General features: G+C 54.7%; 8 protein-coding genes, 1 long non-coding RNA gene and 1 other non-coding gene across 18 annotated transcripts; 4 read left to right on the top strand and 6 right to left on the bottom strand.

Annotated features, from left to right (window-relative positions):
- Positions 1–6,524: 6,524 nt before the first annotated feature.
- Positions 6,525–6,597, bottom strand: TRNAG-CCC (transfer RNA glycine (anticodon CCC)). Its single transcript has one exon. It is a non-coding gene; the product is annotated as a tRNA-Gly (tRNA).
- A 9,069-nt stretch (positions 6,598–15,666) lies between these two features.
- SLC7A4 (solute carrier family 7 member 4) lies at positions 15,667–18,994 on the top strand. The gene is made up of 5 exons (XM_060029475.1): positions 15,667–15,675; positions 16,102–17,123; positions 17,536–18,176; positions 18,432–18,540; positions 18,644–18,994. The coding sequence occupies exons 2-5, from the start codon at positions 16,142–16,144 to the stop codon at positions 18,814–18,816; spliced, it is 1,905 nt and encodes a 634-aa protein (XP_059885458.1). The 5' UTR covers positions 15,667–15,675; positions 16,102–16,141; the 3' UTR covers positions 18,817–18,994.
- Positions 18,995–21,217: 2,223 nt separating this feature from the next.
- On the bottom strand, positions 21,218–29,720 carry P2RX6 (purinergic receptor P2X 6). 3 transcript variants are annotated; one of them, XM_060029472.1, is made up of 12 exons: positions 29,584–29,720; positions 28,755–28,905; positions 27,002–27,073; positions 24,055–24,130; positions 23,771–23,864; positions 23,598–23,678; positions 23,379–23,520; positions 23,181–23,290; positions 21,776–21,869; positions 21,642–21,707; positions 21,396–21,473; positions 21,218–21,307 (listed from the first exon to the last, which is right to left on the bottom strand). In XM_060029472.1, exons 1-12 carry the CDS (start codon positions 29,715–29,717, stop codon positions 21,224–21,226), a joined length of 1,182 nt encoding a protein of 393 aa, XP_059885455.1. In that variant the 5' UTR covers positions 29,718–29,720; the 3' UTR covers positions 21,218–21,223. The 3 variants fall into 3 exon arrangements, with proteins under 3 accessions (XP_059885455.1, XP_059885456.1, XP_059885457.1); XM_060029473.1 differs by having other exon boundaries at positions 29,662–29,720; XM_060029474.1 differs by lacking the exon at positions 27,002–27,073 and having other exon boundaries at positions 29,662–29,720.
- Positions 29,721–30,596: 876 nt separating this feature from the next.
- On the top strand, positions 30,597–42,340 carry LRRC74B (leucine rich repeat containing 74B). The gene is given in 12 exon segments (XM_060028515.1): positions 30,597–30,753; positions 31,345–31,480; positions 31,883–32,019; positions 32,850–33,056; positions 36,147–36,177; positions 36,179–36,255; positions 37,469–37,540; positions 37,543–37,582; positions 38,612–38,684; positions 40,235–40,330; positions 41,037–41,109; positions 41,112–42,340. Coding segments are annotated over 12 exon segments (1,140 nt in total). The 5' UTR covers positions 30,597–30,614; the 3' UTR covers positions 41,171–42,340.
- Positions 30,621–40,309, bottom strand: LOC132436077 (uncharacterized). The gene is made up of 3 exons (XR_009521708.1): positions 40,216–40,309; positions 34,851–34,987; positions 30,621–30,884 (listed from the first exon to the last, which is right to left on the bottom strand). It is a non-coding gene; the product is annotated as an uncharacterized lncRNA (long non-coding RNA).
- Positions 42,341–45,237: 2,897 nt separating the features above from the next.
- On the top strand, positions 45,238–51,197 carry LOC132436074 (tubulin alpha-3 chain-like). The gene is made up of 4 exons (XM_060028514.2): positions 45,238–46,188; positions 46,724–46,872; positions 47,168–47,848; positions 50,488–51,197. The coding sequence occupies exons 1-4, from the start codon at positions 46,068–46,070 to the stop codon at positions 50,782–50,784; spliced, it is 1,248 nt and encodes a 415-aa protein (XP_059884497.1). The 5' UTR covers positions 45,238–46,067; the 3' UTR covers positions 50,785–51,197.
- A 225-nt stretch (positions 51,198–51,422) lies between these two features.
- THAP7 (THAP domain containing 7) lies at positions 51,423–53,732 on the top strand. The gene is made up of 5 exons (XM_060028516.2): positions 51,423–51,482; positions 51,655–51,734; positions 52,052–52,207; positions 52,687–52,827; positions 53,029–53,732. The coding sequence occupies exons 2-5, from the start codon at positions 51,655–51,657 to the stop codon at positions 53,591–53,593; spliced, it is 942 nt and encodes a 313-aa protein (XP_059884499.1). The 5' UTR covers positions 51,423–51,482; the 3' UTR covers positions 53,594–53,732.
- A 742-nt stretch (positions 53,733–54,474) lies between these two features.
- LZTR1 (leucine zipper like post translational regulator 1) lies at positions 54,475–69,226 on the bottom strand. Of its 2 annotated transcripts, none has more exons than XM_060028506.1 (21): positions 68,950–69,226; positions 68,459–68,521; positions 65,058–65,114; positions 63,636–63,715; positions 63,155–63,263; positions 62,572–62,655; positions 61,739–61,796; positions 61,193–61,332; positions 60,534–60,735; positions 59,984–60,139; positions 59,497–59,607; positions 59,148–59,240; positions 58,965–59,060; positions 58,728–58,890; positions 58,384–58,553; positions 58,130–58,286; positions 57,360–57,486; positions 57,124–57,273; positions 56,451–56,556; positions 56,290–56,370; positions 54,475–56,034 (listed from the first exon to the last, which is right to left on the bottom strand). In XM_060028506.1, exons 1-21 carry the CDS (start codon positions 69,147–69,149, stop codon positions 55,918–55,920), a joined length of 2,520 nt encoding a protein of 839 aa, XP_059884489.1. In that variant the 5' UTR covers positions 69,150–69,226; the 3' UTR covers positions 54,475–55,917. The 2 variants fall into 2 exon arrangements, with proteins under 2 accessions (XP_059884489.1, XP_059884488.1); XM_060028505.1 differs by having other exon boundaries at positions 58,728–58,893; positions 68,950–69,225.
- Positions 69,227–70,268: 1,042 nt separating this feature from the next.
- On the bottom strand, positions 70,269–81,555 carry AIFM3 (AIF family member 3). 6 transcript variants are annotated; one of them, XM_060028507.1, is made up of 21 exons: positions 81,494–81,555; positions 80,849–81,012; positions 77,233–77,446; positions 76,956–77,065; positions 76,625–76,734; positions 76,490–76,534; positions 76,144–76,240; positions 75,957–76,069; positions 75,528–75,614; positions 75,083–75,174; positions 74,869–74,999; positions 74,668–74,783; positions 74,507–74,578; positions 74,366–74,429; positions 73,715–73,791; positions 73,465–73,609; positions 72,176–72,274; positions 71,844–71,919; positions 71,301–71,405; positions 70,664–70,684; positions 70,269–70,455 (listed from the first exon to the last, which is right to left on the bottom strand). In XM_060028507.1, exons 2-21 carry the CDS (start codon positions 80,877–80,879, stop codon positions 70,416–70,418), a joined length of 1,845 nt encoding a protein of 614 aa, XP_059884490.1. In that variant the 5' UTR covers positions 80,880–81,012; positions 81,494–81,555; the 3' UTR covers positions 70,269–70,415. The 6 variants fall into 6 exon arrangements, 4 of the variants coding, with proteins under 4 accessions (XP_059884490.1, XP_059884494.1, XP_059884493.1 ...); XM_060028511.1 differs by having other exon boundaries at positions 73,492–73,609; XM_060028510.1 differs by having other exon boundaries at positions 73,715–73,785.
- A 7,211-nt stretch (positions 81,556–88,766) lies between these two features.
- CRKL (CRK like proto-oncogene, adaptor protein) lies at positions 88,767–120,404 on the bottom strand. The gene is made up of 3 exons (XM_060028503.1): positions 119,652–120,404; positions 108,334–108,799; positions 88,767–92,088 (listed from the first exon to the last, which is right to left on the bottom strand). The coding sequence occupies exons 1-3, from the start codon at positions 119,960–119,962 to the stop codon at positions 91,954–91,956; spliced, it is 912 nt and encodes a 303-aa protein (XP_059884486.1). The 5' UTR covers positions 119,963–120,404; the 3' UTR covers positions 88,767–91,953.
- Between the last annotated feature and the right edge of the window lie 279 nt (positions 120,405–120,683).

The following is a 120,683-nucleotide window of genomic DNA, read 5'->3' as shown; positions in this document are numbered from 1 at the left end:
TATTTTGAATGGAATAAAAATGAAAATATGACATATCAAAATTTGTGGGATGCAGCTAAAATAGGACTCAGAGGGTAACATGTATGTGTATAAAGGCATAAAATCAATGACCTATAAAACCTGATGGAGCTCAGGGCAGGCCACCCCAAAATATACTGGTGGCATATTGATTACTTTGAATTAAAGTTACTTGAGGGACCTCCCTGGTGGTGCAGTGGTTAAGAATCTGCCTGCCAATGCAGGGAGCACGGGTTCAAGCCCCGGTCTGGGAAGATCCCACATGCCGCAGAGCAACTAAGCCCGTGTGCCACAACTACTGAGCCTGCACTCTAGAGCCCACGAGCCACAACTACTGAGCCCGCATGCCACAACTACTGAAGCCGTGCACCTAGAGCCCGTGCTCCGCAACAAGAGAAGCCACCACAATAAGAAGCCCACGCACCGCAACGAAGAGTAGCCCTGCTCACTGCAACTAGAGAAAGCCTGTGAGCAGCAACGAAGACCCAATGCAGCCAAAAATAAATGAATAAACAAAATTTTACAAAAAAAAAAAGTTACTTGAGAATCAGCTGGTACAAGAAGAACACTCTGACCCTTTGCTCCCCTGAAAGCAGGAAACAAAGCTCCCATGGGGAGGCATCATGATCCCTGGAGATAGGGAATTCAAGGCTGAGAAAGCTGCATAAACAAACTTTGTTACTTCTTCATTTACTTGCTAGCCCAAGCAAAAACCCCTTTCTTTCCTCAAATCTTCATAAATTACTGATTCTTTGTCTAAAAAGGTATATGAACAGCCTGCTTTGGTCAATTCTTAGATCCTATACTTATAGGACTTCCATATGTACAAAATTAAATTTGTTTTTCTCACGTTAATCTGTCTTCTGTCATCAGATTATTAGACCAATGAGAAGAACCCAGAAGAGGAAAATTTCTTCCCCCCTGCAAACTGTTCTCGCAAATGGAAGAGAAAGAAACACTTCCCAACTCATTCCCTGAGGCCAGCATTACCCTGATACAAAAACCAAAGGCACTGGACTTCCCTGGTGGCACAGTGGTTAATAATCTGCCTACCAATGTAGGGAACACAGGTTCAAGCCCTGGTCTGGGAAGATTCCACATGCCTCGGAGCAAGTAAACCCGTCAGCCACAACTACTGAGCCCCCATGCTACAACTACTGAAGCCTGCATACCTAGAGCCCGTGCTCCACAAGAGAAGCCACCCACAATGAGAAGCCCGTGCACCACAACAAAGAGTAGCCCACGCTCACTGCTTCTAGAGAAAATCCGTGTGCAGCAAGACCCAACGCAGTCAAAAATAAATAAATAAATAATAAAAATAAATTTAAAAAAACACAAAGATATTCACTGTAAGGAAACCACAGACCAATATCCCTCATGAACTTAGACACAAAAGTTTGTTCAAAAATTTCAAATTAAATGACCTAAGCTTCCACCTTAAGAAACTAGAAAAAGAGCAAATATCCAAATTATGCAGAAAAAAGCAAATAATAACTAGCAGAAATAAACTAAACAGAAAACAGGAAAATAAAAAGAGAGAAAAGTCAATGAAACCAAAACCTGGTCCTTTGAGCTGAACAATCAAATTGATAAGCCCCTGGCCAAATTGACCCAGAAAAAGAGAAGACACAAATTACCAGTATCAGGAACAAAAAAGAGGCTATAACTACTAGGATATTAAAGGGATAAATGAATATTATGAATTCAACAACACTGATGAAATGGATAAACTCCTTACACACACTACTGAAGCTCATTCAAAAGGAGATAACTTGGGGAATTCCCTGGTGGTCCAGAGGTTAGGACTCGGCACTTCCACTGCAGGGGACACAGGTTCAATCCCTGGTTGGGGAACTAAGATCCCGCAAGCCGTGTGGGGTGCGGTCAAAAAAAAAAAAAAAAAAAAGAGATAAACTGAAGGAAGAGAAAATAGGCCATCAAAATGGCCACATCATGAGACAGATCATTCTAAACACGGGTATTATCTTCTCATCATACAATTACGATCACATCCCAGATTTATAATCTCCTAGCCCTTAAGAGTGATGGTCTGGAAGCCTAGAAATTCAGCTTCTAGTCTTATCCTTGAAAGACAAGGGGCCAAATCATAGCTGATAGTCTAATTCTGATTCCAACCAAACTGCAATACTGAGCCAGAAAAAATTTACCCTTATGAGGCTGGGTAGATTCTCCAAAAGGTACTCAACTTTGTGATGAGGCTCTAGGATGCATAAAGTAGGATTTAAAACAAAATTTCTACTGCTGGAATTCCCATTAAATTCACCTTGAGACACAAACCGTTCTAACACAAAGGAAAGGCATCTGTAATGGACAACATTTTCCCAGAGATCAGTGTAATTTCGTTTAGGTTATCTTCACACCAATTCATCACTACCTCCCCCTCACTAGACGTTTCCTAATTTAGTTGGTTAAACTAAGTACTGTGAACTTAGGCATTTCAACTTGAGAAGACCCTGTTATACCAACCAACAACGGCTGAACAGCTCTTCTAAAAGTATTAACCATGGTATTTTTCTTATTTAAGACAAAGGCTTTGCTAAAAATAACAGCTCCTAAAAAATGATGAAATGCACAAATTTCTTCTAATCCTGAAGCTTCCTTTTACCTGTCAGGTAATAGCAGATACCTTTTCTTTATACTTGTAATAAATCACCTCTACAAAAAAAAAAAAATTTGAGCAGCTTGATGTCATGCTGTTCAATAACCATTAAGAGAAGCCTCAAAACCAACTTTTGCAAAGGAATAATGCAGACGTTAGTGTGAGTTATTATGTAGTTATTATCTAGCACTCTTAATAGAGTTTGGAAGCTACCGCAGTGATGAGAAGAGAACACAGAGGCTGGGATGACATCAGCCTCAATTAACTGGGAACAAGCAAGACGTGAACCAGGCCAGGTAAAGCCCTGTCAGGGGTCATTCCAGCCTCTCTCCATATAAAGGTTTTAGATGTGCACAATGACAGAGGTGTTGGCTGAGTTCCATTGGTGTGCAAAATATTAATGTAATTAATTCAACAATTAACTAGATCCCTATGACCTGAGGACATAAAAATGAACAAATTAAAGGCAGAAGCCTACCCTGATGTGGGAAAACAGGAATTCTCCTATGTGTGTTGCTGATGGAACGGAATCTGAAACTATATACCATTCACTTGTGGTATCCCATATACACCTACACCAGTGGAAACTGCAGGCACAGATTCTTCATTGCAACTCCATGCATAAAAGACTGGAAAACATCCACATGTCCAGCGACTCAGAACAGGCTGAAGACGCAGAACAACACCCTGGAATACTACATGGCAGTAAACAAGGACGCAGGTCTTTGCATGCTGACACGGAGGGAGCCGGACTGTTTGCACAATGAAAAAACAAGGCGCGAGAAAGGGGGGATATAAGCCTACCTATTCCTGTTTGCTTAGTTTTGCTTAAAAAAAAGAGAGGAAGGGAGGGGGAATTCCCTTCCAGTCCAGTGGTTAAGACTCTTGAGTTCTCAATGCAAGGGGCACGGGTTCAATCCCTGGTGGGGGAACCAAGATGCTGCATGCCACGTGGAGCAGCCAAACAACTCACAACCCTATCTAATGGAGGAAGCAACTTTTTCAGCATATACAGTCTTCTCTCACTCTTATTTAAAGGCCTATTTCTGTAAGTGCCCTCGTGAGCTCACAGCACAGCTGAGACAAATGACAGAGCTCAAGAGCAACCCTGGACCGTTGCCTCAAGAAGGAAGAGTCTGGAAGATCGAGGGCAGGGGCTGCTTACTGCATCTGCAGAGTGACCCCGCGCCTGCCCCTGACATGCACATTCCGGACACTCCCGCGCCACCTGGGCCCATCCCCCAGGCCCCTCCGCCCGTCGAGGCCTGTCCCCGGGGCCCCTCAGCAGGTCCAGGCCCATCCCCCAAGGCCCCACCGCCAGTTCAGGCCCGTTCCCCAAGGCCCCACCGTCGGTCCAGGGCCGTCCCCCAAGGCCCCACCGTCGGTCCAGGGCCGTCCCCCAAGGTCCTGCTGCCCATCCAGGCCCGTCCCCCACGGTCCTGCCGCCCGTCCTGGCCCGTCCCCCAGGCCCCTCCGCTCCGTACCATGGCGGCACCACCTGGCTTCACTACAATCCAACTTCCTCTCAGTCCGACGCCACGCGCCCAACTGCCGACCCGCCGCACCACACGCTGTGTCCTGATTGGCTCGCCAGCTGCGCAACTGCCATCGGCTCCGACCACTTTGGGGGCGGACCCCAGGCCAGGACCCCAATGGCGATTGGCCGGTTCCTTAACGGGCGAACTCGCTTTTGATTGGTCATCACTTTGGGCGGGAAAAGGCGACCGGAAGGTCTCGTGCTGCATTGGCTGGAAGCTGCGGGCTGACACCTGGTCGCTGCGGGTGAGGGAGGCTCCATAGTTTGTCTGTAAAATGCGGTCTTCCCGCAGAGCTGCCCGGGGTGTGAGAAGGGACAGGGCTGGTAACGGAACTTACGGGCTTTGCGGACTTGGCAGATACCTGGAAAGACTATTCGGTTAGCAGCCTGTTACTGGTGCAGACCTCAGTACCCCCGACTCGCGCCAGAGCACGTTGTGGCAACCACATGATAGACTCCCGGAAGGAGGTGCTGTGAAGCTGAGGAGGGTAGTTCCGCCTTCAGGAAATGGGACTAATGCGTGGGTCTCAAAGTATCGCGAGTTTTACAAGCAGCCAAGCAGGGTGGGTGGGCAAGGCAGGCGGGGGACAGGGAGGTCCGAGAATGGCAGTAAAGAAGATGGCTGAACTCAGCCAGACCGGGGGGCCTGGCTTTTGGGGGGGTGGGGAGCCAGCTGGCAGCAGAGGCGGGTTGGCTTGGCCATTTTTAGGGGGAGGATGGGGCAGGAGACTCCACAGGTGGTTATTGCAGGAGGCCAGAGAACTACGCACCCACAGACCTTGGCGAAAGGACACAGAAATTCCCAGGTTCCCGGAAGGGGGACTGATATCCTCAGTTCACCACCTTCCCAAGATCCCCCCACTCCTGCTGCTGGTTCATGAGAGAATCTGTGTTTACACCACAGAGAAGAGCCCCTTCTTGGCTCTTCTAAGCACAACCTGAATGAGCTGGAATCTTCGTGGAGAAGGGAGGACCAAAAAGGGGTTAAATAAAGAGAATATAAATAAATACAAATTACTTATAATAATTTATAAACATACATTATATGCTAATTTAAAGTAAACAAATTTTAAAATGTAGATGCAAAATGCAGATTTCTTACCCTGCCTACCACTGCTAGGTCAACAGAGGCCTGGGGTAATGTACATAGTAGCAGATCAAACGGTCTGGGTTTAAGCAACACACACCACCACCATGGATTCAGTGGGACTAACTTCAGCTCCACTCCTCCCTTGCTCTGGCAGATTTCAGAGTGCGGTCAGGGCGTTAGAAGGGTTGGGCAGCTAGCTAGGGAAAACCAGAAGCCCTCCTCTTCCCAGGGAGGTCCAACAGGATCGGTGCAAGGAACCGGGGTCAGCCTTGGGCAGAGGGGCCGACAGGAAATTGGGGAGAGAATGCACCCCTGGTAAGGACTGGAACAGGTGGGGACAGACATGACTGTCATTGCCAGGGACGGGGGACATAAAGAAGGAAGAGAGACCACCACCTGGTGGTCCAGTGGCTAGGACTCCATGCTTCCATTGCAGGGGACATGGGTTCTATCCCTGGTCTGGGAACTAAGATCCGCAAGCTGAGAGGTTCAGCCAAAAAGAAAAAAGAAAAAAAAAGAAGGAAGAGCTGGGAAACCAGCTCATGGTGAGGAGTAATGGGGGTCATTTTGTAAAGGTAATATGCAACAACATGCTGGTGGACTTTGAACGGTGGAATTTGGGCTAAATTTGGCCCTGGGGAGAATAGCAGACTGGGGGAGGGGGCTGCTAGCATGTAGACAAGAGAGGACAAAAGCTGCAGGAGACGGACAAGAGTGGAGGAAAAGATAGCGATGACATGGGAAAAATGTAAGATTTCTTTTGCCTCAACCGCTTCCCCCCAAAAAAGCTCCTGGAAGCTGGGGAGGGCCTGGATACCTGAGATAAAGGAGCTATTTGAGCCACGTCGTTCGGATGCTAACAGAAAGGGGAGCTCCAGGAGGCAAAAGGACGTAGGGACATCTGAGTCACATGTGGTAGGTACATAGTCTCAGTGACTAAGAGTAGTTGGGAGAGTAATGGCCTTTACCTGAGTCAAGCAATGCAGAAGGGGCCAGTTTAGGGGAAAACAATGGTCTCCCAACTTCTTAGTCTGTTCCTCTGTGTACCAACCAGAGGCTTCATCTCTCTCTGGCCACTCAGCCCTTCCTGTCCCTGGAATTCTTTCTTGCAAACAGTTTGGTGCTTTATCTTTTATTTATTTAGTTTTTAAATATTTATTATTTTTATTTATTTATTTGGCTGCACCAGGTCTTGGTTGTGGCACGCGGGATCTTCATTGCGGCATGCAGGATCTTTAGTTGCGGCATGCGGGATCTAGTTCCCTGACCAGGGATCGAACCCGGGCCCCCTGCATTGGGAGTGCAGAGTCTTAACCACTGGACCACCAGGGAAGTCCTTTAATCTTTTATTTTTATGACAACTTGATTCACATACCATAATACTCACCAGCTTAAAATGTACAGTTCCGTGGTTTTTTTTTTGTATCCACGTAATTGTGCAACCATCACCACTATCTAATTTCAGAACATTTAATCACCCCAGAAAGAAACCCTGTACCTGTTAGCAGTCACTTCCCATACCCCACCCCCCAACCCTCTGGAAACCATTAATCTACTCTTTGTCTCTATAGATTTGCCTATTCATACAAATAAAATCAGACAACATTTGGTCTTTTGTAACTGGCTTCTTTCACTTAGCATAATGTTTTCAAGATTTATTTGGGTGGTATCACCACTTTATTCTTTTTTTTTTTTTTTTTTTTTTGGCTGCACTGCGGGACACGTGGGATCCTACCCTGACCCGTGCTGCCTGCATTGGAAACGCGGAGTCTTAACCACTGGCCAGTGGTTTTCCAAAGCAGCTGCACCAACTTGCCATTCCTACCAGCAGTGTACGAGGGTTCCAATTATTCCACATTATCTTCAACACTTATTATTATCTGACTTTTTGACAACAGCCATCCTAGGGGATGCATCGCACTGTGGTTTTGGTTTGCATTTCCCTAAAGACTAATGATGTTAAGAATCTTTCCATGTGCTTATTGGACATTTGTATGTCTTCTTTGAAGAAATGTCTATTCAGATCCTTTGTGCATTTTTAAATTGGGCTATTTATCATTTTGTTGTTGAGTTGTGAGAGTTCTTTATATATTCTAGATACAATCCCCTTATCAGATATATGATTTGCAAAATTTTTCCTGTTCTGTGGATTTTAATCTTTTCCTTTTTTTTTTTTTTTTTTCTTCTTTTTTTTTGGCTGAGCCACGCAGCTTGCAGGATCTTAGTTCCCTGACCAGGGATTGAACCGTGGCCACAGCAGTGAAAGCGCCGAGTCCTAACCACTGGACCACCAGGGAATTCCCTCTTTTAACTTTCTTGGTGGTATCCATTGAACACAAAAGTTTTTTATTTTGTTTTTATTTATTTATTTTTTTGGCTGCACTGTGCAGCATGCGGGATCTTAGTTCCCCAACCAGGGATCAAACCTGCGCCCCCTGCAGTGGAAGCGCTGAGTCTTAGCTGGACCCCAGGGAAGTCCCCAGTTTTTAATTTTGATGAATTCCAACTCATCTATATTTTTCTTAGGTTGCTTGAACTTTGGGTGTCATGTTTGTGAAACCGTTACCTGAAAACTGCATTTGCCCCTTGGTGGGTATCTAACAAAAGACAACACCAAGTCAAGGAGCTGGAGAAGGAAGGATTTATTACTTGCAGCAAGTAAGGAGAACACCAGGGTTATTTCCCAAAGCAGAGTCTCTCTGACCAGCAAAATTGAGGATGACTTAAGCTGAGGGTGCATACATGTTCGTGAAGGGGCTTGAGCAGAGGAGAATTCAGCCTAGAATTGTGGCAAAGGTTGACAGAGTCCAGGCTCTAGCTGATTGGATCACGAGGGTCAGAAAAAGTCAACACCGTCATTCCTTAGGTTCCAGTTAATCTGGTTATGTCAAGAAATTATGTCTGGTTCTCTTCCTTCAGGGACCTCTTACCCTACCTGCCTACAAAACCATTGGCTAATCTACAGTCACAAAGAGTTACTCCTATGTTTTCTTGTAAGAGGTTGTTTAGAGTTTAGCTAAACTACTAGATAACATTGTTGTCTTGGGACCCATTTTGTGTGGCCACGCAGCCTGCTGGGGTCTTGAACTGATATTAACCCCTCCCAAGAGTGCATGCCCTAGATAACAGCCTACAGACTCACAGGTAAATAATGTAAGTTCCTGATATGAATTCCTCAATTGTCCTCCTGATAAGCATTCTCTCCCACCTCCCAGGAATGGCCCCTTGTGTGATCCTCAGATAAGCTTGCCAGAACCCCACTCTTTTTGCTTTGAACTGACCAATCCAGACTCAGCCTGGAAACCCCAAAGCACTCTACCTGCAGACCCTAATAAAAGCCTGTCCCCCAGGTCCTGCCATGCTTTCTGCCTGCACTATGCCTTAGCCTCCTGGTGTGGCCCCTCACAGTGTATGGTGTACTTCTTCCAGAACCTGTAACAAACTTCTCTCTCAATTCCTTCCTGGTCTTTTGTTGATCAGAGATTCCTTACCCAACACCCTCAGGGCTCCACTTAACAAATGTTAATTTAACAAAGTCCCAACAGCATTTTTATAGTTTCAGCTCTTACATTTAGGTCTTTGGTCAATTTTGAGTTAATTTTTGTATGTCATGTGAGGTAGGGGTCCAACTTCATTTATTTGCATGAGGATACCCTGTTGTTCCAGACTATTCTTTGCCCCATTGAGTCGTTTTGGCACTCTTGTCAAAAATCGACTGGTCATCAGGAGAATAAGAAGACAAGCCACAGACTAGGAGAAAATATCTGCAAAAGACATATCTGATAAACGACTGTTACCCAAAATATACAAAGAACACTTAAAACTCAACAATAAGAAAACCAGGGCTTCCTTGGTGGTACAGTGGTTAAGAATCCGCCTGCCATGGGCTTCCCTGGTGGTGCAGTGGTTGAGAGTCTGCCTGCCGATGCAGGGGACATGGGTTCGTGCCCTGGTCTGGGAAGATCCCACTTCCCGCAGAGCAGCTGGGCCCGTGAGCCATGGCCGCTGAGCCTGCGCGTCCAGAGCCTGTGCTCCGCGACGGGAGAGGCCACAACAGTGAGAGGCCCGCGTACTACAAAAAAAAAAAAAAGAATCCGCCTGCCAATGCAGGGGACACAGGTTCAAGCCCTGGTCTGGGAAGATCCCACATTCCACAGAGCAACTAAGCCCGTGCACCAAAACTACTGAGCCTACACTCTAGAGCCCGTGTACCACAACTACTGAAGCCCTCGCGTGTAGAGCCTGTGCTCCACAACAAGAGAAGCCACCACAATGAGAAGACTGTGCACCACAACGAAGAGTAGCCCCATTCGCCGCAACCAGAGAAAAGCCCGTGCGCAGCAACAAAGACCCAACACAGCCAAAAATAAAATAAATAAGTTAAAAAAAAATAAAGAAAACCAACAACGCAATTAAAAATGGGCAAAAGATCTGAACAGACACCTCACCAAAGAAGATATACAAATGGCAAATAAGAATATCAAAAGATGTTCAACATCATATGTCCTTAGAGAATTGCAAATTAAAACAACAGTGAGATACCACAACACACCTATTAGAATGGCCAAAATCCAATACATTGACAACAACAAATGCTGGTGAGGATGTGGAGCAACAGGAACTCTCAGTCAGTGCTGGTGGGAACACAGAACATTCTGGTGGGCTACTTTGGAAGACAGTTTGGTGATTTTTCACAAAACTAAACATATTCTTATCATATGATTCAGTGATCACACTCCTTGGTATTCACCCAAAAGAGTTGAAAACTTACTTCCACACAAAAACCTGCACATGGATGTTTATAGCAGCTTTATTCATACTTACCAAACTTGGAAGCAACCAAAATGTCCTTCAGGGGAATTCCCTGGTGGTCCAGTGGTTAGGACTCCACACTCTCACTGCCGAGGGCCTCAGTTCAATCTCTGGTTGGGGAACTAAAATCCCACAAGCCGCTCAGCAAGGCCAAAAAAAAAAAAAAAAAAAAATGTCCTTCAGTAGGTGAATGGGTAAATAAACTGTTGTACATCCAGACAAGGAATATTACTCAGCACTAAAAAGAAACGAGCTATCAAGCCATGAAAAGACATATGACCAAAAAAAAAACCAAAGGACATAAGACAACCTTAAACTCATAAACTCATATTACTAAGTGAAAAAAGCCAATCTGAAAAGGTTACATACTGTATGATTCCAACTGCATGACATTCTGGAAGAGGCAAAACTGTGGAGCCAATAAAAAGATCAGTGGTTGCCAGAGGTTAGTGGGGAAGGAGGGATGAATAGGTGACGCACGGAGGATTTTTACAGTGCAGAAACAATTCTGCACGATACTGTAATGGTGTATATGTTTCATTATACATTCTTCAAAACCCATAGCATGTACATGACCGAGAGTGAACCCTGAAGTAAACTGTGGACTGGAGGTGATAATAATGTGTCAATGTAGGTTCATCAATTACACCCAGTGTACCAATGTGGCGGAGGATGTTGATAGTGGAGAAGGCTGTGCATGTGTAGGGGCGGGGGTATGTGGGAACTCTACCTTTTGTTTAATTTTCCTGCAAACTTAAAACAGCTCTAAAAAATAAAGTCTATTTTTTAAATCAAAAGGCCATAAACTGGCCATAAATTTAAATTGGCTATAAAATTTTAAAAGTTAACTGGACAGGGCTTCCCTGGTGGCTCAGTGGTTAAGAATTCACCTGCCAGGGCTTCCCTGGTGGTGCAGTGGTTGAGGGTCCGCCTGCCGATGCAGGGAACACGGGTTCGTGCCCTGGTCTGGGAAGATCCCACATGCAGTGGAGCGGCTGGGCCCGTGAGCCATGGCTGCTGAGCCTGCGCGTCCGGAGCCTGTGCTCCGCAATGGGAGAGGCCACAACAGTGAGAGGCCCGCATACCGCAAAAGAAAACAAAACAAAAAAATCCACCTGCCAATGCAGGGGACACGGGTTCGAGCCCTGGTCCGGGAAGATCCCACATGCCACAGAGCAACTAAGTCCGTGCACCACAACTACTGAGCCTGCGCTCTAGAGCCCACAAGCCACAACTACTGAGCCCGGGTGCCACAATTACTGAAGCCTGTGTGCCTAGAGCCCGTGCTCTGCAATGAGAAGCCACCGCAATGAGAAGCCCGCGCACCACAATGAAGACCCAATGCAGCCAAAAATAAATAAATAAAATAAATAAATTTATTTAAAAAAAAGTTAACTGGACATATTTTTGGACTCTCAATTCTATTTCACTGATCTATGTGTCTATCCTTATTTCAATAACACACTTTTTTTGTTTTAATATTTACTTATTTGGCTGTACCGGGTCTTAGTTGCAACACACGGGATCTCCATTGCCGCGTGCAGGATCTTCGTTGTGGCATGCGGGATCTTTTGGTCCCAGCATGCAGAATCTTTAGTTGTGGCATGTGGGATCTAGTTCCGTGACCAGGGATTGAACCCAGGCCACCTTCATTGGGAATGTGGAGTCTTAGCCACTGGGCCACCAGGGAAGTCCCTGTAACACACTGTCTTGATGACTGTAGCTTTGTAGTCAGTTTAGAAATAAAGAAGTGTGAGTCCTCCAACTTTGTTCATTTTCAAAATTGTTTTGGCTATTCTGGGTCCCTTGCATCTCCATATCATCTTTAGGATCAGCTTGATAACGTCTGCAAAATAGGCAGTTGGGATCTTGATAGGGATTGCACTGAATATGCAGACCAATCTGGGGAATATACTGCCATCTTAACCATATGAAGTCTTCTAGTCCATGAACATGGGTTGTGTTTCCACTTGTTTAGGTCTTAATTTTTTTCAATGATGTTTAGTACATTTCCATGTACAAGTCTTGCATTTCTTTTGTTAAATTTATTCTAAGTATGTTTAAAAATAAATTTATTCTTTTTGATGCTATGTAAGCAGAATTGTTTTCTTAATTTCATTTCTGAATAGTTCATTGCTAATGTATAGAAATGTAAATGATTTTTATTTATTTATTTATTTATGGCTGTGTCGGGTCTTCGTTGCTGTGCGCGGGCTTTCTCTGGTTGCAGTGAGCGGGGGCTACTCTTCGTTGCAGCGCGCGGCTTCTCATTGTGGTGGCTTCTTTCATTGCAGAGCATGGGCTCTAGGCACGCAGGCTTCAGTAATTGTGGCACATGGGCTCAGTAGTTGTGGCTCGCAGGCGCTATAGCGCAGGCTCAGTAGTTGTGGCGCATGGACTTAGTTGCTCTGTGGCATGTGGGATTTTCCCAGACCAGGGATCGAACCTGCGTCTCCTGCATTGGCAGGCAGATTCTTAACCACTGTACCACCAGGGAAGTCCCTGTAATTGATTCTTTTATATCAATCTTCAATCCTGTACCTTTGCTAAACTTGATTATTAGTCGTAATATTTGTGTGTGTGTGAATTCTTTAGGATTTTCTATACATAGGGTCATGTCATCTGTGACTAGAGACAGTTTTCCTTCTTCCTATCTGGATTCCTTTTATTTCATTTTCTCACTGAATTGCCATGGCTAGAACCTCCAGTAAAATGTTGAATACAAGTGGTATTCAACATTCAATACAAGAGAGAGCGGGCATCCTTATGTTCCTGATGGGAAGGGGACGCTTTCAGTCTTTCACCATTAAGTATAGCAGCTGAAGGTTTTTCGTAGATGGTCTTTATCAGGTTGAGGACAGTCCTTCGATTCCTAGTTTGGTAAATATTTTTTCTGTCTGTTGAGATGATCATGTGGTTTTCGTCCTTTATTAGTATGGTGTATTACATTGATTGATTTTATTTATTTATTTATTTATTTATTTGGTTGCACCAGGTCTTAGTTGAACCTCCCGGGCTCCCTAGTTGTGGCATGTGAACTCTTAGTTGCGGCATACATGTGGGATCTAGTTCCCTGACCAGGGATTGAACCCAGGCTCCCTGCATTGGGAGCACGGAGTCTTGTCCACTGTGCCACCAGGGAAGTCCCTACGTTGATTGATTTTCATATGTTAAATCAATTTTGCATTCCTGGGATAAATCTCACTTGCTCCTTTTTATACTTTCCTGGATTCGATTTGCTAGTATTTTGTTGATAAATTCTGCATCTATATTCTCTCTCTCTCTTTGTTTTTTGACCAAGCCCACAGCGTGCGAAACCTTAGTTCCCCGACCAGGGATCGAACACATGCCCCCTGCAGGAAGCACAAAGTCCTAACCACTGGATGGCCAGGGAATTCCCATCTATATTCTTTTTAATAAGTTTATTTTTTTATTTTTATTTTTGGCTGTGTTGGGTCTTCGTTGCTGCTCATGGGCTTTCTCTAGTTGAGGCAAGTGGGGGCTACTCTTCATGCGGTGCACGGGCTTCTCATTATCATGGCTTCTCTTGTTGCAGAACATGGGCTCTAGAGCACACGCTCAGTAGTTATGGCGTACGGGCTTATCTGCTCCACAGCATGTGGGATCTTCCCGGGCCAGGGATCAAACCCATGTCCCCTGCATTGGCAGGCAGATTCTTAACCACTGTGCCACCAGGGAAGCCCCTCATCTATATTCTTAAGGGATATTGATCTGTACTTTTCTTGTGATGTCTTTGTTGGGTTTGGTGTCAGGATAATCCTGGTCTTGTAGAACGAGTTGGGAAGTGTTCCCTCCTTCTTCTTCCTTTATTTTTTGGTGCTTTATTTTCTCTGCATCCTCCTGGTGCTCCTCTGTGTAACCGCCTTGCTCACAGGGGTCCCAGCCATACCCTTGGAAGTTTAGTTCACTGCGTCAATTGTGCTTGGCCTCAAATATCCATTGGGTGTTAGTGCCTATGGTAAGAGTGTTTCTCTGGGTAGATACAAAGTCAGGGCCATGAAGCACTGCACACCACCTCTCAAGGGGTCATCAGTAAGGCGTCTCGGGACCTCCTGTTACAAAACTGCCCAACCCTCTTGGTTTGAAATGCATTTTTCTGGATTTTTGTGGAGGCATTTCAGAACCAGGAACACCTGCTCAGTTCTGTTGAGGCCACATGGGAGAAAAGCGAGAGGGACATCTTCCCTGCAGGAAGTGGGACCCCATCTGAGAAGTTCCTCAAGACATTATCAGCCAAATAACAGAAGGGAGCAAGGGGGCTGGCTAAGGCAGAGTGCTCCAAGTGGCACCATCTTACCAGGGAGTCCACCATCCTGTCACGCGCCCACTGAAGCAGACAGGTGGCAGGTGCCCTTAAAATCCTATTCCACAAACCACATATAAACCTGAAAACACGTACAAAGTTCTGGGAGAAAAGGCTATCCATTTTGGTTTTGGTTTGCTTGGATGGATTGTCATCATTCTGCTGTGAACAAGTAAACACCCTGTCACACCCACCTTTTCATTTTCAAAGAAGTGGCAGGACAAAGACCCCTCAGTCCCAGGAATAAACATGCCTTGTCATAAACATGTCACGTGATGGGACGTGGGGACTGTCCATGATGTAGGGCTAAGCATGGTGTAGGTGCTCAGTACACTGTGCCTCTCACTGACATCCATGAGTGGGGGGCTGCTGTGGGGTCCCCCAGGGTCCTCCTGGCCTGACGCAGGTGCTCCTTGGCTAGGAGGGGCCTGAGGGGCATCCTGGGCTAGAGGGCTGTGCGTTGTCTCCAGGAGGCTGCTGCCTCCTTTGGGGACATTGTCTGTAACAAGAAGCTCAGAACAGCCAGTGTGCATTCTGCCAATTCACAGGACATTCCTGAAGCCAGGCACTCCTTCGTCAATGTGTGAGGTGGCTTCCTGCCATCCCACTGTGCGGGGGAGGTCAGGACTGTCCAGAGCCACTCAGCCAGACCTCTACCCTCAGCTTACCAGGGCCTGCCTGACTTCTGCGCCCCCACACCCCCGGAGTTGGGGGTGGCTGGATGGTGCCTAGCGGGGTGGAATGCACATGTGGGGAGGAGGGATCAAAGAGGGTGTCTGCCCCAGTGGAACGCGTGTGGGCTCCAGACCCCCACCCCCAGACCTGGACCTTAACCTGCACCTGGCTGCGAGGCCACTCTGGTGGCTTGGGCTTCCGTATCTGTGAAGCAGACACAATGATAGGGTATCCCTAGGACCTGGTGAGTTAAGAGGGGGTGGGCTACCTGGGTGTTTGTGACAGCGAGGTGGGGCCTGGTGCTGGGTCTGGCGCCCTGGGGGTTGGGGCGGGCTCTGCGCACTGACCTCACCCGCAGGCGGGGCAGGCTCAGCGTGCAGAGCGGCAGCGCCGGCAGGGGCGGTGGCAACAGTAGGTGGGTCGCAGAGTCCAGCGGAAACAGATTCAGGCCCAGGAGGAGGCGAAGGCTCAGGTACCTGGGGACAGGGTGAGGCGAAACTGGCTCCAGGGGCGGCGGCGGCATGTTGGGGCCGGCAGTGCAGCGCCGAGCCCAGGGATCCGGCGCCACGCCCAGGGCTCCCCGGCTCGGCTCGCGTCAGGTGCGCTGTTCCTCCAGTCCAGCGGGGCGGGGAAGGGGGGAACCGCGATGTCTGGGGCCAGGTGGCCGCCTGGGCTACGCCCAGGGCTGCAGCTCCGCTCCTGTTCCGCGTCCTGGAGGCCTGGCCCAGCTCCCGGGAAGCCTCGGGTTTCCCCCTCGCTCTGGGATCCCAGATCACAGGGGCTTGGTTCCCAGCCATGCTCCCTGGGGCTGCCCCCTTCTCACCCTCAGGGTCCACCCCCACCCCCACCAACAGGCCCAGATTCGGCTCCACCATGGAGCCCCTGAGGCGGAGAGGGCCTCCCACCCACCCCTGTCCCAGCCCTGCCCTCTGGCAGGCCAGTGTTAAGCGGCTCACTACCCCTGGGTGGGATCAGAGGGAGGACGGAAGGCTGGGCAGCCTGTCACTCCCCTCTGGCCCTGGTAGGTGCCAGCAGCTGGCTTGGTGCTCCTCTCAGCTGCCTGCAATGGCTTCAGGACTGCCCAGCACTGCCGGCCTGGCGCGCTTCTGCCAGAAGCTGAAACGGCTGAAGCCGCTGGAGGAGGCCACCATGGAGACATCGCTGCAGCGCTGCCTGTCCGCGCTGGACCTGACCCTGCTGGGAGTGGGGGCCATGGTGGGCTCGGGCCTCTATGTGCTCACCGGTACCGTGGCCAAGGAGATAACCGGCCCGGCCGTGATCGTGTCCTTCACTGTGGCCGCCGTGGCCTCCCTGCTGGCGGCCCTGTGTTACGCTGAGTTTGGGGCACGCGTGCCCCGCACAGGCTCTGCCTACCTGTTCACCTATGTGTCCATGGGCGAGCTGTGGGCCTTCCTCATCGGCTGGAACCTGGTGCTCGAGTACGTCATAGCTGGTGCTGCTGTGGCCCGCGCCTGGAGCGGCTACCTGGACGCCATGTTCGACCACCACATCCGCAACTTCACCGAGGCCCATGTGGGCATCTGGCAGGTGCCCCTCCTGGCCAGATATCCTGACTTCCTGGCTGCCGGCATCCTACTTTTGGCCTCCACCTTCGTCTCCTGCGGAGCCCGTGTCTCCTCCTGGCTCAACCACACCTTATCTGCCATCAGCATGGTCGTCATCCTCTTCATCATCATCCTGGGGTTTGTCCTCGCCCGCTCACACAACTGGGGCAAGGAGGAGGGCGGCTTTGCACCCTTCGGCTTCTCCGGTATCATGTCCGGCACCGCGACCTGCTTCTATGCCTTCGTGGGCTTTGACGTTATTGCCGCCTCTAGTGAGGAGGCCCGGAACCCGAAGCGAGCCGTGCCCCTGGCCATTGCCATCTCGCTTGGCCTCGCAGCCAGCGCCTACATCCTGGTCTCCACGGTGCTCACCCTCATGGTGCCCTGGCACAGCCTGGACCCTAATTCAGCGCTCGCTGACGCCTTCTACCAGCGGGGCTACAGCTGGGCTGGCTACCTCGTGGCGACTGGCTCCATCTGCGGTAAGTGGGGTCCTGCCCTGGCCTCCTGGGGAACACATCTCCAGTTGGGCCTCAGTTTTACCAGTTGTATAATGGACCCGGGAACGGGCTACTTATTAGACTCCGCCCAGGCTTGCTGGCAGAGACCTACTCAACCCACTCCCTGTTGTACATGGTATGTCGGTCTGGGCGTGTGCTTCTGTGTCCTTTCCTGGACAGAGGTACTCAGCCTTCACCAGATTCCCCAGTGGCCTGTGACCTAAACTGAGGTGTCCCACTCCTGGGTTGGGGTAGTGACAATCCTGCACCCTATAGGCACTCAGGCTCACTCTGAGAACCCAGACAGACTCGTGCGCATGCTCCCGAGGTGCCCCAGCCGTGGCCCGTGGGGTGTCTATGTGCCATGCTGACCAGCCCCCGCCCTCTGCTGCAGCCATGACCACTGTCCTGCTCAACGGTCTCTTCTGCCTTCCCCGCATCATCTACGCCATGGCCGTCGACGGGCTATTCTTCCAGGCATTTGCCTACGTGCACCCCCGGACACAGGTGCCTCTGGTAGGCATCCTGGTGTTCGGGGTTCTCACGGTTTTGGTGGCGCTGCTGCTGGACCTCGAGGCATTGGTCCAGTTCCTGTCCATTGGCACACTGCTGGCCTACACCTTCGTGGCCATCAGCATTATCGTGCTGCGATTCCAGAAGGCCCCTCTGTCCAGTTCCCCAAGCCCAGCCAGCCCCCGCCCTGCGGCCAAGGAGTACAATTCCTTCTCAGACCACATAGAGCTGGTGGGCACCGAGCAGGTCCCAGCCCCCGAGCCTGGGCAGCTGCGGCCAGCCCTGAGGCCCTACTTGGGCTTCCTGGATAGGTGCAGCCCTGGAGTGGCCGTGGCTTCAGCGATCTGCGTCCTGGTGGCCTCAGCCATCACCCTGGGCTGTGTGCTGATCTTCGGGGACTCAGCCCTGCACCTCCCTCGCTGGGGCTACATCCTGCTGCTTCTGCTCTGCAGCATCATGTTTCTGCTCAGTCTCCTCGTCCTGGGGGCCCACCAGCAGCAACGCCAGCAGGACACCTTCCAGGTACCTCTCTCCACTCCCAACACCCACTTGCTGTCAGCCCACCAGCTCCCTTCTCCCCCGCATCCTCCGCTGCAGCGGGATGACCACGGCTCACAGGCTGGGGAGGCAGCATGCACATCCACCTGTGTCTGTGAGCGGGCCCTGGTCTCCAGAATCTCCAGAGGCAGAGAAAGGCTCTGAGGCCTCTAGAGCAGTTGGGCCCTGGGCCAGCAGCCTCCCCTGCAGCCCAGCGCAGCCCTACCCTTGCCCCTTCAGATCCCCATGGTGCCCCTGATTCCAGCCTTGAGCATTCTCCTCAACATCTGCCTCATGCTGAAGCTGAGCTACCTGACCTGGGTGCGCTTCTCCATCTGGCTGCTGATTGGTGAGTGGGGGGCCAGGCTGGTGTCCTGGGCCGGCTGCAGGAGGAGGGTGAGGAGGGTGAGCAGGACTGAGACTTGCCACTCATGCTCGCGCCACCCCTGCAGGACTCTTGGTATATTTCGGCTATGGCATCTGGCACAGCAAGGAGAACCAGCGGGAGCTGCCGGGGCTGACCATCACACGCTATGTGGTTTTCTCTAGCGGCAGCCTGGAGGAGACAGTGCAGGTTGTGCAGCCCCCCAGCCAGGTGCCAGCCCAGGAGCCCAGCAGTCCATGAGAGCTACCTGCCCTCCATCCAAGGCAGCTCCGGTTTGCGGGCCTGCCCACGCTAGGGGGGTCCTTCGGACTGTAGTTCAGGGGCTGAGCTTTGAGTCTTTGGAGCCAGTGTGGCCAGCGCTGGTGTGGTGGACTCTTTGTACAGTGCCTTCCAGTTTATGTCCAACTCCAGCAACCTGGGCAGGTGGGGTAGGGCGGGTCGGGAAGAAGCCCCAGCCTCAGGAATCCATGATAATAACTGCTTAGCCAGCCATGTGGCCTGTGTTGTGTCCATTGTTCTTTGCGGCACTGAGTCCTCACCTGCCCCCAGGAACCACGCGATTGTCCCCAGTGCAAAGCAAAGGTGCAGAAGTTCTGCAAGGGGGAGATGCCAGCCCTGGGACAGCCCTTAGTCGAGGACACTCAGGCCAGTGCCCTCTGCCCTGCTCAGAAGGCACTATACATACACCCATATGCACTAGGTACAAGAGGGGCAGTGTCAGGCTCCCCTCCTCTGGGGGATGGGTCCAGACAGAAGTGCCCGGGCCCCAAGGAGGCCACCTAGAAAGGGCAGCAGAGTTCGGGGTCCCCTTGGTTTCTCCAGAGCATGGCATGTGCCTGAGGCCTGCCTAGGGAGGCAGAGGCACACACACAGCTTCAAGCATATATCCACATGCCCGCGCGGCTACCCTGGGGTGCGCACTGTGTGCAGACTGAGGCAGCAGCTGTTTCCAAGCTCAGACCCTGGTGCTGCTCTCCAGCTGCCCCAGGGGATGCGTGCGCAAGAGCCTGAACCTGCCCCAAGTGCCTTCCAGCCCCCCTGGTCCTTGGGGTGGGGTCCCCAGGCCCACCCTGCACTGCCCACTCGTCTCCCAGGTGATGCTGTGCCCACCACAGGCACCACTAGCTCCCGTCTCTGCCTGTAAGGAGCACGCAGGAAGCTGCTGTCGACAGGCTTTACTCCTGGACCCTGAAGCCATACATCAGCTTTCTTTGGGCCCCATACATGGGACCCCACCCCGGTAAAGATCTCAGGGCCATGTTCTCTCACCCTGACCTTTGTGGCCTGCCTCCCCAGAGACACTGCTCTGGGGATTGCGAGGCATCAGGGACCCCAAGGCTTTGCTGAGGCTCCAGATGCCAGATGGTTCCAGATGCTAACCCAGCCTGAACCCCAACCCTGCCCTCCCCAGCTGGCCCATGTCACTGCCCCGGCAAGCGGCCAGCACGCCTAGTCACCGGGCCCCATGAGAAAGCAGCCCCTCGCCTCCCAGGTGGGCACTCCCAAACCCCTGCCGCTCCCCTGGGGCCAAGACAGGGTCAGACCCCTGCAGCCAGTCCCTCCCTCCCAGCTGTAGGCTCCCTGGCGCATGGGGAGTTCTCCAGCGGGCAGGACTCACACCCTGTGAGGACGTCACAGCCAGATCCAGGCCAGCCTGCCGGGGCCTCTGGAATTTGTTTGGGGCATTCCTTCTGGCCACTGGGCTCCACCCGAAGCGAAGGACAGGGCCTCCTTCGAGCAGTTGCCTCGGGCTGGTTCTTAGGTGTGTGACCTTGGGTAGCAGTGAATTCCAGATATACATTCTCCCCACCCCCACAGTTCCAGGAGGTTGAGCTGGGTGTCACCAAGGAGCACACAGACGGTCCCAAAGGACCCAATGACCACCAACTCAGCTTCTCCATCCTCTTCTCCCAATCCCAGCCCTCCACAGTCTGAGGGCTGCCACCGGGAAGGGCTGGTGCATGCGCCATTGCCAGGTCCTAGTGGGTTGGATCATCTGCCTGCCCCAGTCTGAATTCCATGGATGACCCCCCCAAACTGGGTGGGGACAAGCCCCAGGTACCCAGCACCAGAACAGCAGAGACAGCCAGCCCTCTTGTCAGACCTCTTTCTACCCTGCCCTAGACTACGGCAGCACAGACCCTGGAACGGCGCTGAGAGGGTGGGGGCTCTACCTACAATGGGGGTGCTGCCAGGGGAGAGGGCTAGAGCCTGCACAGCCAGTGGAGGGTCTGTGCTGACCACTGGTGAGTGAGCCGCTGCTGGAAGCCCTGGTGACAGAGCTGGGAGAGAGTTCTCCAGACACAGCTGGAGCCCTTGTGACCAGCGCCTGGGACATGTTCCGCTGCAGGTCTCTGTGCAGTAGTAGCTTCTGCTGCTCCCTGGGCAGTACCCTGCCGAGGCCAGAGTCAGGGTAGGGACAGTGTGCCTGGGAGTTGAAGGATGGAATTCTCCCACTCCCTGCCCTGGTCCTGCTGGGGCTCCATCCATGAGGTTCCCAAGGCAAGGCCCCTCCCTTCCCAGCCCCGACCCCTGACAGCAGGGAACAGGCCTCAGGAATGGGCCAGCAAGCAGGCGCCAGGGCCAAGGCTTTGGTGTCCAGCTCCTGGTAGCAGCCCTGGCCGTTGGGACAGGCGCTGGGGCCCCTCTAAGGAGCCTGGGCAGCCAGATGCAGGGGTGCAGATGCTGGTTTTGTCTGCTCAGGGCTGGCGGTCACCTTTGGAGCTTTTGCCTGCAGATAAGGACAGCAGGTCGGGGCTCAGGCCGACGTTCCCCAGAAGTGTAGCAGAGCCCAGGCGCCAGGCAGGCCAGCAGCTTACCTCCTCATACTTGGTCCTCCAGTAGAAATGAGCTTCTCCATCCACGTACAACAGCAGCAGGTCACACAGGAAAGTGATCTGGGAGAGGCAGGACTGACCTGTGTCCCGGCCCCCAACCCGTCCTCCTGCCACCTCCCCAGACCTCCCCCCAACTAGACCTAACATCAGGGGGCTCGGCTGTGCCATCGGATGGGCCTGGGCCCACATTCACTGAAGCCAGAGGGAGCACACTTGAGCCAGACTCACCACGCCCAGCCAAGCTGCTCCTGTGCCCAGAGTGATGAGTGTGGGGATGAGCCCGAACTTCCCTGCCTGAGAGAACTGGGTAAGCCTCTAAGCCGTGCCTGTCACCCCCCACCCACCCGCCCCTGCCCACCTACCCGCCCAGTGACGAGGATGTCAAAACGGATCCCGTAGAGCTTTAGCAGACTCCGGACCTCCACACCCGAGGCCTCCCACCAGTGAGTGGCCGTCCTGGGGGCAGGAGAGAGTCTGGTGGCCTGTTCTGCCCGCTTCCCGGCCCTCCCAGGCCTCCATCTTACTCACCCACTGACTCCACAAACCCCCAGCCCTACCCTGAGTCCTGGGTTTTTTGTTGAGGATACAGGGAAAGAGCAAGCAGGACCCGCCTCTCAGGAGCTCCCTGCCTGCTGAGGGGATGAGGTAGAGGGGTCTCTAAATAGATGCCTGCAGTGGGGGCAGGGGGAGCTGGGGGGCAGGCCCAGGGCTGTGAGGGTCCAGAGGGGGTAGCTCACTCTCCCCTAGGAACCAGGGAAGGCTTTCTGCAGTGGGGACACGCAGGTTGGTTTTCCAGGGATCAGGAAGGAGTTCTAGACAAAGCAGTACCAGCGAGAGCACAGAACTAAGGGGAGCAGAGCACAGGTGGGGGCCAGCTCCACATAGCTGCAAAGGGCAGGGGAGGTCAGTGAAACCAGTCCAGGCAAGGTCCGCTCGTGTGTGTGTGTGTGCACGCAAGTGACGAGGTGACATGAGGTGGCAGAAACATAGGATCCCACTGGGCAGCAGCAGGGGAAGGTCTGCTTGGGAGACTCAAAGGCATGAGAATAAATGCAATGCAAGTTCCTTGAGTACACCCTGGATTGGAAAATAAAAAGATTTTGGACTATTATTGGCACAATTGGGGAAATTTAAATATTAGATTCATTCTGCCAGTGTTAAATTTCTTGAATGTGACAACAGGACAGCGGTCACTTGGGAAAGGTGCTTATTCTCAGGACAGCCTGGGGAGGGGTGAGTGTCTGCCGGACATCTTACTTTCAAATGGTTTGGTCTGAAATCTATCTAAATATATCCAGCTCAGTCTAGAGAGGAGAGAGAAAGCAAACGTGTCAAAATGGTAAAAACAAAAAACAAAAAAAACCCTGGTGAACCCAGATGACAGCTATATGGGTGTTCACGGTACTAATTTTTGAACTTTTCTATAGATTTTTGTAATTTTTTTGATAAAACCTTAAGGGAAAAGTAAAAAAGAAAGCCCCCTGTGCAGTGGAGGGAGGTGCTAGAGGCAGGATGGGGGAGGAGGGGCTGGGGGAGGGGTCCCAGCAGCAGCAGGGGTTGGGGTGGAGGAGATAAGGCTCAGGAGGGAGGCTGGATGGAGCCTGTGTTGGGGGTCGTGGAGCTGAGACCACCTCCTCCTTCCCCTGGGCCCACCTCCCACATACAGTGGCCATCCAGAGTTCTGGGAGGGGTGGTCTGTGCCGGCCACCACAGGAGGACAGGCAGACGAGAACCTGGCTCGGAGCAGGTGGGCAGTGGGGGCCGCACCTGAAGTTGTAGCTCCGCTCCTGCAGCTGGAAGGAGTAGTGGGGCCAGCAGTCAGAGGCCCTGGTGTCCAGGTCGCAGTTCCAGTGGACGTGGATGCCCATGGCACCGCCCTGCACACAGCACAGCACTGCTCCACTGGCTTGGGGCCCGGGGCCCTCTCCCAGCCCTCCCGGAACCCTGCCCCCTCCACAGACCCACCAGCAGCGCCAGGTCCTCAAAGACCCCTCCAGCTGCGGCCATGAGGTCCCTGATGCGGAACACAGGGCAGGAGGGGCTGGAGCGCGGGTCGTAGCGGCAGCGCTTGAAATATGTTGGGTCCTGGGTGTCCAAGGCATTGGACCTGAAAGGGGTGGGCCAGGGTCAGGCCAGGCAGGGGACACAGAGGGTCTTCGACCAGCCAGGACCCTCCCACCTTACTTGGAGAAGTTAAACTTGCTGAAGGTGACGGTGTTTTTGATGAACAGCGTGAAGTTCTCGGCCTGGACCAGCAGGGGCTTCCTGTGGGGCAGGGGGCAGGGCGGGGGGGGGGGGCGGTGAGTGGTAGGCTCTGTGGTCCTGGGGCAGGGATGGAGGATGCGGGGGAGACTTACACAGGCACAGCACCACTCTCCACTGGGCACCAGCCCCGGATCTCACAGGTCCTGTGGGTCCCGTTGAACACTACGCACTGGCCCGTTTTTATGCCTTGAAAATGCAAGACAAACTCCAGGCCCTCAAATCTCCATGGGGCCTGGGGAGGGGTGGGGAGGGGGCCGTTGACAGAGAGACGCAGAGGCACCATGTGCACTGGTGAGCCACCCAGGGTCCCACCAGGCCCCCAGAGCCCCCATTCCAGTGGAAGCACTGCAAGGTGGGGGTTGGGGGGGCCGGTTACCGTGGCTGTGGGTCCCTGTCTCCCCTTCAGGACAGTCCTGGTCGGCCCAGCAGCTAGCCAGCGGAATGGAGGGGTGCTAGGGGTGAGAGAGCAGACTTGCCAAGGGCCGAGGGATGCCTCCTCCGTGACCTACCCTGAAGTCCACAGGGACTCGCCCCTCCCTGCCTTAGCCTCTCAGGGATCTCTGAGTTTGGGGGCCCAAGAGAAAGCTGGAGGGTGCAAATGAAAGGGGGGCGCGAACAGCCCTGGCTGGGTAGGGGTGCAATTGCTGTATTCCAAGGCTGAGCAAGACTCCTGCCCTGCTACTTCTGTGGGGGCAGAAGTGGTTCATCCAGGGGGACTGCCCTGGTGGTGCAGTGGATAAGACTGCGCTCCCAATGCAGGGGGCCCAGGTTTGATCCCTGGTCAGGGAACTAGATCCCATATGCTGCAACTAAGAGTTGGAATGCCGCAACTAAGGAGCTGGCGAGCCACAACTAAGGAGACCGCCTGCAGCAACTAAGACCCCACACAACCAAATAAATAAATATTTTTAAAAAAAGAAGTGGTTCATCCAGGCCTAGCTCCTCTGGTCCAATTCAGAGGACAGAACAGGGAAGATGGCAGGACGGTGGGGAAAGTGAGTTCATGCCAGGGTGGAGGTGCTGGGGGCTGACCAAGGGGGCGGCCCTGGTGGGAGGGGCCTGGGAAGTACACAGGCTCCTCCCTTCCCCGCTGGTTCTTCTGTAAAACAGGGACATAGGTGCCTGCACACAGCGACAGAGTTCTGGGGATCAGCCAAGAGGGGAAGGTGGTGAGCTTTCCGGGGGTCCCAGGCCCCGAAAGGAAGGCACAGCCTCACGGACGCAGTTCTGTAGTTCTGTCCCGGCTGAGGCTTGACGCTGCTGCCCAGGGCACCCAGTTCAGGGGCAGCAGGGGGGACCAGCATCTGGTGGTAAGAAGGGCTCAGGGGCTCTGAGCCAAATGTGATTAGAGGGCAGAGGACAGTGTGGAGCCACCTGCTCTGCCTTGCTGTCCCTACCTGTGTCCTGAATCTGCCCCTCTTCTCCACCCTGGCTGGGCCACCATCTCCTTTGTCCAGACCCCATGGTGACCAACATGGGTCCCCATCTCAGTCTCATTCTCCTCCATCCAGCAGGCTGAATCATCCCTCCCAAGGCACAGAAGATGAAGTGCCCCTCCCCTGAGCCCCTCTGCGCCCCCCATGCTCCTGTGATCAAGCTCAGCTCCACAGCAGGGCTCTTGGGGCCCTGATATCTTGGGCTCCACCCTTCCCACTCCAGTCCAAACAGGCTCCAACCCCACTGAGCAGCAGGTGACCCCAGAGATGCCTCACCCCATACAGCAGGGGCCTTTGCCCACACAGCCCCCTCTGCCTGGATAGCCTCAAGATCCTGACTGAGTCTCTGAGTCCAGTGGGAAACCCTTCCTGAGGCCCTGAGCTGGCAGAGGAGGCGCCTCCCTGGGGCTCCTAGCTGCAGCCTCTGCCCCCGTCGCAGGACCTGGCATCGTGGCTGGGCTGTCTGTGCAGAAGCTCCTTGGCGTATGCAGGCTGGACTTCTGCAGCCCCGGGGGAGGCTCAGCAGGTTTCTGAAGCTGTAACAGTACAGGGAGCACGGTGTGCTGGGAGGGACCAGACGATCAGGACCCTCAGAGGAGCTGCTCTCAGGAAGCCGGGTGGTCAGATCTGGTGATCAGTTTCATGGGACAAGCCAGAAGCCGGGACACAGGGCAAAGAGGAATCCCATGGATTCCAGAAAATGCAGAACCATGGCCCCAGAAAAATTTCAGGACAGTCCACACTGAACAATAAATAGGCGTCATCTGAGCATTTGGAAAGGGAAGGACATCATGCGTTTGCCCAGTGCACACACATCACCTCCTCTGAGGATGGGGCCGACCAGGGACATGTGACATCCCCAGCAACTGTGGTGGGACCAACGACCAGGACTTAGGGGCAGGGACCACACAGTTACTCTCCAGCCCAGCAAGCAATTAACTTTTAGCCTCGATTAAAGAAAGATGTCACCATGGAGGTAGGCTTCCAAGGCTATGTCCTGGTTCCTGACTGTTCAAACAAAATCCGCAGCTAGGAAACTGTACACTTAAAAATGGTTAAGATTGTAAATTTTATGTTACATGTATGTTATCACAATTTAAAAAATTGGAAAAAAATCCACAGCTGGAGAGAAGAGTCAGTGGGCTCTGTGACAGAGGCGGGATCCCTGGGACATCCCTAGGCAAGGGGAAAAGGTGAGATTTCAAGGGGAGGATCTGCATTTCTGGATAAGAAATGGATCTGAAGATGGCAGGAGACGGGCTTGACCACAGTTGTAGTGAAAAGTACCCAGAGACCATAAGGGACCCTGAGTGCAGCATAAGCAGGAGTGTGCTGTTTGCGCACAAAAATGGAAGCTGCCCCAGCACACATTAATAGAGGCTGTGCGTAGAAAAGGGCTTGCCTGTTTTTTTTTGTTTCTTTTTGTTTGCACTGGGTCTTCGTTGCTGCGTGCAGGCTTTCTCTAGTTGTGTCGCGCGAGGACTACTCTTCATTGTGGGGCGCGGGTTTCTCATTGTGGTGGCTTCTCTTGTTGCAGAGCATGGATTCTAAGCACATGGGCTCCAGCAGTTGTGGTGCGTGGGCTCAGTAGTTGTGGCGCAGGGACTTAGTTGCTCTGCAGCATGTGGGACCAGGGATCGAACCCGTGTCCCCTGCATTGGCAGGCGGATACTTAACCACTGCACCACCAGGGAAGTCCCCCAGCTTGCCTCTTGCTATTATAAGAGCCCACCTGAGCACTGTGCCCCGTTCTGGGTGTTACCCTGACAACCTCCAGAATGCCCAGAGGTGGGACCAGGATGTGGAGGGGCCTGGACACCTCATGGGGGACAGCAGCAGGAGATTCTGGAACTAGGAACCCGCTGGGAAGCCCTCAGGCAGCCTTACCTCTGGGCATCTGCCCTGAACTTGTTCTGGCGTCACAAGGAAATTGGTCACCAAGAAGAACACGTTCTCTCCCTAGAAGACAAGTGTCAGGGTTGGTCTCTGCTCCCCACTCCCATCGGGAGATGCCAGAAGCCAGCAGCTTGGCTTGTGCGGGAAGGGGCCCTGGCCCCATCGGGTCATCAGCCCTGAGCCCCAGGAAAATGCTCTCCAGTGAGGCAAGGGAGGCAGAGACAGGAGGTTGGCTGGGCTGCTGGCCATTTCTGAGCCCATGTGTGCCTCTCACATTCATTTAGTTGCTCAACCAGAATTTTCCAAGAGCCTCCTGCTTCCAGGCACTGAAGATCCAGGTGGGGAGGTGTGCCCCTCACTGCAGGCATGGCCAGGGGCCAGGGGAGCCGGAGGTAAGCTCTGTTTGGACAAAAGATGACTGGCGCCTCTGTGCTGCACATGAGAGCTCAGCGGGTGTGGGGGATGCACGCCCAGGAAGGGGAGGCGAGGGCTGGGCAGAGGCAGAGGCAGCGGTATGGTGGTAGTCAGGATCTAGAGGGGCTTCATGGCCACCGTCATGAAAGGAAGCCTCCTAAGGGTCAAAGGTAAGGGCTGGCAGACTCAGCCTGGATGCCGCATGGGGACCCACCAGAAGACCTCAGCCATTCAGGGATGGTGTGAGCAGTTGTGAAAGCTGTTAGGAAATGGTATGAACAGGAGGGAGGGATGGCAAGGCATCCAGCAGGTCCAGCCTCGGCACTGGTGGGTGTCATTGGATGACAAAAGGCCACACTGGGAGAGGGAGATGATTTCTCTTTGGATGTGGTGGGTGTGCACCCAGGAGGCAGCTGTACTCAGGGCGGTGGTCACCGGGGTTAGAATTTGGGCACCAGCAGGACAGAGGAGGAAACTAAGGTTGTGGACAATCGGGTGGAGGGAGAAGTTGCCGGAAATGCAGCATGGGAGGGGCAGAGGAGGAGCACTCGACAGCAGTGTTCCAGGTCAGAGAGGAGGCGTCCAGGAAGCTCCAGGTCTCGGCACCCTGCACCCCTCTCACCCCACCCTCAAGCTCAAGCCTTGAGCTCCTAGACACTCCTCTCCTTTCCAGATGCAGACTTTTAATTTATTTTTTTCTTTTCCATTATGGTTTATTACAGGATACTGAATATAGTTCCCTGTGCTATACAGTAGGACCTTGTTGTTTATCCATCCTGTATATAAAAGTTTGTATCTGCTAATTCCAAACTCCCAATCCATCCCTCCCCCACGGCAACCACAAGTCTGTTCTCTATGTCTGTGAGTCTGTTTCTGTTTCATAGATAAGTTCATCTGTGTCATATTTTAGATTCCATATATAAGTGGTATCATATGGCATTTGTCTGTCTCTGCCTGACTTACTTCACTTAGTATGATCCTCTTTAGGTCCATCCATGTACCTGCAAATGGCATTATTTCATTCTTTTTTATGGCTGAGAAATATCCCACTGTATACATGTACCACATCTTCTTTATCTACTCCAGATGCAGACTTTGTAAATGCATCCCTCTGGTCTGGCTTCCCAACACATCACCTCCTCTGCACGGAAACCTCTTACACATCCCTGAAAGCCCTGTCCAGACACCACTCCTCTGTAAGGCCCTTCCCGAGCGTGGCCCTGTGACAGCACCAGCACCCCCTCTGGCATCACATCCCTCTCTTGCACACACTCGGTGCAGGGGTGGTATCAGAGGTGCCAGTACCTGGCAGCAGCACCAAGTCACCCACCTGTGGTGGCTTCACGAAGTCAGCCACATCCCACAGCCGGTTCCCCAGCTCCTTGATCTGGGTTACGGAAACCCCTTTGAGTTTGGTGATGACAGAAATCTGGGGGTCCAGGTCCTGCTCCTGGTAGCCTTTTTTGGCGAGGAGGGCCCACCTGAGAAGGAGGCAACAGGTGGTATGGTATGTCCCCGGCACACGGCAGATCTGGGACCACCTGCTCAGTCTCTCCCCCGATACCCTCCAGGCTCCCAGGCCAGCATTCAGGGGCCCCACCTACTCCCCACCTCATTTCCCACACCAAACACCCTGCACAGGCCAGAGGCTCTGGCCATGCATAGGAGAACCAGTACCCTCACCAAGCACCCATGGGCTTGGAGATGCCCACCACCACCTCCTTCACCAGCCAATCCTCTCCCCCTGCCCGGCCTAGATCCAGCTTCCTCTTTAAAGACTACCCTGACCCAGCTTAAACTGGTGGTCTCTACTGGGGGCCTTAGTGCTTCAGCTCTCACAAGTGTCAGGGACTACCTCCTGCCGGCCGGGGGCCTCCTGTGCAGGGATGGGGGCCCATCCTGCTCTGTGCCCAAGCCCAACATGGGGCTGGGAACAAGGCACAGGAAAGAATGCAGGTGGGCACCCAAGCACACAACCTGCTCTTACACCCCACTGGCCTCTAGACAGACGGAGAGCCTTCCTTCTGCCCACCTCCTGACCTGCTCCACAACCACCAGCCCAGCCCCTGAAGAGTCAGACCTTCACCCCTCAGCCCAGCAGGACCAGCCTGCTCACAAGACCTCCCTCCGGCTAGCACGCCCAGGAGCCGTTCTCTTACCCCACCACGTAGACCATGACCCCCAGCTGCAGCAACCTCTGCAAGGCGCCCACCCGCCAGTTCCGGGTCCTCACATACTTTTCCGTTTTGTAATCCAGAAGCCCCCAGCCCACCATGGCCCCTGGGGAGACCATGCTCCCAGATCCTGCCGGCGGCTGGGGCGCGTGAGTCAGCACAGCAGCTGCAGCCACAGCTGAACGGGAGGTAAAGCAAGAAGCAGGCGCCAAGCCGGGCCAGGCCAGCAGCTATTAAAGGGACACTCAGGACGGGATTCAGCCTCCACCTCCCAGGCCCAACCCCCAGTTGCCCTGGGCCTCCCATCCGCTTCAGACTCCCTCTGCTGGGCCCCAGACACACAGAGAGGAGCAGTCTCTGTCCACTGCCCTCTGGCCTCACCTCCTTGGGGTGATGACAGGTGGGATAGGTATTGTGAGAGGGCGGCATGGGCCAGCAGGAGCCCAGAGGAAGACAAGGAAAGCTTGCGGAAGAAGCAACCTCTGAACTGACACTTGCAGATCTTAAGTTCAACAAGCAGCATTGGGGAGGAATGTTCTCGGTGGAGGGAGCAACATATGCGACGCTAAAGCGTGTGAGAGCTGGGACCCACAGAATGGGAGCGAGACCCTGGCTCCAGAGAGGAGGTGGCCAGGCCCTGTAAGGTCCCCCAGCCTCCTCTGTGACGCCCCCGAGGAGCTGCCCCACCCCCAGTCTCTGGAGTGGAAAGGGGGCGATGCTGGAGCCGCCTAGGGCGACGGGAAGACAAGCCCGCCACGCGCCAATCGGTCCCGGCTGCGAGCGGGTCAAGGTCAGCCCGGGGCCGCAGCGTTGTCCGCAGCAACCAACAACTCGGGGTCGCCTGGGCAACTGCCGCCCGGGAGGCTCTCTATTGGCTGCAGCGGGCGCCTGTTCGCCATGCATCGCATCCGATAGGTCGATGCACCGGAGGGTCCGCCCACATCCCCTGGCCGCGCTCCCGATGCAGCCCTCGCAGTCCCGGCCTCGGTGTCCGCGAGTGCAGAGTGGAAGTAACCATGAGGGGTCCCTGCGAGGGGCCTGGAGAGAAGGAAGAGCTGGAGGAAGGGGCGGCGGCGGCCGCTGGGCGTCCTGCAGGGGTCCCGGAGGCCCAGAAGGGTTCGGACGCGGATTCGAACTCCGACCAGGAGAAAGAAGGTGCCTACGGGTCGGGGGGCAGGCTGGGGCCAAGTAGGCAGGCGACCCTGTCCAGCAGGAGCGCATCCCTCCGTGGACACCTTCGGGGCAGCCGGCGGCCGCTCCAGCCCTGTGCCATCTCCGCAATGTTCCTGGAGGCATCAGGAGTTCCATGATTAGAACAGGCTTCCAGAATGATGTTAAGATGCAAAAATCCTGCCAAACAGTCTAAGAAGGGCTGTCCCACCCTGACATGGGATCAGGGCTGGGTTTTCCCAACCCTCAGGAGAAACTAAAGTAATGGATGTATAGAACTTAGAATTGCTTCAGCTTCCTTCCCCATAAAATGTTCATAAAGCGTATGTGGTCTGCAATCCAGCGGAAGACACAGCATGCACTTTGGTGTCAGACAGGCAGGGTAGGGCCAGGATCAGCTGCTACAAGCTGCATGACTTTGGGGAAAGGATTTGCATTCTCTGAGCCTCAATGTCCTTGTCTGTATGTGGGGGCAACAGTCCCTACTGGCAGGAGGAAATGCCTCTAGGAGGAAAACAAGGCTGCGTAGTGATGGAGGCAGGGGAGGGGTCCACATCTATCCCTGTCTCCTATCAGGCACCCATAAGCTTGGAGAACTGGGCAAGGACACCCTCTACCTGAGGTCTTGCTGGGCCCACAGCGTCGTGCCTGCTTCCTGCTTTCTGCGCCAAGGGAGCACCCCAGAGCTCAACCTGCAGCACTGTGGCCTGGGGCCCCAGCTACCCCTGGAGGGATCCTGGGGCCAGGCTTGGAGGGCAAGGACCTGGGAGCAGCAGCCATGGGTGTGGTCCCTTCCTGAGCCCATCCACACACTCCCCGGCCTTGCTCTGTACCAGGCATGTCCCATCCCCCACAATGGGTGACAGGTGGGATCGGGGCTATGACAAAGTTCAGTACAAGGGCTAGGGAGCCTGCAAGCAGCCCATAACTTGCTGGAGAGTCAGCGAAGCTCCTGGGTGGAGCCTAGAAGGAGAAGCAGGTGTCCCTGGGCCTGTGGAAAGGGGAGGTCCTTCCAGCTGGAGGGCACTGAGTGGGCTGAGCCCTGCAAACAGAGCCTGGGTACTGGCTAGCTATCTGGGGCCCTCAGCTCTGGGAAGGGCTCAGGCCCCTCTCTGCCCCAGGCTGCCCAGGCTCTGGCTTCTGTGTTGACCTCCAATCCCTACATCAAGCGGCTGGAACTTCAGGACAGTGGGCTCTGTGGGGCCGGCACAGAGGCCCTGGCAGGTGCTCTGCGCAAAAGCAGTATCTGTGGTAGGTGCCGTGCCTGGGACAGGGGGGCAGGCTACCCCCACACCGGGCCTTGTCACCCCCCGACCTGCCGGTGTTGCTGGGGGCAGAGCCTCATCACAGGGTGGGGAGGGTGGTGTGGAGTTAGACCCTCTGTGGTGCACCCAGCGCTGGGCCCCTCCTCTACCCTCTTCTGCTAGCCAGCACCCCTGCATACGTCATCCTCCCAGTGCCTGAAGGCAGGTGGGAGAGTGCGGCACAGAGGGTCAGGGGCCGGGCAGTGCGGGAGGCAGGGTGCTGGAGTTTGTCAGGGCTGGATTCAAATGCCGCCTCTGCGGCAGGGTGACCCTGGGCAAGGAGCCAACCTTGCTGAGCCTCAGTTTCCAATCTGTGAAGTGGGCCCAACAATGCCACTTAGACCTTGGGTATGTGGGAAACATATGCTCAGCGGAGTGTCTGCTCACATATGAGCTCCACACACAGCCACCTGGGCTGTCACTGCCAGTCCCCGGAAATGTGGCAGTGGGGGCTTCTGTGGGTGGGCTGTGTTATGCCACACACAAATCATCAGCGGGCTGGCTGCATCTACATCGCAGACGTCCTCCACAGCCCCACAAAGTAGGTGGTTTTAGCCTCTTGACAAAACTCGTGGAGACATGGAGTGGGGGTTGAGGTCTGGGAAGCTGCCTGGGGCCGGAGGGGACCCAGCTGATGGGTGGCAGACTCACCATCCACCCCTGGACAGTCTGACTGCAAGGCCCCTCCTGCTGTGTCAGGCCTGGAAGGTGTGCGGGAGGGAGGAGGGTGATGCCTGGCTTTGGATCCCACCACTAAGGAGTGATGCTGGCCCCCAGATGTGGACCTGTTGGAGAACCAGCTGGGAGCGGTGGGATCCTGGGCTGTCTGTGCCGCCCTGGCGGTGAACCCGGCTGTGCAGAAGGCACAGCTGGCAGGGAATGGCCTGGAGGAGCAGGTGGCCCAGTACCTTGCTGAACTCCTGCTGGCCCACACAGGCCTGAAACCCCTGGACCTGAGCTATAACCAGCTGAATGACCAAGCAGGTAACATCCGGCCACTGGCCAGGGAGACCATGGTGGCACTCATGACCATCTTCCTGGGGCAGGGTGGGTGGAGTAGGCAGGACCACTCTGAGCATCCATGCTGTGGATCCTGCTCCCCCCCCATCCCCGTACAGAACTCTCGGCCCATTCCCCGAATGTCTTACTGCCCACCACTGCATATGCTGGGTGCTGACAGCCACTAGGGATCCAGCCATGAAGTATACTAAGTCCCTGCCCTCAAGGAACACACATTAACAAGATAACTCTCCATAATTATTGTGTTACAAAAGAAACAAACAGGGCTTGATTCTAGAGACGAATGTGGAGCCCCTCCCCGCTTTAGAGAGCTGACCACTCGGGAGGACTCTGTAAGGAGGAGATGTTTAAGCTGAAATGTGCAATGGGGGAGGAATCAGACATGGCAAGACCAGAGGGAGAGTATTTCAAGATGAGGAACTATTTCCCAGGCACACAGACACCAGTGTGACTGGGCTACTATGCCAGGAGAGAGGGTCCAGCTGTGGGATGGAGAGACAGCAGGGCCGCAGAACTACAAATCATGGCAAAAGGCATGAGGATTTCATTCCGAGTGCTGTGGAAGACATCAGTGGGATTCCTTGATCTTACCACTTTTGTTCATGCCCCAGGGCCTTTGCATGGGCTGGCTGCTTTGCCAGGAACATGCAGTTCTACCTGCCTGTCCTCAACCACCCCAATTGATTTTAAGAATCACCTGGGACCCTGGGTTAGGAATACAGATTCCGTGGCCCTGGGCCTCCTGAACCTCTGTATCCTCTTGGGGGAGATGTGGGTGCATCTGCATTTTAACAGGAGCCCCAGGAGATTTGTCTGATCCAGAAAGTTCGGGGATCACTGTTCTGACTGCTTAGTGTGAGTGGGGGTGGCGCCAGCCTTGGCTTGGGCGAATCAGCCCTAGAGTTTAACCGCCAGAGAGACAGTCTGCCTTCTAAGAAAACTGTTGTGAAATCAGTGAAATTAAAAGAGAAACTCTCAGGCTTCCCTGGTGGCGCAGTGGTTGAGAGTCCGCCTGCCAATGCAGGAGACATGGGTTCATGCCCCGGTCCGGGAAGATCCCACATGCCGCGGAGCGGCTGGGCCTGTGAGCCATGGCCGCTGAGCCTGCACGTCTGGAGCCTGTGCTCCGCGATGGGAGAGGCCACAGCAGTGAGAGGCCTGCGTACTGCAAAAAAAAAAAAAGAGAAACTCTCCCTGGTGGTTCAGTGGTTAAGAATCCGCATGCCAATGCAGGGGACATGGGTTTGAGCCCTGGTCCAGGAAGATCCCACGTGCCGCGGAGCAACTAAGCCCGTGTGCCACAACTACTGAGCCTGTGCTCTAGAGCCTGTGAGCCACAACTACTGAGCCCACTTGCCACAACTACTGAAGCCCACGTGCCTAGAGCCCGTGCTCTGCAACAAGAGAAGCCACCGCAATGAGAAGCCTGCGCACTGCAAGGAAGAGTAGCCCCCACTCGCCACAACTACAGAAAGTCTGCATGAAGCAACGAAGACCCAACACAGCCACAAAAAAAAAAAAAAAAAAAAAGGTAACTATAAAAACATTAGTTCAAAAAAAAAAAAAGAGAGGCTCATTTAAGACTTTCAGAGCGTTAGCACAGGAGAGGCAGTGAGGATGGAGGGGCTGGAAGGCAAGGCCCCACAAAGGCTGCACAGCAGGGATGGGCTGTTTCCCCAAGTGGAGATCTGTGGGTGGGACAGACTCCCTTAGGGGTCTCAGTCTCCCCACCTGACCCAAGGCAAGGGTGGCACCTACCTCATGGGTTGGCTGCAGGGGTCATGAAGAACAAGCATTGGAACTACAGGAGGCCGATTCATGCGTATAGAACTTTCTCACCCTCCAGCTCTTCAGCAGTGGCGGACCACCGCCCTCCTCTCCCAGCCCTGGAGTGTCTGAGGAAGAGCAATGTACATGTCTGAGAACCTGCGGGTGTCATATCCAGGGCTGGATGCAGGGTGTGAGCCCCCTTCTCTGGGAGGTTCCCTGGGAGGCAGCCCAGGGAGTCCTCACTGTCCTGCAGGGAGCTCTCCTAGGTGCTAACACTTATGTGGAACTGGCGGCTGAGCCCTCTGCTCTGGGCATTTCTTCAAACCAGCCTGTGCTGGGTGCCGGCACCATGGACAGGGCTCAGATTCAGATCCCTCGAGAGGCTCCCAGGTGTGTGGGAGAGACGGGCCAGGCAGAGAGGTCTAACAGCCAGAGCCTGGAAGGATGGAAGCACAGTGGACATGGGGTCCACAGTGGCCCGGCCCAGCCTGGCGGAACAGGCAAGGCTTCCTGGGTGAGGATGAGGAGCTCTTATCCAGGTGAAGAAAGGGATCAGCAGGTCCACACAGGGGGCAGCTGGAGGCTGAGAACTGGGACCAGGTCAGACCAGCTAAGTGTTGACAGAGTGGAAAGCAGGGTGGGTGGGTAGGACTTCTGCCCATTTTATGTGTAAAATATCTCTCAGCTTTATTACCCACCCAGCCCTGCTCTTTCCTTTTCTACACCACTGCCTCCTCACTGCCACAGCTGTGCTGGCCCTGTCACCTCTTGTGTAGACAGTGGCACAAGCCATCCAACTGGTCCCCTGGCCTCTTGTCTCCGCCCCCTCCCACCCACCTTCTCACTTCTTAACGCATCTCTCGAGTGCCCGTCACTCCCACCTTCCTCCACTGGCTTGCCTGGCCAGCCCAGCGCCAGGCCAGTGTGCATTTCCACAAGCACATCCGCTCCTCCCCAGATCCACTCTCCACGGTGCCTGCCCACGTGCACAGTGTGTCCCTCAATCTTCAAGGTTCTCTCTGCTTTCTTGACCCCCTAGGCAGGGTTGGCCCCCACTCTGTCCCCACACCTCCCTGTTGCGGTCTGTAGTAGCTAACATCCCATTAACTTATATTTATAGCTTCTCCAATAAATGTGAATTCCTTGAGGGCAGGGCAGGCCCACGTGGGGTTCAACGCCCTGACGCTGGTGCGCAGCAGAGACCCCAGCCCACAGCGGGCATTGGTATCACTTTTTGAAGGAATGAACAGAGTGAATAAAAAGTCTGTCTTGGTGTTTCTGAAGGGGAGATGCTTGGACCAGCCCTGGCAGAAAACAGGACTCACTGAGCTTAACATAAGCTGGAATCACCTGCGAGGCCCAGGAACTATAGCCTTCGCCAGGGGACTAGAGGTATGAGGTCTCGCCCAGTAAGCCCCTCCGGCCTGTCCTTTGGGGTCAGGTCTCCCAGACGCCAGCCCCCCATCTTTTGCAGCTCTTCAGAAATGAGTCTTGGATCTTTTCAGCAGAGCTCAGAGAATGTGTTTTGTTTTGTTTTGTTTTGCGGTACGCGGCCTCTCCCTGCTCTGGCCTTTCCTGTTGCGGAGCACAGGCTCCGGACACGCAGGCCCAGCGGCCATGGCTCACGGGCCCAGCCGCTCCACGGCATGTGGGATCCTCCCGGACCAGGGCACGAACCCGTGTCCCCTGCATCGGCAGGCAGACTCTCAACCACTGCGCCACCAGGGAAGCCCTCAAAGAATGTTTTTTCAGGTGATTTTCATTTTCCTGGCTCTACTTAAGGACGACAACATGTGGTCTCCCTGTGCCCACTCTCATGTCACTAAGTGAGGTGTCCACAGCTGAATGTCGCACACCTTCTGAGACATCACATACAGGCGGCTGGTGGGGACACTATGCAGTCCAGTGACACATGCTCACCGCTGGGCAGATGCAGATGCTTCCCTGAGATGACAGCCTTGCGCCCTGGGATCCCAGCACACACTCTCAAACACCCTGCCTGCTCCCTTGGGTCTTGTGGTTCGTAGGCCTTGGAAGTGGGCAGCACAGGCGCCTGTGATGCTTCTGGTGGCGGCTGCCTCTGTGGGATCCTCCTCAGGGAACAGCAGCCACTGCCTTGCCCTCTGACAGGGCTGACCTGGGGTCCTGCCCCACAAGGTGACAGATCAGGCTTTGTGTCCCCAGGGCACCCACGAGCTCCCACCCTCCTCCCCATCACATTTCCCTGGGTATGTTTCATCCAATAGCCCTTCACTGGGGTGCCCTCTGGGCCCTGGGCTGCACTGTGCTTTGGGGGCCCTGCCCTTGAGAGGTCCCCACTCGGGGCGGGGGGAGCTTGATCACTGTGTCTCTGGGGCCTGCTGCCCAAGGAAGATGGCCCAGTCCTGAGGCTCATTCGCATCCACACCCACCCTCTGTGCTTGCTTCTGGTCTTTCCACTCTGCCAGTCACCATCGTCCAAGCCCCAGGGCTCTCTTCTGGAACCTCTGTGGTCTTCTGCTCTCTGTCCACGCTCTTTGCTCCTCGGGCCTCCTGGGCTCAGAGGCTGGGGACTGGCTTCCTCCACCTTCACATGTGGTCCCATGGGGTTGCTGCTTTGCGTCCGTCAAACATCTTCCCGAAGGTCTTGGACATCTTGTATAATGGCTGTGGGGATCCGGGAGCCTCCGTGCTGGGGGAGGGCTCAAGACCAACAACATGTTGGAGAAGGTCTACATGAGGTGAGAGCACGGGGTGCCCCGCCCCTGCCTCCAAGCCCACGGCCACACAGGGACTGGGGCTCATCTTGCTGCTGTTTACCACTTCGTGCCCAAACCTGCCACACGCACTCATGGTGGGGCCGCAGCCACAGCCCAGCTCCATCCTTCTCACTCAAGTTCCTCCTTTGTAATTGGGACTCATAACGTGTACTGCGAGGCCAGGGGCTGGGAAGTGCAAACGCGTAAGGCATCTTCAGCAGAGCCTGGTGCGGGGGTGGGTGGGGTGTGTGCTCCACACGAGTTTTCCTCCATTTCAGGAGGAGTGGTCTTCTCTGCCCAGCACACGGCTGCTGAGGGGGCCTGCCATGGGTGGGCTGCTCCTCCAGGCCCTGGCAGGGTCCCAGGCCTCTTGGGAAAACCAGAGCGGGAGCCACAGCCCAGAGGGAACGGAAGAGGCCAGACAGGTCATGGGCTACTGCGGCTGAGTCTCACACCAGGGCTGCCAGAATGAGCTGGGCCTGCCTGCCATTGGCAGGGACATGTGCTCCATCCTGCCCACTTTTCCTCCTTATGGAAGGAGCCATGGTCAGAGGAGAGATGCTGAAATTCAAGGTCAAGCTGGGGTCTAAGTTAGAGGGACATGGGGCTGACTGTGGAGACAGAGTGGCCGGGAGCAGTGCTGAGGCCTGGAGTTTGTGCCCATCAGGAGTAGGAAGAGGTGGGGAGGGAGCTGGGTGGCTGTCATGGGGATAGGAATGGGGTGCCAGCTGGGGCAGGATGCGTGGGAGCACCTGCTGAGTGCTGAGGGCCAGGGAGCAGCAGCTGGTGCAGGAGGTGGGGGGAATAACACTCTAGGTGTGTTTGCTGGGCAATCTTGAACACCGAAGCCTCTGATGAAGCTTTTACACACTGACCTGCCTAGGGCCCCTGGCGTGTTCATGAAGCTGGACCTGGGGGCTGCACCAGCAGCTCCAGCCAAGACCCTGGGGGCAACCTGGCTCTGCACAGTTGTTTGCAAGGCAGTACCATGCACATGCCTTTCTGTTGCAGCAACAACCGCATCTCTGCAGTGGGAGCCCTGAGCCTGGGCCTGCAGGTCAACCAGACACTGAGGATTCCTGCTGTGAGTGCTAGCCTGATGGGGAAGGCCCCAGCACAGACCTGCCTGTGCCTGTCCACACAGACCCTTCCCCCACTACATCTCCTCACCCCAGTGGCAGTGGGTACATGGGTCCCAGAGCCCAGGTGGGGTAGGGGGCCCCCTGGCTTCCTCATGTGACCACTTCTTCCCCTTATCATTCACTCACCCATCTCTGGCTTGACCCAAGAACTCCTTCAGACTCCTCCCCCTCCATCCTTCCCTCTCAGCTGCCCCTCCCCCTCAGCCCACTGGAGTTGTGCTCTGCTGAAGATGGCCAGGGCCACCTGGCTTCCCCTCACCTTACCCTGCTCTTCCCCTGGCCTTGCTGGAACCCAGGGGCCATCCAGGTATTCTGTCTCCAGTGGGGAGTGTGTGGTTGATCACTGAGAGCAGAGAACAGAGAAGGGAGGGAGGAGTAGGCCCACAAAGACCACTGTACCAGCAGCTCTGGGGGCATCCAGCCCTGCATGGCCCTCAGCTGGCACAGGAGCCCCCAGCAGCACCCCCTTCCCCAGCCTGAGGCTCACTCCTCTCCTAGCTCCGGCTGAAACCCAGACCTCTCTCTAAGCTCTGGGTCCCCATTTCCAGCCACCTGCTGGACCATCCCCCAGATGGGAATAGGCACGTTGGATTCTGGGAGTCGAACCTGAACGTGTCGTCCCCCTGAAGGGCTGCCTCTAGGTGGGGGTTCCTTCCCACTGAGTCAGAAGCTGGGGGCTCGGCACAGACCTGCCTGGGGTCCAGTGCTGAACCCTCCCTTTCCACATCTTCCCTCCATCTCACCTTCTGAAGAACAGTGTGGGGAGGTGGGGGGGACGGGGCTGCCTGCTTCTCCTTCTCACCTCCTCCTGTTCACTGTCTTGGCCCTTCCTTCCCACCTGCTTCCAGGTGATCTTTCTACACCAGAAACATGCCCCTGCTTTAAATCTGTTGGGCACTCCCCTCTGGACAAATCCAAGCTTAGCGTGTCATTCACAGCATGTGGGCTCTGGGCTCTGCCAGCAGACCCCCCACCCCCCACCTTGAGGCACATCATTCTCAGCCCAAGCTGCTTGCAATTCTCCTACCACACAGTGCAATTTCTCAGCCCTGCTTTGATCCTGAAGCTCTTCTTACTGAAATGCCCAGCTCCACCCACCACACCTGTAAAGCTCAGCTCAGGGGTTTTATCCCCTGCCCACCCTTTACCTCCCAGGGAGGGTTGGTGCACCCGGTCTCATGGCACTCTTCACATTATACTTTTATGTTTCCTTTCCTCTCCTCGCTGTACCGGTGAGCTCTTTAAGGGCGGGGTGTGTCTTGTGTGTCTATGTCTTTGGCTCCCAGCACAGAGTGGGTGAAGGGTGGAGGCTCAGTCAGTGTCCACTCCCTTCCTTTCTTCCCTGACTCCAGTCTCACCAAGGGCATCATGTCTGAGGGAGGTGCCTTCTGAGCTGAGGGAGTGGGGCCGCCCAGAGCCACATCAACAAAGATGAGGGACCCCTCCCGCCTCCCTGGGCTCATCGTCTCTCACCTGTGTGTGTGTTTCTCAGGTGTCCAGGAATCCCATGCGAAGTGAAGGCTGCTTTGGTGTTCTCAGGTCTGTCCAGGCTAATCCACTGTCTGCCCTAGAGCTGCTGGATTTTTCTGTAAGAACTTCTCATAAAACTCATCTCCGATCCTCCCAACAGCCCTAGGAGGTATAATTTTCCCCATTTTAGAGGAAAAAAAGTGGGGATTAGAGAAAGAGTGCCCAGGGCAGATACATGGTGTGGCCACATCCAAGTTCAACCTGGGTCATGCCGCCACTCGGACTTGCCTCCCACCCCCGTGTGGGGTATCACGGTGGTCTCACCTCAGACCCGCCTGGGTTCTTCATTGGCCGAGAGAGAATAGGTGGCTTAGGGGGCACAACGCTCACTGCTCACCAATGTTTGGATTTGCAGGTTCAGCTCTTGCAAGGTGGCCCCTCTCCCTGTCCAGTACTGGCTGCAGGTGCTGGAAGATTCACTTGGGGAACTGCACAGGAGGTGAGAACCCCTTTTCACTCGATTTTGCCTTTTTAATATAGAAAAAATGTCACTCTTTTCTAAGGTGGTTAAACATTAAGGAGAGAATCCCCAAATACAAATTATGAAAAGAGTCTAGTCACAAATCACTGCTTATTCTACCTCTGATTTTTTTCAACCCAGGCCTGAGTCAAAGCCTTTCCAGAGATGTGTTTACAGCTTCAATCCTTCAGGCTTGGGACAACTAATGCCCTAATAAGCTTCTTTGATACCTTGGGTACATAAGTAAAACATTCAAGTTCTCAGAAAGTGATAACGCACAGCCTTGTAATGGGTTTCTCCTCAGGATATCCATGTGAACAGAGAGTTTGATGACCTCACCAGCTCAGTGAAGGTCATTCTTCCAGGGCTTTACATAAAGCTGCCCACAGAGTGGAGTACAAAAAAGAATTCCTGCCCATCTTCAGACCGTCTCAATGACTATGTTGTATGGTTTCTTCATCTCTCCCATTGGCCACTTCAACTTTGAGATGCCTTTCAACACATGAGTCTGCACCAAGTCCCCAAGTCAACTGGGTGGCAAGTCCTACAGAGCCGGCCTTCATAGTGACTCAGACACTGGTACTAATCGGGGCCTTCCTTTGCTCTCACTCATTCGTGTAACACGAACTTGTATTATATGTTGCACACTGAGCTGGGCATGGGGTCAAAGATGCCCAAACAAGACCCTGCCCTGGAGACCTTTGGACACAATTAAAATATAAGGTGGTCTGCAACTGGCATTCTCAAAGTCAACTTGGGAGAAGGCAAATGGACACAGCTTTTTTGGAAGGCAATTCATCATCATGCATCAAGAGCCTTAAAATTGCCTGTCCTGCGATCCAAAGTTCTGACTAATCTGCTCCACAGAAATCACCAGAGATGCATGGAAAACCGGATGCCCAAAGATGCACATGCAAATGCTGTTTATGATATGAAAATTGAAAATAATCTAAATGCCCAATAACAGGGGATTGGTTTACTACAATTTGGAATTCTGTAAACATTAAAAGTCAAGTGTTCGAAGAACATTTAACAGTTTGTGAAAATGCACATGATTGATGTTAAGTGAGAAAATCAGGATAAAAAAATCACATGGTTTGTCTGGCAGCTCCTCAAAAGGTTAAACATGGAGTTGACCATATGACCCAGCAATTCCACTTCTAGAGAAATGAAAACACACAAAACATCTGAACCATCTGAACACAGATGTTCATAGCAGCATTGCTCATAATATTCACAAAATGCAAATACCCACCAACTGATGAGTGGATAAACAAAATGTGGTATACCTATACAATGGAGTATTATTTGGCAATAAAAAGGGATGAAATCTGGGGTGATGGAAGTGTTCTAAAATTGATTAAGGTAATGGTTGCACAACTCCATTGACATACTAAAAGTATTTGAATTGTATACTTTAAACACGTGAATGGTATGGTATATGAACTGTGGCTCATAAAGTTGTTTAAGAGAAAAAGGAATGAGGGACTTCCCTGGCGGTCCAGTAGTTAAGACTCCAAGCTCCCAATGTAGGGGGCCCAGGTTCGATCCCTGGTTGGGGAACTAAAATCCTACATGCCGCATGGTGCCACCTGAAAAAAAAAAAAAAAAAAAAGAGAGAAAAAGTAATGAAGTCCTGACACATGTGACAACATGGATGAACCTTGGAAACATTACCCTAAGTGAAAGAAGTTAATCATAAAAGACCATATACTGTACTTCATTCATATGAAACGTCCAGAATAGACAAATATACAGAGACAGAAAGAAAATGATAGGTTGCCTAGGGCTGGGAGAGGGGAGGAACTGGGGACTGACAGCTAAAGGGTATGGGTTTCTTTGGGGGATAAAAATGTTCTAAAACTGATAGTGGTGGTGGTTGCACGACTCTGTGAATATACAAAAAAACCATTGAATTGTGTACCACTTTAAATGGGTGATGTCTGATATGTGGATTATATCTCAGGAAAGCTATTAGTAAATAAATAAATACATAAAATCATGTTGTTTGGCCCAAGTTGTATGGATAACAAATGTATACATGTATATACTAGCAGGAAAAATAAACAAAACAACCCTGGTATTAACAATGTTTGTCTCTAGGTTGTGGCTTTATAGATTTTATTTCCTTTCTGTTTTTCTGCATGTTCCACACTTTCTACTCTATAAATGTGTGTTACTTTAACAATCAGAAAAATTAATTGTACTTAAGAAATGGCGGGTGGCACAAGCTACAAGTCAGCTGCGCGCGCTACGGCCTGAAGGAGGGCACCCCCATCCCCAGGACGAGGCCCTAACGCCCTGAGACTGTGTTCGGAGCCGGGAGGTGACTGAAGGTAAAGGCCCCCGATACCGCGGGATAAGCGCCCCTGAAGCCTGTTCTCCCCGCCCCACGCGGGGCCGCTCCGGACAGCGACCCTCAGGCCTCCAGAGCGGTGAGACAATCTCGCGGTTTGAGCACGGGGGCGGCGGGACCGGACCAGAGGCGGCGGGACCCTCTCCTGCTTCCCCGGAAGACTCTGCCTTACTCCAGCCTGTCGTTACGCGACTGCCCGCGCCCTCAAGATAGGACACCGAGCGCTGCCCAGCCCGGCACCTCCCTCCCCTCCCCGCCCCGCCCTGCGGGCTCCCTGCGGCGGCCCCCCCAGCGGCGGCCCCCCCCCCCCCCCCCAGCGGACAACAGCCAGGTTCGGCTGCTTAGACACGGTCAGGCCTCCTCGAAGCCGCCTAGCCGGCGTAGACAGAACAGGAAACCGAACACCACTCCCACCTGAAGGCCAAGATCTCGCGGGAACACCCACCTGCGCTCATCCTTCGGCGTCCCCGCAGCCTTCCCGCCAAATCCACGTCCAATCAGAACGCTCCACACTCTGGGTGTCGCGTCCTAACCAATAGGGAGCGGGATTCCAGACCTTGGCCCGCCCCATGGTGCTCCAGACCAATGGGCGTTGGCGGCGCGCGTCCTAGGAGCGCGCGGCGCGGCAGCAGCAGTTGGGCGGCTGCAGCTGTTGAGATCGGAGTGCGGTGGTGGTGCTCACCATGGTACAGCCGGGCGGGCGGGAGGCCTGGAGGCCGTGTCCCGGGCAGATGGGTGGGGGCCGGGTCTGAAAGGATGCCCGAAGAGCCTCGTGTGGGCGTCCGCTCCCCGATCGCGCGGCCAGAGCAGAGGCTGAAAAGGAGAAACTGCGAAGGCGGCGTTCTCGGCCGTGGAGCCACAGTTCCCACGAGTAACAACGTCCGAGTCCGAGAGCCGCGGCAGTCAGCTCGCCTCGGCACGTTGTCTCTGGGCTTAGGGGAGGCGGGCAGTCCAGGCTGCAGTGGTCGGGCTGCCCGGTGCATGGACAGTGGGCACAGCGGGCAGGGCCGGCCTCCGGGGGTGGCGGGGGGCCGTGCTGGGGAAGGAGGTCATCTGCTGAGAAGGGGACACAGGACTTGGTCTGGAGGAACTTTCAGAGGGGAAATAGAGCCGAGTACAGAAATATAAACAAACTTCAGCAATCCAGGCAAGGTCGGCAGTGCGCTCGCTTTCTGTTGACAGCGAGGAATGACATCCCCGAGCACTGCAATTCCTTTCACTGTTAGACAGTCAGATGGACGTGGCCTTACAAACCACGGAGCTCCCCAGCCGCATTTTGTAAATGAAGACATTGGGGTATTTCTTCGGATCACAGAGCTGGCTCTGATCACACTGGGGCTGAGAGAGTAGAAGGACACAACAGGCATCCTGTGAAATACAGTGGATCTGGATTCAAAGCGAATAGTGTGCATTTGAAAATGGTGCGGTTGGGCTTCCCTGTTGGCGCAGTGGTTGAGAGTCCGCCTGCCGATGCAGGGGACGCAGGTCTGTGCCCCGGTCCGGGAGGATCCCGCATGCAGCGGGGCGGCTGGGCCCGTGGGCCGTGGCCGCTGGGGCTGCGCGTCTGGAGCCTGTGCTCCGCAACGGGAGAGGCCACGGCAATGAGAGGCCCGCGTACGGAAAAAAAAAAAAAAAAACCAGAAAATGGTGCGGTTGGGTGGATTTCAAAGGACTTCCGGGGTGCCGATGGAGTCCTCCTCTGGGGGAGTGATTTCGTTGTCATTGGAGATCTTTCCCAAACCGAATGCTTCCCTCTGGGATGATGTTCGGGGATTGCTGCATCAAACTGGTCTCTCCTGCTCTGAGATTTGGTGCTTGTATAATAGAAAACAGGACTTCAAGTTCTGAGGACTGTATGTAAGTCAGAATTTAGTGTGGGTGGCACACCTCAAATTTCATGTGATCACCTCTGTGTATTTGTAAGGATGATGTGTCTAAAATCAGACATGTGATTAGGGACTAGAGTTAAATTCCCGGCAGGAAAGAAACGGTACATTCAAAACAGATACTCACAGGACAATCTTTAAGCAGATACTATTTATAAAGATACGCGCAGGGTTTAAGGAAACCACCAAAGGACAGTGCAATATCCTAGCACTTGTGCCATCTGGGAGCCATTAACTCCTAGGCTGGAAGAGGTGAGGGGATGGAGTGCTTATGAGAAGCTCAGAGGGTAGGTTTATGACAAGCGCTGACTGCTGACACTCTGTGCCCTTGTACAGGAACTCAAGCGACCCAAGGCAGCCCGGCAGGGAGGGAGCCAGGGTCAAGCACCCCGACCACACCTTCCTCTAACCTCCAGCTCTTGCTGGTGCCTGACATTGGCTAAAGCAACCAAAAGCCAGGGGGCACAGTCCACATGGGTCAGCCTCCTTGAGCACAGAGCTGGACAGAGAACAGAGGCTAGACTTAGAGGGGCAGATGAAACACACACAGTGACCACCCATGCTTGGGCCATGGTGGCCTCTGTCCCAGTCCACTTTTCCTTTCCCAACTCAATTACCACTTAACCTTATCATTTGGTCAGAACACAATAAAAACTGCTATATTCTTCAGAGAATTACTGTGACTAGCCATAACATGGAGTTTATTATTGACATACGGCTTGCAAAATTTTAAATAACCGAATTTTTGTATAGTAGCAAACACTTAGGTTCTGGGGCTAATTCTGGCATTCACTATCAGCTAGAGTGGTTCAGGGCAAGCCAGTTTTCACAGGGATAAAAGGGTCACATAAGCCTCCTGGAAAAGAAAATAGGGAATGAGAAAGCCCCAGACACTCTGAAGCACATACAAACATTTAATTATATTTTGCCTGCCACACAGTAATGGCTGCCTTCAAGACAAGGGGCCTCACATGTATATTCTGGTTCCCAGCGTGAGTGCATCTCTATCCACGTGGGGCAGGCGGGGGTCCAGATCGGCAATGCCTGCTGGGAGCTCTACTGCCTTGAACATGGAATTCAGCCCGACGGCCAGATGCCAAGCGACAAAACCATCGGCGGTGGGGATGACTCGTTCAACACGTTCTTCAGTGAGACTGGGGCTGGCAAGCATGTGCCCAGAGCCGTGTTCGTGGACCTGGAGCCCACCGTGGTCGGTAGGTACCCTTAGACTTAGAAGGGGAAGCACAGAACCTTTGCTGGGTTCCTCCAGATCAGAAGCCCGAGGTAGTTTCCAAGGGGAGCTGCCAGGAGAGAGCACCTTTCAGTGGCGGCCACCCAGGAGAGAACAGAATGTCACCTTGGAGCCCGTGAGACCCAGGCCACAGAGGGCGCCCGGCAAAAGTCACGCTGATGTCTAGTATGTCAGGGCCATTTCAGCAACACCCCGGGTGTAGCTGTGGGTGTGAACAAAACATGCACGCGCAGAACCGCCTGTGCGGTGTGAGCATTCCCTCGCCTTTGGGAACTGGCCACACTGGCATTTGTTCCTCGGGTTGACTGGACCTTCCCGGAGCCATAAACAGCAGATGAGGCATGTGTATCACACGGAGACCTTTTCTGTGAGACGCTGACGCTGCTGGCCTGCAAGGCACAGCACGTGCCTGTAGAAGTGAAGGTTTCCCCGGACCTGGCCATCCCGGTGAGTCAGCGACCGTCCTTAGAGTCTCGGGCACGCTGTCCTCTCTGCAGATGAAGTGCGCACGGGGACCTACAGGCAGCTCTTCCACCCGGAGCAGCTGATCACCGGGAAGGAGGACGCGGCCAATAACTACGCCAGAGGCCATTACACCATCGGCAAGGAGATCGTCGATCTGGTCCTGGACCGGATCCGCAAACTGGTGAGAAGGGCCCTGGGAAGGCCTCCTGGACAGGAGGGGAGGCCCGGGATCTCCCCGGGACATCACTTTGGCAAAACCCAGCAGAACCATGAGTGCAGGGTCTTCCTTTCCGGTGTGGCCGCAGTGCGTCCACGTCTGTAACTGCTAGGTGTGATGCGTGTTCCCTGTGGATGGGTTGAACCCGTATAGTGAACCTGCAGAGGAAGAGTGTGCCGTGACCGGGGCCTGTGGGGGCCCGTGGGGGTGGTGGCACGGCTCATGCGGGCGTGGCCTCACGGCCTCTGCTCTCCCGCAGGCGGACCTGTGCACGGGCCTGCAGGGCTTCCTCATCTTCCACAGCTTCGGGGGCGGCACCGGCTCGGGCTTTGCGTCTCTGCTCATGGAGCGGCTCTCGGTGGACTACGGCAAGAAGTCCAAGCTGGAGTTCGCCATCTACCCGGCCCCCCAGGTGTCTACAGCTGTGGTGGAGCCCTACAACTCCATCCTGACCACGCACACGACCCTGGAGCACTCGGACTGTGCCTTCATGGTGGACAACGAGGCCATCTATGACATCTGCCGGCGCAACCTGGACATCGAGCGGCCCACGTACACCAACCTTAACCGTCTGATCGGGCAGATCGTGTCCTCCATCACGGCCTCCCTGCGCTTCGACGGCGCCCTCAACGTGGACCTGACGGAGTTCCAGACCAACCTGGTGCCCTACCCCCGCATCCACTTCCCCCTGGCCACGTACGCCCCAGTCATCTCGGCCGAGAAGGCCTACCATGAGCAGCTGTCCGTGGCCGAGATCACCAACGCCTGCTTCGAGCCGGCCAACCAGATGGTCAAGTGTGACCCTCGCCACGGCAAGTACATGGCCTGCTGCATGCTGTACAGGGGGGACGTGGTCCCCAAAGACGTCAATGCGGCCATCGCCACCATCAAGACCAAGCGCACCATCCAGTTTGTGGACTGGTGCCCGACTGGGTTCAAGGTAGGCTGGGCGGTAGCGCGTGTTTACCTTCCGCCTGCGGCAGATCCTGGGACGGGGTGCTGCCCCTTTGTGGAGGGTACCCTGTTCCAGGGCAGCTGCACTGCAGGGAGAACAAGTTTAGTAATTAATTTGCTAGGTGCCTTGATCTTTAGCAAGGACTTTATGTACCCTTATTTCTTACAACCAACCTGTAACACTCATGGGCTACTACTACTACTACCTTACAGTTTAGAGACTGAGGCTGAAACAGCTTTTAGTATCTAACAGCCTCAGGGGCAGCGAGCAATGGAGGGAGCTTTCAGGGACGTCTGACTGCAGCATGTCTGTCCTCCACATTTTCCCACTCTTGCTCAAGAAGCCTGTCAGGGTCTATGGTATCATTTTGTATTAGAAATCATGGTTTTTAGATTTCACATTACTTCAGTCACCAGTTGTCGCTGCATTTTAGGTAACATTTATGTTTTTGCAGACAGAATTTTAAATTCATTATGCAGTGTTTTCTGTGGGGCCAAGGGTGGTTCACTGCTGTTACTCCAAACCAGACTCGGAACACTGCCTCGCACACAAAATCACACTGATAATTAGGTGGCTCCTTCAACCGTGTTTAGTGTCACGATGAAACGTCTACCCAGAGAAAAGCAACCTGTATCTGGAAGCCAAGTAACATGTTAGACCTATTGTGATCACCAGGCTAAGTGCCTCGCCACGCCTGGGATCCTTAACTCTGCCCCCTCTTCTTCATTAAACGTCCTTGTTCACAATTGATCTTCCACATTAGAAAAAGTGCTAGATCCCGCACTCGTGAGCCCTGATGAGTTCCTGAGGTGTTTTGGGGAGTTGCACGTTCCAGGGTCATTGCAGATTGAAAATGAAGAGAAGTAGAAGCAATATGTGTGTCATCCTATTGCCATTTGGAAAGTCCAGAGCTTGCCTCTGACGACAGACAAGTTGTTGCACCCACCTGGCCTCTGTCAGCCCCACTTCAAGACACCCTGGCACTGACCATCTCCGAGGGTGTAAGACCGACAGATGCAAAGTGACTCACAGAAGAGTAAAGTCTATAACAGGTTTCACCAATCTGGAAATATTCATTACACCTTCCATAAGAGGTTTGCAGACCTCAGAGGTTATAGGTGGGGGTTGAAACCTTCCATTCTTGACTCCTCCTTTCAGTCACCTCACCATGACCTTCGGAAGGCAAGGACATCCAAGGCAGCCGCAGCTGGGTGGCACTTTGGGGGGGTGATGTGCCCTCTGCCCAGGCTTTCCCTCCTGGCTGAGTCTCTGTGAGCCAGTGGGGAGGCCGGTCTTGTGGGGAGGTACAGGAAGTCACAGCTTCTGTCCCCACAGAGGATAGTTCTCCCTCAGATGGAGCACGTTGAATTCTCATTGCTCTAAGTTCCTTTTTGTCAGTCTGAGTGTGATTTCACCATACGTTCTTTAATAACCATTTCCTCAGGGGTGCACTATTATCAAGGAGTCTTTCCCATGTTTATGTTTAGTTTTTTCATTATAAATGTGTGTATGTGGCAAAATATTAAAATGACTTAGAAGGCTGAAAAGCTGAAGTCCTCTTCCCCTTCCAGAGCTTTGTCCCTCAAGAGATAGTCTGTGCATATTCACATTACACCTCTTGTTATACGGGTGACGTTGACAGAAAGGGGCCAGCGACATGGGCAAAGAACATTCTTTAAAGGTAGGTGACAGACTCCACTCATGCCAAAGAGAAACGGAAGCTGGCAGCACTCCCACTTGGAGGGGCTGGCTGGCCTGACCTTAGCGCTGTGTGAGAGCACCCCTCTATCAAGTCAGAACCCCCTGTGCCCTTCCCCCTGCTCATCCCAGCTCTTCTGGAGACTGGCTGTGTCCAGCTGCTGCTGACTGCTAGCTGCTCACTAGGGCAGGGAGGGGGTCACAGCATCAGCCCTCTCCCCGTTGTTTGTCCTCCTCCAGCATGGTATTCCCTGAGCTGTCAAAGACTCTAGCTGGTGTTTAATACTCTACAGGTATTTTTAAGAATAAATCGAATTAAAGTTGCTTTTCTTTTTACCAAGTATACCTTGGACATATTTATATGCCGGGACAGATTTCTCATTCTTTTCTATGATCATACAGTGTTCTACTGTAGGGAGTGTATGATAATTTAACTAGTTTCCACAAAGGACATTTGTTTCCAGTTTTGCCATTTCAGATGGCGCTTCACAAAGTGAAAATATGAAGTCAACGGATATTAGATGTTGGCATATATTGGTACAAAACAAAGTACCAATTCCTACAGGGCATAATTTAAACTGGGTCCACGGCCCCCGTTTTTAAAAATAACCTACAGGGCTTCCCTGGTGGCGCAGTGGTTGAGAGTCCGCCTGCCGATGCAGGGGACACGGGTTCGTGCCCCGGTCCGGGAAGATCCCACATGCCGCGGAGCGGCTGGGCCCGTGAGCCATGGCCGCTGAGCCTGCGCGTCCGGAGCCTGTGCTCCGCAACGGGAGAGGCCACAGCAGTGAGAGGCCCGCGTACCGCAAAAAACTCCACAAAAAACAACCTACCTACAATTTCTGAGGTGAAGTATAAACTTCACCATGAAAAATAAATAAATTAAATAAATAAATAAACTTCACCATGTTCCCCTTCTCTGGCAGGTGGGCATCAACTACCAGCCCCCCACGGTGGTCCCAGGGGGAGACCTGGCCAAGGTGCAGCGGGCCGTGTGCATGCTGAGCAACACCACGGCCGTCGCCGAGGCCTGGGCCCGCCTGGACCACAAGTTCGACCTCATGTACGCCAAGCGCGCCTTTGTGCACTGGTACGTGGGGGAGGGCATGGAGGAGGGCGAGTTCTCGGAGGCCCGGGAGGACCTGGCAGCGCTGGAGAAAGATTACGAAGAGGTGGGCGTGGACTCGGTGGAAGCAGAGGCCGAGGAAGGGGAAGAGTACTGAATGCGAGGGCGCGGCTATAGGTCCCCTGTCCCCCGACTGTCACATTACAGATGTGTTTACCTATTAAAGTTTCTGTATTGAGCATAGTCTGCCCTGTGCTGCACTTCGACCAAATTCCCACGCCAGATACTTTCCTTTTCCAAGTGAATTTCTAGGGAAACTATGTTCCTCCCGAACAGAAAAGATGCAGCAGGTCCGTACGTGTGTCTCGCTACACAGAGCAGTCAACTGCCGCGTTACCCCCCGAAAAAGGCTTCAGAGTGAGGGGCGGAGAACCGGGAAGCGCTCTCCGCCTAAACAACTGGAGTCCTTCGCGCCGGCCAAGGCGCTCCTCGGGGGCCGGAAGTGGGCTGGTTCTCGTCGTCGGAGTCGCGGGCCAGCCGCGTTTGCCCCGCCCCGCACGAACCCACTCCCGCGCCCCACCCCCGGAGGAACTGTCCCGGAACCTCCCGCCCGGCCCAGAAGAGGAACCTCTCCCGCAGGAAGCGTGCGCGCCAGCACCGCCGGGTTCGTTCCCGTCGTAGGCGTTTCCCGACCCGGGCGGCGTGGGAGATCCCCGCGACCACTCCCCGGGCTCGCTCTGCAGTTTCCGGGACCCGCCTCTCGGCGAACGCCGCGCACTTCCGCGTTTCTATGGTATTGACTTCCGCCGCGAGCCAAACCTCGCGATACTTCGGCGGCGCAGCAATGGCGAGACCGTGAGTGCCGCAAGCGGGAGTCTGGAGAACAGGCTGGGACGGGGTTCGGGCGAGATCGAGCCGGGGAAGACCCGCCACTCGGGGGCCGCTTGCAGCGGGGTGGCAGCCTGGGGCGCGAAGCCCCTCCGGGCCCCGACGGCCGCCCGCGACCGAGCTCCCGCCTCTTCCCCAGATGCCGCGTCACTGCTCCGCCGCCGGCTGCTGCACACGGGACACGCGCGAGACGCGCAACCGCGGCATCTCTTTCCACAGGTTAGCGCGCGTGCGCGCCGGCGCGCGGAGGGTCCCCTACGCATGCGCCCGTCCTGCCGCCTCGCGGAGCCACTGCGCACGCGCTTCTGTGGTCGGGGCGGGGCTTGAGTGGGAGGCTGGGTGGCGGAGGAGGGGCGGTCCGCCCGCCCGGGCCAGCTGCTTCGAGTCTCACCTATGTGATGATGTTCAGCGAGTCTCTTTTCTTCTGGAGGCCTCAGCTTCCTTGTCTGTGCGCAGGCAGTGTCAGCGCGAGGTCTGGGGGCGGCATGAGCGGGGCCGGCCTTTCCCGTCGGGCTCACGGGCTTGTGGCCCCGCAGGCTCCCCAAGAAGGACAATCCAAGGCGCGGCTTGTGGCTGGCCAACTGCCAGCGGCTGGACCCCAGCGGCCAGGGCCTGTGGGACCCGGCGTCCGAGTACATCTACTTCTGCTCCAAGCACTTCGAGGAGAACTGCTTTGAACTGGTGGGAATCAGGTGAGCCTCCTGGCAGCTGGCAGTGGGCAGGGCCTGGGCAGTGGGGTGGCAGCCGGCCGGTGGGGAGGTCCCCGGAGCAGCAGCCCTGGTTTCTCCAGCTGGGAACCTCAGCTTCCTCTCCCGACAGACCTGGGCAGTGAGACCCACCCCCCTAGGGATCACTGTGCCAGAGCGCACTCCCTGCAACCCCAGCCCTCCCTACAAGTGCACAAACGGAATCAGTTCTTTTGGCTGGGCTACCCTGTTCTGGTGGAGCCTGTCCACACTCTTTAACTCTGAGGAGTTTTGCACGGAAGAGATTGGTGGGGGCCTTAACTTGGCATTCCCCAGACTCATTGTTGGCAGGGTGCCGCCCACCTCCCACAGAGCTAACCCAGCAGCTTGCTGGAGTGCTGGAGGGCCTGCTGGCTCCATGCCCTGCGGGTCGGCTGGGGCGGCAGGGATTTGTTCCACCTCATCCAGACCGCTCTCCCTCGCAGTGGGTATCACAGGCTGAAGGACGGAGCAGTTCCGACGATATTTGAGTCTTTTTCCAAGTTGCGTCGAACAACCAAGACCAAGGGGCACAGTTACCCCCCTAGCCCCCCTGACGTCAGCCGGCTCCGGCGATGCAGGAAGCGGTACGTGCTGCAGGGGAGGGGGAGGTGCCCCACTGCACCCCAGGTCTGAGGGACTGGGCTTTAGGGTGCCTGACAGCAGCCTTGCTGGACCGGGTTCTGAGCCCGTGGAGTGGGTTCAGGGATGGGGGTTAGATGACCTGGTCCATTATGGGGTCGGCGAGCCCTGAGCCTGGCCTGTCAGTCTCTCTCTCTTCCCCCCAGCTGCTCTGAGGGCCGAGGGCCCACAACTCCATTTTGCCCACCTCCACCTGCTGACATCACCTGCTTTCCTGTGGAAGAGGCCTCAGCACCTGCCGCCTTGCCTGCCTCCCCCACCGGGAGGCTGGAGCCTGGCCTCAGCAGCCCCTTCTCAGACCTCCTGGGGCCCCTGGGTGCCCAGGCAGATGAAGCAGGCTGCAGCACCCAGCCTTCACCTGAGCGGGAGCCAGAGCGACAGCCGTCTCCGCTGGAGCCGAGGCCCATCTCACCCTCAGCCTACATGCTGCGCCTCCCTCCGCCCGCTGGAGCCTACATCCAGAATGAGCACAGCTACCAGGTGGGCAGCGCCCTGCTCTGGAAGCGGCGGGCTGAGGCTGCACTCGATGCCCTGGACAAGGCCCAGCGCCAGCTGCAGGCCTGCAAGCGGCGGGAGCAGCGGCTGCGGCTGCGGCTGACCAAGCTGCAGCAGGAGCGGGCACGGGAAAAGCGGGCACAGGCCGATGCCCGCCAGACTCTGAAGGAGCACGTGCAGGACTTTGCCATGCAGCTGAGCAGCAGCATGGCCTGAGTGAGGGCCGCCCGGCAGGGCCTCAGCCTCTTTCTCCCTCAGTATCCACCTTGAGAGGATCTGATCTGAGCTGCGTCCACCAGCCCTGCCAGATGCCATAATAAAGTGGATTCTAGAAAGAAGCGCTGCTCTCTGGCTCAGCTGGGGGCTGGGGCCCTTCCCCTGGGTACCAGGCCCGTTTCCCCAGATTGGCTGTAGCACCCGAAGGGCTCAGGCCCTGTAGTCCAAGCCCTTGGCTGTGGAGAGCAGAAAGCCCTCACTATATAGCTCTGTGTCCGTGTACTGTACAGGGCTCTCTGAGGGATCGTGTGAGTAGAGGTTCGGGGGCAATACTGGGCACCCTTTCCTTGGTACCTGAAACAGCCTTGACTTAGCCAGCTGGTCTCTGAAGACACCCATGAAACCCAGGCCAGGCTCAGTTCTTTTTCAGGGAAACAACAGGCTTCCGTCCCCAGATCCAATCTGCCCAGCAGTCAGACCTGGCATGAGCTCCAGCTGCTGGTCAGCCCCCCACTCACCACCAGGCCTGTCCCATCTGAAAAACCGACAAGAAAGGCAATTACTGACCTGAGGTTGCTATGCTTGGCAAGTAGTGAGGGCCCCACAGTGACCATTCTGATCCCCAGAGGTCTGGGATGAGGCGTGTGGGGAGCAGAGGGCCAGGCACTTGGGCAGCAGTCCTGGTGTCACCTCTGTCCTCATTTTCCTTCAGTTCACCTGGAACGTGGCAGGCCTCCCTGCATCTGTGATCAGCAGCTCCGTGTGTGAGGCACTTAACCACACACTTGACCTCCCTGCTGGGCCTCAGCCACAGCAGCCCCAAGAGCACCGCTGAATCCTTTCTAGTCCTGGAAAAGGCCACACTGTGTTGTGTGGTTTGCTTTTTGGGGCCCTTGGAGTGAAACTTCGTTTATTCACGTTACGCACAGTCAAATGGCCATTACAGGAGGCAGACACAGAGGGCAAGGTCACAGGTGGTTCCCAAGCCTGCGGGCCGGCCGAGGTGCACCTTGCACAGGCCATTTCCTAGCTTGCTGGGCCTACAGGTGAGCACCCCTTGCCTAAGAATGTCCACCTGGGGCTTCTCAGCAAGGCCTGAGGAGTGGCAGATGCTGCGTTTACGTGGGGCACAACTAGAGGCAGGAAACAAGCTCTAAGGCTCAGAAGAGAGAGGCTGTGTTTCCCCCAAAGTGGCTTCCTGGCAACCAGGGCAGAAGGGTTCTTGTTCCCAGAAGAGGAGCAGAATGGTGCCTTCCCCACTGGGGTGGACTTGGCACCTTCTGTCGGGACAGGGAAGGACTCAGTGGCCTGTCCTCAGTTTCTCAGTGCAGGCAGGAGCCTACAGGGCAGCCCAGGAGCCAGGAGAGCCAGCTCCGGGCCCCCAGGGCTCCCCTCAGGTGGGGAGGGGCCAGAGGCTGGCCTGCATTCCTCCCACCAGCCCTCCCACTATGTGACTGGGGCACCCTGGGTGGGGGTGGAGAGCTGCTGGCATGAACAGAACCAGGCAAGACTGGCTTATCCTGAGCCATCGGGCCACATGGCCCAGCTTCAGCTCCAGGAGGATGGAGGGCTGGAGCCACCGGTGGGGACTGCGCAGTGAGGTTTGGGTGCAGGTAGGACTGCTGTGGCTTTAATGGAGGCAAGCCTATGACAATAAATACTTAGGAACAGATGCGGGCCTGGGGCATCTCTGACTTCTCTCTGGAGCAGCCCAGGGCCCCCACGCACACACAGGTGGGTGGGATCCCACAGCCCCTCTGGATGTCTGGCCCAGTCCGCAGTGGCTGACCCTGCAGGCTGGGAGCTGACCTTAGGGCCCTTCACACCTCAAAATTCACCTGGAGTTGGACTCCATCTACCCAAGTTCTGGGTGGCAGGAGGAAACCCTTACACCAACCTTGATGAGGGTCTGGGGGTGCTGTGCGGCCCCCACATTGAGGGGTCTTGGCAACATGACCCAGTGGCTGGATGCACAAGCCATGCTGGGTCCCTGCTGTGTAGGGGGCCCAAAGCCAGCTCCCTGGTGGGCTCATCTCCCTCACTGGGCCCTGGCCAGGCCCCTGCCTCCTCCTGCAGTGTCCTCACCACTAAGCCCTGGCTTCCCACCCACACCTCCACCCTGGGAGAGGGTGCCAGCCAGGATCCCGCTTCACCGTCTGCTTCCTGTGGGACCTGTGTCCTCAGCAGTGAGATGAGGCATTTGGAGTCCCCCACTCAGCTCCCTTCGGAGGCCCTGGGCACACGACCCCTCGGCCGCAGGCCCGAACGTGGCCAGCACAGTCTTTGCAGTGGGCGAGGCAGGGCGGGCAGCACCATGTGGGCCCTCATATGTCGGCACCCAGCTCTGCGCACTGCTTATCTGAGATGTGGGAGGCCAGGGAGTCGATGATGTCCAGCAGTAGCTGCTGGCTCAGCGAGCGCAGTGTGGGCAGCTTGGAGACCTGCGGAGGCAACCAAAGGCCAAAAGGATGGAGCCGTGTTCTTGCCAGGGCCAGGTGGCCGAGGAGTCTTCTGGGGACTTGACCAACGAGTACGGGGTAAGGATCAGCCAGTGGGTGGACAGCTCTGCCCGGTTATCCCCAGAACCCACTGCTGCACAAGGCGGCCAGGGCCCCTCCCACCTGGCCCAGGCCACCGCCAAGGGGAGTATGTCCTGCAGACGGGGCAGGCAGCGCACTGGGTGGGAGGGCCCTGACCTTGGTGAACTGGTGCACGATGATGTGGAGGCAGTGCCGCTTCATGTCCAGCGCCTGCGTCTTGTCTGCTGCCTCCAGAATCTGGAACGGCAGGTTCCCTGAGGCACTGCCCCTGCCCCATACACCGCGCAGGCACAGAGGCCCAGGGCCAGGGCAGCTACCTGCAGCACGTTCTGCACCGTCACGTTCATCTCCAGGTTCTGCTTGCAGTACGCTTGCAGCCGGTTGTTGTAAAAGCCGTAGTAGTAGGGCGCCGCGAACAGGTAGCTGAGGGCTGGTTAAGGAGCTGTGGGCCAAGAAAGCCTTCCTCCCACCCAGCTGCCCTCTTCCCCCTGGGGAGCCACCAGGGACGGAGAAGCCCTGAACCAGGGCTGCTGCCTCTTGCTCAGGTCAAGGGGGGCCCACCCACCACAACAGCCGGGCTCCCATCCAGGCAGAGCCTCTACATGGGCTTTGAACCACTCAGGTGTCCAAAGCTCCATTCAGGATCCAAAGAAAACCACAGGTTCCTCTCCCCAGGAAAGTACCCACATGCCCATCTGCTGAAACATCCACGGCCTCACAGAGCCCTGAAGGGCATCCTGACCTCCCATGTTCAGACCCCCACAGACATGACCTGGCCAGGAATCACCCCACACGGAGCCATGACCCCTTCCTCTGAACCCACCCGTCTCTCCTGACTGCAAACCTCTCTGAGCCAGCCAACCGACTGTTCCAGAGAACCCGGAAGAGACTGGACACTAAGAAGTCCTCAGGAAATCGCTTGGCCAGGCCAAGCCAGCAGGGCCCAAAGCTGTCCTGGGAATGACCCGGGAGCCCCAGAGGTGAGGATGCAGCGAGTCCTCGGGCGGCATGTTGACCTCGCCGTAGTAGATGTAGCGCAGCATGGACTCGAAGGCCTGCCTGCTGGGCACCATCTCCCCAATGGAGATGTTCACCTGGCCGTCCTCGGGCATGAAGGACCGGAACATGGCCTCAAAGTAGCTGCAGACGGTGGGCAGGCCCTTAGCAAGTCAGCCAGTGCCCAGCTGCCCACCCACCCATCCGCCCGCGAGACACACCCCACCTACCTGGAGCGGGCTGCCAGAATGGCCTTGTGGGCTGGCCGCGGGTGCCCATCCAGCAGCAGCGTGATGTCACAGAACTCCACGCCCGCCCCCTCCAGGTATGCCTTCATGTCCTGGATCAGAGACGTGCCTGGGGGTGTAGAGGGGGCCTGAGCCAGAGGGCGGCTTCTGACTCAGGATGCAGGACCCCAGGGCACCACCTCCTGTGCATCTGCCCGTGTTGCCCCCCTGAACGAAACCCCCAGATCAGAGGCCTTACTCTGGCCCTTGAGGCTCTGTCCCCCCCGAGTCTGACCTTCTCCCGGACTCGGCCCCCTGAGCTCTCTCCTGCCCCAGTGCTGGCGCCCCCTCAGCTGTGTCACCTGGAGCCCATGGCCGAGGCAGCACAGGCCCCAGGGCCAGAGGGTGGAGTCTGTGAGGTCCCTTCCTGGCTGGGTGGGGATGGGACAGGGAGGCACCAAGCGTCTGAGGGCTGTGCCCACCCCTCACCAGGCCCAGATGTGGGCCCACCTAGAAGAGAAGCTGGGCAACTAATCGTGGGACCCTCAGCTCGTTGCTCGCTGCAGACCCTCATGCCTGGCGTCCCAGTCAGGGCAGCACTCGCTGGACAGGGCCCATGTTCTCCCAGGAATGGTCCTGGGAGATGTCACCCTGGCACCCAGCCCGCTGAGCAGGTCTCTGCCTTGCCCGAGCCTGAGCCACCTGCGGTAGGACCCTGTGCCCAAGGTGGCTGTGCCCTGTCCACCACTCTCGGGGACCAGGTGGGTCCCTACCGATGTCCACGGGCTGGTCCGAGGGGGCGCGGGGAGGCGGCTGCTGCTTCCGCCGCACAATCTCCACGATCAGAGGAGATGAGAGGCGCTCGAACTCCTTCATCATGATCACCTGGTTGAAGTGGGACTCCTTCACCACGAAGTTCAGGCAGTGCTCCTGGACAGATAGGCCGCAGGCCACTGGGTCAGGCCTCGCCGGACCTACCACAGCAGGTGGGGAGGGGGCACAGGCTGCCACGGACCCCACCCCGCACCTTGAGCTGGCCCAGTTGCAGCCGGGCAGCGCTCTCACACACGACCAGCACGTTCTGCAGGTCCACGGAGGCCTCGATGTACTGACGACACAATTGCTCTAGGCGGCACAGCTGGAAGCCCAGTGCCAGCTTGTACACGTCCATGATGAGCAGCACGTCCTCCACGTGGCCTGTGCCCAAGAACCCCTGAGCCTCTGGCGGGGCGTTGGGGGGGGGGTGCCCGGGCTCCCTCCGCAACGAGGTGGCTCAGCCACAGGTGGGGTGAAGCCTCGGAGACCCCGGCCACCCCCTGCCAGGGTGGCCACACCCCATCCCGTTCCCTCCCGCCCGCGGCGCAGGCCGACCTTTCCGCGGGTACTTGATCTTGTCTGTGTAGAGGAACTGCATGAGCACCTCGAAGGGCCGTGCCTCGGCCTCGCGGATAGCCACACGCAGCAGGGGTGGCCGGGCCCCACCCGCGGCCCCAGCGGGGCCCTCCCTGAGTGCCGGGGCCGCCTCCTCCTCCAGCTTCTGTGGGCAGAGGAAGGCACGCTCAAGAACACCCCACGGAAGCCTCTGCCCAGGCGGCGGGCGGCCCTCACCTGGGTCAGCCGCTCCCGCGCCTGCACGATCTTCCTGCGGAGCCAGCGGCTGCGTGCCGTGACGATGGCCACGTGGCCCTGAACGCATTCTTCCTTCTGCCGGAAGAGGGACACCTTGGTGGAGGGCGGGGGACACTCACCCTGGGGGCGGGGGCCGCCAGCGGGCACAGAAGGGCAACCCACCTCACCCAGCACGAACTCCACGTCGCAGAACTGGCGGCTCTCCCACAGCCGCCCATAGTCCTCGTGCAGCGTGCACTTGGGGTAACAGGAGAACTGCAGGCAGAGACCACGCTGCTGGACAGGTCCGCCCAGCCAGCCCCCCACAGGCTCTGCGGGGGTCCGCCCGGCCCCTCCCGCACTCAGGTTCCAGAGTACCCGGGCCCAACCGCCCGACCCGTCAGAGGGGTTGCCGGCCCACCAGGTACAGCCTCGGCTCTGGCGCCAGACAAGCCCCGCCCCCGCAAAGCCCCGCCCCCCAGGGGCTCGGTTTCCAGTTTCCGCCTCAGGCCGGCAGCGCGGGCTGCCCCACCTGGAACCTGTACATCTCCCCGCTGCGGATATTGTTGTCCACGGTGCCCCCGAAGATGTACATGGCGTCGGAGATCACGGCAGCCGCGTGGAAGAGCCTTCCGCTGGGCAGCTGGAGGGGAAGGGACAGGGCGGGGTCTCCAGAAGCAGAGCTGGCTGAGGCCTGGCCGCGGCCAGGCTCTAAGCAAGGAGGGCACCGGTGGCCTGGAAGGAGGGGCCACAGGGCAGGACCCCCAACCCCCCCGCACAACCATGCGGGGAGGCGGGGGGAGGCGGGGCCTGTGTGGGCCCACAGACTGGACAGGCCCTGTGGCCCCACCAGGTGGCAGAGGGTGCTGGGTGTCATGTGCTGCACCCATGTAGCCCGTCCAGCAGGCCATGGGCTCCCGGCCTCACCTCACGTGCTGTGTAAGCCCTGAGCCTTGGCCTCTTCAGCACAGGACCAGCTTCAGGGCGTGAGGGGTGGGCATGAGGGTGCCGGCCCTCACCTCTGAGGCTGGCAAGGTGGGCTGCCTGGTGGTGGTGCTGCCAAAGTCCAGGCCAAACACATCCCGGGACTTCTTGCAGCCGCCCCGCTCCTCGGAGCCCAGGGCAGGTGCCTCCTCGGAAGCAGATGCTCGCTCGGGCATTTCGGCTCCACTGACCTGGGGGAGACGGGCAGGTGCACAGCCCCTCAGCAAGGGCCGGACAGGTGGCCAGAGACCGCCGCTGTCCCCGCCTGGGGTGGGGATGGGTGCTGTGGGGACAGTGTGGGGGGAAAGTGACAGGATGAGGGTGCTCCCAGCACGGCCGAGATGGGAGCCTGGCTGCGGTCAAGGCATGCATCCCGGAAGAACATCCCCAGCACAGCGCCAATGCTGGGCCATGAAGTGTTAGCCCATAGGTGGAAAGATGGAGAACAGGCCAGAGGGGCCCAGGCCGGGGTCGGGCCAGGGCAATGTCCAGGACTGAGGGCCCCAGGTGTCCCAGCCTTGCTCCTGCTGGCTGTCTGGAGCCCCTGGCCCTGGGCCCGCCCATCTGTGGACCAGCAGCACTCACCTCACTGTCCGAGCTGGGCTGAATGACCTCCCAGGTCTGGAAGTCCACATCGTAGCAGTGCAGCTCGTTGGGGAGTGTGTTGTCAGCTGCGCCCCCAAACACGTAAAGGTGGCGGTCAAAGGCCACCATGGTGTGCCCGTAGCGCCGCTGCGGGGGCGGCGGAGAGCCCCGGAGCAGGTGCTCGGTGGGGATGCGTGTCCACCTGTGATGTGTGTTCACGCTGCATGTGAACCAGCGATGGGGTGGGGGTTCGTGCTCCCCTGCAGCCTCCACCTGGGCTCTGAGCCCCCCACCCCATTTCATCCTGGCACCAGCCCTGCCTGGCTCCTCGCAGCCCATCATGGGGTCCTGTCTCACCCTCGTCCCCCAACATAGAGCAGGCAGCAGGGGCAGGGCAGGAGGGTGGCACCTGCCCGGGGAGGCAGCTGCTGGAAGGGGTGGCTGGCTGTCTTCACACTGAGACAAGGAGGGAGGCTGCCTAGGCCCCAGGATGCTGGGCTGCAGCCACCCCCCGAGGGGCCTGCGGGGTCTCAGGTCCAGGCTGCGTAAGGGCCCTCACGGCCCCGCTCCCAAGGTGCTGGCTGTGTGTGGAGCCCACACAGGCAGCCCCGGGCACTGGTGTGGTGTGCTAACGGGGGCCCCACCAGCAGGGCACTCACGTCTTGTTCTTGAACTCGAACTGGAAGAGATTGTTCGTTATCTTGGCCCCGCTCTGGCCTGAGAAGACAAACATCCTGTCCCTGCAGACGGCTGCTGGGAAGTTGCAGCAGGAGGGCGGGATCTCGCCGCTCTGGGCCACCTGTGTGGTTGGGGAAGCCATGAGCCCTTCTCCTGGTCCGGGGCCGACCCGCTGAGCTAGGGCTACATTCACTCCTGAACCTTCCGTGAGTGAGGGGTCATGGGTCCATTTTTGTGGAACAGCTTAAAGCCCCCATATGAATGGGCCCAGTTTTGAACAGTTGGGGCTGAAGCCTTCACTACAGGTGAGACAGGGCAGTGGTTAGACACACTGCCCAGGACCCCGACAGTAGCCGCCCCCACTGTGTTCAGAGAAGGGTGGATCAGCCCCAAACTGCACCAGTCACAGGCTCGGAGCCCGTAGTCATTGCGTAACCACCGCAGGGACAGTGAGAGGGCTGGGCCGGATGTCAGGAGGGCCTGGCGAGGCCAGGAACAAAGCGGCCTCCCCGGCCCCAGCCCCTCACCTCCTCCCAGCACGTTAGATCCCGGTCCTGGAGGCCGATGGTCCACATGTCGTTCAACCTGCATTAGGACAGAGGGGTCGGGACCCCACAGCTGGGCTGGCAGTCAGGGTGGGCCTGGGCCCAGCCAGGAGGGAAGGCTCCAGGAAGACAACGCACCAAGGGGGATTCTGACCAGGGGACTATGGAGCGGCCTCGGGGTGGGGGCTTCGGCTGCACTGAATCCCTGCTGGGCCGGCCCCCCTGGAGCCAGGAGAGGCCCTCACAAAAGCCACCACTAACCCTGCAGCACTTGGGGCTTCGGTAACGCTGAATTCCTGGGGAATGATCGTGTGCTGTTTTTGTAATCAGAAAAATACAGCAAAGCCAATGTTCTACAACAAGGAGGAAAGGGCCCTCTGTTGCCCTCCATGGGGAGGCGGGCCGGGTCTGAGCCCTGCCGCTGCCACCCTCCTGCTCACTCAGGTCACTGCTCACCGTGGGCCCGAGTATCCTCACCCCAGCCATTCGAGGGGCCACCACCCGACCCCTGGCTCTGATGACACCCAGCTATGGCCTCGGGGCTGTGGAGCCAGCACATCCTCGGCCAGCTGCACAGACATGGGTGGGCTCGCCACCCCCTCAGTCGCCCCAGGGGGCTTCAGGGGTGCCAGAACTTCTGTCCCCTGTGAGGGTTGGGCAGGGGCTCCACTCAGTGGCCCTCGTCCTGCCCATCTTCCTGTTCTCCCAGCCCTGTCTACACAACCACCCTCCTGAGAAACCCCCAGCTCGAATCCCCCCTCCCTAGCGCAGGAAGGCTGCTCTGTGCCTTGGTGCACTTCCGGGCTGCCACCTACCTGGCGTTGCCGTCATAGCCGGCAAAGATCCACAGCTTGTCACTGTACACTGTGGCGCCATGGGCTGACCTAGCGACTGGCAACCTGGGGCAGGAGGAGGGGGTGAGCAGGGAGGCTGCCCCGTGCAGATCTGAGCCTCATGGCCCCATGAGGCCAGGGCCACAGCCTACGAGTGCCGCCGCCGCTGGGCCCTGGGGCTGCCGTGCCCACACCTGGTAACCGGAGCTCTGGGGACTCCAGCTGGGCCACTGGGAATAAGGGACAGTGGCAGAGGCTGAACTCATGAGGCTGGGGCAGCTGGACAAGGATTCACATGTTCAAGGGCACAGAGCCCTTTCCCAGCTCCCACCCAATATCAAGGGGGTGCGTGCAAAACAGGGCCAGAGAAGTGCCATCCACAGTACACTTGTCCCTTCTACCCTCTGGAAGGAGGGTATCTAAGAGCCGGGGGAGGCGCAGACAGGAGCGACTGGCAGTTAACGCCCATCATCTGTAATTCTACAGAGCTGATCCAGGCCCGGTGCCCCCCGAGACCCAGCACGGCAGCCTGCACAACGCCAAAGGTCTCAGCAAAGTCTCTCACCGTCCTTCAATTTTCCACTCTGTCCACTGGCCAGTTGCAAACTTGTACTCAAAGAGGTCATTTTTATTCTTCAAGTTAGAATTGGAATAAATGTCCCCAGTGTAGCCCCCTGTAAAGGGAGTGAGAAGCCATCACATCCAAAGGCAGCAACTCAGTCATCAAACCCAGGGGGTTGGGGCAGGATCTAGCCTCAGTTAAAATGTACTCTGGGACCCCTCTGACCCTCGGGGGCACCTCCTGCCTGCCTGCCCCTGCTCGAGGCTCTGGTGACAGAGGAGCAGAACCCTGTGTCCTGCCCCTGGTTGGGGGACACCAGCCTGGCCACAGAGGCAGACAGTTCCACCCCCAGGAGATCAGGACGGTCAGGGAAAGGGGCCCATGAGAGGGCCTCAACCCAGCCCAGGAACTCAGAGGACAGTACACAGAGAGGCTGGCCAAGCACAGCACATGGTCGAGGCTTGATGGGAGGAGGGCAGCTCACCAAAGACGAACATGCTGCTGCCATAGACGACGGCCGAGTGGTGGTAGCGGGGAGCAGGAGGGGTCCCAGTGGTGAAGGCCCTGGTGGGAAAGAAGGGGCAGTGGGTGTCGGCAGGGGGCAGCCCCCCTCACCCCCAAACTTCTTTTTGCTTGAGTATTTTGAGGGTAATACCTGTCTCGTTATAGAAACCTTAAAATATTGCCAATAAAGAAAACCCCAAAAAACAGCACTGAAACATATGTATAATTCCTTTGCCAGAAACCACCATCCACACCTTGAGCATGCCTCCCCACCACCTTTCCCAGGCATATTTATGCGTCTGAGTAATTGTTTTAAATGGATCATGTGGTAGATGTCCTTGCTACTCTGGAACCATCCACACCTGCATCCCCACAGCTGCACCATATTCTGCAGCATGGGTGGTCCACACATCTTATTTATTGAATTAAAAACCGGTTTATACTGCTTTCCTGGGGCTGCTCCTTTTCAGAGTTTTATACTTAAGCAACTTTTAACAAAGAATTATAAAGTCTTGAGAGTGATTTTTAAATTAATCTGTAACTCTTGGACACATTTTACAATCAAGTGTGAGAGAAATAACACACAAACTTCCAAAGCAATACAGCACCACCCGGGTGTCTGGGCAAGGGGTGATGCCACCTGTTGGGCCACATTCAGCAACTGTGAGTACTGGGCGTGGACATCCTCCTCTGTCGAAGCGGGGCAGTGAGACCCCAACCCAGAGAGCAGCGCCCAGAGCTGCTGCTGAGCCTGGTGCCGAGGGGCTCCTGCACAAGGAGCTGGCATAGCTCAGGAGGAAGCCCAGCACCTCCTAATCCTGGGATCTTTTTCTCTCCTCAGCTGTGAGCTGCTCCCAGTGGGGGCTGGACTGGAGCAGATGGGCACAAATGTGCAGTGCTCAGAGATGGCAGGTGTCATGCCCGAGGCCACACAGCTGGGAAGGGAAGCCAGGACCTACAGGCTGCCCACTGCCTGTGTGGGGTCTCCTGCCAGAGGATGGGCCCCACAGGGCAGGGAGGGCAGGGGAGCCGCTGCTGCCAGCCCCTGGGCGGCACCCTGCAGCAGCAGAGACCATCCTGGAACGCCCCATCAGCCCATGGTCCCCCTGTCGGCTCCAGGAGACAGGCCTGGTGACTGAAGAGCTCTCCTGAGGCAGAATCGAAGGACCCACAGCTGGATCAAATAGATCCCCTTAAGTAACAGGATCCAGAAAAACCAATCTCAGCTACAGACCAGAAAAGAAAGCCAGGAAATAGAGGGGATCACTAAGAGCAGTCCTGGGCGCTGTCATCTCCTCCTCGAAGCTTCTCTAGCTCTCCATGAGCAGGACCTGGCTGGCAGTCAGGCCCCAGTGGTGCTCCGTGTCTAGAGAAAAACAGGGCTGGAACTGGGGACACCCACCTGCACCAGGAGCAGTCCTTCACGTCGAAACGAAGGAGGTCGTTGAGCATCGTCTTCCTGAAAGACAGCCAGGGACCCGGGAGATGGACACTGTGCCCGGGGGTGGGGGCAGCTGTTTGGGGGACTCAGCCAGGGCTAGGCAACCAGCTGATGCCAGAGGGACCAGAGAGGTGACCCCAAAGGAAGCTCCCCAGCTGGTTCAGAACCAGCCTGCCTGGGGTCAGGACTTAAGCATGATCCCAGGCTCCTCACGCCTCACCCCCTGTTCCAGAATCCCCACCCACACGCCCACTTGTGGGCTGCAGCACCCCTTCTCCGAGGCTGCGCCATACGACGCAGACGCTGGCTCACATGTCAGAGGAGGTCCCTTGCCTTCTCTCTCTTCCTGCCACCTCTTTATTGCAAAGCTAATGTAATAACTACATTAAAGATACAATAAAGCAGGGCTTCCCTGGTGGCACAGTGGGTAAGAATCCGCCTGCCAACGCAGGGGACACGGGTTCAAGCCCTGGTCCGGGAAGATCCCACATGCCGCGAAGCAACTAAGCCCGTGTGCCACAACTACTGAGCCTGCGCTCTAGAGCCTACGAGCCACAACTACTGAGCCCAACTACCACAACTACTGAAGCCCGTGCGCCTAAAGCCCGTGCTCTGCAACAAGAGAAGCCACCCAACAAGAAGCCCGTGCACTGCACCGAAGAGTAGCCTCCACTCGCCGCAACTAGAGAAAAGCCCGCGCACAGCAACCAAGACCCAACGCAGCCAAAAATAAAAATAAATTTTAAAAAAAAAGATACAATAAAGCAGAAAGCAAATCCACTGGCCATCCCACCACCTAACAAGACCCGCACGTTGGGGCGTCCCTGGTGGTGCAGTGGTTAAGAATCCGCCTGCCAAGGCAGGGGGCACGGGTTCGAGCCCTGGGCCAGGAAGATCCCACATGCCGCGGAGCAACTAAGCCCGTGCACCACAACTACTGAGCCTGTGCGCCTAGAGTCCGTGTTCCACAACAAGAGAAGCCACCACAATGAGAAGCCCGTGCACCACAACGAAGAGTAGCCCCCGCTAGCCACAATTAGAGAAAATCCACACACAGCAACGAAGACCCAACGCATCCGAAAATAAATTAATTAAAAAAAAAAAGACCCGCACGTTACCACCAGCCCTTATCAGTAAGAGAGAGAAGGGCGTCCACCCAACAGGAGCCCAGCACCCCAGCCTCCTCATTTAGCCTCCGCCTCCAGGAAACAGCCTGGGAGACCAAAGGGCCTGCCTGAGGCCACGGAGCCAGGGGGCTGGGGCTGGGAAGCAGAGGCATGACTGTAGTCCCTCCCCTTTCTCATTTGTACCCCCCCGCCCCAGCTACATGAGCACCTTTGTAGCCAGTCTGTACAAAGTTGCAACTAGAATGAGACAAATTCCTATCCTGTTTCTTAGTGTCACATTGTACAGAAAATGTTTCTGCTTCTCACTACACAGTTGTCACTCAAACTCCACCTGCTACAGAACACTCCAGGGGGATGTCCCCACCCGCTGCCCTGCGCTGGACACCAGGCCTTTTATGGTTCAGGGGATTCTCATTAAGGCTGCAGTAAACATCTGTGGGCGGATGCCTCTTCCTCATTTTATTCCTTCAAGTGACAAACATTTATTGAATTGTCTGGGTGCTGGAATACAGGTCCAGCCCTGGCTGAGGAGACAGAAATGAAACATCTGTGTGCCTGGGGGCCAATGGAGCCAGTAAGAGGTGCAGAAGGGGAGGGGGCGCTGCTGGCTGGTCCGGTTAGTCCAAGGGGTGGGGGAATGCCTCACTCACAGGAGATTTAGAGGAGGGGCAGGAAGGGTGGGAAGCAGGGAACAGCCAGCGAGAGGGGCTAACCAGGAGGATGCTTGGTGCAATCAGAACACCGCAAGGCAGAGGTGTCACCCAGTGCAGCACAGACAGAGGCAGGGGAGCTGTGGGTGCAGACGCGGGCAGGGCCTCACAAACTGCCAGGAGGGCTTGCATTTTTACTCAGAGGGAACCATCCCAGGGTTATGACTCAAGAAGGAACACACTCTAGCTGGCTGCACATGGGAAGAGAGACTGAGGAAGACAGGCTGGAAGCCAGGGGCCACGCCCAAGAGACCCTTCTATCCAGTCTGAAGGTCCCCGTGGGGGCTTGCCCACTCTGTCAGCCCCAGGTCAGCTCCTCCAGGGAATCCTGCAGGACCATGGCTGCAGCACCAATCAGAGGCCAGCCCTGCCTGGGCTACAAGCCAGAGCCTATGGTTGAGAGGCAGGGACAGGACTCAAGGGCAGGATGAGTTGTGTGCCAACACCACACCCTCAGCACAGGGACACCTCTGTCCTCAGCCTCTCACAGCCCTATGCTCACTGACCCTCAGGAGCACCCTGCAAAAGCAGGGCAGAGGCCCACCCCCTTCTACAGAGGAGACCAGGGTGCAGTTGGTGGCTTTAAGCCACCTGCCCCAAACCACAAAGCTGTAACCTGAACTGAGCCCTGTCTGTCCAGGAGCCCAACTTCAGCCCCACATCAAGCAGGCTCCCAACCTTCCAGAGCCCTGGTGGGCATCCCTAGCCTCTCCTGAGCACATGAAGGGGTGGATGAGGGACAGAAGCCCAGTGGGTGCCGGGCAGCACAGTTCTACACTGTCCTACTGCTGGGTGGTTGCCCATACTGACCCCTCTGCTCGGGACACTCTTCCTCTTTTGCCTGGCTCACTCCTACTCATCTTTCAGGTCATCAGCCCCCCAGGAAAGCTTCCCTGACCAGACCGGACCAGACCAGACCCTGCCTCCTGGTGCAGAACAAGCCTGCCTGCTGTGCCCGCACCCTGCACTTGATGTGGTCCCGCCCTCGCTAAGACAGCTCTTTCCCTCTGGGGTGGTCCAGCTCCTGGGAAAAACACTCCAGGAGAAGGATGCGGCTGCACAAACCAAGGGTTCACCTCGGCCATTATTTCACCAAAGGAAACCAGCCACTGGGAACTGTTCGTGGGATGGAGATGTGCTATCAGGAAAAGCTGTTTGCTGGGAATGTACAGCAAAATGTGGGAAAACCCTTACAAAAGTGAAAAATGGGGGAAGGAAATAAATCTGTATCCTCCAAACCTTCTCAACTGCCATGTGAGCATGTGGGTGAGGCCCAGAGGGAGGCGCAGGGAAGAAGTGCCTGGCAGGGGTGGCAGCCATGGCAAATGTGTTTCTTTCAAGGCTGTGTCCACTCACTCAGAACAAGAGGGATATTTCCATGTCCTGAGTGTGCTGCAGTGCTGAGGGAGCCTCACTGATTTGGAAGCTGAGGCCGAGTGCTTAGCTAATATCTGGAGAGATGGCAGTGGAGCTGCAGAGACCCAGTCCCCACCACTGTGCTTCTCCCTCCTCAATCCAGACTCACCCATTGTCTCCACCAAATACATAGATGGCATCTTTATAGGCCACCACTGTGTGCTTGCTGCGCCTGGAAAGAGAGGGGTGGGTGGCGGTCAGGCTAGGACCCTCCTGGGGGCACCCAAGGAATGAGACTTGGCACTGAGGCTCCCACAGAAGTCGGATAACACCTCTCAACTGCCAAGATCGATGGAGACTCCTGAATTCCACCAGTACCCCCAAAGGACTCTGCATGTGGGGACCCCTGACACTCCCACCCCCCTACCGAGCACCTGGGGCCCCAGCTCGAGACCCACAAACACAACTTAACTCTAGTACCCTGCCCGGGGCCACCCCGCTCCGGGACTCCCTCGGAAGCCCCTCCCCTGCCGTGGACAACCCCCCCGCCCCGCCATTACCGGGTCCCGCTCCGGGACACGGCGGCCCGGCCTCGCCCCAGCGCCCCGCCTGGGACCTCCTCAGACACCCCCTCCCCAGGAACCCCACGCCCCGCCGTACCGGGCCCCCACGAACTCGTCGCAAGGCGGGAGGCGCCGCCAACGATGCACTGTCTCAAAGGGCCCGAAGTTGAGCGTCAGGTACTCGACACTGTCCGAGCAGCTGTGGTCAAAGTCCACGCTCGGGGCCACCTTGGACCGCGCGCCACCGGCCAGGGCCCCGGTCCCGATCGGGCCGCCCGAGCCACCCGGCCCCGCCATGCCGGGTCCACGCCCGATGGGCCACCGGGTCCGCGGGACGTGCGGCCACCGCCCCGGGCCGCCCCCGAGGGACTACATTTCCCGGCGAGCCCTACACCGACGGCGCCGCACTTCCGGACGGTGGCGCACTCCGGAGCGCCCTCACTTCTGGGCGAGCTTTGGAGTCCTAGTGACTCTGAGGGCCCGTCTGTGCAGCGAGCTCCTAGTCTTTCGAGAAGCATTCCCCGCGAAGTGCGGGCGCGCTGTACCCGCTCCAGCGCGCGCGGGTCCCCGGCCGCAGCCCCTCCCGGCCCGCACTTCCCCGGCGCGGCTCCCGGCATGCCCTGTGCGCGTGGCTCGGCCTCGATCGTCCGCCGCGCCAGGGATCCCGGACGGAGGGTTCCGGCCTCGCATTGGCCTCCGCAGGCCGCCCCACCATCCCCTTCCTGCTGTGTCCCCGACCCGGTCCCCGCGTCTCCCCTCGGCGTTCCTTCTGGCTGTGAGGCAGCGTGGCGCAGAGGCTCTGGATTCTCAGTCCTACTCTAGCAGAGCCTCAGCTACTTCACCTGCGAAATGGGCATTCAGGAAGCTCAGGCTGCCATGAGAAGCGTGGGTCTGTCTTGGGACCTGCTCCTCAGTACTGATTGGGCCAACGCCGCCAAACTGCCAAACCCGAGCTGCCTCTGACCTCTGAAGAAGCACTTCCTACCTCAAAACCTTTGCATGTGCTGTCCCCTCTAACTGGAGTGCCCTTCCTTCAAAATCCAGATCCAAGACATTGGTCTGAGGAGCCTTCCCTAACCCCGGGGGCAGCAAAGGGGTTGCTCCCTCCTCTGGGCGCTCACAGACCGAACTTCCTTGGTGTGACACTGAGCGTTCTGTGGTCTGTGGTCGTGCCTGTCTCATCATCTTTCACCCTCACGAGAGTTTGCCCAATTACAGTGGAAGTCACACAGATCTGCAAATGTGTGAGTTTTAATTTTAAGATAATGTCTAATATGTTGCAGGGTCCTACAGGGGACCAGTCCCAATAGAGGAAGAAGAGGCAGGGTCTGTCCTGCCTCCACTGCCAGCCATCAGTGGCACTGGACGTCTTGGGGGCTGAGCATCTCCTGGAGGCCGCTGAGGCCTCTTGGGAGGTGAGCCAGGCAGCCGAAGGCAAGCACTGAGAGGGCTCAGGTTCTGCCCTGGGGGCTCCTGGGGAACTGGAGGTTGGCACCTGCCCCCCAGGCTTGGCCTCTGTCCCTGATGACCCAACATGCTTGCCCAAGTCCGCTGCGTGCAAGCTCAGGATCCTTTCCCTGTGAGCCAGGACATGTCGCCAGTCCTGCAGGAATGAGGGAGGAGGAGTGAGGGTAGAAGGGAGCAGGTTCCCCTCTGGACACCAAGAGCAGCTAGCCCTTGAAGACAGCAGGGAGCTGTGCGAGGCCCTGGTGCCCAGCAGGGATGTGCACTTGGGCAGAGCGGGGAGACCACCAGGCGTAGGCTCTGGGCTGAGGTGGGAAAGGCTCGGAAGAAGGAGAGAACACACGTACTTGCTGTGCAGCACAAACAGCCTTTGCGAAGGCAAGAGGAAGAGACAGAGAAGGCCGGGGAGAGAGTGTGTCATTCCTGTCCCCCCTTGGTTCTCCGTTTCCAGTCTGAGCCCCCCCGCCCCCATCCTGTGGCCTCCAGGCTTTCCTCAGCCCTTGGTGGTGGTGGTGGGGGTTCTGTAGGCCACTGAGTCCACAGGGTGACTCCCAGTGGCACCATGCCAGGATGAGGGTAATGGCTGGTGTCCGGTGTTCTTCAGACCCTGAACAACACCCCACAACTCTGTCAGGATGTCCCCAGGGGCAACACTAGCTGCATTTCCCCATGGTTGTGTTCAACCATGTGCAGTGGGGTGTCCCGGGCTCAGTGATTGCCCAAGCAGTGGGTCTTAACCCTTCCCCGCAGCACTGGTTCTGCCCTGGACACAGCCTCTTTCCCTTCTACCCACCAAGAGCACAAATAACCAGCCCTCTCCCAAATCACAACCCTTGCCCCACACCACACCATAGCCCTGGGAGCCTCAGGCTGATTGATGGGGGGCGGGGCTGGGGAGAACACTGGAGGACTGTGGGGGCAGCTAGAACCAGCACCTCGGGGGACTTCTCCCCCCTCCCCAAGGCACCCAGTGCCCACACTCACTCCACCTCCCGCTTCCGGATGGTGCGGCCGGAGGCCAGCACCTCCGCCACCTTAGACACGATGGGATCGTAGTTCATGCTGGCCACGGAGATCACCTCGTCGCCTCTGCAGGGAGAGGTGGCCGAGCCTGAGGACTGCCCAGCAGCAGCCCCTGTCCTTGGAGACCCGAGTCCAGCTGAGGCCCAGGGAGGCTCTCGCTCAGGAATGTCCTGAGCTCCCAGCATGGCTTCTGCTCCTGCAGGACCCCATAGAGGCTCCAGCCTTCCTGCCCAGTGGGGTTCAGGGCGGGAACCTGTTCTGAGATCCCCACTCTCTACCTGTGTCCCTTTCCTCGGTGTAAAAGTAGGGTGTCAACACCCCCCTCCAAGAACTGTCCCCACCTCCTCCCCTTTCCTGGCCGGCCCCTGCCTAGCTGCCTCCCGTGCCACTCGGCCCACCATCCAGGGAAGCCCCCTCCTCCGGAGCAGAGCTTCTCCGGGACGAGCCCCCTTCCCGACTGAGTACCCGCTGCTTCCCGCCCCCGCCCCACCCCGTTGCTCTCACTTGGTGTAAAAAGCCACGAACTTCAGCTCGTCCAGATCCCCCTGGATAATGACGTCGTCGAAGCCTTCTCCGTACCCTGCGGGCCGGGAGGAAGGGACTGGGCTTCACGGGGTCCGCGCCCAGTGCCCTTCCAGCTCTGCCCTGGACCCCAGGCCCCGCCCCTGCGGTCCTTTTAGGGGGGTCCTGGCCCCGCCCGCAGGGAGTTCCCTGCTTCCACCTGCGGCCGTCATGGCCCCGCCCCCTGGATGCTTCTAGCCCCGCCCTGACGTCCAAGCCCCGCCTCCTCACTCTGCCACACCTGGGCCCTGCCCGCGTCCGGGGCCCGTTGTTACCCGCGTAGCGCAGGCTCTTGCTGAACATGGCGGTCCATAGGTAGGGTACCGTGCTGATCTCCGCCTCCTGCGCCAGCATGTTCTGGGCCGCCACGCGTCCTGAGGGTCCCGGGGTCGTGAGAGCCCCGCCCCGAGCCCTCACCACCCCTCCACTGCCTGCCCCGGCTCTCTGGGGACGCCTGACAGGTGGGGCTATTCCCCCCCACCCCAGAGGTAAATCACTGCCCAACCCACTGTCCACCGCTGCTCGCAGATAATGCGTGCAGAGAGGGACACCAGGCCCAAAGCTGGCCACTAAGATGAAGTGCCTGGACTGGGTCTGGAAGGGCTTGGCTTCCCGGGACCATTTCAGATGTGACACAGGCAACTAACCGGACAGGTCAGGTCTGAGGAGGGAGGCGGGCGAATGGGGCACCAGTGTCCAGGGAAGCAGGGATGACAGCCTCACTCAGAGCCCAAGACAGAATAGGGTGGGTGGCTCCCCAGTTTGGACAAGGCCCCACGGGACCCCTGTATTTGGAGGTCTGTGACAGTCCTTGGACCCTCCCAGTTAAACCTTAATTATACTCAGCTGATGAGTAGCTTTTGGTTCCTTCAAACCTAGCACCAACTTTAGACCTTGGACCCGAGCAGAAATTGGTACCAGGAGTGGGGTTTCAGGCACAGATGCTCAGATAACGTGAAGGCCGAGAGAAGGGAGGAGGGTGCAGGGGGTCTGGCCGTCCTCTCTCCGAGGCAGCTAACTGGCTGTACCTGCGGCTGAGAGGCCCAGACCAGGTGTGCACAGGGACTGCCCAAGGGGAGGGGGAAGGTTGTTCCTCAGAGAGCACAGCAGGTCCCCACTGAGCCCAGGTTTCCAGGCCCAGACGGCCACATCCCAGGGGCCTGCACGAGGCAGCTGGGTTCACAGAGCCAGTCAAGTGGCCCAAAGGGGAGAGTGGGGAGCTGGCCCGGGTTCTACTAAACCCCTCTCTCCCTCCCTGGGTGACTGCACAGGTTGGTGAGGAATTCTGCAGAACATGTGTCTCTGAGGACAAAAGGAAAGGAGAGGCTGGCTGGTGGAGGGACCAGCGAGGTGGGGCACTGTGGCTGGTGAAATGGGATGTCAAGAGGGCACTGGACGGAGGTCTGAGATGGGAGGTCTCTGTGAGCCGCCTTGACCACCTGCATGGGGCTGGCTGGACAGGCTGCCACAGAGCCTTGAATGGCTGACCCAGTGAGCAGGACCCAAGGCCAGCAACTGAGGGGGTGGGCCTGGGGAAGGCTGAGACTCTGGGACAGCCTCCCACCCCAAGCTGCTGCAGGGCTGGTGGTACCCTGGGCATGAGCCATCTGCCAGTGTGGGATGTTCACTTTCCGATTGTTCCTCCAGGCCAGGGGGAAGGTCACAGCGTCGCCAGCTGCAAACACGCCCGGGACATTGGTCTGCATCATCTGTGGGGAGGGGACCGGGACTCGTAGGTAGGACTGGCGCCCTGAGCGGGACCTCCCACCACCTCCAGCCCCAGCACACTGCCCGCCCTCCCCACCCAGCCCCACCTTGTTGACAGGGATGAAGCCTCGGGAATCCAGACCTATGCCGCTCTGCCTCAGGAAGCCCGTGGCAGGCACTGCACCTGGCAAGACAGGGGCCACTGTGTCCACTCCCCGGCCTCTCCCTCCTCCTGCCTCACTGCTCTGCACCACCACGCCCTTCACTCCCACAGTCCAGCCCAGACCGATCACCCAGCAGGTGGCACACCCTGTGCCTTCATGTCCTGTCTTCGCTGCCTGGAGCCCCACAGACCTCGGGGCTTCTCATCAGGCCTCAGGTGTATCCTCCTCCGAGAAGCTCTCCATGAAGCCCCTGGTGGGGGTTGGCATGCCGAGCCTCCCCAGCCCATGCTGCCACCTCCCAGCTTTGTCCCTCCCCGGACTGGCACCTCAGCTGGAGCAGGGACTAATTAGAGGCTTTTCTGTGTCCTGCGGCTGCGCAGGGCTACTGGACAGGGGTCATTGGGAGCGTCCTCCATGCCAGGCCAGGCTAAGCTGGCACCATCACCCCCCAACAACCCTGCCAAGGGGGTACGGTTGTGGTCCCCATTTTACAGAAGTGCAAACAGGCTGGGGGAGGAGAAGGGACTGGCCCAAGTTCACTGTCGAGCGTGTGCGGGTGACTATGCTCACTGCCACCGCCTGCCCCCCACTCACCAATGCCCACCACGCAGACGTCAGCCCGCAAGACCTTGCTGCTCTTCAGCACGACCTCCTTCAGCTGCAGAAAGCAGGAGTGAGCAGCTCCCGGGCACAGGGAAAGGGACAGAAAGCGGCGGGGGGTGGAGAAGGGCCCACCTTTCCCTCCTGGGCCCGCAGCTCCGACACCTCCGTCTGCATGTAGAACTTGACCCGGTTGCTCTCAAACATCTGCCATGTAGATTGATGGGTAGGCAGGGGTGAGAGCCAGGCGGGGGCAGGGCAGGTGCCGGGGCGGTGGGTTCTGAGTGGGGTCTCACCTTCATGAGGGCACGACCAACGCGCTCCCCCAGAAACCTCCTGAAGGGCGTCTCCTCCAGCTCCACCACGGACACTGAGTGGGCCTTCTCAGTCAGGTAGGCGGCCACCTCCATCCCTGGGGCCAGGCGGGGAGGGCTCGCACCCTGCACTTCCCAGGGCCATTGCTGCCCCAGGCCCAGCCCGCACCCCCAGCTGCTCACCCAGGAAGCCGGCTCCCACGACCACAGCGTTGCGGCCCCGGGCCAACCTCACCACGCGGTTGGCGTCTTCTGGCGTCCGGATGGTGAACACATTCTCCACGTCTTTGCCTTTGCAGCTCAGGGTCTTAGGGCTGAGACACGGCAAAAGTCGGGGCGGGGCTCCCGGCACCCCGAGCCCTCCGCATACCGGCAGGGGCGTGGGGACCCCTCCCACCTGCTCCCGGGTGCCAGCAGCAGCTTGCTGTACTCCAGCTTGAAGCCATCCTTGAACACGGCCTTCTTGTTCCTCACGTCCACCGTGACCACCTGTGACCCCGCCGGGCAGAGCGAGGCCTCCGGGTCCCGCCCCACGCCCAGCGCCCACGAGGCCCTCTGCGAGGCTCTGCCACCTGGATGAACCTTCCTCCCTTTCCTGGCAACCTCTCCTGACCCTTTAAGTTTCAGGCACCACCTCCCCCTCAAAGCCCTCCTAATGCTCCCAAGTCCCAGCCCTGAGCAGACGGTCCGTGGCCCCACACACTGGGGCCCATGACCCCCTAGGCCTGGTGCCTGGGCAGCAGGGCCAGGAGGGCAGAGCACACCCATACTTCCTGGGGCCTCACGCCCTTCACGGTGCCCATGAAGCCTTCCCCAGGCCTGTTCCCCAGCATTGTCCATACCTGGGCCTCAGTGAGCACCTCGATGCCTTGGGCTCGGAAGAACTCCTTGGGCCTCAGGGCCAGCTGCTCCAGCTGTGCATCCAGAGACTGCAGGAGACGCCGGCTTGAGACAGGACCCTGCACCCCCAGGCTCCCACCCCTCTGCAGGCCCGGCCCCACCTGGCCAGTGACCAGGTGGCCACTGACCCATTTTATAACCGAGGACCAGGGCCTCGGGGTCTTGGGGGCTGGCAGCCTCGGTCACACAGGAGCTACAGGACAGAGCTCGACAAACCAGATCTTTCAGGGGCACTGCAGATGGGCCTGGCATGAACAGAGAGGGCAGCTGGCCAGATCCCCAAGGGGCGGCAAGCAAGGGTCCCAGTGGACCTAACTGTGCCCAGTGGGACATGGCTCTGGCCCTGCCTGGCCCCGCTCATGCTCACCCACCTTGCTAAGCTTGGGCCGGTCGTAGGGAAGGTGCCGGTCCAGAGTGCACAGGACGATCCTGTCTGAGAAGCCCTCCTGCCGCAGCGTCTCTGCACACACCAGGCCAGCTGCGCCTGAGCGGAGGGGACAGTGGGTCAGGAGCCTCCTCTCCCCCACCCCACCCTGCCCCTCACAACCCACCACCAACCTGCGCCCACGATGAGCACGTTGGTGCTGCTGCTGTGGCCAGCGCTTGGAGAGATGCACGTGGCCATCACCTTGGTCCTTCGCTGTAGCTGCAGGGCCTGGGGGTGGCCAGCGAGTTGGGGGCAGCTGGAAGCTGGGGTCATTGCCGGGCTCCCTGTGCCCATCCCAGCAGGCCAGGTCCTGCTGCTCCAGTGCCACCTCATCCCCACCACACAGCCCTTCACTCTGCTCCCCAGCCACACCCGCTAGGCTCCCTCCCACCACAGGGCCCATGAACATGCTGTTTTCTGGGCCCAGAGGCCCTTCTCACCTCTCTCTTTTGCCTGAGCCCCAAGCTCCCCCCTCACCTGCTTGCTGGCCCGGACGTACACCTTCTCCTTCTCAATCTTCACCTGCAAGGGCTGTGTTGCTCAGGGCTGGGCTTTGGGGTGCTCCAGCCCCTGCACCCCCAGGCTCCCACCCCATTGCATGCCTGGCCCCACCTGGAACTTGTGCAGACTGTCCAGGCCAGGGAAATCCTCCAGGTCTCCGGTGCTGATGTTGAAGCAGGCGCCATGCCAGGGGCAGCGCACCCGTCCACGGGACAGCACTCCTGGGAGGGGGCAGTGCTGGGCTGGGCCACCAGCAAGAGCTCCTCTCCAAGGACCCCTGTATCCAGCACCACTGGCCCTTCCCCACAGCCCAGGACACCCCACTAATAGACGGGGGCCTGGGGCCTAGTGGAGCGGGGGCTGAGCCTCCCTTGTGATGGGGGAGCCGCCAAGCCCCTGTCGGGGAGGTCCCGCCCTGCCCCCGTGGGCACCGACAGCTCACCTTTCACCAGGGGCGCACCATAGTGCGGACATTTGTGGCCCAGGGCATGGAACTCCCCGTTGTCTTTCACCAGCAACACCTTCCCCCAGCCCAGCTCCACTTCCCGCATCCTGGGAGGGGAGGGCCTGCCCTCAGAGGTCAGAGGTCGGAGAGCAGCCCCAGACCAGCAGGAGCCACAGAGGTGGTGGCCCTGATGGAGCCAGTCATGGGTCCCTTCCAGGCCTCCCAGCTGTCTTCCCACCTCAGCCTCCCACCCCCTCCCAGGCCCAGCACCCACTGGCCGTTCTCCAGGTCTTTGATGTGGCAGACAGCAGCCTCCAGGCAGTCCTGGGCACCAGGGTAGGGGTGGGGGGCGGGCAGGCGTTCCTCTGCATGGAAATGGCGGGCTGTGCCGTTGCCCTGGTAGGCCCGGGGGCTGCCCTTCCCGCCGGCAGACAGCTCCTCCTTGCCCCGGTCCTTCTCGGGCAGCACCACCTCGATCTTGAGCTCCACTGTGGGTGGGCAGGGGGGATGGCGGTGAGCCCCCAGCCCGGCCCACCCCATGAGCTCTGAGTGCGGGTTCTCCCCGGGCCTCCAGAAAGCCATCTGCACCACCAGCAAAAGGCAGAGCCAGGGTGCGGGGGGGTGGGGGGTGAGGGAGGCCCTGGACGAGCTTAAATTGATTTCTGCGTGTTCTCTTTTCCCCTAACAGAATTAGTGAGGGGGCACAACAAAGCTTACTCAACCCTGAAGCGACCCTTTCTCCAGGAATCCATGTGGAGGTGAGAACTCAGTGCTGGAGCCTTGCTGACCTTGAGGGAGTGGCCCCCATAGAGGACTGCGTCATCCCTGAGGACTCAGGGGCACGTTTGGGGCCTGAGAAACAGTGTGTCCAAAGCTGGACGCAGCCCAGTGCATGGCCTGTGAATCTGGGTAACGGGGGAATCGAGGGTTCCAGAGATTTGAAATTTTTTCAAAATTAAAAAAAAAAAGTGTATGCACCATAATTGCAACTTTAGATAGCTGCTCTCGCCAGTTTGAGAATCCTTCATTATTTGCCAGGCGCTGGGTGCAGGGGCCTTGGGGGTGAACCCCAACTGGGTGGTGCATGCAGAGGGCACAGCGCCGCCCTCACCAGTGGGGCCTCCTCTGGGGGGAGTTAGTGAGATTATCATTTTCTTCTTTATACTTCTCCGCATTTTCCAAATTCCCTACCGTGTGCCTGGGGTATTTTTCTAATTAGAAGGGAACAATAAACAGAATTTTTAGCAGTGATAATCCGGCCTCCTGGGCTGCTGCTGCAAGGAGCGTGGAAGCTGAGCCGGGGGCACAGCGTGGGCCAGGGCCGAGGCCTGGGCAGGAGGCCCCCTCCCAACTCCCGAGGCCCCTGAGCCTCCAGGCGCCTCCCCCACAGACCTGACCCTCTAGAAACAAAGAACCCGGCTCACAGCTCCGGGCCTTAGCCCCTGCAGTTCCCTTGGCCTGGGCTGCTGTCCTGCCCTTCCCGGCTTGGGCTGGGCTCACGCCTGCCCATCCTCTCCCCCAGCCTGGTCTGGCCCCTCATCCTTCCTGTCCTAGACCCCTCCCCCCACCGCCGCCTCCCCTAAGGCTCAGGCATGCAAGAGACAGGGCTGAAGGTGGCTCCCTGATTCCAGCTGGGCAGGAAGGGCCCAGGAACACATCACGCTGAGGCTGTTGTGTCAGGTGGGGGGTTATGGGTGGGGTGGGTTTTTTCCTTCATTTTCCACGCTTTATGTAATGGTGTTAGAATGTTTTCAGGAGAATTAGAGAGACAGCTCACAGGAGCAGCCTGGCAGGGGCCCAGAGGACAGCCAAGCCAGGCTGTTTTCATCCTCTACCTCCTTCCAGAAGGCCCTGAGGTGCTCGCTGGTGTAGTCTAACGGGGGAAGACGTCAGGTCAGGAGCCTCAGGAGCTGCGGTGGATCCCTTAGACCCTTTCGGCAGACGCCTTCATTATAAAATGGAGAGAACAGTGCCTACCTCTTCTGGGGCAGTGGATACTGAAGGAAATAATAAATGTAACTCAGAGTAGATGCTCAATAGGTGAAGTTGGGTAGCTGTGTTTTATTGGTTAGCTCCGAGCCTCCTGGCTGCCGTGACAAAGAGGGAAAGCCTTTAGGTAGCACCAGTGGCCTAATAAAAGGCAGGTGACCAGATGCCAAGAGACCTGCACTACCTCCTAGTTCTGAGCTTACAAAGGACTGGCCTGGAACACTTCCTGAGGAACATGGGGCCCCTGAAGCACAGGGCACACAGAGGCGGCTCAGGAAGACTGTTCTAACATGCTCTGAGCCACAGGAGCCAGTGAGGTGGAAAGTGAGGAATTTGCAGAAGCCTCTTCTGCTCGTTCTGGTCTCCCTGTGGCCCCTCCTGACCCTCACTGAACTGTCATGGCCAGAACGCTCTCACTCCCACACCCTGATATTCCCCAAGCCTCACCCCAGACCTGCCACCATGGGCACTGGGGGCCCAAGCTCCTGCCCTCCTGCCACAGCCCACAGGAAGCCCAGCCCCCCAGAGAGGGAATAACACCCTGTAAGTGCCTCCTACGTGCCAGGCCCATGCCAAGCACACTAGCCTGCACAGGGGCACAACTATTAGTCCCATTTCACATGTGAGTACACAGAGGCTCAGAGAGGTGAAGTCACCTGCCCAAGGCCAAATAGCCAGGAACAGGCAGGGCTGGATTTGGGCTCAAGAGCCCAAATTCTTAGCACTGTCCCTGGTGTGGTAGGAGTGACCAGCCCTATACCAGGGGTCCTGGGGCCGGGGGTCCTGGGGCTTGGGGTCTGAGGTAGACCAGCCCTTTGGGGTCCTTTAAAGAAACCTACAGGTGGCATCTTCTGCCAGGGCCTCCTGTCAGCTCTGCAGTCCTACAGGAGCCTGATATGGGGCAGCCAGCATCCTCCTGTCTGCTTCTGACGGGAGAGAGTTGGGGTCAAGACAAGGGACATCATTTGCCCGAGGGCTGGGTGTCCGCAGCATGGGAGTCATGGGGCAGGCGCAGGTGGGTCCCTCTGCCTGGCAGGGCATCGCAGGTCTCCTCTTGCCTGCAAGTTCTCCCTCAGACCCAGGAAAAGGAGAAAAGGCTCATGGGCTCCAAGGTAATGGAGCTGATGGGTATCAGGTAAGGGGAGCTGGGGCGAGCTGGCCGGTGATCCCTGGGTGCACTACAGAGGCCTCTCTCAGCCTTGGTTTCTTCATCTGGGTCAGGCCTGCACACCCCTGCCTTCCGGGTGTTGTGAGGAGGGAAGAGGGAAAGTGGGGACTGGAGGGAGAGCCAGCACACAAGGGTCTCCGTGGAGAGCAGACCTAGGCATCCCCCAGCACCCTGCCCGCCCCCCAGCCCTGGGCTGGGACTGCTTGGGCCAGCCAGGGTGGGGATTTCCTCTACAAATGGGGAAGTGTGTCCAGAGAGGCCCAGGAGGCGGCCCAAGGTCACATGGGGTCAGAAGAGGTGAAAAGGGCTAGGACATGTCCACTCCACCTCATAGCAATTTTGAGAGGTCAGGCTTATTTTTTAGGGGGAGGAGGTGAGGCTCAGAGGGGTATCTTGCATGCCCTTGGTCATGCAGTTGCTGAGGATGTCCCCGGAGCCCCCTTCCCCAGCGCTGAGGGAGATGCTCCTCTCTCCGACCCAGCAGCAGGAGGAACCCTCCCCTCCCCTTTCCGAGAAAGATTCCACTGTTATTCCCACCACCAGCACCCTAAGCCCCAAATAAAGAGGGCTCCAGCCCCCCCACTCCTGCCCACAGCGTTAACATTCGGCTGCAGCCCAGCCTGACCTACTTCGGAGGCAGGGGGAGGGGCAGGAGGAAGGTGGCAGGAAGAGGGAGGGAGGGAGTGAGCGACAGAGGGAGGGGGAAGGGAGAGGGTGAGAAGAGAGGAGGTACCTGGCTTGGGCTTGGAGAAGCAGCCACCCATGGTGAGTGGCCCGCAGATGGGTGGGGGGCAGGTACACAGGCGGCTGGCTGTGGAAGGCCTAGGGTGCCCCCTGAGGGGCTGGACCCCCCGAGGCCCTTAGAGATGCTGGAGCTGCCATCCCAGCTGGAGCTGCCTGCAGGGAGACAGGAGCATCTATGGGGACCAGGGCTTTGATGAGGGCTGTGGGTAGAGACACAGAGAGACACGAGTGGGGGCGCTTCTCAAAGAGGCTGCGTTGGAGCTGGGAACCCTCATGCGTAGGGGAGCCGGGTCCCAGAGGAATGGCACCTGGCACCATGGACGGCACCTCCCTTCCAGGCCCCCAGGCTCAGCACCCTCACTCTCCTCCCCCTTTGCCTGGGCCCCTCTGCCCCAACCTTAGCCACATTTCAGGCCCAGGAAATCCTCCCCGATTTCTGCTGCCCCCTCAAAATCCTGCAGCCTGGAGCCCTGGGACCCTCCATTCTCCAGGGAGGCCACCATGCCTGGGGTCAGACCCAGGTCACCTTGGCAGACCAGAGCCTTCCTGGTACTCGGGGTTTCTCCCTCCTCAATGGGGCAACATTTAGTTCTCCCCCCTGCTCCCACCCTGGTGGGCAGCCCTGGATACCCACCTCTCCAAGGGCAGCCACTGCTTCTTGCTCCCAGCCCAACAGCGGACCGAGGCTGCCCGGCCCTGGAAGGCAGGGCAAGGGGGCAGGGGTCCAGGAGGCGGCCCAGCCTCCACCCCTCCCCCCAGTGTGAGCTGTGGCCAGGAGGGGATGGGGGCGGGGCTGGGCCAGTCCATTGGTCCCCAGGGAAACCCAGCTCCATGTGAACAGAAGTGGGCGGCCAGCCTGGGCCTGGTGGGGTTGGAGGAAAGTGAGGCCAGGCACACAGCTCTGGCTCCCACCCCCTCCCCTGCTCTTCCCCAAGGCCCCTGATGTTGAGGTCATACCCAACAGTAGATGGAGAAACTGAGGGGCCAAGGGATTGCCAAGATCAAGCAGCAGGTAGAGGCAACCAGGTGGTGTCCCACCTCCCTCCCACCTTAGTTACTTCCAAGACGGACAGGGACCCAGAAGCCCCTGTATCACCCTGCAAGCCATGGGGCTGGGGGAGGGGTCACCCCATCAACAAAGAGGTCCCTGCAGCCAAGGAGCCCTCAAGGCCACAGCGTGAGCCTTCCTTAACATGCAGCTTACAGACTGGACTTTGGAAGGCCCAGGACAAAGGTGTAGCTGCCTTGTTTACACTGACCTCCCCACAGTCCACCCCACTGTTATCCCTGCGGCTTCCCCCAGAAGTTTTTCCTGGAGTTTAAGTGGATGAGGCCCACTCGGTTTTGCCCAGATCCCAGCAAGGGCCCTGGGTGGGTGCTTAAGAGCAAGGGGGCTGAGAACCAGATGAAAAGGTTGGGGAGGGACTGTCTACTGCCCAGCACCTGGTCTCGCCTGCCCTAGAGGGCCGTCACAGGTGAGGAGGCAGTGGCACCTGAAGGCCACCTGGGTATACCCATGCTCTTTCCCCCACTCATTGCCAAGGCAGGTCCGTAAAACTGGGCCACCACCAGCCCACCTGCCCCCTACCTGGGCACAAGACCCCTCCACAGATCCTGGCTTTCCCTCTGGCTCAGCCCTGCCCACCCCCTTCCTGCCTGGCCTCAGGCCTCACCTACTGGGCCACAGATCCCAGAAAAGGTGGGACCTCAACTTGCCACCAGGTGCCTGTCGAGGCTGTTCCCTCCCTTCCCAGGTGCCCAGGTGTTCAGACCTTCCAGGGCCTTGGGCGTGGAAAGAGATTTGCTGGGCACGGAAACTTCTCCAGGTCTACTGTGTGCCAGGCTGGCGTGTAGCCCTCCTACCTCCTGCAGGCCCAGACGCCCCAACCCAAGGCAAAGGTCCTCGCCAGGGGCATGGCGAGAGGGCACCCCAAGTTTTGGCAGAGTGCTGTCCCTTGTCCACAAACTGCCTAATGCAAAAAGTTGTAACAGTCCCCGAGTGCTGACCACCTAGAGGAGCCTGCATCCTGTCCCCCGGGACCAGCCCTAGGGCCCCTTCTGGTGCAGGCTCCCCACTCCTCCGGGTCCCACGCTTCACCAGGGATCCCGTGGGCCCTTCCCACACCCACCCGAGGGGCTCCTGCTCAGCTCGGCCCCCAGTGGCTTCCAGTTTCCTGGGACAGCATCTGAGCTCCACAGCCGGCCCTCAAGTTCGGGGTGGGGGGGGCTGTGGCCCGCACCTCCTCCCCCACGGGGCTAGAGGCAAACCTCCTGCTTTGCATATGCAGCCCGTCTCCCTGGGAAGTCCTTCCAGCTGCCTTCCCGCTCCCTCGGGCCGGGTCCCCCCACCGGACCGGCAGCCCAGGAAGGGGATCCGCACACAGCGGGGCCCCGAGGCGGCGAGCGGGCGGCACGTCAGGAGAGCGAGGGCGCTCTGCCTGGCCTGCCCCCTCCCCGGTGAGGCCCCCAATCCCCGACGAGTCGGCCCGGACCCGCAGGCTCACCTGCGCTCGGCGCGGACCTCCGCTCTGGAGCCGCCAGGGCTGCGGCGGGGCGGGCGGGGCAGGCGGGGCGGGGCTGGCGCTGCGGCGACAATGCGGCCGGAGCCCGAGGCCCCAGCACCGCCCGGCGGCCGCGCAGGTAGGAGCGGCCCGGGTCGGGATGCGAGGCTGTGGGAGGCAGCGGGGCCCTCTGGCCCTGGACGCCGGAATCTGGGTCCCCAGCATCCTCGCGACCCCCGCGGGGCGCCAGGCTGGGCCGCGCGCCGGGTCTCAGTGTTTTTCTTCTTCTTTCTTTCCTAAGTCTTGGAACCAGGGGTAGGCGGGCAGCGAGCGTGGGGGCAGGTGAATCACCCGCAGAAACCTCCCAAACCGCGCCTGACTGCCTGACACCTTGATTGCTTTGAGGGTTCAGCTCCGTCCTTCCGTCCACTGTCCCCACATCAAAACGTTCTACTTTTATTTTATGACATTTTCTGTTTCCCACATGTCATTATACCGGGAGAACTTCCTGGGTCGCCATAAATCATGGCCCACCCTGGTGGGTGTTGTGTCCCCTCCTCCACGAAGCCCTCCCTGAGCCGCCTCCCCAGACTGGATCTGGCCCTGCTGTTCCAGCTCCCGGCCCCTCCCAGGATTTTACCGTGTTGACTCCCCAGACTCTGCCTTGTGGTCAGGCAGGGCTTGTCCCTCCGGCAGACTGGGACTCATGACTGTGTGGGAAATGAATGAAGGGCACGTTCCCGGGAAGTGGTGTCTCATCTGTCACTAAAAACATGGGGCCATTGGGCCCGACATCAGCCACTAACTGTTGTCTCCTTCAGTGGCTGGTGTCATGCCCTCTTTTTTGCCATCTCCCCCCTTTCTGGGCCTCGCTCCCTTCTGGTTAGGATGCCAGGCTGACCGGCCTCTGAGGCAGTCCCTCTTCATGCCCCAGGCTGCCCAGGGGGGCAAGCACATCTCCCCTCATTTTACAGATGGGGAAGCTCGGGGAGGCTGCGTGGCGCCCAGGGGAAGGAGCAGGGCCTGAATGGGTCACACTCATCCACCCCTCAGTCCACCCCTCGGGGTGTCCAACTGCCACAGGAGAGGCCCCGTCACTGGGCAGAAGGTGTTGCTTGGCCTTGTGCCCTTGGCCTCCAGTCAGCCTGCCCCTACGCCACACTCTGCTGACCTTGCAGCCCTGCCCCTCACCCCAGAGCCCCCAGCCAGGAAGACACTGTGCCCTGTAAAGAAACATGGCTGTAGCTTTATGTGCATTTATTCCTTTGCTCTTCACAACAGCCTGAGGTGGAAGGTCCTCTGTGTCATCTCCATTTTACAGATGTGGAAGCTGAGGTTCAGAGAGGTTAGGGACTCCCCAAGGCCACGCTGCTGGTGAGTGGCAGAGACGTGGGTCCTGGCTGGCTGGCTGTGCTGGGCTTACAAAGCGGAGCTTGGGAGAGGGAGCGGGGAGGCCTGTCAGGCTCGGCCAAGGCTGCCACGTCTCCAGTGCAGATTTCGAGTCCTGATCTGTGACCTTTTTGAGTCAGTGAGCCCCTTCTGCCCCGGATTCCCCAAGAATCTGGGGGTAACTGCAGTGCTTCCAGCTGGAGATCCTCCAGGACACCAGGACAGGTTCAGAGGCAGCACAGGACACAGCAGGCATGCAGGATGTGGGGTGGGGGCTGCTGAGCATGGGATGCCAGAGATGACATTGAGGGGACAGGTCAGTGTGGGGGGCTGTGAGGAGGCCAACAACCTGGGTAGATGCCCTGCATGGGGCGAGACCATTGTGGCCGCCTCCACCCTGCGGATGGACTCGAGGCTCTGGCTGCCCCATGGTGGGGCAGAAATGACCAGATCCTCATGGAGCAAAAGCTGAAACAGAAGGTAGGTGGGTGGGTGGCCTCACCAAAGCCCCGGGCTCGAAGGTGGTGCATGTGGACACCGGGACCCGGGGAGACTTAGGATGCCTCCAAGTCTTGGGCAGCCTGAGGTCCTGATCTTGCCCCGAGGATGATTCTGGCAACGTGGTAGCGTTCATCCCAGTGGCCTTGACAATACACAGACCCAGCAGACACCCCAAAGGCCAAGGTGTGAGAAGCAGGTGAAGGGGTGATCCCTGGGCCCCCCAGCATGCAAGCCTGTCCCTGTCTTCCTCACACCCACCCCTGTTCCCCACTCCTCTCAGCCTAGGGTCTCCAAGCTCTGACGTGCAGGGCTGTCCTTTTTTAGGCCACAAAGTGAGAGAACGGCAACGTCTAACATCGGGATTGACTCTGGCGCCCCCTGGAGGCCTACCTGAGAGTCCACAGGGCCCACCTGAGCCTTGGGGTTCAGAGGGCAGAGAGTGGACTCTTCCCTGGGGACTTAGGTGGATTTCCAGATGGGGAGACCTCGATTTGATTAACTGGTCCCCAGGAAATGCTGGGGGGGTCTGATATAGCACATCCAGCATCCTAGCTGAGGCTGGCTGTGTTGAGGGGCAAGATAGGCAGGAATGGTGCCCTCAGCTACCCCGAGACTTATTCTTATGGAGGCAGACGCTGGGGGATCCCCAGGCTGGGGAGCCTTGGCTAAGCCCATCCCCACCGCTCCACTCCCGGCCTCACCCCTGACTCCCTGGCTTGCTCTGGTTGCTACAGCCCAGCCTCCCTGCCCACATCCCAGGTGGGTCTACACAGCCTGACTGCCATGTCTCAGCACCCCAGGGTCCTCGGGGGCTCTCCGACCCCGTGAAGCCGGCTCCCACCAGCCTGTTTCAGCCCAGCCTCGACCCTCCCCAAGTTGCTGGTTTGTCGTGAGTCCTCTCTTGTCTCCGGGCTCAGGGTTGACCAGTTCTAGTTCCAGTCCCCATGGAGGGAGGGAAGGTCAGAGGGCTTTCCTAGGAGGTGGCAGGAGCCGAGGACAGATGAGCCCTTTGGAGTTCAGCAGAGAGAAGGGCGTCCAGGCAGGAGAAGTGTGTGGCAAAGACAAGGAGGTACGATGGCCAGTTCTGGGGACTCAGAATGTGTCAGTCCAGTCTGGCTCAAGTGCTGGGCTCTGGGCAGCAGCCTGGCATGCAGGCATCTCATAGGCCAGGGAGGAGCGGGCTAGGGGTTTTCATCACATGTGTCTTTGGGGAAAAAATACCAGCAACTAGGACTGGCACTGGACAGGGGGCAGGGGGGCCGGGAGGCACCTGGGGCAAGGACTGGACCAGAGTCAGCCCAGGAGCTGGAAGATGGGCCCTACCCCTGCAGCCCTTACTTAGACCTGAGGATTTCCTATCATCAAAACAGTGGGGGAACTCCCTGGCAGTCCAGTGATCAGTAGGACTTGGCACTTTCACTGCCAGGACCCGGTTCAATCCCTGGTCAGGGAACTAAGATCCCGCAAGCCACTTGGTACAGCCAAACACAACAAAAAAACCCCACTGGCAAAAACTTCCACACGCCAGGACAGACAGATGGGCTAGTATAAGGTGCCTCAGCCACATAGTAGAATACTGTTTAGCCATAAACAAGGTATCTACAGAGTGTTTGTAAAAATGTTATATTTTCATATATTATACATCACTGGCGAAAGTGTAAATTGAGGCAATCCCTATAAGAGGGCAATTTAGCGACAGCTCTGAAAACTGCCAGTGCCCAGAGCCTTTGACCCAGCAATCCCAGTCAGAGGAACTCACTTTAATGCATCTGCCCACCTGAGATTGGAAAGGACCTACATGCCCATCAATACCCGAGGTGGTTACCCGAGTGACAGCACATCCACCTCAAGGAACACGACACAGTGATGGAAGAGAACAGAGGCTCAGCTCTAAACAGACTGGGGGAATAAAGCAGGGTGCAGAAGAGTAAGTGATCTATGCTGCCTTTCTGTAGAGAAAACATTAAAAAAGAGTACTTACAGATATATTTACTTGCATGCTGTAGAGTAACTCTGGAAAATACAGTAATAAACAGGCAACAGGGATACTGGGATGTGGAGTCGACAGGGTGGGTGGCCTTTCTCCAGACACAGGGCTTCTGAATGCCGTGCCCTATGGGTGTTTTCCCTCTAACCTCAATGCCAAAGCCAAACTCTCCCAACTCCTCGGAGGGCCGGCAGGGGCTTGGTCCCCCTGCTCCTGGCCCTGCCCTCCACACAGCTACTGGGCGGACCACCCGATCCACTGGCCAGCTTTGGCCACTGGGCAGCTCTGGGAGCCCACCCCAAGGGCTCCCCTTCCCGACCCCTCCCTCGGACCTCTGAGTTTGAACAGTGGGAGCCCTGGGGCTGTCTCTGGCACGTGGGCCTGGAGGGTGTAGCTGAGTCCCCTCCCCCTGCCCCCGTTTCAGTGCCAGGCTGCAAGGCACAGGCTACCTTGGGCTACAAGCCTGGGAGCCTGGGGAGAGTGCAATGGTGTCCCCAGGGCAAAAGGCGTGGGCACGGATGCCCCCCAATCTCTGCAGCCCCCCGTTGGACACAGGCCTCAACCTCCTGCCAGGGAGCCATGAGCAGGGCCAGGGCTTGAAGGGTGAGTCACTCCAGGCCAGGATGCAAAGACGCTGTGGGGTGTCAAGACCTGGGCCCTGACACTCACCCCGTGGGGAGGCAGCTTCACTTCCCAGGGGTTCCCATCACGGAGGAATCCAGCCCAGCGTTGCTGAGCAAAATTTAACTTTCCAAGCAGAAAGTACTCTTCAAAGGTGTCTCTGAGGCCTTCCTTCTTCCAGGACGAGTGGACCGTTTGGAATCTCCCAAGCTTTCCAGCAACACAGCTTGAGATGATCCAGGTTGCACCTTCCTGGAGGTTCTACCACGACGACACTTGGACCTCTCTTGGCACACAAATAGGTGCGGGATAGCACTGGCTGGGGGGCGGCAGGGAAGTCAGCGGGCCCCCCAACACCTCCAGTTGAAGGTCCCAGAGCCTGTCAGGAGGGCCACAGACAGGAGCAGAGGATTTAAGAAAGGCAGGTGAGTCTCATGCCCTGACCAGGGACAAGGCTGCTCCGAAACTTATGCTTCAGACAAGGCGCCCATTAGAGGGAGGACACCCAAGTTCCCTGGAGGATGCCGGGCCTGGAACTGCCACCCCGCCCCCGGGAGGCCAGGGTGTGAGTGGTGCTGGTGCCAAGCCCCACCCCTCCACTCAGTCCACAGCAGCAGGGCTGGGCAGGGCAACTCGCAGAAGCACCAGGTGGCCATTGCTTCACAGGTGTCTGGGCAGGTGCTTAACTGCTGGGGGGGCTGGGGGGGCTAAGGGGGGCCGAGGGCCTCCAAGGCAGCACTGAGGAGACACCAAAACACGAAAGCCGCTGCCACCGCCGGCTGATGCAAGTTTTATTGAGACAATGTACAAACAGGCCATGGAAACAAGGGTCTGATGCCGGGACCAGTAACGTAAAATGGAATACAAAAATAAAAAGGCACTGATCTGTTAAGAAAAGACACCCCATGTATTCTAAGAATATAAGTCATTTAATACTGTTAATTTTATAGCACAAAATAAAACAAGCTATGATCCCCAAAAATAATTTTAAAAGCTTACACATAAAATATTATTGCCTGAAGTTTACGATCTTTAAGTTACAGGTCAAAAGAGTTTTGTGTTGTGTTGTTGTCATTTTAAAACACACAGTGAAGACCGTCAAGAAGCAAGGCCACTGTTCCTCCCGCAGAGACCACGACCCTGTCTCAGAGGACTGTCCTTCCACTCCGTGAGAGCACACACCCAGCTCGGGGCCACTGGCTGCAGCCACAGGGACACAGGCCTCCGGTCCCAGAGGGTGGAGGCTGAGGGCGAGCTCGGTGGTGTCTCGGGTTCGGTGTGAAAACAATCAGGATTCACTCATTTTAAGAGGTTAATGAACATAATATTATTAAAGGATTAAATTATAAACACCTGGCACAAAAACACCATCCCTTTTCAAAAATAAAATGTTCATATTCCTCTGAGCAAACTTAACAAGAGCAGTGGCCGCCGGTCCCGGCCCGCCTTGTGTGTAAACAGCTGGAGAAGGGAGTCAGCACAGGCCAGATGCTCAGGCTCAGGAGGGAGCAGCTGGCCCTCTCTCCTCAGGTTCCTGACCGTGAGCACAGAAGGGGTCTTATCTGGGTGACAAAGTCGTCGAAGGGCAGTCCATCCACATGTCCTTCTCTTCATCAGCTGTGTCCCCGGGCAGCAACACCGGGCAGAGGTGACAGGGACAACTCCCTTTCCAGGATAAGTACATTTTTAATCAAACTGTCAATTCCTTTAGCATATAATTTGTTCTCTTCCCCAGTGAGCTACTTGAACATCCACACATTTTCTTAAGTGACACACAGTAGAGCAGAGCAAGTAGCAATAATGGACAGTCCTAAGAGGAAGCCTGCCCAGGAGGGAAGCCCACGCCTCTGGAAGATTTGAGTCGCTTTCTGAAGCAGAGTCTTCCCAGATCCCTGGGGAGCCCAGGCCCAAAGCCAAGGTAGTGGGCTGTTTGTTATATATTTAGGGTGGAAAAAAAAGACCCTGGCTGATTAAAAAACTAATAAGATTCTAAGTCCAAATGGTACTACTTTCGGCACACATCTCCAGTTCAGAGCTCAAGGCTCACCTAATTTGGGGCTCTGAATCTCTGGGGCAGCCCTGGAGACATGCACCTGGGCTGACGGACTGAACAGATGCCTTCTGAAGTAAACCTACATTTGCAGGGTGTTCTGATTCTGAAGTGATCCCCGTGAGGTGGGTCACGCTGTTTACTGGTCAGCAGACATGGCTGGAAGGAAACCTTGCTTTCCAAAAGGCCATATACTTCTTGTACTTGAGCCAACTACTGGCATCCAAAGGTGCCCAGCCTCTCGGCTAAATGTGGTTTAATAAGGCCTTAGGGTGTGTGCTCTCTTTGGACAAGGCACACGTCCCCCCCTTCTGTGAGAGACCCCCTTGGGTACTGGGTTACAGGCCACAGGGTAGGCATCATCCCCAGGTAGAGGGCAGGGGCCCAGCCACACACGTGCCACTTGCCGTGGGGCTAGGCTGGGCCTGGACCCAGAACAAGAGGTGACTGCAACTCGGGCACCTTGGGAGCAAGAGGTGGCCACAGCTCTCACTGATCAGGAAGAGCCCACAAAGAAGCCTTTTCCAGGAAAACCACAAGAGAGACAGGGCTATGTGAGCACCCTCAAGAGTCTTTAATATGATGGTTACCTACCTGATGGAACATTTGATTAAAGAGAAATTGAAACATGGTGGCCTTGCTGGTTCTGACCAGGATAACTGCTCGAAACCTCAAAACCCAAGACCCCTGGGAGCCAGGGCCGAGGCTACAGCAGATGCTCAGGGAGGACAGTTACTTATCAGGCTGAGACCACACCTCCAGGGCTGCTGGACGCATTCTCAGCTGAGGCCTGTCTTCAGCAGGGTCCAGAAGGGCAGGCACACTGAACTGCACAAAGGTTCCAGAATTCTAGTCGGCCGTGTGCTATAGACGTGGCATCGGTCACACACTGGTACCAGCTGACTCGTATGAACAGGCCTCTTTTAGCCAACAGGGAAAACTTAACATCAAATAAGTAATGGCTAATGATGCATTTCATTAGACATCAAATGCATCAACCAAGGCCCAGGGCTTACACTTTCTTGCTGGAGAGCAGTGTGGACACAAGAACCATGGAGCCAGAATTAGCAGCACGATCTCTCTTGGGCAGCCTGGGGAGCTTGCTGGGGCAGGGAGAACTGGGCCTCAGTGAGTGGAATTTAACGATTCCTTAGTGAATTCAACGACTTTTTAAGGAAACTTGGGTCCTATACTTTCAAGGGGTGCATTCACTGAAAGCCTGGACAGGAAACCAGCAAACAAGGTGAATCACACCACCCCCTGGCCCCTGGCTCTGATGCCTGCGGGGACAACGTCGTCCAAGAGGCTATGCACGCAGCTTGGAAGCCCACATCTGCTGGGTGGTGGTGGTGGTGGCTGTTTGCTATCTGGCAAGGTACCACCGGCAACCAAGACAGTACAGGCCTCTGCCTCAGGGCTCTTTTTCTTGCGCTCCTGCGGTGACAGCGGCTTCAGAGGCACGTGCCATCCCTTGTCTCATCACAAAAGCTAACCTGCTATTTAAAAACCTGTTCAGAACACACCAGTCTAATTAATTAAGTCTTCTAAAACCAAACCAAACAACAAGAGGGAAAAAAAAAAGAAAAGAAAAGCCTGACGTGGGGAGTTTAGGGCAGAATTCCCTCTCCTGAAGGGTCCACTTCCTCTGCTCTTCATGGAAACCACGCCGGCGACGGCACCACCCATGGCTCCCAGTGGCAAGGCCTTGCTGTGGGCCCGAGCTCCCCTGGGACCCTGGGTCAGCCCAGGGACCGGCGGGGCGCTGGCCGGAAGGGAGCCCTGTCCTCGGCACCTCCTCTCACCTGTGTGCCTCCACCAGTGTTTCCAGTTTATGATCCAAAGAACTCTAAAATCAGCTACTCTTTGACAACACGACTATGATACAAATGCCGGGGCAGCCACTGTGAGCATTCCAATGTGTGGGAGGCTGCCCGCTGCAGAAGCTGGACGTTGGCAGCGCGTGTGACCTGCCCGAGAGGACGCTTCCCCGCTTGAAGGAGGCGTGTGGGGCAGGACGATGAAGCAGCAGGCACAGGGCAGCAGCATCACTCGTTTTCATCCGGGTTCTGAGGGTCGATGATTTTGACGTGCGTGAAGGGGAAGAGCCCTTTGCGCCCGTTCACCTCGCCTTCCCACTGGCCGTTTATGTTCATCCTTGTGACTTTCACGATGTCACCCACCTGTAAGGGGGAGAAAGAAGACGAAGTCAGCGTTTTCTCTGAAAACTAAATCACACATGCTATTCCACTGAAAGGAACCAACACATTTTCTTCTTAGGACTCTCATTTTTCTCAGTGCTTAGACCTAAAATCATGCTGTGGGCTTCCCTGGTGGTGCAGTGGTTAAGAATCCGCCTGCCAATGCAGGGGACACAGGTTCGATCCCTGGTGCAGGAAGATCCCACACGCTGCAGAGCAACTAAGCCCGTGTGCCACAACTACTGAGCCTGTGCTCTAAAGCCCACGAGCCACAACTACTGAAGCCCACGCACCTAGAGCCTGTGCTCCGCAACAAGAGAAGCCACCGCGATAAGAAGCCCGCACACTGCAAGGAAGACCCAACGCAGCCAAAAATAAATAAAATAAATTTATTAAAAAAAAAAAAAAAGAATCTGCCTGCCAATGCAGGGGACATGGGTTCCAGCCCTGGTCCAGGAAGATCCCACATGCCATGGAGCAACTAAGCCCATGTGCCACGACTACTGAGCCTGAGCTCTGTAGCCCGCAAGCCACAACTACTGAGCCAGCACACTGCAACCACTGAAGTCCGTGCGCCTAGAGCCCGTGCTCCACAACAAGAGAAGCCACCACAACCAGAAGCCCGTGCACCACAATGAAAAGTAGGCCCTGCTCACCGCAACTAGAGAAAGCCTGCGCGCAGCAACGAAGACCCAATGCAGACAAAAATTAAATAAAATCAGGCCGTGCCAAAGACACGAGGTGCCTACCAGCAAGCCAGGGTGCTTCTGCTCAGCTGTGAGAACGTGCTCTGAGGCAGCCTTTTCCCCCCCGATTGGCTACTAACTCCAACGGCACAGAATGAACACCTGACTCTGAGAACGGTTCAACTCACGCAAAAAGTGCATTAAAAGAAACAAAGCGGGACTTCCCTGGTGGCGCAGTGGTTGAGAGTCCACCTGCCGATGCAGGGGACGCGGGTTTGTGCCCCGGTCCGGGAGGATGCCACATGCCGCGGAGCGGCTGGGCCCATGGGCCATGGCCGCTGAGCCTGTGCGTCCGGAGCCTGCACGTCCGGAGCCTGTGCTCCGCAACGGGAGAGGCCACAACAGTGAAAGGTCCGCGTACCGCAAAAAAAAAGAAACAAAGCCATCTCCACCCTCTTTCACGGGAAGGAGCTTCTACCGCCAAGAACACCCTGTCCGCTGCCTCCCCTGCAGCAGCGTCTCCCAGCGGCCAGTCTCGGGGGAAGGAAGCCCAGCTCAGAGAACCTTTTCAAACCAACCTTCAGCTTTAGGGTGGTAGGAATCCTACCTACGGCCAGAGGACAGGCACGAGCCAGGGGCTGCTTTGCTCATCAAGGGAAGGCAGCAATTTTGACTTGGGTGTGGTTTTCAAATTGTCTGCAGACCCTGAGCTCTGAGGAGGTGCTTTAAACTCCAACAGATGTCAGACTGGGACTTCAATCTTGTAAATGTGTATTTTATAAAAGTTATAATCAGAAGCAGTCAAGCGCGTTCCTGCCCCATTACTCCGTGCTGCCCTGCTGGCTGCTGCTCATGTGCTTTCCTTGGAACGAAGCTTCTGTCCCACGTGTCTGATGGAAGGCCCCCGAGAATAGCAAGGTAAAGGGCAAAACACACCTCTCACTGCACGCAACAAAGTACACTCAGAAGTGAGCTGGTTGAGGGGGGTTAACACAAGATGGTATCTACCATTCACGTTATTTCCAATGTTTTCTGCCCATTGTAAAAGTCGATCACCCCCCCAACTGCCTTCTTAATTCTTGTAAATCTCAATTTACAAAACACCTTTATATTAAAAAACTTTTAATCTGACATCTATGGGGTTCCATGCAGTATTTCATTTTGGAAAGGCATCTTCTGCTAAAGCTGCTGGGCTAGAGAGCTGACTGCTGGCCCGGAGTGACCAAGGGCCCCGGAAGCGCCCGGGGCTCCAGGCAGAGCCACACCTGCCCTTCCTGGCTCCCAGGCGTTCAGGTTACAGGGCCAGCTACTGCACTCTTAAAACCAAACTCCAGGCCCTAAGATGGCTCCTGGTCTACACGAGACGAGCCATTTGTATGGAAGCACCAGGACATCACTCGGCTCACGGGGGTGGGAGACGCGGTGCTTATTAGGTGACGCCGGTGCGAAACAGAGAACTGAACACTGCGCCCATGCCCACCCAGTCTGTCCAGGTTGTGATTTCATCCTGACTTGTGCACGAAATCGAAGGCTCAGGCTGGGGAAGAGCTGGGGACGGAGAAGGAAACACACCGCCAGCAGCTGCTGCGGGGGGCCAGAGTTCGATTCAGCAGACGCTGCGCGTCAGCAGCTTGGCTGTGTGGCCGCCTTTTCAGAGGGTTCTTGCTGCAGGGCTCAGCCTTGATCCTCCACACACTCCACCCTCCTGTAAGGTAGGCTGGAGCAGGGGGGCCACGGCAGCACAGCCCAGCTGCACGAGGACCCCTTGGCTCCCCAGCCACTCTCTGCCCTAACGTCGCATCCCTGCCCTGAGGTCTCCCCCACACCCGGCACTGCTGACTTCATCAACCCACTTGCTCACCGGGATGCTCGAACCAGCACACCAACTGCTTAACTCCCCAAACCTACTGCGGTCACACTTACATGGACAACAGCGCTATTACCAAATGGAACCTCTTGCCTTGTGGAGACCGGCTTACTTGGGAGTACTTGCCAAAATGACAACGGAAAAGAGTGTTATCCCCTGAGGCTCCCTGGTTAGAACACAGTATAAATTCAGTTTAAATTTTAAAAAATAGGGGGGAGGGTCCCTAAGTTCCTAGTCTGAATTCTGACTCAAACTCCTCTTATTTAGGAAAACTACAAATTCAACTTTACTGTAAGACAGCTTGTAGAGTTAGTCCAGTGATTAAGAATTAGATTTTATATAATGACAAGTCGTAAGACAAAAATAAATGCACTATAGTATTCAGATTTTTGTAGCCAAGTACTAGATATGTATATGAGAAAAACAAGGCGTAAAAAGCTAACTACACGTATTTATAAATTAAATTACTATATTTATTTTCAAACTTATGTCATCACTCAACTTTAACACCTAAGTTGGTGGAACAATTAAAATTTGAAGGTTACCAACTTTAAGACTTGTATTAAAAATTAAGTTGTAAAATACTTCAGTGGAAAAAAAAATTACAACTGAAAAGACATGTTTTCTCTTGTTTTGCCTTAAAAGGAAATAAAAATTTTGGGGAAAGAATAAACTAATTTAATATAAGAGTTAAGTTTTAAAATGTCTTTAGTAGACTTCTAAAATACAGATTGTTTTAAGATTAGTGCTTAGAGTTCAAGTATTGCTCCCTTTCTCCAAGTAACAATGTTTTTATTCATAGGTGGCAGAAAGAGAAATGTCTTTCTTATTCATAACTAGGATATCACACCAACGATTCTGATAATTAAGAATAAATTCATATTCTTTGAAGTGTACCAAAGATTTAGCTCTGTAATTTGTATATTCTTTTCCTACCGTACAGAAGTCATAGAAGAGGAAAACCCTGATTATGACCACATTGCTATCTCTAGTGAAGATATTTGCCAGATCGGATCCAAGGAAAGCTCTACTGCAGATGGCACCTTGAGCTGCAGTGGAGACTGTGCAGAAATCACAAAGCTGAAGATCAAAGGGAGCTGAAGTCAATGGGGATCTGCAGTCATGACTTGTGTCCAATCTGTCTTATTCCATTAAAAAAAATATTTAAGCACAAACTTAAGACATGAGATGAAACTCATTTAACACAAAAATTAAGATGGGGCCTATGTGAGCAGAGAGAATCCTCTGCAGGCAGGAGCTGCTGGGATACTACAAACCCAGGCCCTGCAGCTACCCCCACCCCTACCTCCCCCAGACCCTTGGCCTCCTCAAGTCTCCACTGCAGGAACCAGCTGTCTCGTGCCTGGAGCACAATAAGGCCACCAATGTGGGGAGCCTCACTGGCACATTCTCTCTCCAACATATGAGAGCATGTTCTTTCCTTATTTCCTTTTCAGCTAAGAAAATGATTACCTGTCTTTATTTTTTAAATAATGAAATAGGAAAGAAATGAAAATTCATGGATATAAAACTACTGACACCATTACAAAATGACTTACGGAAAATACAATATAATCAATGTACTGAAATAAGTATAAGAAAAGGCAAGGACATGAGACTTCCCTGGTGGCACAGTGGTTAAGAATCCACCTGCCAATGCAGGCGACACGGGTTCCAGTCCTGGTCCAGGAAGATCCCACATGCTGCAGAGCAACTAAGCCTGCGTGCCACAACTACTGAGCCTGCACTCTAGAGCCCGCGAGCCACAACTCCTGAAGCCGTGCGCCTAGAGCCTGTGCTCCGCAACAAGAGAAGCCACTGCAGTGAGAAGTCCGCGCACTGCAATGAAGAGTAGCCCCCTTACCACAACTAGAGAAAGCACGCGTGTAGCAAGGAAGACCTGATGCAGCCAAAAATAAATTAATTTAAAAATTTTCCAAAAAAAGCAAGAAAGAAAAGGCAAGGACAAATAAGAGGGTGTGTGAGTGCGTACCTGTAAAGAAGATGTGGTGAGCAAAGGGGAGAGGGACCAGGTGAGCTAACGCCCAGGTGGACGCTGTGGTGCAAAGGGATGATGGCCTGAGGGTCCCTGGGCAGTCTGTAGGCAGGCCTGCACTCAGAGCCAGATCAGACTCTGACAATGATGTTTTTCTTTGTGTTTTTTTTTTTTTTTTTTGTGGTACGCGGGCCTCTCACTGTTGTGGCCTCTCCCATTGCGGAGCACAGGCGCCGGACGCGCAGGCTCAGCGGCCATGGCTTACGGGCCCAACCGCTCCGCAGCATGTGGGATCTTCCCGGACCGGGGCACGAACCCGTGTCCCCTGCATCAGCAGGCGGACTCTCAACCACTGCGCCACCAGGGAAGCCCTGACAATGATGTTTAAAAAAAAAAAAAAAAGACTAAGGCCAGAATAGCTCAGACTAAAAAGAAACAAATATAATGCAGTTCTGGCTGATGGGTGCTGTTGGCAGATGTCAGGATCAACAGCTTCTCCCTAAGACTGAAGTTTTTGTTTGCTCCACTCATTTGACATCCTACAAAAAATATTTTGGGAATTCTGTCTTTTATCTATGCTTTTCTATCTTCACCTGGACTCTGGACGCCCAGAGTGCATATATTTTGCCTCAAGTTTGTAATCTTAGCCTGCCTTAGCTGATGTTTGATAAATGTGCAAGAAAAAATCTCACTTTCCTGAAAACCTGGCCCCAGCAGCCCTCTCCCACATCCTGGTTGAGCTTATTCCTCCAGTCCGGGGGCCAGGAACACGCTGAGACCTCTTGCTAATGCCCCCTCCTCCAGGTGCCCCCCACCAACTGCCTGGCTCTACCAGCCCAGCCACCTTCCATCCCCTGCCACCCTTGCCATTCAGCCCAGCTCCCAACCCTTCCTCTCCCCCAGCCTGGCCCCCACCTACCACCAAGAAACTCCTGGGGCCCAGGTAAATGGCCCCGGGCCAGTCCCCTCCCACTGATGCCGAGGCACCTGAAGCAGGAGACTTCACCTCCCTCTTGCTCTGCTGCCCCTCTGCCCCATGGGGGCTCCATTCTGCTCGCCCTCGTCCCCCACCCCCACACAGCACTCTCAGAAGGAGGAGGCTGGTCTCGCTCATTTCGCATTCCATGTCACAGGGCTCTTGTAAGCTTTCCAGGGAAGTCTGCAGGATCAGGGAAAAGAGAAAAAACGACAGGCTGCTGTCCGCACGTGCTAGAGACAGATGGCCAAGTAAGCAGCAAGGTTCTGAGGACAGAAGTGACAGGCACAGGGCCTAAGGACAGTAGAAGACAGACCTTTTGAAAACATAAAGATAATTAGGTCACTGCTCTGCCTTTGAACCCCCGACACCATTTATTTGCACAAGAGCACCATCCAAACTCCTGTCTCCAAGGCTCTACCTCCTCTGGTCCCCAACTCTTCCTATCTCTGACCCTCACCCCAATCACAGTGGCTTCCTTTCAGTTTCTCAAACCTGCCAAGGTCTTGCCCAGAGATGGGCTGTATGACAGATACAGGGACGTGATGTACTGGAAGTGCGACCACACGACTGCACAGCGTAAGATATTAAAAACCATGTTCCAGGCTACTGCCCAGCACCATCAAGCTTGTCCTAAGAAACCTTGGATCTCTGCTCTGCTTCCACAACTGAAGGAACATATATGCAACCCTGACCAAAGTCAAACACACCTTAAGGACAATCCCAGCTCCCATAAACAGCCTTATAAAGCTGCACACGCCGCCACTGAGAGCAGGAAGGGCTCTGGGCGGCCGCCACTGGAGATGGGCTGGATTCTGTACTGTGTACTCAGGACACACATGAAACTAAGATCTAAGATCTACAACAGCGGGAGGTAAGCAGTCTCTGCTTAAAGCAGGTTTAGGGTGGCACCATGCGGTGACTCACGCTATGACCTTTGGAATGGGGCAGGGCTGGACCGATGTCCTGGTTCTGCCACTTTTAGGGCTACATTACTGTGACAAACAGTTCAAGTTGTCCAAGTCTCCGTTTTCTTTTGACTTTGGAAGGTTCTTGCGATAATTAAAGGAAGTACTAAATGGAAGTGTTAACCACAACACCCAGCGAAGTAAACAGTAGCTGCTATTGGCGTAGAGATTCCTGAGTAGACCCAGTCCCCACCCCACGATCATGCCCCCGACCAGCTGTCCTCTGGCTGGTTCCAGGGAGAACTGGAACCAGCAATGGAGAAGCACTGTACACTAAAGTGGGTTTTCAACCCTGTCAGTAACAAGGGTCTTCTCAAAACCGACGGGGGATGGGAAGGATGTCTGTTAGAGAGAGGAGATGAGGGGAAGGCCTGGAGACTCGAAGTCTGATACGTCACTGTGAAGGGTCCCAAGCAACGAGGAAGACCACGGGAGGATGCAGAGAAAGGTGCCAGAACATCCCACCCGCACCTCTGCCAATTCACTCCTGACTCTGACGGTCTTCACAGGATACCTTCTGCTAATTCTGCCTAATCAGTTCAGTGAGATGTGCTGCACGTCGACTGCAGTTCCTACCCTCTTCACTGTGAGACAGACAATAAACAACCCACTGTCTAGACGTGGCAGACACTCAGCAAATGTCTGTTAGATGATAAAAACAGTGCAAAAAGCGAGTGGCTGAAAAGCAGTATTGAGTCCACGTTGCAGAGCACAGGAGCAAGGACGAGGCCTTCGCCTGAGGGACCCTGAGTAGCAGCGTGCGGCTGGGTGCAGCCCAGGAGAGTAGAAGGGCTGGGAGACTTCTGATGGCCACCTGACCATTAATGCCACACTCTGGCCTTGCAGGAGTCCTCACATGTCAAAACACAGCCCGTCACTCCTCGTGCTGTTTTCTACCTTAGTTGAAGGCCCCCTTCCACGGGTCCGAGCCCCAGAACACCACACATGGGACGGGGCTGGCTGTGGACTGGCTTCTTCCATGGCTTGACCACACAGCCCCTCGGGTCCAGGGCCCAGCATGGTTGGGAGCTCTCAGTGCTGGTCCGGTGTCCTTCCTTGGGCTTCATGGTAGAAGGGCTGAGCCAAAAGCAGCACTCACTTTGGAAGGCAGATAAATCCTGAAGTGGTTGGGTACCAACTCAGCTCAAGGACCAATGTGAGCCTGGAAGGTGTGGCTAACCCAATCAACAGATCGAGAAGACATTCCTTATGTCCTTATGTCCTTTACTGTCACCCTGTGACAGTCCTCCTCATGATAAGAACTGCCAGCACACTGGGGAGGGTTTGCTTCAACTCTAAGATGGAGCACACACTAGCAGGCTCCGTTCTGTGTGAGGCTGACACGAGGGGTAGGAAGAAGGAGACGCCAAGAGGATACTTCCTGATGTGGCCATGGTCTCCTGGAGCCCTACCTGTCCCGAGTGTGAACAGGAGCTCTGGAAATTATTCTGCCGCCTGTCTTCTGGCACCTGATTCAAAGAGCAGTCCTCCTTGCAGGAGGCCCCAGCACTGGCTGCCACAGCAGCTTTCTGCTTCCCCAGTCAGGCGCCATAAAAACAAGATCAGGAGTGCAATGGGTTACACTGGAGTCAGAAGTCCTAACTTCGGTGACAGGAATGGGTCTCAGATATTAAAGATCCTCAAAGTATATGCAGAACTATATGTAAATACATTAATATATGTTGTTTTTCTGGAGAAAGAGTCCACAGCTTTCACCAGATTCTCAAAGGGGTCCGTAACCCAAAAAAGATAAAACAAAGCAAAAACCCACGTGCTACAATCACCAGGCAGCTTTCATCCTGCCGTTTGTGGCTTTCATTCGTTCACTCATTTAACGCATGCTGAACATCCATGTGCCAGGCCTGGAAGGACACAAGACAGAAAGAAGCAGACAGCCCACCCGCCCTCATGGAGCTGCCTCGGCCCTTTGCCTGCTCTAACACCGCCCCATGTGCTCTGGGCACCTGCACCTGAATCAAACTCTCCATGTCCATGTGCCCTGAGCAGCCATCAAGTGGCCTCATGTACCCTCACCTACAACCGGATGCTACTGACTGGTGCTTTTTTTTTAAAAAATGAATTTATTTATTTATTTATTTTATTTTATTTTTGGCTGCGTTGGGTCTTGGTTGCTGTGCGCGAGCTTTCCTTAGTTGCAGTGAGCAGGGGCTACTCTTCGTTGTGGTGCACGGTCTTCTCATTGCAGTGGATTCTATTGTTGCGGAGCACGGGCTTCAGTAGTTGTGGCTCGTGGGCTCTAGAGTGCAGGCTTCGTTGCTCCGTGGCATGTGGGATCTTCCCAGACCAGGGCTCAAACCCGTGTCCCTTGCATTGGCAGGCGGATTCTTAACCACTGCGTCACAAGGGAAGCCCTACTGACTGGTTTTTAATATTGAAGACTCAGTCTCTTTAAAATTGCCATTATCCTTCAGGGTATTAACTTGGTTCAAGAGGGCTACTTACTGGTTAACACTTATGAAAACACAGGGGTTTTATATTAGGATGAGTCAGGGGTTAAAGGTATGCCGTGGTGCAAGAGAAGGTGGGCTATGGAAAGGAAGAAGTAAAACCATCTCCATTCACAGATGACCTGATCCTATATGTAGAAAGACTCCAGAAGAAAGCTATTAGAGCTAATAAAACTCAGCCAATTTGCAGGGTACAAGATCAACACACAGTATCAGTTGTGTTTCTATACACCAGCAGTGAGCAAATAAGAATGTAATTCCAGGGAACTCCCTGGTGGTCCAGTGGTTAGGACTCGGCGCTTTCACTGTCGTACCAGGTTCAATCCCTGTTGGGGAACTGAGATCCCGCAAGCTGCGCAGCGCAGTCAAAAAAAAAAAAAAAGAATGCAATTCCATTTACGATAGCATCTAAAAGAATAAAGTAACGGAATAAATTTAACCAAGGTGATAGACTTGTACACCAAAAATTACAAAACACTGCTAAAAGAAATTAAAGAAGACTTAAATAAATGGAAAGACATCCAGTGTTCGTGGATAGGAAGATAATATTTTCAAGATGTCAACACTACCCAAAGTCATCTACAAATTCAACACAATTTCTATCAAAATTCTAACAGCTTTTTTTCCCCCCCAGAAATGGAAAGGCTGATCCTCAAATTCATATAGAACTGCAAGGCATGCTGAACAGCGAAAACAATCTTGAAAAAGAAGAACAAAGTTGGAGGACTCATATTTCCTGACTTCAAACCCACTACACAAAGCTATGGAAATCAAAACAGTGTGGTCTTGGCACACAGACAGACATATGGATCGATGGAATAGAATTGAGAGTTCATAAATAAACTCATACATCTCTGGCCAACTGATTATTATTATTTTTTGCCACATCTTGTGGCTTGTGGGATCTTACTTCTCTGACCAGGGATGGAATCCATGACCCCTGCAATGGAAGCACAAAGTCCTAACCACTGGACCACCAGGGAATTCCCTGGCCAACTGATTTTTGAAAAGGGTGCCAAGTCCATTCAATGGGGAAAGAACAATTTCTTCAACAAATGGTACTGGTACGACTGGATTTTCTACCTGCAAAGAAAGAATTTGGACGCCCATGTCAATCCATATACAAAAATTAACTCAAAATGGATACACAACCTGAATGTAAAAGCTAAGACCATAAAACTCTTAGAAGAAAACATGGGGGTAAATCTTCATGACCCTGAATTTGGCAATGGATTCTTAGATATGACATCAAAAGCACAAGCAGCAAAAGATAAAATAGATAAGATGGACTTCATCAAAATCAACAACGTGCATTAAAGTACACTGACAAGAAAGTACAAAGACAACCTATAGAACTGGAAAAAAGTATTTAAAAATCATACCTCTGATAAGAGTTTAATATCCAAAATATATGAAAAACTCCTAAAACTCAACAACAAAAACCAAACAACACAATTTAAAAATGGGCAAAAATAAAATAAAATAAAAATGGGCAAAGCTCTTGAACATTTTCCTAAAGAAGATATAAAAATGGCCAAGAGGCACAGGAAAAGACACTTAACATAATTAGTAATTACAGAAGTGCAAATCAAAACCACAAGATGCCACTTTATAGCCAGTAGGATGGCTATAAATTTTAGAAAGAAGGAAAATAACAGGTGTTGATGAGGATGTGGAGAACTGTGGATTGCTTGTGGGATTGTAAAATGGTGCAGCCACTGTGGAAACAGTTTAGTTGGCCTCAAAAGTTAAAGAGCTACCCAGCAATTCCACTGTTAGGCATATACCCTAGAGAACTGAAAACAGGTATTCAAACAAAAACATGTACATAAATGTTCGTAACACTATCCTCAATAACCAAAAGGTAGAAATAACGCTAATGACCATTACCTAATGAATGGATAAACAAAATGTGGTCTCTATCCATACAATGGAATTTTACTTGGCTATAAAAAGAATGAAGATACTTGCTATAACATGGATGAACCTTAAAACATTATGCTCTGTGAAATAAGCCCAATCCAAAGGACAAATATTTTATGATTCCATTTATTATATGAAGTATCTAGAATAGGCAAATTCATACAGATAGAAGGTAGACTAGAGGTTACCAGGGCCTCAGGAGGGGAGGGTAGGGAGTTACTGCTTAATGGTTATAGTTTGGGGTGAGGAAAAAGTTTTGGAAACAGTGCTGATAACTGCACAACACTGTGAGTGCAATTAATGCCACTGAATTGAACACTTAAAAAGGGCAAATCCTATTATGCACATTTCATCACAATTTTTAAAAAATGAATAATTTAACATGCCAAAGACCACTGAGTTGTACACTTTAAATGGGTAAATTGTATGATATGTGAATTTTATCTCAATAAAGCTGTTTAAAGAAAGACTGTGTGGGCTGAGTCCTAGCTCTACCACATACCAACTATGAGACTGTCAACAAATTAAACAAACCTCAAGTTCTAAGTGCATAAAATGGGGCAGCTATGAGGATCAACCAAAATATTCTCTGTGAAGCCCTAGCTGATGGTTCTCCTTACACAGTAGCTATTACCACGTATGGAAAACTGAGGTTAGCTTAATGACCAGGCTGGGACTGGCCTTGTCTGAACCACACTAGGGCCCCAATTTCACAGTACTCTCACTCAATTTACATAGTAAGAAAGAGGAACAAAACCCTTTTAAGAATATTCTCTAATTCACAATCCAATGAGAATATGATATGCTAGAAAAAAAAAATGTTACCTTAGGTACAGAATTCCTAAAACTGGATGCTGTTAAGGACAAGTGACACGTCAACGACAGAAGGATGGAGAAGGAGCCCGGCAGCCCTGATGAAAATCCTTAAGAAGGTGGGTGTGAGCTTGTGGGCATCTCTGACAAGCCTTGGTGAGGAGGGGAATCGCTGAGACAGAGCAGCCCCCTCACGCTGGGAGGCTATGCCTCTGACCCTTACAGACCTCCACATGCAGATCCGACATCACTGTGGGCATAGAGTTCCAGCCACAGGAACTCACAGCTGATCCCAGAGAGCAGAAAAACACAATCAGCACTGAGGAAACCTAGATTTGCCTTGTAGATAACTTCCTCTCAGTAAGTAGAAGCAGCAATGAAGAAACTGCTAACGCGAACACTTAATTCTAACCAATGAAGCAAAACCAATTTGTGGAAGCAGAAATCTGGGAATTCTAGGCCAGTCAGTGAAGGAAGAAGTACCATGGGTCTTAGGAAGGTCAATTCAAAAGATTGAGAGCAGATGCAACTCAATGTCTAGGGGTTTTCAAAATGGGGAGTAGACAACCCAAGAAATGTAAACACCACAATCGCAGATGACCCCAATGGGAGTGAAGAGCAGGTTTCTTGAGCATGCTGGTGAGCTCACAGAAAAAATATGCACCACAGATGAAAGGATGGCCTCATGCTGATAAGGACAGATATCCACGTGCTGACCAAACACACTGGCAAACAGGACCAGTCCAGTGCTGCTCATCTGCCACAGAGAATTACATCACAGAACACTTGCAGGCTTATGAAGGGTCAAGTCTCTTGGTTTTTGTTCTAACAGGGATAATGGCAAATTCTATGAAACACAAAAGGTGAGCTTGAGATCAAACCTGGACAAAATTCTGGATGCAATTAGCAGACAGATGGTTTATGAGCATTTAGAATGGGAAATAGGGTCTCTGGAAGGCAGCATGGGCTCAGTCAGGAAACAAGTCACACCAGACCAGCCTCACTGTCCTTTTTTAGATATCAGACATGGATCAGGAGAGGCTGCAGAGAAGGATCTGGATCGTGCATTTATGAAATGTGCAGATAACATGAAACCGAGGGGGTGATCAACATGGTACACGATGTAATCAGGATTTTAAAAGACCAGAAGCATACAGGTGGGTAAGACCGAAAAAACCAAAACCAACAAACAAAAACCTCAAGAGGGACAACTGCAGGGGTCCACACTGAGCGAGGCTGGTACAGGACAGGGATGAGGCGGCTGGTTTCTCCCTGGTGGGAGTAGAGACCATGTCATGAGACTGTGTCCCAGGCTCCACAAAGACGGGCCCTCTGCGTTGCTCCCCGCTGCACTCCCCACTCCTACAGCCACATCCAGGCACTCAGGAAACCTCTGCTGAAGAAGGGAATGTTTGTGGAGGTGTCCATGGTGAGGGTGAGGTAGGAGCTGAGGCATCAGGAAGACAGAGCTAAGGACCACCCTACTTGCCCTCCTTGACTCTCTCGATCCATCCCCACTCCCTCCACACCTCACCTGCAGCCCCTACCCCACTTCACCACTGTTCCCTTAGCCCACACCACGGGGCACTGCTCTGTGAGGCTCCATTCAGACTCCTGGCTGTGCGTGTCCAGAGCTAAGTACAACTCTGAAGGTGCTAACAAATTTCTGCCCTTTTCTAGTCAGGAAAGTATACTGGAATATGAGTATGGGAGACTGATATTATTATAGGGAGACTCAAGCATTTGCTCTAAATTACTTAAAAGTTAATCAATAAAAAGGTAAACTGCCCACCTGCAAACTTCAAAACCTCTAACAGTTGTGAGAAACCAGCGATTTCATGCCTCAATGAAGGCCACAAGAAAACTGTTCACCTCCTCAGCTTTGCTCTCTGCTGATATGGTCACAGCTCGCGTCCAAGCTTTTGTCTTTTGCCCAACACACCCAACACTCTCAATGACCTTCAGCTACACAGTGGTGTTCTCTTGTTCCTGCAAGCTCTTCCTTCTGCCAGGAATGCCTCCCCCCACTTCACCCAGCTAACTTCTAGTCATCCTTCAAAACTCAGTTCAAGGGTCACCTCCTGCAGGAAGCCTTCCCAGACCAACACCCACCCACATTCCCATCTCCTACCTCCATCTCTGCTCCCACCTATTCTGTGTTATCAGATCACTTACCACACTGCTGGTTTCTGCCTCTAGTCTTTCATTAGGTGGCAAGCTCTTTGGTGGCAGGACCCTACAAGGCACCCCTCACAGGTTGGATGCATGAATGTATGATTAACAAACAAACATCAACTCTCAGAGCCAGGGTGCCTTTTAGGCTTAGAGAATTTGAGAAACGTGCCCAAGATCACACCAGGAACAGCTGGGACTCGAATGCGGGCCGCTGTGTCAGAAGACACAACTTGGACTGCAGGTTATTTTGTAATGACCACAGCACCCTTGCTCCAAACATTCTCTTCTGCCAACGATCTACCTTTGGAAAGGCCTTCGCCACTTCCCACCACCTGAGAACACCCCTGCTTCCCAGGAGCCCTTCCAGCCCTGCTCCACCGAGGGCACGGGAGGCTCCCCTTTCAAACCAAATCCCAAGGATAAACTCGTTTCCTAAAAAGAGGTAAGCAAGAGAGCAAAGTGTCTAAACAAAGACCTCTCTTAAAATATCTCTTCGCGTGCAGGAATGTTCTTTCAAAACTCAAGTTTTATGAAAAAACCTTGTGAACTAACTCAGGAAGTAAAGTTCACCTGAACCATCCTCACTTTGTAACACCATCTCAAGGGGAATAACGAAGCTTCAATTACTGGCACATTTTCTCCTACTTGTCTCACCTTTCTTATTTTAATTTTAATACTTTTCCTGGTAACCTAATTGCAACAGTCCCAAGAGGGGACTGTTTTTAACAAGATCCGACAGGCATCAGTTTTAGAAGATAACATAATTCAGAGACATACTTATTTATGGCATAGCTGAAAGTCTCATTTAAACACACAGCACAGGAAATACCATGAAGTGGAATTTGGCAAAGGTCTATTTCTTGGGTCCACTAACACTCTAATTACCTAAGGCAGCCTTTCACGAGGCTGACACGGCTGGGCTGGTGTCACGAGGAGGCTCAGGTGTGGAGACCTGTCTCTGGGGCCTGAGGCTAGAAGAGCAGTGTTAACAATGAGAAGATGGGTTATCTTCAAATATGCTTCACGAACCAGGCTCCTTCTCCTCACCCCGGCCTCCCTAAGGCACCCACCTATGTATCTACTCCCCAAGCTCTGAGTGATCCCCTCTACAACCCCCTGTGCACACTCCAAAGAACACACATGGGAGACAGGGGTTTCTAAAGTGCACATCTTAGAGCCAGAAGTCAACACACAGGCGTCCTAAAGGGAGTGAGGCTTTAAATCCTGGCTCAGGTAAGAACCCACTTCCTGACTTCCTTTACGGGGCTTGGAATTCTGACTGGGAGCCTGGACCCCCAGGATCTCACCCTGGTGTGCCAACCGTCAGCTGCATAACACAACTCTAAATCCTAGCTCCCTACTCCCATAAGGAGATCAGAGATGTGGAAGTGCTCCCAGAGCCTGAAACCACTAAGCAAACTGGAAGGTATTTAGAGCCCAGAACACCCCAAGTTATTTTAGGGTGCTGAGGTGTGTACCGTGCAGGGGCAGGTCTGTGTGGGGATGAGAAGGCCAGCAGGCCTACTCAGCCAGGCCTCCATCTGTGGAGGGAGCCTCTCTGGTTCCCTTCCTGTTCTTCCACTGTGAAGTATAAAAGCACCAGGTCCTCCCCAGCCCCGGTCCCCGCCTCAGATGCTCTTTCCTTAGAGCCAACATGAGAGGGAGAAGTAACCTCAGACTCTGAACCAAACTTCCAGGTGTAGTTCACTTGGGTATTACTCTTGGTCCAAATAAACCTGAGGATAACCAGTGAAAAAAAACACACAAAAATCACAGCTCCCTTTGAATCTGAGGGCAGGCTGCTCTGAAGCAACAGGCCCCATGACTTCATCCTCCTGCCATGCACCTGGGCTGCCTCCCAGCTCTGCCCTACTGTGACCTCGGGGTGAACACACACAGAACAAGCAATAACTTAATCGCAGTTTCTCTAACACACATGTGATGTAATGATACTAAGAAAGAGTATAAAACCGTACTCATAATGATACTTACATTGCAATGTGTGATTCACAAACCATTTTCACAAGTTATCAATAAATGAAAGAGCTGAGGAACTGTGGTACCAAATCCCATATTCTAATACAATAATATTTAGGGCCCACCTCACTTATGTGATTTATATAAATTTATACATCAGTAAAAAAATAACACACAAAAATATATGGGACCATTCTTCTAAAAATATGCATTTTTAGGGAATTCCCTGGCAGTCCAGTGGTTAGGACTCCGTGCTTCCACTGCCTAGGGCACGGGTTCAATTCCTGGTCGGGGAACTGAGATCCCCGCAAGCCATGGCCAAAGAGAACAAAAACTGAGTGTCAAAAGACCCAAAGAACCAGTCTTAGTAGATTTTACCTCTAATGCCAGGGCGGTCTTGTCATAAGCACAGGGCACTCTTTTCTGAATTGCTTTTGCAAAGACAGGTCCATTCTGTGTGGATGGCAAAGGGCTGACCGCTGCCCCAGGAGTGCTGGAAACTGCAGGCAGAGGAGCCGTGGTCTGAGGCTGAGCATACGCGTGAGCAGGTTCTGGGATCCCGTAACTGTTGGAATTCCTATTCCCATGCTTTCCGTGTGGCGAGGACCTCACAAGCTTTTCCACGTAAGGGACGGGAATCATCCCCACCCGGCCATCCTTGTTCCGGGCACTCCACCACTGTTCTTCCGGCTTCTCTATTATCACCAGGATCTCACCCTTTTTAAAGGGCAGGTCTTCGGCATCATTCCCAGGAAAATCATAGAGAGTTCGTACATATTCCAGATTTTCTTCTGCTGTAGGCAGGCTGGGTGCTGATACAGATCCCACTGGTGGGCTCGGATACCTTGAGAGAGAGAGAAAATTAAGAGAAAAATCTTACTCTATACCAGTATTTGTCAAACTTTTAAAATAAACCAATTAACTCAATAATAAATTATTTCCCTCTCCATATTCTCAGTCATTAAGAAGGTCCTGTCACACTGTTTTACCCTCTGTAGTTTGTAATGCAATCGAAGTTAACATCCTGAATATTAACATTAGATGCACAGCACCCCTCCCACATATCTCTGTTTCATAGGAAGCTTTTGTTTACACAAACAGATACCTGGTCTGAATTTTTAAAATTATTTTTAAATCCTCAGTAAGTTCAGCTGCCTCCTTCCTTAGGCCCATCACAACCACCACATACTCTTCCTTCTGGTCCTAATCTAGGGTGTGCACCCTGCACACTTCCCCGGGCACCCAGAGAGATGACAAAGGCCTCTGTGCCCCTCAAAATATAAAAACCAGAAAAGGGAGTATATACCTGCATTATAATTTTTAAAAAAACACCCATACTGCATCTTGTACGGGAATCATCACCTGAGCCTCAAAATGAAAACGTGAAAATTTTCACGGAAAAGCTCAGACGCAAGAGCTCTCACCTAAGCATCACACCCCTGGCCACCAGCTCTCAGAGCCCCCCTGTGAGTCTGCCCCGCAAACCCGGAACCACCTAGAGGCGGTTAGAAAATTACTGTCCCGGGCTTCCCTGGTGGCACAGTGGTTAAGAATCTGCCTGCCAATGCAGGAGACACAGGTTCGAGCCCTGGTCCAGGAAGATTCCACGTACTGTGGAGCAACTAAGCCCATGCGCCACAGCTACTGAGCCTGCACGCCTAGAGCTCGTGCTCCGCGAAGCCACCGCAATGAGAAGCCTGTGCACTGCAATGAAGAGTAGCCCCTGCTCTCTGCAACTAGAGAAAGTCCATGTGCACAGCAACAAAGACCCAACACAGCCAAAAATAAATAAATAAATTTTCTTTAAAAAAGGAAAGAAAAGCACTGTCTCCCTTCTCTTTAGCAACACCCCATCTGGAATGCCCCCTTCTGCAAGAGAAGTACAGAGGTCTCTCTTCACCTAAGAAGTGTTCTGGAAAGTTGCGAATACATGAAGTTTTGGGAAAACCTATTTTGCTGTTAGCATTTCCTCCCCTTAACTTTTTTGAAGCACATAATCTACACCAGAGTAACTTCACCCAGAGTCTCCACCTCTTTAGGGGGTGACGCCTGTAGAGTCATCACCAAGGCTGGTTCTGGAGCAGCCCGAGGGAGAATGCTGGGATAGGGCCTATGCCTGCCTAACCACTGACTACAGTTGTTTTGTCTTCCAGTAGATCATGGCCATTCCCTCTTTTTCCCCCAATTAATGACCTAAAAAGTTGTTTCACATAACAACATGATCTCCTAAGTTGAAGCACTTTAATTAAAAAAAAAAGTTTCTTTTTAAAAAAGTGTTACCATGTTACAACGTTCAGCAAAATAAAGGAAAACAAAAGAGAAAAAAATCCCACAGTTCCTGCCCCAAGGTAGCTACAGTTCTCCTTCCCTCCTCCCTCCCTCCCTCCCATCCGCCCACTTTGCGGCTTGCTTTCTTTTTTTTAAAACATCTTTATTGGAGTATAAATGCTTTACAATGTTGTGTTATTTTCTGCTTTATAACAAAGTGAATCAGTTATACATATACATATGTTCCCATATCTCTTCCCTCTTGCGTCTCCCTCCCTCCCACCCTCCCTATCCCATCCCTCTAGGTAGTCACAAACCACCGAGCTGATCTCCCTGTGCTATGCGGCTGCTTCCCACTAGCTATCTATTTTACGTTTGGTAGTGTATATATGTCCATGCCACTCTCTCACTTTGTCACAGCTTACCCTTCCCCCTCCCCATATCCTCAAGTCCATGCTCTAGTAGGTCTGTGTCTTTATTCCCGTCTTACCCCTAGGTACTTCATGACCCATCATATACATGATGCCATATATATATGTATTAGCATACAGTATTTGTTTCATTCTCTTTCTGACTTACTTCACTCTGTATGACAGATTCTAGGTCCATCCACCTCACTACAAATAACTCAATTTCGTTTCTTTTTATGGCTGAGTAATATTCCATTGTATATATGTGCCACATCTTCTTTATCCATTCATCTGTTGATGGACAGTTAGGTTGCTTCCATGTACGGCTTTCTTTCTTAAGAGTCCCACGTACAGGACTTCCCTGGTGGGGCAGTGGTTAAGAATCTGCCTGCCAATGCAGGGGACACGGGTTCGAGCCTTGGTCTGGGAAGATGCCACATGCCACAAAGCAACTAAGCCCGTGAACCACAACTACTGAGCCCGTGTGCCACAACTACTGAAGTCTACGCCTAGAGCCTGTGCTCTGCAACAAGAGAAGCCACCGCAACGAGAACCCCGCTTGCCGCAACTAGAGAAAGCCCACGCGCAGCAACGAAGACCCAATGCAGCCAAAAATAAATAAATATATTTTTTTTAAAAAAAGAGTCCCATGTATGCATGCCAGGGGCAGTTTTTCTGCGTTTCCCCACTATACTGCTCTTGCTTCATTCGGTAAGCCTGCTGCAAACAAGCATCCCTGTGTTTCTGAAGGGTTCTTCTTTCTCTGTTACCATCTTCACATACTCTTTTGAATTTAATTTCCCTGCACTGTATTGCTTGTAAAGCCTAGATTCCTGGATTAAAGAACAGGAACGTTTTCACGGCCCTTGGTACATTTTGCCACACTACTCTCCAAAAGTCTGTCTTTGTAATTTGGCAAAACTTACATCTTTTTAATGTAAATGACCAGCTTCACAGTAGTCAGGATACCTTGGTGGTTGGAAGAGTGATTTAAAACCTCAAAGGCCTTATTACTTATTAACAACCTGACAACAAAGGGGCAGACTGCTTACTATCAGTGTATCTAAAAAAGAGTGAGCAGGAACAGCAAAACAAAGAAAAGGCTGACACTTATACCTCCATTGAGGACTGCCTGCAGTCTTGGCAGACAGTAAATTATTGAATCCCCACAGCAATCCTGGGAGGTACGATGCCTTCCACTTGGATTTGCACAAAGCAGTGTCCTCACTCACAGCCTCTCAGCTCGTCAGCCGCAGGGACAACCTGTGGGTCTCTCAGGTGTCTGAGAATTAACGCTGTGCGTGAAACACCCACAACAGTTCCTGACTGGCACTAAGCACCCCATCAGCTCCTCACCCCCCACCCCTGAACCTAATTCAAGGGCCACGGAGATTCTGTGAGAGTTTGGGTCACACTAAACAAAACTCAGATACTTCACCAAGAGCACACTTGGTTCCACTGCAGACGCCTTCAAGGGTTATTTTACTGTTTATACAGTTAAAAGTTAAAAGCAGTTCCACAGACCGTGAGAACACTAGTACAGCTTCAGTAGGGATTAACACTAATGACATCCATTTACCCAGGTACCCACTGGCCTTATTATGTACTAAGAACTTGGGGGACAAACAATGAATTAAAACCAAGTTCCTGCTCTCGAAAGACTGCAAACTTAGTAGCGACAGAGGCTGGAAGGCAAATGAGAGCACCAAGTGTCATTCATGTGTCCCACAGAAGCTGACGGGGTCAAGTTCTGCTAAGGGTCAGAACAGGCAAGGGGATGGTGCAGAAAAAGCCAAAGACTAGCCCCCTTTAAAGCTGAAAGATTTCGTGGAAGACAGGCTTACGCATTCTGATTCTACATCAGAAGACTTAAGAGCCCCAAAGGTTCAAACGCCCCCTTCCCAGCTTCCCCACAGCTCGCGGGGCTGGCTGGTTCCCACAAGCAAGGCCAGAAGCGGGCTGGCCGGCACACATTTGAGGCTTGCTGGCTACATATGGCCTTTGTCAGATAGTCTTCTTTTCATATAACCCTTAAAAAAGTAATGACCATTCTCGGCTCCAGTACACTATACAAAAACTATCTGTGAGTCTGGCCAAGGGATCCACAAACTATGGCCTGCAGGCCACCGGCCCACCAGTTGGTTTTACAAATAAGGTTTGAGTAGAACCCAGCCAGGCCCATGCGCTCATGGGCTGTCTGTGGCTGCTTCCGCAGTACGAGGGCAGAGCTGAGTGGCTGGGATGGGGACAACAGGGCCCACAAAGCTTAAAGTGCTGAACAGCTAGCCCTTCACCGTGAGTTCGCTGAGGCCTGGTCTAGATAGCCGAGGCGGAGCTGGGGAGGGTGCTCATGCAGACCTGACAAGAGGGAGGACAGCTTACACTTTTTCCACCACTTCACTGCTACAGTGACCTGGAGCTCCTTTCCTGATTCGACACACGCACAGACATCCCTAAATATGACAGGAAATCAACCTCCCAGCCACACCCCTGACAAATTCAAAGCCCTCCACTTCCCATTTTCTCAAACTCGTGTATTCATCAAAATCCCCTGCAAATTACACATTAGTCCCACTGCAGAGATGAAAGCATGATGATGCCAGGTCAGAAATACTTAACATATTAGAACCCACTGCCCAAAGAAATAGGAAACATAAAACTGGAACAACTCATTGTTTCTCAATTGTTTCGCAATTTGTTCCTTCATCAGGACTGTAAATAGCATTCAACACACACACAGTTTCCCAAGCCCATCAAGCACACCAGACCCATGCTTCTTCTTCTCCCTCTCCCTCTCCCTCTCTCGACAGCTCTGGAAGAGAAGCCGCTCCTCATCGAATGACAATGAATCTCCCTCCTCCTTTGGTTAAAAGCATTCTCAGCTGCATGTATAAATCACAGATAAAACATTTTATTTAAACTTCAGCTTTAATGCCTTCTATGCTTACAATCACCTTATTCCTGTTAAGGAAGCAATACAATCAACTTCTAGCAGGAGAGAGTTTCAAAGGTCCTGTTCTAGTTTTTTTTGTTTGTTTTTTTTTTTTTGCAGTATGCGGGCCTCTCACTGTTGCAGCCTCTCCCGCTGCGGAGTGCCGGACGCACAGGCTCAGCGGTTATGGCCCACAGGCCCAGCCGCTCCGCGGCACGTGGGATCTTCCCGGACTGGGGCACGAACCCATGTCCCCTGCATCGGCAGGCAGGCTCTCAACCACTGCACCACCAGGGAAGCCCCCCGTTCTAGTTTTTAAAGGGGGTAACATGGATATGGAAGATTTTCCTTATTATATACATGTATACATACTCTTGTGTATGTATGAAAGATTTCACAATAAAAAGTTGGAAAACAAAACAGATGGTAAAAGAATCAATTCCAAGAAGACTGGCTCAGTACTCGTCTGCTCAAAGTGCTTCCAGCGCTTCTTATCCCTCGGTGGCCCTGAGCATGGAGGACTCTCCCTCCATCCCTGGCTTCGCACCTTCACCAATGGCTCTCAGTCTTCGGTGGTGCCTGCCTCTGCACCTGCCTCTGCACCTCCATCCACAGCTTCTCTGCCTCTGCTCATTCTGCGGATTCCACCAAAGCTTAGACCCAAATCTGTATATTTGGCCCCCAACCCTCTTCTCGTTAACAAACCCATCAGATTGCTGAACCCCGCCTGGCTTCCCTGTTGAAAACCATCGACCCCCTCCCCCCATCCCTCCTCTCCATTCTCTCAGAGGCACCATTCAATCATCCCTGATGCCACAGCTCTCCACCCACCTACAGGCAACTGCCCAGCGATGGCTGTCATCGGCTTCCACCTTATATTCCCAACACAAGAGATCTCAGTTCAGCTTCTCACAATCCCTTCCCCTGTAACAGCCCTTGATTAACCCCACACTCCAGACTCTCATCACCCCGCCCACACCAGTTTCTAAAAAATAAAACTGACCATGACAGTTCTCTTCTTAAAAACTTTAAAGGGCTCCCACTGCTAAACTCATGTACAAAGCACAGAGGCCCTTCACAGTTCAGCATTCTTAACTTCCTAGCTCGCGGCTCCTCACTCACATGAACCACACCTGTGCCTTTCCCAGCACCTCTTCTACCTCATACACTTGTTCTCATCCTTCAAGAACCAGTTCATGTGAAGTCAGAAAGAGAAAAACAAATACCGTATGCTAACACATATGTATGAATCTAAAAAAAAAAAAAGGTTCTAATGAACCTAGGGGCAGAACAGGAATAAAGATGCAGATGTACAGAATGGACTTGAGGACATGGTGAGGGTGAAGGGTAAGCTGGGACGAAGTGAGAGAGTAGCACTGACATATATACACTACCAAATGTAGAATAGCTAGTGGGAAGCAGCCACATAGCACTGGGAGATCAGCTTGGTGCTTTGTGACCACCTAGAGTGTTGGGATAGGGAAGGAAGGAGGGAGACACAAGAGGGAGGGGATATGGGGATATATGTATACATATAGCTGATTAACTCTGTTACACAGCAGAAACTAACACAACATTGTAAAGCAATTATACTCCAATAAAGATTAAAAAAAAAAAGAATCAGTTCATAGAGCACCTTCCCTTTCAGGCCCTGCCTGACCCTTTAGTTGACCATCCTTGCTTTTAAGCTCCCATGGTATTCTATTTTCATTTGTTCAGTATACTGAGCTTCTCAAAAGCTAGGGCCATGGTTTACTTCCATTATATGACTTGAGTCTAGCATTGGGCTTTGGGATACAGTAGGCCTCAATATATTGAAATTCCTGCTAAAATTAAAATGCCCAAGACACAGGGAAGCATTTCCCCTAAGCCTGGGTTAAATCTGTTCCACAGACAAGGAAATCCCGTGTGCCACCAGGTTTGCTGTCCAAGCCTCTTCGCCTCACCACCGCAGAGCTCACACTCGGCTGTCGTTCCCCACCAGTTGCACATGCCTGATGGTCCCACCTTACTCCTTGTGACCTTAACTCCGACTCCAGGATAATCACCACTGCCCCCTTTCACTTATCAGAAAGAACTAAAATATTTTAGCCTGAAGGAACCTTAGAACCTAGTCCAACTGTTCAGATCAAGAACAGAAATCTTAGATAAAAAGTTCTCTGAATTTGAGTCTTAAACAAGAGAAAGGTCACAAAGCAAATGGCTATCAGCACTTTACTTGCCATGGGAACACAATTCTCACCTGGGCGAGACTCCATTCCCAGCGTAATGACGTTTATGGATCCCATCTAAATTGAACTTAGGTGATTTAAACTATTGGTAAGAAGAAACTCAAAGGTTTATCCACAGTGTCCAATTCTATGCTAATCAAAATCACTGTTAATCCTTCTCCCCTACTCCTAATTACAAAAGTCCAAAAGTTCCCTTAAATATTCAGACAGGGGCCATGGGGGGAGGCATGGCCATGCTACCTGCGGTACCCTCCGGTCCCCCACGGTGTAGCCTCTGTGGCACACATTGTGAGGGTCCCCTCGGGATGCTCAGCTTAGGCGGCGCATCCTTTCTCCGCCCTCCCACAGCTACTGTCTGTATCAGATGACATGAATTTGGCCTTTTAAATAAAGTCTCAGTAACCAGGAAGCTCCTCAAGAGCATGACAGGGACTGCTGAGTCAATGTTAGTTCCATATTACCAGCACATGCAATGAGCAATGTCTACTGAGTAAAAAACAGGGTTTTCTCTATGGGCCAACTTGCCTCAGTTTTTCAACTTTTACTTCTCATGATTTTTCTCCCAGCCGTCATATAGCTACATAAGCTAGAACTGGAAAATTTTATAAGCAAAGCAAGCTACGCAAAACACACTTTCAATTTTCTAAACCGTAGGAAAATGTATTTCACAGCTAAACTAAATCCACTCAGAAACCTGAAACACTCTGTTGTTAAACTGGAAGTAGCCTCTATTAAAACAGAAACAAAAAAACCAGTAGCGCCTACCTGAATACTAATTATAACCTAATAAACGGAATCTTAAAAGTGTTTATACTCAAATAAAATGGAGGTGAAAACCACAAGTTTTCTGTTTATCAAATGATTTTTAATATAAAAATTACATCCATATGCAGAAAAAGAATCCTTTAGGGTCATTCAAAAATCAAAAGCCACTGATATACCTTTTGTGTTTAAATTTAAAATCTAAGACAGAGATGAATACCACAGACAAACTCAAAAGACAATAAGATAACCCAGAGAACAGACAGCTACAAATATACCAAGTCATCTTTGTCTCTTCTTTTCTCTTCCCCATCATCCCCCCTCCCACCAGCAACTTATTTTCAAACCACAGCCATCACTCAGTCTACATAATGCCTCTATGATGGACGGATGGGCGACTCATCAGTCACCATCGTTCTGACCTGGATTGCAGTAACAGCCTCAGGTCACTTCCTGGCTTCAAACCCCTTCCATGGCACCCAATTTCCTGCCTTTGACCATTACCTGTCCAAACTCTTCTAGATCGGCATCTCAGAGCCACACTCACATCACATTGCTGTCTTTCCCAACCCAGAACTTTGCATAAGCTCTCCCCCTCCTCGCCCAAGCCTTGCTCCTCCTCCCTTCTTCAGTTTCACGCTTTCTCTTACCTCACCAGCTCAGGTAAGTCCCTTCTACTAGATCCTCTCAGCCTAGATTGATTTCCTTCATAGCATTCACAAATCTTGTAGTATTTTATTTTTCTACTTTTCTGTCTGTCTCCTCCACTAAAATCTAAGTTCCATGACAGAGAAAGCATGTCTGTCACCCCTCTTTCCCAGTACCTATCACTGGAACATAATTCTCCTGTAATATTTGAATAAAAATATAAAATTAAAAGTTAAGGAACATTCCAATAAAAAAGATCAGACTAGCACAAAACAAGCACCAGTCCTTAAATTCTGAGGAAGTCATACAGTTGTGACCTTTCACTAAGCAAAACAGACCCCCCAAAAGAACAATTAGCCAAGGGGCATGAAACTCTGGCTTCAGAAGCTCAGTTTTGAGGCCTAAAAAAGCTAAACCACTTTATTTATCCTGTCTGGGGTGTGAAAATGCATCGCCCTGATTTCTGCATTTGGCCAAGGCTTGCCTGGCGTAATCTCCTACAGTAGGTAACACATCAACCAAATCCTCAGGAGAGGCAATCCAGATTTAGTGTGACAAAGTAAATCCAGCCAGGATCTGATTCAACCAGCACTGTGACAGCCCTTGGAGACAGCAGGGAAAAGGAAAAACTAAACTACAGCAAAATGCCTGGGGCAGAGGGCACAGAGGAGAAACAATCAAGGCTGAACTCAAGGGGGTCAGGTAAAGGCCCCAACACCACAGGGAGGATTTCTGCAGGTGAGGAACCGGTGGAGGGAGGTGCTCCACGGAGGGCCAGCAGTCGAACGAAGGCCCACAGGTGTGCATGGGCGTGCAGGGCTGGCTCCCGGGGAGGAGGATGAGAGGGGTGAGGGCAGGCACCACACTCACAAAGTTACAAGGGCACCTGGGAAGACGCCCAAAGGGGAAGTTTGGGGTCGTTTCTGCGGGAAGCCGCTGCAGCACAATCCTTTTTCTTCACCCAGAAGGGGATCTAGTTATTCACTCACAGCTGCACTAGAGTACCCGTCACCTCAAAGTGCACACACCTGGCACACAACATGGCATGCTAAATGCCTAAAATTAATGATATAATTCACCTCCACAAGCTAGGCAAGTAATTTACTTAAACGTATTTAATATCTCATTACTGTGGGTTCTAAGAGTCTCTCCAACCCCTTATATTGGAATTACATGTGCTGAAAGTTGACTCCAGTCACCAGTATCTTCCGGGACCTGGAGGTTTCACCAATCAGATTCTTTTTGGTGTCTAGGTCTTCGTTATACACTATCTGATTTATAATCACTTTCTCACCAGTTTTTAAAATCCATTTAGTTCTGCAGTTAACCTCAAAGTCATTCCACTGTCATGCTGTTCCTTCTCTATCTCTATTCCACAGAAGCAACGCTGAGGCGTCCAGTGGGTGCTCCTTAATTAATATAATACCTTTTAGTGTTTAGAGCTCAGAGTAGAATCCTGTCAGAGAATCTGTAAAGTCAGAAACATCTCATCATGAAAAATCTGTCCTTTTTAAACAAATGTTTAAGAAATCAACTGGGCAGTGAAATACCTTTTACTTTTAAAATTCTAGGCAATCTCTTCAGCTCAAATTTGGCGTAATTTAAATAAAAGAAACCTCTAGCAAAATACTGATTAAGGCAAAAAATCAAATGAAAAGAGGATGCCTAATGATTGGTGTCACTCTGGGTTAACTTTAAAATAGATACTAAGTCATTAAACTTAACACAAAAAGTACATCTGAAATTCAAGTAAGATAGAATTAAGATGAGTGTCATTCAAAAAATTCCCTTAGGAACATTCTAGCCTCATTCCTCCTTGGAATTTAACCAAATGGATTTCCAGTCTATGGACGGTCCAGCTTGGGGGGGAACTGTTAAAAAAAAAAAAAAAAGTCTTCGTTGAAGCCAACGCACCTTCTTTTACAATTTTTGTAATTAATGTATTATAAAATAGATGTCTAGGTTATTTCAAACTTGGCACCAGGGTATCAATATATAGTTCTGATATTTCACAGTTAAAGGTATTTGTTTCTAAACGCTAAAGCATTTTCATCTGCCCAGTGTTCCAAAAGCTGCAGTCCAGGAGGTCTTAACCTGGAGTTCAAAAACCTTGAAAGGTGTGCAAACTCGTGTGTGCTTGCGGGGCGGGGGTGGAGGGTAAGCTAACTTCAGAGTCTCAATCTGTGGCCCAAAAAAGGTTTCAAAAACAACAACAAAATTCTGCTTTAGCAGGGTAATTAAACCAAGAACGTAACGAAGGCAAAAAGCGTCCATTTTCAACTAGGTACCCGCAACTCAACACATTTAAGACGCACCCCTTCATCAACAATGACCCAGATCCTGACACTGCCTTCGGTTCGGAATGCCCTCCGGAAAGTAACCCGGTTCCGAAAAGGGAGCCACGGGTCCAGCCCCGACCCCCGATCGCACACGCCCTCCGCGCACCTGGGCGCCGGCTCGATGAGCGTGGTGGTGTCCAGGTAGTGGATCTTGTAGAACTCCAGCAGGGCCGGCAGGTGGTCGAACTCCTGGTCCCCGATCTTGAAGCGGCGGTTGGGCAGCGAGTTGATGATGTAGTGAGACACCCGCGAATTCTCGGACACGGACAGTACGTAGTCCCCGGGGCAGGTGGACGAATCGCGGACCAGGAACACGCCGTGGCGCTGGCCCTGGAGCCGGGTCTGCGCCTCCTGGCGAGACACGGGCCCCATGTACCAGGCCGAGCGGTCCGAGGAGTCGAACCTGGCGGAGGACATGGCGGGCCGGGCGCTGGGCCGGGCGGGCCGGGACTGCTCTGCCTGCGCTGGACGCTCCGCCCGAACCGTCTGCGGGCCGGGCCGGGCCTCTGGCTCACCGCGCGCCTACTGAGCCGAGCCGGCACCTTCCTCGCGGCCGCGGGCCCGCAGCATCCTCCGCACCGCCCGCCTGCTCCGGGGCCGCTCCACGGAACGAGCCGGCTCGGGGGTGCGGGCCCAGCCGGGTCGCGGCGGTGAAGCCAAGCACGGCAGAGGCCACCCGGGACCCTCCGGTCACTCCTGGCCCGGCGCGCGCCGGCCCCGCGCCCCCGCCGCTCCGCACCGAGCCCCGAGGCCAAGCCAAGCACCAGACCCCCGGGAGCGCCGCGCCGCCAGATCCGCTTCGCCCAGCCAGCTCCCAAGAGCCACAGCAACAAAATGGCGGACGCGGGAGAAGCGGCCAGCCACCTCCCCCTCCGCTCAGCGCCCTCCGTCTGCGCACGCGCGGGCGCCGGCTCCCCCGGCCGCCGGGGCCTCCCGGTGACGTCACGCGGCGCGGCCAATCGGGAGCGCGGGCATGCGGGACGGGCGTGCGCCGCTCGTGCACGCCCCCGCGCGCCCTCCCAGGCAGCTGGGGGGCGCTGCCTGGAAGCGGCTGGGGCTGGGCGCGCGCGGCGCTTCCAGAACCCGCTCTGGGAACAAAGCGGGAAGCGCAGGCTGGGTTCGGCCGGGGGCGCGGCCC

Source organism: Delphinus delphis, chromosome 13, assembly GCF_949987515.2.
Source record: "Delphinus delphis chromosome 13, mDelDel1.2, whole genome shotgun sequence".
Taxonomy (NCBI): Eukaryota; Metazoa; Chordata; class Mammalia; order Artiodactyla; family Delphinidae; genus Delphinus; species Delphinus delphis.
Note: the sequence above shows the minus strand (reverse complement) of the source record. Positions and strands in the feature narration are given on the sequence as shown.

Coding starts and splice junctions, on each gene's coding strand:
- SLC7A4 (XM_060029475.1), top strand. CDS start 16,142: ATGGCTTCAGGACTGCCCAGCACTGCCGGCCTGGCGCGCTTCTGCCAG. Junction 18,177..18,431: donor GCCAGCAGGACACCTTCCAG/GTACCTCTCTCC, acceptor TTGCCCCTTCAG/ATCCCCATGGTGCCCCTGAT. Junction 18,541..18,643: donor CTCCATCTGGCTGCTGATTG/GTGAGTGGGGGG, acceptor CCACCCCTGCAG/GACTCTTGGTATATTTCGGC.
- P2RX6 (XM_060029472.1), bottom strand. CDS start 29,717: ATGGTCTCCCCAGGGGCCATGGTGGGCTGGGGGCTTCTGGATTACAAA. Junction 24,131..27,001: donor TTCAGGGCAGATGCCCAGAG/GTAAGGCTGCCT, acceptor TCTCACCCCTAG/CACCCCTCCATTCCGCTGGC. Junction 23,679..23,770: donor GAGAGTGGTGCTGTGCCTGT/GTAAGTCTCCCC, acceptor CCTGCCCCACAG/GAAGCCCCTGCTGGTCCAGG.
- LOC132436074 (XM_060028514.2), top strand. CDS start 46,068: ATGCCAAGCGACAAAACCATCGGCGGTGGGGATGACTCGTTCAACACG. Junction 46,189..46,723: donor CCTGGAGCCCACCGTGGTCG/GTAGGTACCCTT, acceptor TCCTCTCTGCAG/ATGAAGTGCGCACGGGGACC. Junction 46,873..47,167: donor TGGACCGGATCCGCAAACTG/GTGAGAAGGGCC, acceptor GCTCTCCCGCAG/GCGGACCTGTGCACGGGCCT.
- THAP7 (XM_060028516.2), top strand. CDS start 51,655: ATGCCGCGTCACTGCTCCGCCGCCGGCTGCTGCACACGGGACACGCGC. Junction 51,735..52,051: donor CGCGGCATCTCTTTCCACAG/GTTAGCGCGCGT, acceptor GTGGCCCCGCAG/GCTCCCCAAGAAGGACAATC. Junction 52,828..53,028: donor CTCCGGCGATGCAGGAAGCG/GTACGTGCTGCA, acceptor TCTTCCCCCCAG/CTGCTCTGAGGGCCGAGGGC.
- LZTR1 (XM_060028505.1), bottom strand. CDS start 69,149: ATGGCGGGGCCGGGTGGCTCGGGCGGCCCGATCGGGACCGGGGCCCTG. Junction 58,287..58,383: donor TGCAACTGGGCCAGCTCAAG/GTGCGGGGTGGG, acceptor CTATCTGTCCAG/GAGCACTGCCTGAACTTCGT. Junction 56,035..56,289: donor TCGTGCACCAGTTCACCAAG/GTCAGGGCCCTC, acceptor TTGCCTCCGCAG/GTCTCCAAGCTGCCCACACT.
- AIFM3 (XM_060028507.1), bottom strand. CDS start 80,879: ATGGGTGGCTGCTTCTCCAAGCCCAAGCCAG. Junction 76,535..76,624: donor ACAGTCTGCACAAGTTCCAG/GTGGGGCCAGGC, acceptor CAGCCCTTGCAG/GTGAAGATTGAGAAGGAGAA. Junction 74,430..74,506: donor TGCGGGCCCAGGAGGGAAAG/GTGGGCCCTTCT, acceptor TGCTTTCTGCAG/CTGAAGGAGGTCGTGCTGAA.
- CRKL (XM_060028503.1), bottom strand. CDS start 119,962: ATGTCCTCCGCCAGGTTCGACTCCTCGGACCGCTCGGCCTGGTACATG. Junction 108,800..119,651: donor CTCATCGAGCCGGCGCCCAG/GTGCGCGGAGGG, acceptor CTCTCTCTCAAG/GTATCCGAGCCCACCAGTGG. Junction 92,089..108,333: donor AGACCGCCCTGGCATTAGAG/GTAAAATCTACT, acceptor TCCCCCTTACAG/GTGGGTGACATCGTGAAAGT.